Here is a 103,516-nt window from a genome sequence, read left to right on the forward strand (position 1 = left end):
TTAACATTTGACCCCAAAGTCATATTTAGCCTATTAAACACAAGTGAGAGAATTACGCAGGTCTGATGCTGAAAAAGAAAGGAAATGATTGCCTATTTCACCCATATTTTATTTTTGCAAAAAGAGTAGTAGAGTGTACTTCCAGTAGTTATCTACACCACTACATGGCAAAAAAAAGTAATTAACTAGTGAAAACACTACCCAGATTTGAATTTAGTGCCGAGGCCACCAAGCTAATGCAAAATGTAGTTAAATTACAAGTTGAACTACTTGTAGTTCACTACTTCTTTACACTGGTTAGTGAGATACACGACCTGGTCCCAGATCTGCTTGTGCTCTTGTCAACTCCATTGGTAATTGTCAAGCCAAACACGGCATGACACTAATGGGTGACAAGGAGTTAACCTGATAGTACAGACTGGCACTAACATAACACAGGGATGAAGAACAAACAGATACAGGTTGATGAGTCAGTCGTCTGTGATCCAGAAGGTACAGTAGGGAGCAGTCTACGGACTTCTGTTCACGTTTGACTTTTACATTCAAGTCAAAAACATAGCTTTAACAATGACAACATAGAGATTTTGTCTAAACAAACACAGACTTCCAAAGTAAATGAATAGCTCAATAAAAAAATGTTTTTGTCTGTGCCACTTGAAATTACCTGTGCGGCTGTGCCTCGGCAGTAAAGCGAGAAGCGACATTTCTGTAGGGCGTGATTTTACGCGCTTGCCTGATGCTGTTGCGCACAGGAGGTAGTAGGCTGCACGATGCATTTCATATTCGTTGAAGTTGAGAAGGGTTCAGCACTGCGTCGGATCTTGACTTGTCAATATTTGGAGTCAATTTTGTTGCCAGAGAAAAGCTGCAAGCTACAGGTTGGTGACCTAAACAAATAAACTACATTTGACAAAGTTCCCTGACCCGAAAGGAGCTGTAAATTGGTGGTATGATATTTTACAATTATTTGTTTGAGTTTTATAACAAATAATAACAAAATTATGAGAGCCGATAAGATCAATATTTTATTGAAAACGAGATTAAGTGAATAGTCTTGTTTATTCTTACTTTTACTTGTCTACATTTTAGTCAATGAAGCACCTGGATAATACAATTGGTGATGCGAATCGAGTCACCTGGCGAATCGTCCGTTATTAGACCCTTCAGTTCTAGCCTACTGACTATTTTATCTTATAAAATATGTGTTATATGTTAACTATTGTCATAAATTGAGAAAGGTATTTATGCTTATTTTTATCAAGGGAACAGAAATTCGCGTAACGTTTTAGGTCAAGATATCTGGACACTCGACGTCCACAAGACAGATCACAGCTCGAGAGATCTTTCTCACAACTCACCTGTGTCTCAGACAGTACAGTATTCGAGCTGAGAAACTCTGTGATACGTCTATCATACACACACGATTCGACATGAAGCAGATGCACAAACACAATGCTTGTTAGAAGGAACATTCATTGTTGTTTTTTTGTTGTTGACACAAACCACGGGCAGAGAATGGAATTTGTCTTCTCTCTCTCTCATGTTCTCTCATGCTCTCTCTCGGTTATTTATCCTCTTTATCTCTCTTTACACTTTATACATCCTGTTGCTCAGATTCTTAGCATCTGTCCCTTCTCTCCCAATGAACTGGACTGACAGGATATATGGTAGGATGTAGCCTAATTTGACTTTAGAATGAGGAAACTAACTGAGGGATGTTGGGGGTTGGGGTTAGTTGCCTTGGACAGAGGCACACAAGTTTATAATTGATACAGTGCCTTGCGAAAGTATTCGGCCCCCTTGAACTTTGCGACCTTTTGCCACATTTCAGGCTTCAAACATAAAGATATAAAACTGTATTTTTTTGTGAAGAATCAACAACAAGTGGGACACAATCATGAAGTGGAACAACATTTATTGGATATTTCAAACTTTTTTAACAAATCAAAAACAGAAAGATTGGGCGTGCAAAATTATTCATCTCCTTTACTTTCAGTGCAGCAAACTCTCTCCAGAAGTTCAGTGAGGATCTCTGAATGATCCAATGTTGACCTAAATGACTAATGATGATAAATACAATCCACCTGTGTGTAATCAAGTCTCCGTATAAATGCACCTGCACTGTGATAGTCTCAGAGGTCCGTTAAAAGCGCAGAGAGCATCATGAAGAACAGGAACACACCGGGCAGGTCCGAGATACTGTTGTGAAGAAGTTTAAAGCCGGATTTGGATACAAAAAGATTTCACAAGCTTTAAACATCCCAAGAAGCACTGTGCAAGCGATAATATTGAAATGGAAGGAGTATCAGACCACTGCAAATCTACCAAGACCTGGCCGTCCCTCTAAACTTTCAGCTCATACAAGGAGAAGACTGATCAGAGATGCAGCCAAGAGGCCCATGATCACTCTGGATGAACTGCAGAGATCTACAGCTGAGGTGGGAGACTCTGTCCATAGGACAACAATCAGTCGTATATTGCACAAATCTGGCCTTTATGGAAGAGTGGCAAGAATAAAGCCATTTCTTAAAGATATCCATAAAAAGTGTTGTTTAAAGTTTGCCACAAGCCACCTGGGAGACACACCAAACATGTGGAAGAAGGTGCTCTGGTCAGATGAAACCAAAATTGAACTTTTTGGCAACAATGCAAAACGTTATGTTTGGCGTAAAAGCAACACAGCTGAACACACCATCCCCACTGTCAAACATGGTGGTGGCAGCATCATGGTTTGGGCCTGCTTTTCTTCAGCAGGGACAGGGAAGATGGTTAAAATTGATGGGAAGATGGATGGAGCAAAATACAGGACCATTCTGGAAGAAAACCTGATGGTGTCTGCAAAAGACCTGAGACTGGGACGGAGATTTGTCTTCCAACAAGACAATGATCCAAAACATAAAGCAAAATCTACAATGGAATGGTTCAAAAATAAATATATCCAGGTGTTAGAATGGCCAAGTCAAAGTCCAGACCTGAATCCAATCGAGAATCTGTGGAAAGAACTGAAAACTGCTGTTCACAAATGCTCTCCATCCAACCTCACTGAGCTCGAGCTGTTTTGCAAGGAGGAATGGGAAAAATTTCAGTCTCTCGATGTGCAAAACTGATAGAGACATACCCCAAGCGACTTACAGCTGTAATCGCAGCAAAAGGTGGCGCTACAAAGTATTAACTTAAGGGGGCTGAATAATTTTGCACGCCCAATTTTTCAGTTTTTGATTTGTTAAAAAAGTTTGAAATATCCAATAAATGTCGTTCCACTTCATGATTGTGTCCCACTTGTTGTTGATTCTTCACAAAAAAATACAGTTTTATATCTTTATGTTTGAAGCCTGAAATGTGGCAAAAGGTCGCAAAGTTCAAGGGGGCCGAATACTTTCGCAAGGCACTGTACCTAAGACCACACCACAACAAGACCTGCAGACCATTTTGAACAGGTATGATTTAAAGAGAGAACCTGGAGTTTTTTGAAGAGACGGGCCCCTCTGTAACATTTGCCCCCAAGTCAATCTCTGTTTGAATTACATGGATTCTGACACATTAATGTTGAACATTAACACACGTAACACATTATTTGCTCACACATTCAAACTAAGAGCTTGATTAACAGTGTCCTGATATGGTGGGGGGAGACATTGTGTAACAGGAAGAAGACCGTTTAATATACACTGTTGTTTTCAACTGTTTTACTTTTGTGTGATTTCCTGGCGTTATCGGCATCGCAATAAAAACTGTTAGGACAAATTCTGTGTAGGACACCTATGCAGCCATCTCAATTAGCCAACATCCTTAAGAGTAATGTCATGTCTTATACTTAAGATTGCAAGTATTATTTTCCCAGACACTCACCATCATTGGCACCAAATGGAATAGTTTCTGCATGTATTCAGCAAACTCTATATCCATGTCATCATGTGAGTTCGACCCACTTTGGGTGTAATTAACATAGCTCTTTGATTACTTCAACAATTGGCTTTTTATGAGGAGTCTTTCCCTGTGAGTAACCAGCAGAAATGTGGTGGTAACCAGAGAGAACTGCTTCATTATTTTTAGAAAGGGAGGAATTTGCCGTTTTTAGAACAGAGGGAGGATGGAAGAAAAATGCATTTGCTGTTTTTTTCAATCCCAACATTGGACCCACCACATGATTCTGCCACATTCTGACCACAGTCTCATTCCTCTGACATTCTTCTCATTGGGGAAGGTTGGGTCTGTGTACAATCATTGGAGCAGAGCCAAACAGTTTCCAGGACTTCTGGAGATGGACAAGTCTTTCCCAGGCTGGGGATACATTGTCAATAGCAACTTATTCCCCATATAGTGCACTACTTTTGGAATAGTGCCATTTGGGACATAACCTGGTACGGGCTCAGGCCATAATTAGGGACATTGACCCATAGGTTGTAAATGACTCATTATCATTATCACACTGTTGTTTCTGTTTCCATTTCCTCCTTGCTTGGCTGGTTCTAGAGTGTCACTTTTCCCACCATGAACAGCAGCAATGGAAGATTTAAAAGGAGTTGGGATGTGAGCTCAGAGTTATGCCCTCCTGTCTCTTTCCCCCTTCTCTCTCTCTCTCTCTCTCTCTCTCTCTCTCTCTTTCTTTCTCTTTCTCTTTCTAATGAATTTGGTCCCATTCATTCATTGTGTCCAGAAACATGTGCATTCCACTCCATCTCCACTCCACCATTCCTCAAACTCCCTCTCTCCCAACAAAATACTGTTTGGGGTCTAGAACCATTTATCTCAACAGTCCTAAAGTGCTTACACATGTAGATGTTACTCAAAAACAAAGACAAATAAATCTTACAGCATCCATGAAACAAAGGCAACAGGCTGTAGGGTCGCCAGGGGCTCTGGGAAAATAAACACAGTTGATACTATTAACACCCGGGGCCTGGGGTTGGATGGATGCTCGCTCTACTGGCTACCAGCATCTGATGCTGGGAAAATATGTTTACATGCATATTTGTTTTGGATAATGACTGACTGCTGATTGTGCACATCAAGCAAACTTTATTTATTTATTCTTTGGCCGAATTCCCACTGCAAAATAATCCAAATGAAACATAGCCTGTTGCCAAAAGCAACTTTGCTTCAGAAGAGGATGCTAGTGACGTTTCCTGCCTTCTTATCTCCATGACTACCTTTTACTAGATATAGGAGATTATATGTATTCCACCTTTTCAATTGATTTTCATCTGTTTATCGTCTAATTTAAAGCACATATTTGTTGTCATCTTTACTAGACTGACTTCTACACCATGTCATACTCAGGCCTTTCCTTTTCTTTGTTCATGAAGACAGCATAGGTCTACCACACAGAGCGAAGAAGGCCTTGGCACAGTGACGTCTTTTTATTTGCTGTCAGATTTGGCCTTTTGTTTTAGTACACACCAGAGGTGGTGCGGGAGGGACGTAGTTCGAAGAAGGCTTTCAGCTGCATCTTGCGTTGTTCCCTACGGGGTATAAACAGCCAGCTGGGGGCCCAAAGCTAAACACAGCCAAGCACGTACCCTCTCATTCATTTTGCTTTTATTGTTCCTCAAAGGGCAGGCAACTGATTACAGGCTCAGTTTTTCTGTGTTAATGTCAGCAAGGGATTTTCTTATTACTACCCTACGAGCAGGTGGAGTCCGTGTTTGTCATTGAATTCAGATAAGAATGAAGATTATGTCAAGTCTTCAGTTGTCTTGAGTTGATAGTATCATCATCGCCCAGTCTGTGTTTCCCAGTGCAATTGTGTCTCTTTTCAACACATTGATTCAAGTGATCTCCCAAGGACATTGGCAAAGGGATGTTGGACTTGGTCGATGTTCAAGTATCCAAAACGAGATGTTTTGCAACCTGTGTCTCAAAACATTCCGTTTGGAATGCATATCAACTTGATGAGAGCAACCACTGTTCATTTTGGTTTGTGTGTGCGTGTAGGCAGCTAACAGTGCTTTCTGATCTGGCAGGAAGTCAGTCACTTCACATTGGGTCTCTTTGTACTGGGATAAAAGAGAGAGGGAGCAGTCATCTGACCGATGGCTGTAAGGGACAAGCCTTTCCTTTTTTTCTGACAGAATTTATGGCCCCAACCATGAACATTTTACTATAGCTACAGGAGCTTTTAATGTGTTTATAGCAAATTTAATAGCCCATCAATATCATTCTCTGTGAGAGCTGTGTTGTGTGACCCAAAAATCTCTAACAAAATGTGAACTGTTCTGGGCAGGAACATGTTTAAACATAGGCTAATTTATTTATCTGTTATTTTACCAGTTAAGTTGACTGAGAACACATTCTCATTTGCAGCAACAACCTGGGGAATAGTTACAAGGGAGATGAATGAGCCAATAGTAAACTGGGGATTATTAGGTGACCATGATGGTTTTTTGAGGGCCATATTGGGAATTTAGCCAGGACACTGGGGTTAACACCCCTACTCCTACTCCTACAATAAGTGCCATGGGATCTTTAATGACCTCAGAGAGTCAAGTCACCCGTTTAACGTCCCATCCAAAAGACGGCACCCTACCCAGGGAAGCATCCACAATCACTGCCCTGGGGTATTGGGATATTTTGTTAGACCAGAGGAAAGAGTGCCTCCTACTGGCCCTCCAACACCACTTCCAGCAGCATCTGGTCTCCCATCCAGGAACTGACCAGGACCAACCCTGCTTAGCTTCAGAAGCAAGCCAGCAGTGGTATACAGGGTGGTATGCTGCTGGCTAATCTTGGTTCATGATAAATAAATATAAAAGTGAAGTGGGGTAACTATTAAATGACAGCTGACAGTGTGATCACGCTCTCTGTAGCCCATGTGAGTAAGACCTTTAAACAGGTTAACATTCACTTGACCCAGTCATTCACTGACCCAGTCTGTAATACCTACATGTTTCATGAAGAACAACGTAGTCCCTGTGCCCAGGAAAGCCAAGGTAAATTATTATAGCCTCTTAACATTCACTTCTGTAGCCATGAAGTGCTTTGAAAGGATGGTCATGGCTCACATCAACACCATCATCCCAGACACCTTGTATCCACTCCAATTCGCATACCGCCCCAACAGATCCACATATTACGCTCTCTATTGTACTCCACACTGCCCTCTTCCACCTGAACAAGAGGAACACCTGTGTGAGAATGCTGTTCATTGAATACAGCTCAGCGTTCAACACCATAATGCCTTCTAAGCTCATCACTAAGCAAAGGACCCTGAGGTTGAACACCTCCCTCTGCAACTGGATCCTGGACTTCCTGACGGTCCGCCCCAGGTGGTTAGAGTAGGCAACCACTCATCTGCCACGATGACCCTCAACACAGGGGCCCCTCAGGGGTAAGTGCTTAGTCCCCTCCTGTACTTCCTGTTCACCCACGACTGCGTGGCCCCGCACAACTCCAACGCCATCATTAAGTTTGCTGACGGCATGACGGTGGTAGGCCTGATCATCGCCGACAACGATATAGGTAGAGGGTCAGAGACCTGGTAGTGTGGTGCCAGGACAACAACCTCTCCCTCAACATCAGTAAGACAAAGGAGCTCATCATGGATTATGGGAAACGGAGGGCTGAGCACGCCCCCATTCACATTAACAGGGCTGTAGTGGAGCGGGTCGAGAGCTTCAAGTACCTTTGTGTCCACATCACTAAGGATCTATCATGGTCCACACACCAACACAGTCGTAAAGAGGGCACAACAACGCTTCTTCCCTCTCAAAAGGCTGAAAAGATTTGGCATGGGCCCTCAGATCCTCAAAAAGTTCTACAGCTGCACCATTGAGAGCATCTTGATTGGCTGCATCACAGCTTGTTATGGCTACTGCTTGGCATCCGTATGCAAGACGCTACAGAGGGTAATGCGTATGACCCAGTACATCACTAGGTCCGAGCTCCCTGCCATCCATGTGGTGTTAGAGGAAGGCCCTATGAATGGTCAAAGACTCTAGCCACCCAAGTCATAGACTCTTCTCTCTGCTACCACATGGCAAGCAGTAGCAATTCACGAAGTCTGGAACCAACAGGACCCTGAACAGCTTCTAACACCAAGCTATAAGACTTCTAAATAATTAAACAAATAGCTATGCAGACTATCTACATTGACCTGTTTTCCACGAACTTTTTTGGACTCATCACATACAGCACAGTCAAAAGTTTGGATACCTACTCATTCCAGGGTTTTTCTTTATTTTTACTATTGTTCTACACCATCTCAATTGGGTTGAGGTCAGGTGATTGTGGAGGCCAGTTCATCTGATGCAGCACTCCATCACTCTCCTTGGTCAAATATCCCTTACACAGCCTGGAGGTGTGTTTTGGGTCATTGTCCTAATGATAGTCCCACTAAGTGCAAACCAGATGGGATGGCATATTGCTGCAGAATGCTGTGGAAGCCATGTTGGTTAAGTATACATTGAATTATAAATACATCACCAACAGTGTCACCAGCAAAGCACTCCCACTTCCTCCTCCATGCTTCATGGTGGAAAACACACATGCAGAGATCATCCGTTCACCTACTCTGCGTCTCACAAAGACATGGCAGTTGGAACCAAAAATCTTAAATTTGGACTCATCAGACCAAAGGACAGATTTCCACCGGTCTAATTAATGTCCATTGCTCGCAGTGGTGGAAAAAGTACCCAATTGTCATATTTGAGTAAAAGTAAAGTGACTCAAGTAGAAGTGAAAGTCAACCAGTAAAATATTACTTGAGTAAAAGTTGAAAAGTATTTGGTTTTAAATATACATAAGCATCAAAAGTAAATGTAATCGCTAAAATATACTTAGGTATCAAAAGGAAAAGGAAAAGTATAAATCATTTAGAATTCCTTATATTATGCAACCCAGACAGCATGATTTTCTTATTTTTTAAATTTACAGATAGCCAGGGGCACACTTCATCAGTCAGACATAATTTACAAACGAAGCATTTGTATATAGTGAGTCTGCCAGATCAGAGGCAGTGGGGATAACCAGGGATGTTCACTTGATAAGTGCGTGAATTAGCCAATTTTTGTGTCCTGCTAAGCATTCACAATGTAATGAGTACTTTTGGGTGTCAGGGAAAATGTAAGGAGTAAAAAGTACATTATTTTCTTTAGGAATGTAGTGGAGTAAAAGTTGTCAAAAATATAAATAGTAAAGTACAGATACCCACAAGAACAACTTAAGTAGTACTTTAAAGTATTTTTTATTTAAGTACTGTACACCACTGATTACTCGTATTTCTTGGCCCAAGCAAGTCTTCTTCTTATTGGTGTCCTTTAGTAGTGTTTTTGTTGTTGTTGCAGCAATTCGACCATGAAGACCTGATTCACATAGTTCATGTAGAGATGTGTCTGTTTCTTTAACTCTGTGAAGCATTTATTTGGGCTGCAATTTCTGGTAACACTAATGAACTTATCCTCTTCAGCAGAGGTAACTCTGGGTCTTCCTTTCCTGTGGCGGTCCTCATGATAGCGCCTGATGGTTTTTGCGTCTGCACTTGAAGAAACTTTCAAAGTGACATTTTTCGCATTGACTGACCTTCATGTCTTAAAGTCATGATGGACTGTCGTCTTTGCTTATTTGAGCTGTTCTTTACATAATATAGACTTGGTCTTTTACCAAATAGGGCGATCTTCTGTATACCACCTCTACCTTGTCACGATCGGCTCAAGCGCATTAAGAAGGAAAGAAATTCCACAATTTAACTTTTAACAAGGCATACCTGTTAATTTAAATGCATTCCAGGTGACTACCTCATGAAGCTGGTTGAGAGAATGCCAAGATAATAATGAAAACCCATTGAATTAGTAGGTGTGTCCAAGCTTTTGACTGGTACTGTATGAATTTAAGGTTGGATCAGAATCACTGGTATAATCACTGGCCAGAACGGAGAATTAAGTAAAACCACAAGTCCAAGTCCAAATTCTTTCGATGGCTAATTTAGGAAAGTGACGATTCTTGGTAGCTAGCTAGCCACCAGTGGACAACAACACAACAAGATGTAATTTTTTTCCTGTCAAGAATGACATTTGACTTGTGATGTGATTGGTCTGAACTCATTCTGCACATACTGAGACAAAGGGGCACTGTTTTGTTAAAGTGGATCCTTTCTCCGGTGAGGTACATTCAGCCTCTTGTGAATGGCAGGAAATTTATGAAACACAGAAAGATTATTTATCGAAAGAGAAATGTAAAAATATATATTTTTCTTGGTCAATTTTTTGGGGAAGACTGGCCTCCCCTTGGCATCCATGAATGCATGCCACTGGTGTAGAGGGAGAGATCAGAACGCAACTGAGTGAGCGAGACACGGAGGTGAAAGGGAGTTTAATAATAAGTAATGTTTGATGCATGGCTTGGTTTCTTTATTGTTTTACCCCACAAATACACATGTACAAACGGAACACTAAAGTCAAAGTAAATAAATGTTGTCTTCAAGACGAAAGTTTTACTCAATAGTTTTACAGTATTTGAAAAAATATATACAGTGGGGCAAAAAAGTATTTAGTCAGCCACCAATTGTGCAAGTTCTCCCACTTAAAAAGATGAGAGAGGCCTGTAATTTTCATCATAGGTACACAGATGACAGACAAAATGAGAAAAAAAAATCCAGAAAATCACATTGTAGGATTTTTATTTAATTTATTTGCAAATTATGGTGGAAAATAAGTATTTGGCCAATAACAAAAGTGTCTCAATACTTTGTATATACCCTTTGTTGGCAATGACAGAGGTCAAATGTTTTCTGTAAGTCTTCACAAGGTTTTCACACACTGTTGCTGGTATTTTGGCCCATTCCTCCATGCAGATCTCCTCTAGAGCAGTGATGTTTTGGGGCTGTTGCTGGTCAACACAGACTTTCTACTCCCTCCAAAGATTTTCTATGGGGTTGAAATCTGGAGACTGGCTAGGCCACTCCAGGACCTTGAAATGCTTCTTACGAAGCCACTCCTTTGTTGCCCGGGCGGTGTGTTTGGGATCATTGTCATGCTGAAAGACCCAGCCACGTTTCATCTTCAATGCCCTTGCTGATGGAAGGAGGTTTTCACTCAAAATCTCACGATACATGGCCCCATTCATTCTTTCCTTTACAGGGATCAGTCGTCCTGGTCCCTTTCCAGAAAAACATCCCCAAAGCATGATGTTTCCACCCCCATGCTTCACAGTAGGTATGGTGTTCTTTGGATGCAACTCAGCATTCTTTGTCCTCCAAACACGACGAGTTGAGTTTTTACCAAAAAGTTATATTTTGGTTTCATTTGACCATATGAAATTCTCCCAATCTTCTTCTGGATCATCCAAATGCTCTCTAGCAAACTTCAGACGGGCCTGGACATGTACTGGCTTAAGCAGGGGGACACGTCTGGCACTGCAGGATTTGAGTCCTTGGCGGCATAGTGTGTTACTGATGGTAGGCTTTGTTACTTTGGTCCCAGCTCTCTGCAGGTCATTCACTAGGTCCCCCCGTGTGGTTCTGGGATTTTTGCTCACCGTACTTGTGATCATTTTGACCCCACGGGGTGAGATCTTGCGTGGAGCCCCAGATCAAGGGAGATTATCAGTGGTCTTGTATGTCTTCCATTTCCTAATAATTGCTCCCACAGTTGATTTCCTGAAACCAAGCTGCGTACCTATTGCAGATTCAGTCTTCCCAGCCTGGTGCAGGTCTACAATTTTGTTTCTGGTGTCCTTTGACAGCTATTTGGTCTTGGCCATAGTGGAGTTTGGAGTGTGACTGTTTGAGGTTGTGGACAGGTGTCTTTTATACTGATAACAAGTTCAAACAGGTGCCATTAATACAGGTAACGAGTGGAAGACAGAGGAGCCTCTTAAAGAAGAAGTTACAGGTCTGTGAGAGACAGAAATCTTGCTTGTTTGTAGGTGACCAAATACTTATTTTCCACCATAATTTGCAAATAAATTCATAAAAAATCCTACAATGTGATTTTCTGGATTTTTTTTCTAATTTTGCCTGTCATAGTTGAAGTGTACCTATGATGAAAATTACAGGCCTCTCTCATCTTTTTAAGTGGGAGAACTTGCACAATTGGTGGCTGACTAAATACTTTTTTGCCCCACTGTATCTGGTTAAAGATCAAATGTTGACGTCCGTTCGAGTGCTCAAGTACTCGATACTCATGCCCATCCCTATAAAATAATATTGTTCCTTGAGTTTTGTTGAGTTTAGAGAGACGAAAAATATCTAGCTAACAGCTAACTGCTCTCTCAAGTCTCATCATTGAGACCAGCAACAGAACGGATGCAGCGCGAAAAGCGCAGGGAGTGTGGGACAGACAGAGACGAGCAGCTAATGCATACTAACAAAGATTATTTTTTTTTTTTCTTCTTCTTTTTTTTTTCAGGCAGAGCCTTAAATTTGGCCAAAGCATTCTGGCCTGAACGTTGCATGTATGGGTAGGACTCAGGCATTAAATTCATGCTTGTGCAGGGCTCTAATTTGAATGTCAGTGGAAAGCGCAATACATCACCCAGCACATGTCAACAAGCACAACCAGCTGATTAGTCTTTTTTTGAATCCTAGGAAGAAACTGGTAATGTTATCATAGGCTACCTACACACTACTGTAGGATTGTTCCATTTCATACAAAGACTCCTTTCTCTTTTCTCTTGCTCATTGGTGTCATAGGGTTTCATCATGGAACATTCTGGGTTGTAAAGCATAGGGTACACTAGACTCCTCTGCTGGGAAAATAAACACACCGTGTGCATCCCAAATGGAACCCTAATCCCTTTACAGTACACTACTTTTGACCAGAGCCCCATTGGTCCTGCAGTAGAACTCACATGGCTCATGCGGTTACAACTGGCACCGCACTCTGAAAAAATGTCAGGTTAGAAAGAAAACAACTTCAGAGAACCTTGAAGGGACAGAGAGCGGCCTGGTCTGTTGTTGGGCCATGTGGGAGACGAAGAGGGAGAGTATGTTTTGCTGTCTGGCTCACAGTACAAAGCCTTCAGAGTTGATGACTCCGATTAATCTTTCACCAGCGTGGACAATATATCACTGAAGAATATCCACGTGTCTGCTGTGGCTGGAGGTGCGAAATGCAGAGTTATAACAGAAGTGTGCTAGGAGAGAAAAACACGTGTCCCACTGATGGATTTCTGTTTGACTTAACCACTCACTGGGAGCAGGACGCAGAGACACAGATACATTTATATATACTGAACAAAAATATAAACGCAACATGCAACAATTTCCAAGATTTTACTGAGTTACAGTTCATATAAGGAAATCAGCACATTTAAATAAACTCATTAGGTCACAATCTATGCATTTCAACTGACTGTGCAGGGGTGCAGCCATGGATGGGCATGGGAGGGCATAGGCCCACCCACTTGGCAGACAGGCCCACTAACTAACAGGGATGTAAACAAATTTGTGCACAAAATATGAGAGAAATAAGCTTTTTGTGGATACATACAATTTCTGGGATCTTTTATTTCAGCTCATGAAACATGGGACCAACACTTTACATGCTGCGTTTATATTTCTGTTCAGTGAAGGGTAGGTCCAATGCATCTGTGGCTCCGAAAACAATGATGCTAGCCAGCTACTCTGTGTTACGATATGTGTACGTGTGTATGTGTATTTGTATGTGCCCATCCTGCTGCTCCTTGCTCTATTTTTGAGGCATTCCCTCTAAATCGTTTCTATACCCGGGTCACGTTCATGTGTAACACAACCATCAGTCGTAAGGATGAGGAACCACAGAGGGAGTGTATCCATGCCGACGTGGCTCATTCAGGGTCAGTCATCTCCTCTACAGCTGGAAAGGACATGCTGTTTGGGAATAGCTCTTTGTTGTTCAGTAGCTCTTATTATAACAGAACGGTCTGGACATTGCATAAATGAGCTGAAATTGAGTTTAAACAAAGATAGAAATATTGTCCGTGGGTGGGTAGACGCAATAGATACAAATGATCCAACAGAAAGGGAGTGGTTTGTATTTTGATTATGGTCAGACATATACATTTTTATGGTTAACATTTGTATCACTTTCAAAAGATAGAAAGGAATGTCATAATGCTTATACTTGTCGACACAACAGGTGGAGTACAAATACAGATGTCGTGCTGTGTGGGGACTATGCCCGGAAGGAAGGCCATTGTTGTATCAGTGCAGTGGTTTTAGGGATGGATGAACTAGAATAGCTAGAAGCCTAACCTCTTGAGAGACATTAGCAGGGGAAGTCAAGCTGATTTCCACCGCTCTCACAATAAACGGACATGAAACAGATATGGAGTTTGATGGACTTGTCTGTTTTGTGTTCCGTCCAAGTGTCTTTGACCTTGTAAAGCCTCAAACCTCTTTAGGCTGATGCAGCCTAGCTGATGGGGGAGGAGGATATGGCTGAATGTTCCCATTACAAATGCTCTGCTGCTATGACATGTTGTGGAGGTTAGCCAAGTTTTCAGTTGCTTGATTATAAACAAAAGAGACAAATAGGGTGGATAAAACAGAAGTTGTTCTTTTGCCAGGTCTTCTGTCTTGTGTGCTTGCCATCATGTATAAATGGTGGCAATAATGGTAAATAAAGTCTGAGGCTAGCCATTTGAATGGCACGTACACCCCACTGCTGAGCCGACTCCTTAATTGACCAGACGCAAATAACTTGGGTTCTAGTACATTTAACTCAATACCTGTAAAAAAACAACCGCAACTGTGGGATGGAATTCCTTTCATGAGCAATGGTTGATTCCCCCCTGTTTTATATCAAGCCAACCCTGTGTGTGCAAAATGCATTTCCAAGAAATGAGGTCTGCTTCATTAGGAACTCCATGTCCGCGTGCCAAATGGGACCCAATTCTCTATAAAGTGCACTACATTTGGACAGAGCCCTTTGGGTCCTGGTCAAAAGTAGTGCATTATACAGGTATTGGGAATAGGGTGCCATTTGGGATTCAGTCCAGTTCTTGGGTTCAATCACCACTAGGACATGGAGCCTGTGAGGCTGTGACTTCAGCTCTGTCTGCTGAGTGGGAGCTGCTAAACCTTTCACCCCAGAGCTTTCCCTTCCATTCACTCCCCCTTTTAAAACCTACTGCCTGAATCTCCGCTGCACATCATTGAACCCACAATCCTTCTCCGCGCTCATTGCTTTTTGACATTCTGAAAGCATTTCAAGGGTGTTCTTTTCCTTGAAAAGAGGGAAAATATAATAAACAAAATGTCTTCCAAGAGAAACATTTATGTGTCTGCCTTTAGAGTCTCTGTCAATGCCATGTTCCTGACATTGTTTTCTTGAGCCTGTGTTACCTGAACTCTTGAGACTTTTCTCCACTCATGTAATTCCAACCTTTATCCCCACACTTTTGCTACTCTACACTATGTATGCTTCCCAAATGGCACCCTATTCCCTATATAGTGCACTACTTTTGATCAGGGCCCATATGGTTCTGGTCAAAGTAGTGTACTATGTAGGAAATAAGGTGCCATTTGAGACACAGCCCATATGTACCCTTTTGGACCCTATTTGCCCTTCCCGTTCCATAGGAAAGCTACTGGGGTACATGTATCTGACCTCGTGTCACATACTCTTGCAGCTCCCTACAGACTTACAGTAAGAAGCAGCCGGAGGGTGTTATGATTGTCTCAGTATAGTAGAGCTGTCAGGCTTATTTCCATCCCGTCCTCCCTATTCACCACACAAGATGTCAATCACCTGATTAGAACATGTAATCAGGAATGTTTCCCAGGGTGAATCAGGGGCCTTGGCAGCCTGGGTGCCAGATCTGTTTTATGTTCTCTTGCCAACTTCTTATGGAATTGTAATGCGAAACCTTGTTTGGCTTGACAATAAAAATGGAGTGTTCAAAATCACAGATCTGGGACCAGGCTAGGACCTTGGAGGTCCATGGTGTCTAAACAGCAATAAGTTAAGCTGATCTGTTAGTATGCCGCTGACAGAATGTGTAAGGGCAGTGTGTGCAATATGTATTATGTACAGTGCCTTGCGAAAGTATTCGGCCCCTTTGAACTTTGCGACCTTTTGCCATATTTCAGGCTTCAAACATAAAGATATAAAACTGTATTTTTTTGTGAAGAATGAACAACAAGTGGGACACAATCATGAAGTGGAACGACATTTATTGGATATTTCAAACATTTTTAACAAATCAAAAACTGAAAAATTGGGCGTGCAAAATTATTCAGCCCCTTTACTTTCAGTGCAGCAAACTCTCTCCAGAAGTTCAGTGAAGATCTCTGAATGATCCAATGTTGACCTAAATGACTATTGATGATAAATACAATCCACCTGTGTGTAATCAAGTCTCCATATAAATGCACCTGCACTGTGATAGTCTCAGAGGTCCGTTAAAAGCGCAGAGAGCATCATGAAGAACAAGGAACACACCAGGCAGGTCCGAGATACTGTTGTGAAGAAGTTTAAAGCCGGATTTGGATACAAAAAGATTTCCCAAGCTTTAAACCTCCCAAGGAGCACTGTGCAAGCGATAATATTGAAATGGAAGGAGTATCAGACCACTGCAAATCTACCAAGACCTGGCCATCCCTCTAAACTTTCAGCTCATACAAGGAGAAGACTGATCAGAGATGCAGCCAAGAGGCCCATGATCACTCTGGATGAACTGCAGAGATCTACAGCTGAGGTGGGAGACTCTGTCCATAGGACAACAATCAGTCGTATATTGCACAAATCTGGCCTTTATGGAAGAGTGGCAAGAAGAAAGCCATTTCTTAAAGATATCCATAAAAAGTGTTGTTTAAAGTTTGCCACAAGCCACCTGGGAGACACACCAAACATGTGGAAGAAGGTGCTCTGGTCAGATGAAACCAAAATTGAACTTTTTGGCAACAATGCAAAACGTTATGTTTGGCGTAAAAGCAACACAGCTGAACACACCATCCCCACTGTCAAACATGGTGGTGGCAGCATCATGGTTTGGGCCTGCTTTTCTTCAGCAGGGACAGGGAAGATGGTTAAAATTGATGGGAAGATGGATGGAGCCAAATAAAGGACCATTCTGGAAGAAAACCTGATGGTGTCTGCAAAAGACCTGAGACTGGGACGGAGATTTGTCTTCCAACAAGACAATGATCCAAAACATAAAGCAAAATCTACACTGGAATGGTTCAAAAATAAACATATCCAGGTGTTAGAATGGCCAAGTCAAAGTCCAGACCTGAATCCAATCGAGAATCTGTGGAAAGAACTGAAAACTGCTGTTCACAAATGCTCTCCATCCAACCTCACTGAGCTCGAGCTGTTTTGCAAGGAGGAATGGGAAAAAATGTCAGTCTCTCGATGTGCAAAACTGATAGACATACCCCAAGCGACTTACAGCTGTAATCGCAGCAAAAGGTGGCGCTACAAAGTATTAACTTAAGGGGGCTGAATAATTTTGCACGCCCAATTTTTCAGTTTTTGATTTGTTAAAAAAGTTTGAAATATCCAATAAATGTCGTTCCACTTCATGATTGTGTCCCACTTGTTGTTGATTCTTCACAAAAAAATACAGTTTTATATCTTTATGTTTGAAGCCTGAATTGTGGCAAAAGGTCGCAAAGTTCAAGGGGGCCGAATACTTTCGCAAGGCACTGTATTTGGTTGTACGAGACGTGTTCAACATGTATGACGTGCAATGTATGTACTACAGTGCATTCGGAAAGTATTCAGGCCTCTTGACTTTTTCCACATTTTGTTACAGCCTTATTCTAAAATGGATTAAACGTTTTTTTCCCCCCTCATAAATCTACACACAATAAACCATAATGACAAAGCAAAAACAGTATTTTAGAAAACGTTGCACATTTGTAAAAAACAAACAACTGAAAAATTACATAAGTATTCAGACCATTTACTCAGTACTTAGTTGAAGCATCTTTGGCAGTGATTACAGCCTCAAGTCTTCTTGGGTATGACACCACAAGCTTGGTACACCTGAATTTGGGAAGTTTCTCCCATTCTTCTCTGCAGATTCTCTGCAGAAGCTCTGTCAATGTAGATGGGGAGCGTCGCTGCACAGCTATTTTCAGGTCTCTCCAGAGATGTTAGATCGGGTTCAAGTCCGGGCTCTGACTGGGCCACTCAAGGTCATTCCGAGACTTGTCCCGAAGCCACTCCTGCATTATCTTGGCTGTGTGCTTAGGGTCATTGTCCTGTTGGAAGGTGAACCTTCACCCCAGGCTGAGGTCCTGAGCGCTCTGGAGCAGGTTTTCATCAAGGAGCTCTCTGTACTTTGCTCCGTTCATCTTTCCCTCGATCCTGAATAATCTCCTAGTCCCTGCCACTGAAAAACATCCACACACCTTGATGTTGCCAGCCCCATGCTTCACCGTAGGGAATGTGCCAGGTTTCCTCCAGATGTGATGTTTGGCATTCAGGCCAAAGTGTTCAATCTTGTATCATCAGACTAGAGAATCTTGTTTCTCATGGTCTGAGAGTCCTTTAGGTGCCTTTTGGCAAACTCCAAGCGGGTTGTCATGTGCCTATTAGTGAGGAGTGGCTTCTGTCTGGCCACTCTACCATAAAGGCCTGATTTGTGGAGTGCTGCAGAGGTGGTTGTCCTTCTGGAAGGTTCTCCCATCTCCACAGAGGAACACTGGAGCTCTGTCAGAGTGACCATTGGGTTCTTGTTCACCTCCCTGACCAAGGCCCTTCTCCCCCAAATGCTCAGTTTGGCCAGGCGGCCAGCTCTAAGAAGAGTTTTGGTGGTTCCAAACTTCTTCCATTTAAGAATGATGGAGGCCACTATGATCTTGGGACCTTAAATGCTGCAGACAGTTTTTGGTACCCTTCCCCAGATCTGTGCCTCAACATAATCCTGTCTCGGAGCTCTACGGACAATTCCTTCAACCTCATTGCTTGGTTTTTGCTCTGACATGCACTGTCAATTGTTGGACCTTATATAGACAGGTGTGTGCCTTTCCGAATGATGTCCAATCAATTGAATTTACCCAGGTGGATTCAAATGAAGTTGTAGAAAGATCTCAAGGATGATCAATGGAAACAGGATGCACCTGAGCTCAATTTCGAGTCTCATAGCAAAGGGTCTGAATACTTATGCAAATAAGGTATTTCTGTTTTTTATTTTTAATACATTTGCAAACATTTGTAAACAACTGTTTCCATTATGGGCTTGATGAGGAACAATCTGTAATTAATGCATTTTAGAATAAGGCTGTAATGTAACAACATTTGGAAAAAGTCAAGGGGTCTGAATACTTTCCGAATGCCCTGTATGTTGTGTGTGTTTTGTACAGTGTCAATTTTGTATACAGCAGCAGACAATTTCCCCCTCTGGGGCATTAAAGGTCATCCTATCCTACTGTTGACTGCTTGCCTTGGATACTTACTTGTAGGTACATACATTTTTTTTGTTGCATGGGAATCTCTCTCTCGTTCCTCTCTCTCTCTCCTCTCTCTCACTCCTCTCTCGCTCTCTCTCTCTCTCTTTCTCTCGCTCTTTCAATTTCAATTTAAGGGCGTTATTGGCATGGAAAACCTATGTTAACATTGCCAAAGCAAGTGAACTAGATAATAAACAAAAGTGAAATAAACAATAAAAATGAACAGTAAACATTACACTCACAAAAGTTCCAAAAGAAAAAAGAAATTACAAATGTCATATTACGTGCAAATAGTTCAAGTACAAAAGGGAAAATAAATAAACATAAATATGGGTTGTTTTTACAATTGCGTTTGTTCCTCACTGGTTGCCCTTTTCTTCTGGCAACAGGTCACTAATCTTGCTGCTGTGATTGCATACTGTGGTATTTCACCCAAGAGACATGGGCGTTCATGAGAATTGGGTTTGTTTTGAATTCTTTGTGGATTTGTGTAATCTGAGGGAAATGTGTATCTCTAATATGGTCATACATTTGGCAGGATGTTAGGAAGTGCAGCTCAGTTTCCACCTCATTTTGTGGGCAGTGTGCACTGTTTTCTCTGTTTTCTTAAGAGCCAGGTCCCCCTACTGCGGCCTTTCTCAATAGCAAGGCTATGCTCACTGAGTCTGTACATAGTCAAAGCTTTCCTTAAGTTTGGTTCAGTCACAGTGGTCATGTATTCTGCCACGGGGGCTGTTTAGGGCAAAATAGCATTCTAGTTTGCGCTGTTTTTTTGTAAATTCTTTCCAATGTGTCAAGTAATTATCTTTTTGTTTTCTCATGATTTGGTCTAATTGTCCTGGGGCTCTGCGGGGTCTGTTTGTGTTTGTGAACAGAGTCCCAGGACCAGCTTGCTTAGGGGACTCTTCTCCAGGTTCATCTCTCTGTAGGTGATGTCTCCCTGGCTTTGTTATGGAAGGTTTGGGAATCGCTTCCTTTAAGGTGGTTGTAGAATTTACCTGCTCTTTTCTGGATATTGATAGTTAGCGGGTATCGGCCTAATTCTGCTCTGCATGCATTATTTGGTGTTTTACGTTGTACACAGAGGATATTTTTTTCAGAATTCTGCATGCAAAGTCTCAATTTGGTGTTTGTCCCATTTTGTGAATTTTTGGTTGGTGAGCGGACCCCAGACCTCACAACCATAAAAGGCAATGCGTTCTATAACTGATTCAAGTATTTTTAGCCAGATCCTAATTGGTATGTTGAATATTATGTTCCTTTTAAAGGCATAGAAGGCCCTTCTTGCCTTGTCTCTCAGCTCGTTCACAGGTTTGTGGAAGTTACCTGTGGCGCTGATGTTTAGGCCGAGTTATGTACAGTTTTTTGTGTACTGTAGGGCAACGGTGCCCTAGATGGAATTTGTATTGGTGTTCTTGAGAACTGGACCTTTGGAACACCATTATTTTTGTCTTACGGAGATTTACTGTCAGGTCTGACAGAATCTGTGCAGAAGATCTAGGTGCTGCTGTAGGCCCTCCTTGGTTGGGGAAAGAAGCACCAGATTATTAGCAAACATGACGTGGATGCTACACTACAGGACTGTTTTGCTAGCACAGACTGCAATATGTTCTATTATTTATCCAACGGCATTGAGGAATACATCACCTCAGTCATCGGCTTTATCAATAAGTGCATTGATGACGTCACCCCCACGGTGACTGTACGTACATATCCCAACCAGAAGCCATGGATTACAGGCAAAATCCGCATTGAGCTAAAGGCTAGAGCTGCTGCTTTCAAGGAGCGGGAGACTAATCTGGACGCTTATAAGAAATCCCACTGTGCCCTCAGACGAACCATCAAACAAGCAAAGCGTCAATACAGGATTAAGATTGACTCCTACTACACTGACTCTGACACTCACCAGATGTGGCAGGGCTTGAAAACTATTACGGACTACAAAGGGAAACCCAGACGCGAGCTGCCTAGTGACGCAAGCCTACCAGACGAGCTAAATGTCTTTTATGCTCGCTTCGAGGCAAGTAACACTGAAGCATGCACGAGAGCACCAGCTGTTCTGGATGACTGTGTGATAATGCTCTCGGTAGCCGATGTAAACAAAACCTTGAAACAGGTCAACATTCACAAAGCCGCTGGGCCAGACGGATTACCAGAATGTGTACTCAGAGCATGCACGGACCAACTGTCAAGTGTCTTCACTGACATTTTCAACCTCTGCCTGACCGAGTCTGTAATACCTACATGTTTCAAGCTGACCACCATAGTCACTGTGCCCAAGGAAGCCAATGTAACCTGCCTAAATGATTACCGCTCCGTGGCACTCATGACAGTAGCCTGAAGTGCTTTGAAAGGCTGGTTATGGCTCACATCAACAGCATCCTCCTAGAAACCCTAGACCCACTCCAATTCACATATCACCCCAACAGATTCACAGATGACACAATCTCAATCGCACTAAACACTGGCCTTCCTCACCTGGACAAAAGGAACACCTATGTGAGAATACTGTTCATTGACTACAGCTCAGCATTCAACACCATAGTGCCCACGAAGCTCATCACTAAGCTAAGGACTCTGGGACTAAACACCTCCCTCTGCAACTGGATCCTGGACTTCGTGATGTGCCGCCCCCAAGTGGTAAGAGTAGGCAACAACATGTCTGCCACGCTGATCCTTAACTCTGGGGCCCCTCGGGGGTGTGTACTTAGTTCCCTCCTGTATTCCCTGTTCACCCACGACTGCATGGCCAAACATGACTCCAACACCATCGTTAAGTTTGCTGACGACACAACAGTGTGATCACTGACAACGATGACGAGATAGCCTATAGGGAGGAGGTCAGAGAACTGGCAGTGTGGTGGCAGGACAACAACCTCTCCCTGAATGTGAGCAAGACTAAGGAGCTGATCGTAGACTACAGGAAAAGGCGGGCCGAACAGGCCCCCATTAACATCGATGGGGCTGTAGTGGAGTGGGGCGAGAGTTTCAAGTTCCTTGGTGTCCACATCACCAACGAACTATCATGGTCTGAACATAACAAGACAGTCGTGACGAGGGCACGACAAAACCTTTTCCCCCTCAGGAGACTGAAAAGATTTGGCATGGGTCCCCAGATCCTCAAAAAGTTCTACAGCTGCACCATCGAGAGCATCCTGGCCGGTTGCATCACCGCGTGGTCTGGCAACTGCTCGGCATCTGACCGTAAGGCGCTACAGAGGGTAGTGCGAAAGGCCCAGTACATCACTGGGGCCAAGCTTCCTGCCATCCAGGACCTATATAATAGCCCATAAAATTGTCAGAGACTCCAGTCCAGTTAGCTATGCTACTGCATGGCAAGCGGTACCGGAGCGCCAAGTCTAGGATCAAAAGGCTCCTCAACAGCTTCTTCCCCCAAGCCGTAAGACTGCTGGAAAATTCATAAAATTGCCACCGGACAATTTACATTGATCCCCCCCCACCTCCCCTCCCTCCCCTCCCTTCCCTTGTGTACACTGCTGCTACTCGCTGTTTCTTTGTTACCTATGCAAAGTCACTTCGCCCCCACCTACAGGTACAGATTACCTCAACTAGCATGTACCCCCGCACACTGACTCGTTACTGGTTCCTCCTGTATATAGCCTCGTTATTGTTATTGTTATTGTGTTACTTTTTATTTTAGTCTACTTGGTAAATATTTTCTTCTTCTTGAACTGCACTGTTGGTTAAGGGCTTGTAAGTAAGCATAAAGTCTACACTTGTTGTATTCGGAGCATTTTACAAAAAAAGTTTGATTTGATTTAAAACAGTAAACATTTGACTTCAGATTCTAGTAGGGTGAGGCAGGGTGCTGCAGACTGTTCTAGTTCCCTCACCAATTCATTGATGTATATGTTGAAGAGGGTGGGGCTTAAGCTGCATCCCTGTCTCACCCCACGGCCCTGTAGAAAGAAATGTGTGTTTTTTGCCCATTTTAACCGCACACTGGTTGTTTGTTTACATGGATTTTGTAATGTTGTATGTTTTTCCCCCAATACCATTTCCCATCAATTTGTAAAGCAGGCTCTCATGCCAAATTGAGTCAAAAGCTTTTTTGAAATCAACAAAGCATGAGAAGACTTTGCCTTTGTTTTGGTTTGTTTGTTTGTCAATTAGGGTGTGCAGGGTGAATGCGTGGTCTGTCGTATGGTAATTTGGTAAAATGCCAATTTGATATTTGCTCAATACATTGTTTTCACTGAGGAAATGTATGAGTCTGCTATTAATGATAATGCCAAGGATTTTCCCAAGGTTGCTGTGACGCATATCCCATGGTAGTTATTGGGGTCAAATTTGTCTCCAGTTTTTTGGATTGGGGTGATCAGTCCTTGGTTACAAATATCGTAGAAGATGCCAGAGCCGATGATGATGTTAAAGAGTTTAAGTATAGCCAATTAAAATGTGTGGTCTGTATATTTTATTATTTCATTGATGATACCATCAACACCACAGGCCTTTTTGGGTTTGTATTTTGTCCTGTAGTTCATTCAATGTAATTGGAGAATCCAGTGGGTTCTGGTAGTGTTTAATAGTTGATTCTAAGATTTGTATTTGATCATGTATATGTTTTTGCTGTTTGTTCTTTGTTATAGGGCCAAAAAGATTTGAGAAGTGGTTTACCCATACATCTCTGTTTTGGATAGCTAACTCTTCGTGTTGTTCTTTGTTTAGTGTTTTCCAATTTTCCCAGACATGGTTAAAGTACATTGAGCTGATTTCTGACGTGCTGTTCCTTCTTTTTCCGTTGTGTATTTCTGTATTGTTTTAGTGATCCACCATAGTGAAGGCGTAGGCTCAGGTTTTCTGGGTCTCTGTGTTTTTGGTTGGATAGGGTTCTCAATTTCTTTCTTAGGTTTTTGCATTCTTTATCAAACCATTTGTCATTGTTGTTCAGTTTCTTCAGTTTTCTGTTGGAATTTTTTTGATTTGATAGGGAAGCTGAGAGCTGAAATATATTGTTTAGGTTTTTTACTTTCAAGTTTACACCTTCACTATTGCAGTGGAACATTTTGACCAGGAAGTTGTCTAAAAGGGTTACAATTTGTTGTTGCCTAATTGTTTTTTGGTAGGTTTCCACACTACTTTCCTTCCATCTATAGCATTTCTTAATATTATTCAGTTCCTTTGGCTTTGATGCCTCATGATTGAATGTTGCTCTGTTCAAGTAGACTGTGATTTTGTGATTTTGTGACTGTGATTTTGCTGTGATCTGATAGGCGTGTAGGTGGGCTGACTGTGAACGCTCTGAGAGACTCTGGGTTGAGGTCAGTGATAAAGTAGTCTACAGTACTACTGCCAAGAGATGAGCTGTAAGTGTAACTACCATAGGAGTCCCCTCGAAGCCTACCATTGACTATGTACATACCCAGTGTGCGAAAGAGCTGCAGGAGTTGTGACCGGTTTTTGTTGGTTATGTTGTCGTAGTTGTGCCTAGGGGGAATATGTGGGAGGGAAGGCTGTCACCTACAGGTATGTGTTTGTCCCCCTGTGTGCTGAGGATGTCAGGTTCTTGTCCAGTTCTGGAATGTAGGTCGCCACAGACTAGTACATGTCCCTGGGCATGGAAATGATTAATTTCCCCCTACAGAATGGAGAAGCTGTATGGGGATGGGGATTCTAGTGGGGGTAGCACACAGGAGTAAATTTTTCTCCGTTTCTAGCCAAATGTAAAATATTCCTGTTTTGATGAATTTAATAGAGTGAATTCGGCCTGCTCTATACCAAATTAGCATGATTCTTGTAGGATGACAATGTCTGTATTAATGATTTCTCTCCCTCTCCTCACTCTCTCACACCCCTCACTGCCCCTCCCCCTCGTCCCTCACACGTTCACAGTGCTCTCCTCCTTCCCCTCCTCCTTTGCTCAGCAAACGTTCACTCACTGTGGTTGTGATGTTTCCTTTCAGGAGGTGAATCAGGGATAAGACAACATGAGTGACCGTTTTGACTGTGGCGAGTGCAAGGAGTCCCTGTACGGACGCAAATACATCCAAGTGGAGGACGTTCCCCACTGCATCCCTTGCTATGACCGCCTGTATGCCAACACATGTCAGGAGTGCAAGGAGCTCATCGCACACAATGCACGGGTAAGCATAAACTTGATCTGTCTTTGTGTGTGTGGGTGTAAATGTGTTTAGCATATGTTGTGGGTATGAATGTGTTTACATGTGGCAAGTGGATGCTTTCTGTCTACAGTTGTTTGAATGTGTGCTCACTTCTGAGGTTTTACTTCTGTGTACGTACACAAGTGTGTGCGTGTGTGTATGTGCGCATTTGTCCTTGTCCATCTGTTCGATTATAATGGCTTCTAAAGAGCTGGAGTTCTTGGAAAACACAACTTTCCTGCTCTTTTGGCTAATACCAAGACATCTGAAAATCCCCTTTGAGCTGCTCCAGGCCGACATTAAGGCCTTTTGGTTAGAGTCGAATGAAAACACAGGGCTGAAGGGAACACCCTTAGACGCCACAGGGCACGGGTGACCCCTGAGTTATGGACTCTCTCAGAGGGACAGGCAGTAAATAAATCTCCTGTTAGCTTTGGCCCTCCTCCTTCTCCACACAATACTTACAGTACTCCTCCCTCTCTGTCCAATTCCCTTTTACTAACACTGTGAAAACCCACCAACGTGTCAAATAAAATGGATTATTATTGTTTTCACCCCGAACATAAAGCGAGACATTAATCATGCGATGTGTGTTAACAGTGTTTGCTTGCACTACAGTTGATCTGGAATATAAGAGGTGGATTATAAAAAAATCCCTTTGTGGACACTGTTTCAATATTTACTCAAATGGTTTATATTGAAGTTAGAGTTATTCACTAAAACCTCCTTGTTAACAGATCTAATCTAGCTCATTGTCATATAAACATAAATGATGAATGTGAACCAGAGAAGGCTGGTGGATGGAGATATAGAAGGACGGGCTCATCGTAATGGCTGGAATGGAAGGAACGGAAAGGAAAGGTGTCAAACACATCAAACACATGGTTTCCATTTCCACTCCAGCTATTACAATGAGCCCGTCATCCGATATCTCGGCCCACCAGCTACCATTAACATGAATGGTCTTTCAATCCAAATATTTCGGACTCTGACCTGCCTTGCCTGGGTCCATCCCTCTCACTCCTCCTCTCCCTCTCCAGGAGCTGTTCTATGAGGACAGACATTACCATGAACACTGTTTCCGTTGTTTCCGCTGCGATCGCTCCCTGGCAGACGAGCCCTTCACCAGCCAGGAGGAGGCGCTGCTGTGCAACGACTGCTACTGCAATGAGTTCTCCTCCAAGTGTGTGGCCTGCGACAAGACCGTTATGCCAGGTACACAAACCTGATACTGTTTACCATGATTAGTAGGAGGTACTAATCGAAACTCTCAAAAACGTGCAGGGATACATGACAACACCAGTGGAGGCTGCTGAGGGGAGCAAATGGAATGGCATCAAATCATGTGTTTGAAATATTTGACAACATTCCAGTACCATTACCACGAGCCCGTCCTCCTTTGCACAACACCCTTTGACATTATTGAGCTGAGTCGAGCTGAGCTGTGCCGCGCTAGGCTGGTTACACATCCATCATAGTTGCTGTGGCATAAAAGTGCATTAAAAAGGCCTAACTGGTGATGCTTTGGCCTGTGGTTACTCAACTCCTGTTCTCACACCTACAGACGTAGGATCATAATTTGATCACACTGTTGCAAGAGAACTTTTCCGCAATGCAGGATATTAAAACTTGTAGTGTATTTGAGGTTTAAAAAGGCTTCTAAAGTTTGTCATTTAGTTTCCTGCTGTAGCAAACTGGCTCAAATGAAGATCCTATATCTGTATCAATGCCAGGTGTGTAATACCTGGGAAACCTCTCTCATGGTTATTACAGAGTAAGCAGCACTGCTTCAGTCAGTGTCACTAAAGGGTAGACGTAAGGGTTCTCACATCAAGTCGTGGACGGCATAGGCTGTGTCCCAAATGGCACCCTATTCCCTATGTAGTGCACTACCTTCAGGGCCCTGGTCAAAAGTAGTGCACTACGTAGGGAATAGTTTGCCATTTGGGACATTCCCATAGAAAGGCGAATGCATTTTTGTTGTTGAGCAGCTAGGGTGTGACACAGCTTAGATGTGACATTGCAATTGTCTGCTCGCTCGACTGAAAGTGCCTCACTGTTGAATTCTGTCCCGAGGGTCTTTGTGACTGCATGGCAGCATTACTCTATCAGCGGGGGTGGGCGTCAAGATGACTGCAAATTACATAGGGTTTAATCTGGACAGGGTGGGGTGTGGTGTTATTTCTCCACAGTTTCTGCAGAACTGAGCAGTCGTTTTGTTAGGTTTCTGTAGTGGAACGCAGTGAAACACTACACTGTGCCCTCGCCCTTTTAAAAAATTCAGGCGGTTACACGTTCCACTGGTCGACCTCCCCACGTGCGCATTTCAGGTCCCAAAGCTCGTAAAACAAGAGCAATGATTAAGAGGTCTGATGTTCATTTTCATAGGCATGGCTCGCTGTTTTATTTTGGCTACTTTTATTACATACATGGAGGAAGTGTGTATTTGTGGAAGACCAAACTGCACATGCTTAAAGTCAGAGGTTCCAATAACAGTCACCCATAAACCATAATTCTGAAATACCTCCTTTCATAAAGCCATTCGGCCCTGACTTGATGTAACACCACACAAGCGTTCTTGATGGTAAAATACTGTAATATTATTTATACTTTATGAGATGACTGGGAGGTATATTGAGTCTGTGTACAAACCGGTTCAGTTATTACTGAATCATCCTGTTTTGGCAATGGCAGTAGTGTGAGTACTTGGAGATTATGCAATGCTGAGGTTGGACAATCTAACCCCGAACTAAAGTGGCTGACATGGCACACAAACTTGGGATGACTACTCAGATGATGACTCTTGCAGACAGACTGAATTATACAAAACCTGTCTGTGTCTCTTTCTCTTTGTCTCTATTGCTCTCTCTGTCTCTCTTCTTTCTCTCTCTCCTCCCTATCTATCCCCCCTCTCCCTCCTCCCTCTGTCAGGCTCAAAGAAGTTGGAGTATGAGGGCTCTGCATGGCACGAGAACTGCTTTGTGTGCCATGGCTGTGAGAAGCCCATCGGTGCCCAGTCCTTCATCCCAGACAAAGACCACTACTACTGTGTACCGTGCTACGAGGGCAGGTTCGCCCCGCGATGCAGCCACTGCAAAAAGGTGAACCAGGGTCTTCTCAAATCAACTGCTAACCTTCATTATCCTCTCCCTGTCACTGTTAGTGACATGCTCACAGTAGTAGATAGGTTCATTGTGAAAAAGACTTGCTAGATCAAGTGGGTGAGGTTGATGGGTATGTATCCTCCGTAGGCACTGGCAACAGGGGGTGTGAGCTACAAGGATGAGACGTGGCACAAAGAGTGTTTCGTGTGCACAGGATGTAAGATCCCACTGGCCGGCCAGCCCTTCACCTCCCAGGGAGACACACCCTACTGTGTCAAGTGCTTCAGCAGCATCTACGCACAGAAGTGTGCCTCCTGTAACTCGCCCATTACAGGTTAGTACATTCTCCATTCGACTAGATAATATGGATTGATTTGAGACACTGTTTTGTCCTTTAATGGAACCTTATATAGCCCATGGAGCTCTGTTCAAAAGGAGTGCACTATAAAGGTAATAGAATGCCATTTGGGATGCACTCAATGTCTTCCCCATTATGTCACTTTGTACCAACCCATGCAAATGCCAGAGCACAGACGTACTGTAAATATACTAGTAAGACTTGCGGCTATGTTTAGAATGCCAATGTTTCAATTAAACACAGGGACCTCTGAGACCTGGCAGATCCTCAGCAGGGCTATTATTGTAGCCAACCATAGAATAACCCACAGAACTTAATGTTCAGAATGTAATTTCTTTGTGTTATGTAATGTCTCTCTTACTGCCCAGCTGTCAATCCAGGTGAGCGTCAAAGGTCTCTTTGTAGATGTAGACTATGTCCCAAATGGCACCCTATTCACTTTATAGTGAACTACTTTTGACAAGGGCCCATAGGGCTATATAGGAAATAAGATGCCATTTGAAATGCAACCGTATTCTATTATAGATGCTAACGAGTGTGTTTTATTTCCCTCCAGGGTTTGGCGAGGGGAAGTATATTTCTTTCCAGGATCGTCAATGGCACCAGCCCTGCTTCAAGTGCTCCCGCTGCTCCGTCTCTCTGGTTGGGGCTGGCTTCTTCCCCGACCGTGACCAGATCCTGTGTGGAGACTGCAATAACGACCAAGAAGACCAATGAGAATCACTGTCTTCGTCCTTCAACTGCACCTGACCAATCACAAATGTACAGTAATAGCTAACAAGTTTGTAACACAGTGGTGTCCACTTCCAGGTTTGTTAACATCTACAGTACAGTACAGAGAGCATCTAAACCTCAACATATTAAAGCAAACACTACATTTTATACTACATCACCTTAAATATATTTATATTTTTAAAATTAAATCAGCATTGCATGTATTCTGTTGTTAAACTGCCTTTACAACATAAATCACATTGAAATGTATGTTGAAATGTATGTTTTAAGTCAGCAAACAAGTATGACGTAACTAAAGCTTTTCCTCTTGTAATTTGTAATATATTTTTGCACACAAATACATTAAAACATTTTTTTTTCTAAGGTATCGTACATATTAATGCACCTGACCTGGGCTCTGCTGAAATATGGTGTTAGTGATGCACATGTAGTATAAACTAAGTGCCTTAACAGCTGTATTTTATTGCAGCAATATAAAAAATGATCCAAATGTTGTCAGAGCTCAGCTTGTCAATAATATTTAACATTTTTGTATTCTTTTATATAAACCAAGAGTGCCTTTCTTGCCTTGTTTTTTTTATGCTGTATTGTAACTATTGTGTAGTGTTACTAATCTAAAGAAATAAAGCGTAATTTATTTACTGTAATAATAACGCACTGGATCAGAATACTGTATTTGTAAAGATGAATATATTTTATTTCTCAAAATGGGCCAAAAGAAACCCTTCATAAGGCTTCTTTGCTGTGTGTACTATCTTCTGATGAGAACAGCCTTCAGACTTCTGCGTACATTACACTTGACTTTCCTTACTCAACCCCGGGTGTGAACAGATTTGATCATTTTTACATTGATTGTGCCAGGGTGTTGGTGCCTAGTGGCCACTCCCTGGAATCCAGTGAGGGTTCAGGCAGACCAACACAAAACACATTGTAGCAGAGGTACAAACTGTCCCCAAAAGGCTGATTAAATCTTTATTCAATGTGGAATGTAGTTTTCTTCAAAATACCCAATGACTTGCTAAAGCCACTTTTTGATAATGGGCTGTTAAAAGCTTTACACGGTCTACGCAATGGATCCAACAGTTCTATGTAGTGTTGTGCTCCGTAGCTCAGTTTGTATAGACTTGGAATTCACTAAGCATGGCACTATGGCAACTTCATAGCTCTATGAAAAAAAGCACATGCCCTCCATATGTACCTCACAAGACTACACAGAGAACAAAAAGTAGCTGGCATTTTAAACCAAGTTGTTTCTACAGTTAAAAACAGATATGTTGGGTCAAGTGGGTCGAAAGCGAGACACAAGACTGTTCACACATTCTTACAGGATTGACAACAACACGTGTGTTGTAAATTCAACTGAAGATGACAGGAAGTGAGGGGCCTAGCCTCTGAAGTCGCAAGTGCATGTGCTTGAGGAGCCACCCCTCGGGGACCAGTGTCAACACCCAGGTCAATGCAGTGTGTATGCATCAGTCAAGAATGGGGCTGATAAACACTTTCATATGCATGATTCCTATATGCATGATTCCTATATGCATGATTCATATATGCATGATTTCCAGGAACTGGAAATTACAAATAATAGTAATAGATTAAAATGTATCTCTTGTTCAAAACAGTACATGTGTGTTTTGTGATCAAGCTTATGTCGAAGCCATGTCGAAGAGCCCACATTTTAAATACTAACTGCGTAACAAGCTTGATTCTCATCGCAACAAAAGCCTATCAGATGAGATCAACAATCTAGAAAAAAAATCAAGGGCAATGTTGTTGTGCGTTTTTAAATATTTTTTTCCCATGACTTCTCCTGGAATATGGCTGACCCTGTTTGCGGAGACGTTAGAAAGTGGCCTTGTTTGGTCCCACGAGGACTATCAGCCAGGGTTGTGGCCACAACACCCAAAGAGATCTGAGCATCATAGACTAGTTAATCTGGGGCTTTGTCCCTATAGGGCTCTGGTCAAAAGGAGTGCACTATATAGGGAATAGGATGCCAATTGGGACACAGGCTGGGGCTGGGGATGCAGTCAACAGGCCCCACCGAAACCTATTCAACAGTTCTGCCGGTGGCAGCTGCAAAATAAATCAGGCTCACATAATGTGACCCCCTACAGGCCATCACTGAGATATAGGCCTCACATGATGCACTAGGGTCTGTAACAGGATACATTCACAACACACTATACTGTACTAGAAGTACTCTTGTCCCCAGCCGGCACTCTCTACAATTGAGCCTGGGGACAGTTATACTACAAGTAATCTCAGAACACAAAACCAAATCTCATGAGAATGCTGGCCAACTACTTGATTTGGTTAACATTTATGTTAAAAGTCTGACACAAGAGAGTACATACTGGAACCAGTTATACAACTAGTGCCATTTCGAGGAATCCAGTTGTTCCGGAACATTAGTCTTTAGTTTATGAATTTCCTGTACTGGCTGGAATCAAAATAGAAATGGCCCGACCCTGTAGTAATTGTATTTTTCAAGCTGCTTTGCACAGTCTATTGTTCCGACCAGAATGTTTTGGATGGAGCATAAAACAACAACTGACAGATCATATTGCTACATTAGAACACAGAGTAACATTTTTATCTATGACACATGACTGAGTCATGGACAGAAATGTGACCTGCTCGAACCACAAACTCATCATGTCAGACTCCATGGCTGAAGACATGGGAAGTGACAGGGAGGGGAGGACATGTATTTGGACTAGACACTGTGGTTTGGATAGAGAAGGGAAAGAAGTATATAATTTGAAATACACCATCATTCTTCATGAGGGATTATGAGTGAGGTAAAAGCTAGAGAATAAAATGAAACCCATTTGTTAGAGAAAAACCCAAATCTTTCTCCCCCAAGTCCCTACACCAACAATAATACCCAAAGCAAGAGGAGCGGTAGGCCTAACCTTGGAAAGAAGCAGCAGCTAAAAATATAGTAATTCTATAGTACATTCCAAATTAAACTTGACTAACATGGTGTGGAGGGAGAATAGCATAAAACCGAAGAATGCATTCTAGGGATTGATTTATTCCAGACAGCCTCTCCATCATTAATGTCAGCAGTTTAGCTTTGCCTGGGTGTCTCCAGAGAGATGATGCTTGAAACCATGCCCCAAATGGCACACTATTCCCTATATAGGGCAACTACTTTTGACCAGGGCTCATAAGGCTTTGGTCAAAAGTAGTGCACTATGTAGGGAATAGAGTGCCATTGGGGACTCAGCCTGTGACTAACGTGGAAGTCACTACATCATAATGGGTCAGTGTTCTGACTAACCTCACTGATGCACTGCACATGACAGAACTGAGGGATACTGTATATGACTTGAACACTGTTCTGAGTCAAGACTTGAGGTGGTACAGGCTGTCCCAAATGGCACCCTATTCCTTATGTGGTGCACTACTTTTGACCAGATCCATATGGGTTCTGATCAAAAGTAGTGCAGTAAATAGGGTGTAATTTGGGATACATAGAGACCCGTGAGCTAAGCCCAGAAGCTGTGGTAACAAAGGACTTTGAAGTGCAGGGTGTGCCATGATGGCATAATACAGTTGACATGGCATAATATTGGTGAGAGGACACCCTAATCAATAAGATCTTAGGCAATACAGAGAATTTAAGAACAGCATGAACCATACATTTGATAGGTTGATGGCAGATTTAAACACTTATGACTCATAGTAGCCAAATGTGGAACAGGGAAAACACTTTTTGGTTATGATATGGAAATCCTGTGGTTGAAAGGCAGTTAAGGCAATTCTTTGAGGTCTTTTGAACATGCATTATGAAGTAGCGCTACCTAGTGAACGAATGTGGTGTTGCACAATGGCAGTACAAGAACATTCACTTATGAACCTGCATATCTACTTTAAAAAGGTTACTACTACTACTACTATCTATTCATCCTGCATTTCAAAACAGGAGTCTGTATTCACCAACCTGTTTCATTAATATGCAGTACGCATCATGTTTGATCTTTATAAACAAGGGAACATTCTAGAAATAGCATGGGATAGGCTGTCATTGTGTTGTCACCTGGTTCACTCAAACTGTCACTATTTTCATAAAACAAACTCAGTCGATGAGAACTGCCCCACAGGAATGCCTGTTTGAATGTGAACATTGTTTTGATACCATTTCCAGAATCTCACCGACTGCACATCTTCTCTGGGATGAGAGAATTACTGACAAATGTGAATGGTTACGTCCAAAATGGGACCCTAATCCCTATATAGAGCACTACTTTTGACCAGAGCCCTATTGGCCCTGGTCAAAAGTAGTGCACTATAAAAGGTAATGGTGATGCTATTTAGGACTGATCCAATAAGAGGGGGGACTTGGGAGACATCCTAGGATCCCGAGGCTCGTCTGAGCTCATTGGCCTGTAATTGGTACGTAAATGAGCCATGAAGACACCACAAAGAAACCAGGCAGTAATTGCTGTCAGACAAGGGGAAATCTGATGATAATAAACTAGCTTCTGTGTTGATTTTCCTGCTGTATTATTACTGAAGAATACAGGGTAAAGACAGATGGTGACTAATGATTTACTGAAGCGTAGATTTTTAGCAATAAACAAATGTATTGTAATTGTAATTTTATTACAATCTTATGCAAAACAAATCTCAAAGTAAAAAAAAATATTAAAAAGAAGCTGGGATATTCTAGAGCTACAAAACTACACAATGACTAATACGAAGTAAAACAACTTTTTGTTACAAAGAGAGAAAAATGGTGGGAGTTACATAATAAATAGTGCATTTTCAACCCTATACAATAAGGTGTTATCCAACCCCCACCTGCGTCTTGAGTAACATGCAATAACACACCTTGTCTGCAGGAAAATCGTGAAACAGAAATATTTCTGATAGCAAGTGAGAGGCAATGTTTCATGCAATGTACACAATAAAGACAGTTAAAGTTCAGAGGGGCTCTCTGCTTCACCGTAGACCTTTGTCTGGCCACTTGATCAAGTCGAATAATCCTGTGGAACAAGGACAATATAGACAACAGAATTAAAAGCAGAACCTAAATCTTTCTAATAACAAATGTCTTTATTAATAGCTCAATGCAAGCAATGAGCAGACATTTAAATGTTATGTTGTCCTACAAAATGAATAGCTTACCACTCTGGGTTTTTTGTTCACTTTCATGTCAAATCTAAAAACAAAACAATGCAAGAGTTGTGTTAGGTAGGCCAATTTCAGGTTTGACTAAATACAACGGTAACTAGGGGGGACAACAAGCACCACTACAGTTACTCAAGCTAAGAGACCAAACCACAACAAGACCACCAGAGCACCATATGAACACCTGGGGTGCAGCGAAATATGTTTGTTTGTACTCAACCTTTGACCTCCCCATCTCATTTTGGCAGGAAGAGCAGCTTTTTTCACAACTGGATTAGGGGAACTTGACCTTTTGGAATGAAACCATGAAGGGTCAAGAAATACACTAAACTTCTAAAGAAGAAGTGTTTAAGCCCCTATGATTCATAAACACTTAATAATCTAGTGTTGAGTCTACAGAAGCTAGGTGTTAATACCTTATTATAAACAACACATGATTTGAGAAATTAAGGGTGCATCCCCAAATGGCACCCTATTCCTTGTATGGGGCCTGGTCAAAAGTGGTGCACTAAATAGGGAATTGGGTATCATTTGGGACATTGTTGAAGATTTGGACATGCAATAACGATAGTGAATCAATGAGGACGCATGAACCGAAAGAGCTAGAGCGACAGAAGCAAAACAGAGAGCTGAGGGATGGAGAGAGTGGGAAAGTCAGGACGGGGTCAAAGAAGGCGGGGGTTGTATCCCAAATGGAACCATATTCCCTACATAGTGCACTACCTTTGACCAGAGCCCAAGAGCAGTGCGCTATGTAGGGAATAGTGGTACGTAGCCAGGATGTATCACCACAGGAAGCAGGAAGTAAAATTGGAGACTTACTCAAAGTCATAATCAAACATGGCAGAAGGGCTGGGGCAGCGTTAGGGGAGGAAAGAGCAGCAGTAGTTAGTACACCGGCCGGACTCACTCTAAAGGGATGCCTACATATCTGTAAAATGAACCTACAACAATATTTTGTCTTTTCACAAAATGAAGCGTATCTTATTGAGCAGATCTGGCGCTAAATATATTAAGCTACATACAACATATAACACAGTGGACAGAAACAGGTGTGATAAGCTTACTATTCCTCACATTCCAGCTCCAACATAAACAAAGACTATCCACTTGCTATAAACCAGATGTTTATACACTACTACACCCAATCAAACTGACCCTGACAACTTTAAAAATGGTGTGTTGCTGACCCAAGAAAAACAAAAGCAGTACAAGCTTAGCAGCTTGGCCAAAGAAACTTCAGAGTCAGAGACAACGTGCATTATCCATAGCAATCAAAAAGAGTGAGAGAGCACAGCACAGATTTCAGACTCGACAGTAGGGCCATGTTCCGTTAATCTTACATTTCACTCATTTAGCAGACGCTCTTATCCAGAGCGACTTACAAGAGCAACACTCTTAACCGCTAGGCTACCTGCCACCTGAACATTCCACAGCAATGTGTCCTACTGAAAGCCCCCTAGGATAGCCTAGACCAGGGGAGGTATTTAGGAGTTAGCCTAGAACAGGGGGGATGTATTTAGGAGTTAGCCTAGACCAGGGGGGATGTATTTAGGAGTTAGCCTAGACCAGGGGGGATGTATTTAGGAGTTAGCCTAGACCAGAGGGGCTGTGTTTAGGGTCAAGTACCTGTGTCTGTTTTTGTTCTTCCTCTTCTTGTGGCTTCCGTGGTGACTGCCTGAGGAAGAGGATGCAGCCTTCTGAGGTTTGAGGTCCTGCAGGGCCCCGTCTGCATCCTCTGTGTCCTCCTGACTGGGCTCATTCTCTTGGTTCTGGAGGTCTGGGGACGTGTCGCTCTCTGTCCCACACAATGGAGCAGCATGTCACACTCACATCTATCAGTATCTCACACAGATATATGCACTGTGGTAAAAAAAATATATAATAATAAAAAAAGTTGCATGCAGTTGTTCTGAACCAAATACCTACGCTTTTCATTCATGTGATCTGGTATCCCACCGAGTGCACAGACAGCCTGTTCAACAAAGGTGAAAAGTTGGTCAGACTCAGCATTTACACATTCTTGCAATCATACACGATCTAGCATGAACATATTGAGAGGACAGGCAAAGGATAGAGTGAGGTGAAGCACTCACTGCTACAGAAGTGACGGAGGACTTGCTGAACAGACGCTCTGCCTCCTTGAACTTTCGGTTTCTTCTGTCCGTCTTGCTGTTGGAATTTCTATAACGGAACAATACAGAACAGGGTAAATACAGTTTAAGTCGAAGGTTTACATACACCTTAGCCAAGTACATTTAAACTCAGTTTTCACAATTCCTGACATTTAATCCAAGTAAACATTCCCTGTTTTAGGTCAGTTAGGACCAACACTTTATTTTAAGAACGTGAAATGTCAGAATAATAGTAGAAAATGATTTATTTCAGCTTTTATTTCTTTCATCGCATTCCCAGTGGGTCAGAAGTTTACATACACTCAATTAGTATTTGGTAGCGTTGCCTTTAAATTGTTTAACTTAGGTCAAACGTTTTCAGGTACCCTTCCACAAGCTTCCCACAATAAGGTGGGTGAATTTTGGCACATTCCTCCTGACAGAGCTGGTGTAACAGTCAGGTTTGTAGGCCTCCTTGCTCACATACGCTTTTCAGTTCTGCCCACAAATTTTCTATAGGATTGAGGCCAGGGCTTTGTGATGGCCAATCCAATAACTAGACTTTGTTGTCCTTAAGCCATTTTGCCACAACTTTGTTAGTATGCTTGGGGTCATTGTCCATTTGGAAGACCCATTTGCGACCAAGCTTCAACTTCCTGACAGATGTCTTGAGATGTTGCTTCAATATAGCCACATAATTTCCTACCTCATGACGCCATCTATTTTGTGAAGTGCACCAGTCTCTCCAGAAGAAAAGCACCCCCACAACATGATGCTGCCATCCCCGTGCTTCACGGTTGGGATGTTGTTCTTCTGCTTGCAAGCCTCCCCCTTTTCCTCCAAACATAACGATGGTCATTATGGCCAAACAGTTCTATTTTTGTTTCATCAGACCAGAGGACATTTCTCCAAAAAGTACGATCTTTGTCCACATGTGCAGTTGCAAACCATAGTCTGGCTTTTTTAAGGCGGTTTTGGAGCAGTGGCTTCTTCCTTGCTGAGAGGCCTTTCAGGTTATGTCGATATAGGACTTGTTTTACTGTGGATATAGATACTTTTGTACCAGTTTCCTCCAGCATCTTCACAAGGTCCTTTGCTGTTGTTCTGGGTTTGATTTGCACTTTTTGCACCAAAGTACGTTCATCTCTAGGAGACAGAACGTGTCTCCTTCCTGAGCGGTATGACGGCTGCATGGTCCAATGGTGTTTATACTTGTTCATCTGTACAAACAATAATACACGTGGTACCTTCAGGCATTTGGAAATTGCTCCCAAGGATGAACCAGACTTGTGGAATTATAGAAATTTTGTCAGATTTCTTTTGATTTTCCCATGATGTCAAGCAAAGAGGCACGGAGTTTGGAGATAGGCCTTGAAATACATCCACAGGTACACCTCCAATTGACTCAAATGATGTCAATTAGCCTATGACATAATTTTCTAGAATTTTCTAAGCTGTTTAAAGGCACAGTCAACTTAGTGTATGTAAACTTCTGACCCACTGGAACTGTGATACAGTGAATTATAAGTGAAGTAATCTGTAAACAATTGTTGGAAAAATTACTTGTGTCATGCACAAAGTAGATGTCCTAACCGACATGCCAAAACTATAGTTTGTTAACAAGAAATTTGTAGAGTGACTCCAACCTAAGTGTATGTAAACGTCCAACTTCAACTGTAGACTGCAAACACAGGCTTGATGATTCAATATCAACTATTCACTTTTCATGTCTAAGTATGCTGTACCATGTCATGCTTACTTTTGGTTGGTGAGATATCTGTCCCATCCTCTGATGATGTTCCCATACATCTGGGTATCTTCCAAGTAGCTGCCCTCAAATGCATAGATCTGTCTCTCCAAGTTCACCAACGTCTCCTGTGGAAAGTATGCAAAAGGCATTAGACTTTGCATTTGTGTTTTATGAAACGGACAGAATGTGTTATTACAATATAGCCAGAGACTGTACCAGCACAGATAAAAGGAGAAACTTTTGGAACCAGAGCCATGATGTACAGTATGAGGGTATGCGCATAGTAGGTTTTGGCTGCTCCTTGTGGGCAAAATAAGTTACTACATAGTAACTAGCCCCAGCGACACATTGTACATAAACATTGAGTCCGGAGTAAAATCATCTATACCCACCATGCTCAATAAAGGCATGTTACATTTTATCTAATGTTCGATAACTCAATTAGTATGGCAGCTAGCTAACGAGTTAGCCACAAATATGTTGGTAGAACGCCGAGGCCTCGTCGTAGTAACTAGCGTGGCCTAACGATAGTTAGCTAGCTAGCAAGCTAACTTACAAATAAAGCATAAGATGCAGCAATATACGCATATAGCAAAATATTTAGCGAAATGGAAACGTAGCTAACTAATTCACTTACCGCAAGTTCTTGTTTCCTCTTGACCAGCTCCGAGAGTTCCCGACGTGTGTCGGGAATCTGTGGTGGTGTCGCTTTTGCATGCATTGCCATGATGAATCTTCGAAAAACAAACAGCCGCGCGTCTTCAATGATGAAGGCAAATAAGCAGTAAAAACATTCGCCACGTGTGGGCGCTAGATGACAGGTTGCGTGCAAAGAGCCAAATGCGTTTAATTCTCTGGCCTCACCCTCTTTGCTTTCCGCCAAGAACGTTTACTCGCTGTCATGGCAACATATCATATGCGGAAACACTGTATCCTCACTCAGAAATGTGTTTCTGGCTACTGTGACAGCAGTTTGGTAAGATATAAATTATTGCATCCTATGATCACTTTGCGTGTTTAGCAAATGTAGGTCGATGATCATAACAAAAGTCTAAATCCTTCTGAAATTATTTCAATTTATTTTTTACTTTTGTTTTATCATGATCATCAAGCTACATTTACCATGCAAATCGCTAGCTTGTGGCTACTAGTCGTCAGCTAAATGTTAGCATGCTAACGTTAGATGTTGCAGTGTCGTTGCCATTACAAACTCTCTTCCCTTCTAAACAGATTGTCAGGCGGTGCAAATGCATCGGGCACCTGTACCTCCAGTTGTGTTGAATGTCTCTTAGCTAATGATGGGCAAAATACACAAAGGATTGAATGACAGTAAGTGTCATTTTTTGCCTTTCATCCTTTGTAGACCTAAGTAACGATCTGCTCAGACTTCAGATATCTCTTTTTATATTAATCTAGGCTGCAAACTTCCAGGATACATATCATCAATACCCACCAAATACCAAATAGTGGTGATAAGCAATGAGGATAAGAAAGGGTTCTTGTCACAAGCTAAGAGGTTCCTTTCAGAAGACAGTCAGGTAGATATGTCAACCAGTTAATCAATCAGTCCTCCTGCTAATCAATAAATCAACCAACATAATAATTGTCCTATTTGATATGATTTTCAAATGTGGTTTCAGAATGAAAACCCAGGGCCAGGCACATATATGTCTCACAGGCCTGCTGAAATCAGCAGCCCCTCCTTCTCAAAGAAAGGTACAGGAGGCTTTGCATCCCAGGTCAGACATGTTAATGGTACCCTACTCACAACCTCAATCTCTTTGTTCTCATCAGTAGAATCCTCATGAGATTTTAATGAAATGTATTCTCAAACTTTACCGATAATAGGGATCAAATAAAGTGTCCTTAGGATCTCAGAAACCCGATGAAGCTTATGTTATAGATTATTAGGTAGGTCTATACTCTCTTAAAACCCGGTCCTCTGCCATACTTACAACGCTTACCTAGGGCATCTTCTCTTCTCCACTAGGCTGTCAGAGTTCCCCGTAACCCTCAGAGAGGTATCCCAGGACCAAATGTCTATAACCTGCAGTCCTCTCTGATCCACAAACACAGCTTTGGCAGGGGAGGCTCCAGAACTTTCCGACTACCAGTGGCTGTACAACATGATGGCCCTAAGAACAAGACACCAGCCCCTAATCAATATCATGTAAGTGCAGTATTCAAGGTTATTCACAATCTAGGTTATATGAGAATACCTTTAAACAGGTCAACATTCACAAAGCCGTTGGGCCTGACGTATTACCAGGACGTGTACTCAGAGCATGTGCGGACCAACTGGCAAGTGAAAATAAGTGAAAATAAATGACTACCGCCCTGTAAAACTCACATCGGTAGCCATGAAGTCCTTTGAAAGGCTGGTCATGGCTCACATCAACACCATCATCCCGGAGACCCTAGACAACAACCTCTCCCTCAACGTGAGCAAGACAAAGGAGCTGATCGTGGACTACAGGAAAAGGACGGACGAACACGCTCCCATTCACATCGACGGGGCTGTAGTAGAGCGGGTCGAGAATTTCCAGTTCCTTGGTGTCCACATCACCAACAAACTATCATGGTCCAAACTATCACACCAAGACAGTCATGAAGAGGGCACGACAAAACCTTTTCACCCTCAGGAGACTGAAAAGATTTGGTATAGGTCCCCAGATCCTCAACAAGTTCTACAGCTGCACCATTGAGAGCATCCTGATTGGTTGCATCACCGCCTGGTATTGGCAACTGCTCGGCATCCAACCGTAAGGCGCTACAGAGGGTAGTGCGTACAGCCCAGTACATCACTGGGGCCAAGCTTCCTGCTATCCAGGACCTATATACTAGGCAGTGTCAGAGGAAGGCCCAAAAAATTGTCAAAGACTCCTGTCACCCAAGTCATAGACTGTTCACTCTGCTACCACACGGCAAGCGGTACCGGAGCACCAAGTCTAGGTCCAAAGGCTCCTTAACAGCTTCTACCCCAAAGCCATAAGACTGCCGAACAATTAATCAAATGGCCACCTAGACTATTTACATTGACTCCCCCCCCCCCCCCCCTTTGTTTTTACACTGCTGCTACTTGCTGTTTATTATCTACACATAGTCACTTTACCCCTAACCTGTACCGCTGCACATTGACTCTGTACCAGTACCCCCTGTATATAGCCTCGTTATTGTTATTTTATTGTGTACTTTTATTTTATTTTTTATTTTAGTTAATTTAGTAAATATTTTCTTAACTATATTTCTTGAACTGCATTGTTGGTTAAGGGCTAGTAAGTAAGTATTTCATGGTAAGGTCTACCTGTTGTATTCGGCACATGTGACAAATAACATTTAATTTGATTTGATGAGAAGAGAGAAGCCATGTTTTAGATCCATATTGGAATGTAAAATATGAAATACTGTACATTTATTTCCTGTATACAATAGGCTTACATGTTTGTGTACTGAACATTTTACTCAAAAATGTTGCTATGAAAGTACAGTCGTGGCCAAAAGTTTTGAGAATGACACAAATATTAATTTTCACAAAGTTTGCTACTTCAGTGTCTTTAGATATTTTTGTCAGATGTTACTATGGAATATTGAAGTATAATTACAAGCATTTCATAAGTGTCAAAGGCTTTTATTGACAATTACATGAAGTTAATGCAAAGAGTCAATATTTTCAGTGTTGACCTTTCTTTTTCAAGACCTCTGCAATCCGCCCTTGCATGCTGTCAATTAACTTCTAGGCCACATCCTGACTGATGGCAGCCCATTCTTGCATAATCAATGCTTGGAGTTTGTCAGAATTTGTGGGTTTTTGTTTGTCCTCTCGCCTCTTGAGGATTGACCACAAGTTCTCAATGGGATTAAGGTCTGGGGAGTTTCCTGGCCATGGACCCAAAATATCCATGTTTTGTTCCCCGAGCCACTTAGTTATCCTTTTTGCCTTATGGCAAGGTGCTTCATTGTGCTGGAAAAGGCATTGTTCATCACCAAACTGTTCCTGGATGGTTGGGAGAAGTTGCTCTCGGAGGATGTGTTGGTACCATTCTTTATTCATGGCTGTGTTCTTAGGCAAAATTGTGAGTGAGCCCACTTCCTTGGCTGAGAAGCAACCCCACACATGAATGGTCTCAGGATGCTTTACTGTTGGCATGACACAGGACTGATGGTAGCGATCCTCTTGTCTTCTCCGGACAAGCTTTTTTCCGGATGCCCCAAACAATCGGAAAGGGGATTCATCAGAGAAAATGACTTTACCCCAGTCCTCGGCATTCCAATCCCTGTACCTTTTGCAGAATATCAGTCTGTTCCTGATGTTTTTCCTGGAGAGAAGTGGCTTCTTTGCTGCCCTTCTTGACACCAGACCATCTTCCAAAAGTCTTCGCCTCACTGTGCGTGCAGATGCACTCACACCTGCCTACTGCAATTCCCGAGCAAGCTCTGTACTGGTGGTGCCCCAATCCCACAGCTGAATCAACTTTAGGAGACGGTCCTGGCGCTTGCTGGACTTTCTTGAGCGCCCTGAAGCCTTCTTCACAACTATTGAACCACTCTCCTTGAAGTTCTTGATGATCCGATAAATGATTGATTTAGGTGCAATCTTACTGGCAGCAATATCCTTGCCTGTGAAGCCCTTTTTGTGCAAAGCAATGATGACGGCATGTGTTTCCATGCAGGTAATCATGGTTGACAGAGGAATAACAATGATTCCAAGTCCACCCTCCTTTTGAAGCTTCCAGTCTGTTATTCAAACTCAATCAACATGACAGAGTGATCTCCAGCCTTGTCCTCGTCAACACTCACACCTGTGTTATTAACGAGAGAATCACTGACATGATGTCAGCTGGTCCTTTTGTGGCAGGGCTGAATTGCAGTGGAAATGTTTTTTTGGGGATTCAGTTCATTTGCATGGCAAAGAGGGACTTTGTAATTAATTGCAATTCATCTGATCACTCTTCATAACATTCTAGAGTATATGCAAATTGCCATCATACAAACTGAGGCAGCAGACTTTGTGAAAATTTATATTTGTGTCATTCTCAAAACTTTTGGCCATGACTGTAGTGTTTTTGTTTAAAGACTTGCCTTTATTCTTGATGCTTTAGGTGTCTTTCAATGGGGTAAAGCCAAACACGTTAGTGTCCGCTCAATCAGTATTTCTGTCAACAACTGGACGGAGTTCTATGTGCTCAAACACTCTAAAAGGACCATCGCCATGTAAGTATTACACTTTTTATTAAAGCATTATATTTTTGCTAATTGGGAATATCATTTTTAATCTAAACTGCATTACATCGACTCCTCTACAGGATTTTATACTGTATATGATACTGTTTGTCTTTGCTTGTTCAAGGTCACTACAAAGTCAATGATGCCATAACTCAGAAATGCCCCAAGGTTCCCCTCTCCTGCTTTAAGTCCAACTCTGTGAGGATCCAGTCCCCTGTGAATAACCATGTCCCAGGCCCAGGCACCTATAGTCCCTACCAGGCCCCAGAGCCAGTCAGGAGAACCATCCTACCGTGAGTAAAAGCACAGGGTCCATATACATGAACCATCTTAGAGTAGGAGTGCTGATTTAGATGACGTTTTGCCTTTTTGATCAGAATGTTTAAGATTGCATGGACGGACGGACGGACGGACGGACGGACGGGGGTCCTGATTCTAGATCAGCACTCCTACTGGGAGACGCTTTATGAGTACGGATCCAGGACTAGCAGGGTAATCGTTTCTCTGATAACATCTCTCTGGTCTTAAACTGCTCTCCCATGCCCTTTAACCCTTGTCCAAGGAGGAGACATTACCTGGGAATATCAGCTCCCCCTCTGATTCTTCTGAAGAACCCTCCCCTGCCTGGCCCTGGGCAGTATGATGTAGTGAACTATGGAGACCCGACCAAGCACTTCATGTCCAGTGCCGTGTTTGTTTCTGGGACAAGCCGTTGGACCCAGGATGTGCGCGGCCAAGGAGTTCCAGGGCCAGGTGCTGTATTAATGACCCTTCTTATCACACTAACGGTTATAGTGGCCATTTTTCGTTTTCTGTTATACTATATTATTTTTTACTATTGTTATTGGTATTCTTAAAAAAATACATTCATGTTTAACCTTTCATTCACTGGAGAGGATATTGATTGAACTTAATGTCACTTTTTTGTTTATAGGTTACTATGAACCAGACACATCATCAAAGCGGTCTTTCTTATACAATTACTCCAACAACTGGATTCCAGCATGAAGCACTTGAGGCAACTCACATTGCTTTTGTGTGGCTGTTTTTGCATGTGTTCACACCACACTGGGCATATATTTACTAGTGTACTTTATGTGGAATTGTATTGTGGTTGAGTGGCTTGGTGTGGGAGTTTGTTTCTGCATGTAAGGAAGGTTTTGTACAATGTTTTCATGTGCATTCCATGTACTGTACGCATGTGTTTCACTGTGACTAAAGAGAAAGATACAAATCACTTCATATTTCCATCTATTCAGTAATTGTATTTCCAATACAGTGTCTTCAGAAAGCATTCATACCCCTTGACTTATTCCACATTTTGTTGTGTTACAGCCTCAATTCAAAATGGATTAGATTCCATTTGTTCCACTTCCAACTACACACAATACCCCATAATGACAAATTAAATCCATGTTTTTAGAAATTTTACCTAATGTATTGAAAATAAAACAGAAATATCTTAATATTCACACCCCTGAGTCAATACATTGTAGAAGGACCTTTGGCAACAATTACAGCTGTTAGTCTTTCTGGGTAAGTCTCTAAGAGCTTTCCACACCTGGATTGTGCAGCATTTTCAAACTTTTGCAAGCTCTGTCAAATTGGTTGTTGAACATAGCTAAACAACCATTTTCAGGTCTTGCCATATATTTTAAAGTACATTTAAATCAAAACTTTAACTCGGCCACTAAGGAACATTCACTGTCTTCTTAGTAAGGAACTCATGTGTAGTTTATTGTCCTGCTGAAAGGTGAATTAATCTCCCAGTGTTTTACATTTTAGTCATTTAACGGACTCTCTTATCCAGAGAAATTAGGGTTAAGTGCCTTGTCCAAAGGCACATCGACAGATTTTTCACAAAGTTGGCTCAGGGTTTCAAACCAGCAATCTTTCAGTTATTGACCCAACGCTCTTTACTGCTGGACTACCTGCTGCAAGACTGAACCAACCGACTGAACCAGATTTCTCTCTACGATTTTGTCTGTGCTTCTCCATTCCATTTCTCTTCCCGCCTGAAAAACTCCCCAGTCCTTAACGATTACAAGCATACCCATACATGATGCAGCCACCACTATGCTTGACAATATGGAAAGTGGTACTAAGTAATGTGTTGTATTGGATTTGCCCCAAACATAACACTTTGTATTCATGTTTTGCAGTATGACATTAGGGCCTTGTTGCAAACAGGATGCATATTTTGGAATATTTGTATTCTTTTTTTTTCACTTTGTAAATTCGGTTAGTATTGTTGAGTAACTACAATGTTGTTGATCCATCGTCAGTTTTCTCCTATCACAGCCGTTAATCTCTGTAACTGTTTTAAAGTCACCATTGGTGAAATCCCTGAGTGGTTTCCTTCCTCTCTGGCAACTAAGTTAGGAAGGATGCCTGTATCTTTGTAGGGAATGGGTGTATTGATACACCACCCAACGTGTAATTAATAACTTCACCATGCTCAAAGGGATATTCAATATCTGCTTTTTTAAACCCATCTACCAATAGGTGCCCTTTTTGTGAGGCGTTGGAAAATCTCCCTGGTCTTTGTGGTTGAATCTGTGTTTGAAATTCACTGCTTGACTGCGGGACCTTGCAGATAATTGTATGTGTGGAGAACAGAAATGAGGTAGTCATTCAAAAATCATGTTAAACACTATTATTGCACAGAGTGAGTCCATGTAACTTATGTGACTTATTAAGTACATTTTTACTCTGGGACATATTTAGGCTTGCCATAACAAAACGGTTGAATACTTATTGACTCAAGGCATTTCAGCTTTTCATTTTCGTAATAACATAATTCCACTTTGGCATTATGGTGTATTGTGTGTAGGCCAGTGACGAAACATCTCAATTTAATTCCTTTTACATTTTTTTAATTTTAATTAATTGATTTTGAATTCAGGCTGTAACAGAACAACATTTTGAAAAAATCAAGCGGCATCAATACTTTCTGAAGGCATTGTGTCGTTTAGAAGAAACATGTATAAGCATGTTTTGTGCCCAGTAATGTAGAGATGATGGACAGTAATGGTAGTCCCTGACAACTGCTAGTGCTATCATTGTCAGCTGTACACCCCAATAACAGCTGAGCACATGAGACAACGTAGTCAAAGCAACTGTTGGGGACGTGCTGTGGGGTGGGACACTTGGGAGTGGGTCTGTATGAGGGATGGGACACTGAGGAGGGGTTCTGTATGTGAACAATGTGCCTGAGCATGAGACAGGGATAACTTTTAAACCAAAAGACAAATGGCTGTGTCAGTCAGTCACTCCCTTATCCCCTCTCTCACTTCATTGAAATGTTAGTACACAGTGGCACGACAACCCATACCCATCTTATCCCTTGTCTCCTGTATATCAGTTAGTAGTCCCCATTAGTGGTTGGTTTACATGAGAAATTAGCATGTGCCAGTCCCTTTGACAAGTAGGCTCATGTTCTCAGTATTATGTCTGGAACCTCTGTGTGGTTATGCCTATGGTGCATATTTCAGGGCATTTACATCATCAGTGGCCCAGATCAGGTTCTGCCTGCCAAAGCAGTTTCGACCATCATAATGAGTTACATCTCAGCCTGTTTTGTCTGCCAGATTGAGTTACACTTAGGACACTTGACCACTGAATAAATATGTGAATAATCTCAAATATAAAACATATTTTGATTTGTTTAACACTTTTTTTGTTACTACATGATTCCATATGTGTTATTTCATAGTTTTGAAGTCTTCACTATTATTCTATAAACCCTTGAATAAGTGGGTGTATCCAAACTTTTGACTGGAGCTGTATATACATATTGATGAAAGCAAACACTTTAATATGGCTTCCAGCGGACCATCTGCTAGTGAGTTATCAGTTGACGATTTTTCCTGGCCACTCTGCATTCTCCTCTACTGATACCACGGCAACTGCAGACTTGGTTGACTCCCACGCTTTAACAGCTGCATATATATTCAGACACTGACTTCAATATTCTGTCTGCAGAAGCACTCCTTGTAAAACCAAACAACAATTTATAAGGCTTTCACTCCCAAACAAAGCTTCTGTCTGAGCTCCCTTTAGTTTTGAGAAATGAATGTGTTTTTTTTACTCCTCTGGTCTTCCACTGGTCTGGGAAACTGCTAGGAAGACTGTTTCATCCTGTAAAATAAAAATATTTCAGAGGAGGCTTTAGACCAGGGGTGTCAAACATGCTGCCTGCAGGCCAGATCCGGCTCGCGAGGGGGTCCAATTTTGCCCGATTTGAATTAAAATCATTGTATTTAAAAAATATTAAAATAATATAATTAGTTGGGGGGGGGGGGGGGAACATGCTCTATAGTTTTAAATGACTAAAACCAAATCGAAACTGTGTAGAAATCATAATGGACCTACATTCATACAGCAACTACTTTACTTTGACGGCGAGGAAATATTGCCAGACCTCATTGAAGGCCGAATGTGGCCCGGGGGGCTAAATTAGTTTGACACCTCTGCTTTAAGCCTTTAGGAAGCTTTGTGTTATGGAGCTAGCTCCCTGTGACAGAATTTCCTGACATTTAAACTATTGGCTCAACTAACGGCTCTTGTCTGAGGCCACGGGTGTTGAAATTGTAGTTCCACAGGGGGCAGAGACACTGAAACACATACCTCTGTGGTTTTATGGGAGCTGTCTGGGGTTTATTACAGTTTGTACTCACATTTGAGCAAGTTTAAGCGTGTTCGTTCAAAAGAGCCCGCCCTTGATTCAGCCTTTTGTTGTGAGAGAAGGTATGTTTGTGCAACGTTTTGCATTTGTGTGTATTGTGAGATCAAAATGTTTATTTTCCCCTTTCCCCAGGTACTGTATAGTGATTAGCTGTGTAGTGAGAAACCTGCCTGACCCTTAAAATATTTATGATTTAACACTGATATCTGTAATCTCTTTATTGTCACACTTCTTAGCATAAGCATAAGCCAGCATAAGCCATATCACTCTTTCTTGTATAAAACATTTTATTTATCAAATAAAAGAGCAATACCTCCATTAATTACTGATAATCATCTGGAAAATAAAGGAATAAAGGAATCCAGTTGAATTTTGGGATTCATAATTCGGAGTATCCACAGAACGCTGCTAAAGTGTTTTAATTATTTTTTTTACCCCTTTTTCTCCCCAATTTCATGGTATCCAATAGCTTGTCTCATCGCTACAACTCCCATACGGGCTCGGGAGAGACGATACACAACCGCACTGCTTCTTAACACAGCGCGCATCCAACCCGGAAGCCAGCCGCACCAATGTGTCGGAGGCTACACCGTGCACCTGGCAACCTTGGTTAGCGCGCACTGCGCCCGGCCAGCCACAGGAGTCGCTGGTGCGCGATGAGACAAGGACATCCCTACCGACCAAGCCCTCCCTAACCCGGACGACGCTAGGCCAATTGTGCGTCGCCCCACGGACCTCCCGTTCACGTCCGGTTACGACAGAGCCTGGGCGCGAACCCAGGGACTCTGATGGCACAGCTGGCGCTGCAGTACAGCGCCCTTAACCACTGCACCACCCGGGAGGCCCGGCTGAGGGTATCTAAGCTTATTTCCCTGATTTGCCAGTACATTAGGGGCAGAATATGGGCAGAATATGGTGCTATTATTTCATAAAGATTGCATAAGACGTTTAAAAACTGCCAGAGATATTTACAGGAGTGTGGAGACAATCTCAGATTGCGTCAAGGGACCATGTGACAAAAGATAGTTAAGAAATCGAAAAATATTAGAACCTCTATTTTGTTGCCTCTTTGATTCGTTGAATTAGGAAGCTGTGCTTTTAATTATGAATATGTAATAGCCTACAGACAATACGACAGAAATTAAAATGCTCAATGAAAAATAACCTCAAGCAATAACTGTGGATGTATGGATTGATGGATGAGATGAATGATGGATAGGTAGATGATTGGAGGGATAGAAGAGTGGATGGATAGAATAGATGGCAGACAGACTGACTGTAACCTAAAATCGTCATCAGCTCAACAAAACCTCTTTACTGATCCTGCTTCCTTCTGTATAGCTGTAAAACATAACTTGAATGATTTGTGGAAGAATAGGCTTAGTAATGGCTGTTTGTATCAGCAGGGGACACAAGTCCCCGGGAATCATGACTTATCCATTCTATTTTCATACTGAAAACAGCACAAACATGAGTTGGAGCCTGGTTGATTGCACTGCATTGTTGAATATTCAGTATTCTCAAACCAGGAACTTTCAGGGAGCAAGAAATACGAGTAGAGTGAAGGATATTAAACAACTTTTTGATTAACCTGAATAACTGTTGCATAATGTTTGGGTTTAACTGGCTATACATACAGTATGTATGAGTGCCTTTTAGTGTATGGGAAAGTTTTTATGAGCTTTGCAGATAACATTTCATTGTGTGTGCATCATAGAGAGAGACCATTTTCCAATCGAGCCCTATTTCATCTTGGATGGGTGTGGGTGATTGAATGTCCTCTACCATTCCCCCACCCCCTACTTCCTGTCCTTGCTTCTCAAAATCTCATTACTTAACAGGAGATCCTCCAGACTCCACAGCACTGTAGATTACTACTACCCAGAGTCATTTCTCCTTCACAGGCACTGTAGTGCAATTCAAACTAATAAAAAATAAATCCATTAGGGATGCTGTTGCTGCTAGTCTTGGGTTTAAGAGAGGCTGTTGATGTGTTCGAGAGGCAGTACAGTGCACTATAGTACACCGACAAGCAACAGTCCCCTCACTGACATCATAACTCATCTTGTTGGTGTTTTTTGATCCATGTCATAGGCTCCCATGCCCGCCAGTGCTGACACAAGGAGAGAGGACACACAGTGTTCTCAATCCTGTTGAATAATATTTATATTTATATCTCCCGCAGGATTTGTCAGTATTCTCTGGTCTTGTCATTCTGCGGTCTTGGAAGAGTATGATTTTGAACTGTCTTGATTCAACAGAGTGCAGTGGTTTAAAAGAGAGGAGTGTCAGAAGAACTTGAAAAAAAGAGAGATTCTAGCGTTCAAACTGGAGATGAGCCTTCAGATGCGATTCTCAAGCTTGTAAAAACTTTCTGGAATATTTGAATGGCTGTTTCTACTGTCCTGAGTGGCTCATACATTTTTTTATTTGTCTCAACACCTAGAAATGCGTTTTGCCTTTCGTTTTCAAAGCATCCTGACATCATGTTACATGAATGTCCTGATTCTCTGATCTCCAATAGACCCAGTATACCAGGCTCCCGAGTGGTGCCTGCATCTCAGTGCAAGAGGTGTCACTACAGTTCCTGGTTCAAATCCAGGCTGTATCACATCTGGCCATGATTGAGAGTCCCATAGGGCGGCGCACAATTGGCCCAGCGTCGTCGGGGTTTGGCTGGGGTAGGACGTCATAGTAAATAAGAATTTGTTCATAACTCACTTGCCTAGTTAAAAAAAATACCAGGCAGAATGTACTGCATAGAGGTGAGAATCAGGTTAAATCCATTTTTTAAACGGCTCTTAATTTTTTTTAATGAATTATCCACACACAGACTGACTCAACCACATGGGGACATTGTTTTTTAAAACAATATCTTAAAAATATAATTTCACTAAATTGTAGGTATAAAACTATTCACAAACGTTAGTGAACCTAATAGAATATACACTCGCATTGGCTTTGTGTAACAGGCCCGGTCCAGCAGGCGTAATGCTCGCCCTGCCTCATCGAATTGGAATAGGCACCAGACTCCATCCTCTGCAAGAGAAATGTGTCCCCTACAGTGAAAGGAAGGTCGTATTAATTATTAATTACCTAATCAACACCACTATTCTCTCACTGTGTCACACTACAGACTGATTTAATTAAAACATTAATTCCCCTGTACCCTATGTTGCAAGCTGTTTCCATTCACTGTTTGCCTCTTAGTTAGGGAATAAAGAGCAATACAAAAAAGACAGACAAAAAGCAATGACACATTTTATATGAGTTCAAGTGACCGTGTTACCCCCTTTGATGAATTACCTGTTTATAAAGTTGTAATAGCCTAAGTGCTATTATGGTCACAGCACAGATTTCTGTGGGCTCCTTGGATAGATAGTCTACCTTGCTTGGAGTGTCCAGGGTAGATTATTGATGGATATAACCATTTCTAACATGGGGTCAACCTTTTGCAAAACTCGATATATTCTCCTATTTTCCCCGTAAAAAAAACACATTATAGTACACAAATGCAAATGTTGAACAAGTGATCTAGACGTGTTTAACATTTCTAGATGTGATAGCATGTTATCCATAAAACATTTTATTTGAGTAGGCGCACCGCGTTTTGGTTACCCCCGGTAGCCCAGATGGTAGAGTCTATCAGAGAGGCAGGCAGCGGCTGTAGCTCATAAATATTCGTCAAGCAGTTCTATTGCTACGGGCAAGTCCCTGTGCCCAGCCCGGACTTCTCGATTTCGTAGTTGATCTATTAGAATTTGCAATAGAATAGCATCTGACAGGTTCTCTACCTCAAGAGGAAATAACAGAGACTTTTATCGACTACTTGTCATTGTAATTTTTCACACCCGTTTTTCACTGGATTTCTGTCCAGTTATTATATTATCTTTTTCTCCCTACCGTTCCATTTTGGATTTACGAAGGGCGTATTGGTGGTCAGACTGTACCGGGAGTTTGTTATCCTGTCCTTCGATATATTTGAGGAATGACTGCAACTGGAAAAGGACTGCGAATTGCTTAAATGGAAAAAATGGAATACAACGATCTTGAGAACGATTTTGATGAGAAACTGACATTAACAGAGAAATGTAAGTTATTTTATTATAGCCTACATAAGACAAGAAATAAGCAACAGTTAGAGGATTAATCTGGTTCTTGTTGCTAAATTATCAACTGCACATTCAACATTTTAACAGTGGGGGATCGAAGGCTTGGAGTGAATGTGTCGGTATTCATCGACGTGTTAATGAAATAAGGGTGGCTGTGCAGTGTGCGCTTGAAAATGCGTTCTGTTTTATGTTCTATTTGAAAATCCATTCACAAAAACATGACTGCAAAAAACGTCATTGATAGCCTACTGTTCCTAACGGAATCACCAGACTGGCGCATCACATTCTTTACCCCAAAGAGCATATGAGGGTTTTTGCTGCCTTTTGGCAAACTGCTATTCCAATTAAATGACCAGAAAGATGCATGTTCATCATATTTGAAAAGGCTCTGACAGTTTTCCTTGACCAGAGAGCTGGAAAATACTGCAGCCTGTCCTATTTTCTCCATTACCAACCAATCCTGCACAGGAAGGGTTAAATGGCCCACAGCACCAGGCACAACTAACATGGCAGTAATCAAATTTATCCTGACATTGGAAATCTGCTGGCGTTCACTCTACAGTGTCCAGCTGCTGTCAGTGTCAAACCCTATACCTTAAAATAGATGACCATTGCATTGCGAACCAGCATGGTAACAACCACAATAATATTCCATCAGCAAACCTGGCACATGCTGTGGTCTAGTCTGGTCTGACTACAACATCTAGTTATAAACCAGCTTATAGCAGTGACTGCTGTTATCTGGGTCATCATACTGCTTTGTAATAATAACACTTGTGTATGAATCTGATTTGATGGTGTAAACAATAGGCTATCATATTGGGATGTACAGTAATCCACTGCGGTATTCCTCTAGTCTACCCCTCCTCCAGCCATGTTGACATGGTTTGGTCACTGGAGGCTGAGGCTGGTAACCCTCCCCCTCCTTTTGGTGAACAAGGCACTTGATGGAGGGAGAAGAGAACCACTGCAGCTCTTTATCATTCCAGAAGCACACAATCTGGCTGTCATAGCCCTCGCCTTGTGTGCATGTGTGATGTGTGTCTAAGTGTCCATGTTTTTCTCTCTATCTAATGCAGAGTAGAGGGGTGTATTCATGGATGCCAACCGAAGCCACACTTCCCCAAAAATTGACCAAGAAAAAAAGAAACAAAACAATGTATCTTTCAACTCTGTGTTTCATAAATGTCCCTTCAATTCGCAAGAGGCTAAACGTAACTCACCAGAGAAAGCCAGGCGAACGAAACAGCGCCCCTCTGTCTTAATATGTGTAGGATATCTATCTGATGCTTTCTGGTCAGTGGTACAAAATAGTATGACATTGTTGCCGCCCGTAGCATTGAAAGCAAGGGAAGCCAGTGAGCATTTGGCCTCCCTTGATTAAAAATAAATAATAATAGCCAATCAGCGTTGAGCTAAACTGACTGAGCTCAACTGTGAATGGTCCTTGCACACCAAAAAAAAGTGTAAAGGGAAGCCAGTTGGATTTGGCGTCACACCTACTGTATCACATCACATCGGAAGACAAATTATTTGACAGAAAAAAACTTGCATTGTTGCATCACGTTGTGTTGTCGCTGTCATCCAGTGGCTAGCTAGCTTGTTAAAATCGTCCCTTTCCTAAATTAGCCATGGATAGAGATAAGGATTTGGACTTGTGGTTTTACTTCATTCTCTGTACTGGCCAATGATTATAATGGCGATTCTGATCCAACCATAAATTCATACATTGTGCCTCTGGCCTAAAAGGATGGAGGTTCAACATGTGTAGGAGGCTAACATTAACTAGCTGGCGCATCATTGCCCATGAGAGGAAGTTAGGCTAGTGAGCAAACATTTTAGCCAGGTAGCCTAGGACATCAAAAACTAAAAGTATGTAGCTACTACAGTACATGTATGACAGAGTCATAGACTGTTTGAGCAACATGAAAGAGAGGAGGAGGGAATTGGCATTTCTCTTCAAGTAGGGTGAGACAACATGCTTTTTTCTACTTACACACACACACATAAATCAGTACTATGGACAGCCACATCATATTTAGCTTACTTTGATTGGACTAAATAGTTTTTGCTACCTTTTAGTTGTCACTGTATTAGACTAAGCATAGGTGATTTGATGATGTTGAAATGTTAAAGTTGAAATTGTGCTGGAATAGTGGAGGCAATTCTTGACTTGCGGTAACTCTGTGGTTCTAAATCAGTAGTTGTTTAGTGGTTCGAAAATGTCTGAAATATTAACTTGACTGACCATGCTGTAGGTCATGTTACATGCAATATGCTTTGTGGACTCCACCGGACAGATGTTGCTCTCCGGTTTGGTTGAAGGTGAGGTTGAATTTTTTCAGCCACTGTGTCTTGTTATTGTCTTGACCTTAGGCCTATACATTACAGTGGCAAGAGCCACTATATCATAGGGTTAAGAGCCTTGCTCAAAGATTTTACAATGTTACAGTTGGAAATGGAAATTGAAAAAATTTCCTTAGGCCCAAATCTATGGATTTCACATGACTGGGAATGCAAATATGTATACTTTGGTTACAGATACCTTAAAAAAAAGGTAGTAGCGTGAATCAGAAAACCAGTCAGTATCTGGTGTGACCACCATTTTCCTCAACCAGCGCATTACTGCGAGGTGGTTCTGGAGTTTTTTTCAACGATACTGAAGTGGGCTCGGGACCATCAGCTAATACACAGTGTTGATTGGTCGGTATGACGTTATCAGGAATGTCCATGTCGGACAAGCAGAGATGTTAAATAAACAGACACATTCCTTCTCTCTGACTCTTCTGAAGACAGACTCTGCCTTGTAAAGGTTTGTTTTGCTCCGACAGACTCACATGCCTGGCCTGGTCTGACATGGTTCTATGAGAAGAGATTTTAATCCCAGATCTTTGTGTTGTAATGTGATGCATTCAGACAGAGGTGAGGCTAGCAGAGCGCTGGCTGAGGCCTAATGCAGTTAGACTACCCCATTGACCCTCTGTCACCTCTCATGCCCCTTGAAACCAGTGACATGGTATGCATCCCACATTGTACCCTATGCACTACTTTTTGACCTGGGAGCATAGGGCACTGGTTAAAAGCAGTGCACTATTTGGGGAATAGGTTGGCATTTGGGATGTAACCATGATACCGTGTAGACTGGACACTTCAGGGATAGTGCTCCTCTGGCTTGAAGTGTGAAGCAGCTGGGGCTAGCGGGCCACCATGGTACAAAGACAGAGACAGAGATACAAGCCCCAGAGTCCTGTTGTAGAGCAACATTAGTGGCTTTGTAGTTGACGAGGCAGCCAAGCCCCTCTCCAAGATGTAACATGTTCAAAGGAGCTCTGTTTGCAGCTTACAAAAGGAAGTGAGGCACCCATTTATTTGTGTTTAATGCAGACAGAAAGGGTTTGAACTTGTATGATTCTTTATATTATCTTTGACATCCTGAGGGCTGGTAGTACACTGCAAATGTTTGTAAGTGTTTTTCTTGCCATATAGGGACCTACTCAAATGTAAAAACAAAGAACCTTGAAGTTTAACTTCAGAAGAACTAGAGTCTGGATTCAATCCGTAGTGCTGAAGATCAGCGTTGTAGCATGATTGAAATTTAAATGCAACGTTTCCGCGTTCGTGGAGACTGTATTCACAGTAAACGCTGCATACGTTGGCTCAATCGGAAAGCACCTTTAAATTCCCCCCGCGCTACAACGCTGATCTTCGGTAATACGGATTGAATCCAGCCCTAGGTTTAACTTCTTGGTTGCAAATCAGCTTTGAACTGCAGATTTTGCTAAAAGTCTTCTTCTTCTGTGGAAGTAATCATTGAACGTGGACTGACGTGGACTCTCTTCCACTCCCCCAAAGTTTTCCTAATGTAATGTTCCTGGCCCACATTCAAGATTACAGTAGGCTTTGAAGTGTAGTCTGCACCCCAAATGGCACCCTATCCCCTATATTGTGCACTACTTTTTATCAGAGCCCTATGTGCCCCGGTCAAAAGTAGTGCACTATAGGGAATAGAGTGCCATTTGGTACGCAGATGTAGATTTTGGCCCCAGCACGATCCCTTTCCACAGAAGTTTCCCCATTCTCTCTCATGAAAACAGTTGAAAAACAGGTTACTTCTTCGTCATCATGTGTGGTTAATTAAAATGCACTACTAATCCACACATAATGAGGTTCACATCCTGGATAACCTGCTGTGATTACTCTGTACTTATTCCTTGGACTTCATAAGATTTACTGCTAAAAAGAGGGTCAGAAGTATAAGGGGGGGACTGAGTGAGAATAGAAAAGAGGAAAGCACCGTCTCCCATTTCTCCTTAGTCAGACATGTTGAAGTTCTGACAGCTTTTCCTAATGTCTCTCCCCTATTGCCAGCTGGACTGTGTGTTCAGTTTGTACATGCGGGTGGAGAGAGGAGAGTAGGGGTTGGGATGGGTGTGGAAGGCCCTGGTTAGAATGTGAGGCATTCTTTTCCAGAGGCCCGTATCTGCAGCGTGCGAGCAGGGGGGGTGAGGGGTTAGGAGGGTATCGAGGGGTGTTATTGGGGTTTGAGCTGGGCCATGGGCGTCGGAGGGAGGGAGTGAGAGATGGAGGGAGGAAGGGAGGGAGAGATGGAGGGAGGAAGGGAGTGAGAGATGGAGGGAGGAAGGGAGAGAGGGAGGTGTCTGCAGTGATTCTTAGGCAGACCAACCAGAGCGAGCGCTCCACGTCAGCGAGCAGGAGCAGCCTCACTCATTCACTCACGCACACACGCACGCACGCACGCACGCACGCACACACACACACACACACACACACACACACACACACACACACACACACACACACACACACACACACACAGCCTTACCTCGCTGCGTGCAGATCCAGCTGGTATAAATTAGGGCCACTGACCACTCACACCGGAACTAGAGGAAGTGCTCCATCCTGTAGCGTATAGAGACGGTCGAGGTCATTGCCTTAGGATACGTCCCAAATGGCCTATGTGCCCTGGTATAGACCCAAAGTAGTGCACTATGTAGGGAATATGGTAACTTTTGTGATGCATCTTAGTATAGTAGATTCTAGATCCAGAGACGGGCTCAGTTTCTATTCCCATTTCACTTCGTTGCGATAGTAAAACACTGAAGTCATTGATGACTAATCAAAGACATTTTTCAATTATAATTGCCTTATTGACGAATGTGTGACTGAAAATCTAACTCATGTCTGTAGTCCTCTCACATTTTCTAATCAGATTCATTTTACTGTGGAAAGAAATTCAAAAATGTCTCACTTGTTTCCACTGTCTACAGGAAGGGAGAAACAATATAAACTCAGCAAGAAAAGAAACGTCCTCTCACTGTCAACTGCGTTTATTTTCAGCAAACTTAACATGTGTAAATATTTGTATGAACATAAGATTCAACAACTGAGACATAAAGTGAACAAGTTCCACAGACATGTGACAAACAGAAATGGAATAATGTGTCCCTGAACAAAGGGTGGGGGGGGTCAAAATCAAAAGTAACAGTCAGTATCCAGTGTGGCCACAAGCTGTATTAAGTACTGCAGTGCATCTCCTCCTCATGGACTACACCAGATTTGCCAGTTCTTGCTGTGAGGTGTTACCCCATTCTTCCACAAAGGCACCTGAAAGTTCCCAGACATTTCTGAGGGGAATGGCCCTAGCCCTCACACTCCGATCCAACAGGTCCCAGACGTGCTCAATGGGATTGAGATCCGGGCTCTTCGCTGGCCATGGCAGAACACTGACATTCCTGTCTTGCAGGAAATCACACACAGAACGAGCAGTATGGCTGGTGGCATTGTCATGCTGGAGAGTCATGTCAGGATGAGCCTGCAGGAAGGGTACCACCTGAGGGAGAAGGATGTCTTCCCTGTAACGCACAGCGTTGAGATTGCCTGCAAATGCGACCATCACCCCTGGTGAGACAAAACCGCGATCTGTCAGTGAAGAGCACTTTTAGCCAGTCCTGTCTGGTCCAGCGACGGTGGGTTTGTGCCCATAGGCGACGTTGTTGCCGGTGATGTCTGGTGAGGACCTGCCTTACAACAGGCCTACAAGCCCTCAGTCCAGCCTCTCTCAGCCTATTGCTGACAGTCTGAGCACTGATGGAGGGATTGTGTGTTCCTGGTGTAACTCGGGCAGTTGTTGTTGCCATCCTGTACCTGTCCCGCAGGTGTGATGTTCGGATGTACCGATCCTGTGCAGGTGTTGTTACACGTGGTCTGTCACTACGAGGATGATCAGCTGTCCGTCCTGTCTTCCTGTAGTGCTGTCTTAGGCGTCTCACAGTATGGACAATACAATTTATTGCCCTGGCCACATCTGCAGTTCTCATGCCTCCTGCAGCATGCCTAAGGCACGTTCACACAGATGAGTTGGGACCCTGGGCATCTTTCTTTTGGTGTTTTTCAGAGTCAGTTGAAAGGCCTCTTTAGTGTCGTACGTTTTCATAACTGTGACCTTAATTGCTTACCGTCTGTAAGCTGTTAGTGTCTTAATGACCGTTCCATGTTCATTAATTGTTTATGGTTCATTGAACAAGCATGGGAAACAGTGTTTAAACCCTTTACAATGAAGATCTGTGAAGATATTTGGATTTTTACAAATTATCTTTGAAAGACAGGGTCCTGAAAAAGGAATGTTCTTTTTTTGTTGAGTTTAAATGTCATTACCCTGATCACACTTTTTTTGATTGGATATGTATCTAAGTTACAAAAGGCATACATTTGGTTGATTTTAACAGATACACACACACAGACGGGTGTGTGTGTTCAATTCAAATTTTAAGCAGAAAACTGTAATAGATTTTGATTTAAAGTTAATTTATTTAGAGTTAATAACAGGGTGTGTGTAATCTGAGGTAGCAGGAGAAAGGGGGTCACAATTTGGATAATTATGATGGCAAGACAATGCTTAACAAGAAATGCATTTGATCTACTCCATGCTTATCATGTTCATTTTCCTTTAAACTATGGTTCCTTGCTTATCTATGCAGATTACTCACTAATTAGTGCTGTTAAATACACAGTACAGCGTTTCATTTGCCGGATTCAACTTTAGCTACTGTACAAGCATACTGCAGGCCTAGTTATTTAATATTTCAGTTAGTTTCATAATTCCCAATTTTGTCCTTGTGTTTCTGGCCGTCTGTTTTACTTTTGATACAACAGTTTTCTTTTTTTTTTTTTTAACTCTGTTTATTAAGTTTTGAACATACACACATACAGACAAGACAAAGCAATATAAATAATATACTCAACTAGAAAAAAAAAGAATAAATACAAATAAAAATACAAATAAAAAAATAGCTTTAAAGATACCATACTTTAGACAAGTTAAACACACCGGGCAGAAGGCTACAGAGGTTAAAGGGCAATCTATAGTACAGGGACAGGGCTGATACAACAGTTTTCAATCAGACCTAGTGTTATTTAATCTTATCAGTATCTAGAAAATATATATTTTATGAAGTTGAACATGTGCTCTTTATTACAGAATGTAAAACTTTAGTGAAATGATTGAGTTTTTTTTGTTTAACCAAATTACACTACCCAAAAGGCACTCTATTGGTGGAATAACCAATCCTCTTCTACCTGGATTCTGTATTTTAGATGTAGATCCAGGAAGTAAGGCGATATAGAATCCAGGAAATAAGGCGATATAGAACCTGTTGACACTATTAGTTACTGAAGTCCCTCATGTCTAACTTTTATACATCAACCAGAGGACTTTCTATCCTTCTGCTGCTTTTCTGTAGCACACACAGTTTTACAGTACAGTTTAATTAGGTCATTTTAATGCAATTTATTCCATCTCATGTGTTAAGTACTTCATTTCTTGCTGTGCACACTGGTAGGATGGTGTCTATTGACCTCGCATTAAACGTGAATAGCCTTTGTTACAACAAGCAGTCCGTTTTCTATCTTGTTTAACACAGCTACTGATACATGCATAAATAAGAGTGAAATACAGAAATATGACACATATTTTTTCTGTTCTACGCAAGTCAATAGTCTTTATTACCCCATTCCATATATGGTCGACACTGTCTTATTAGAGCTTTGTAGTGTTGCTCTGTGTAAGTGCTATCCAGCTGTGAAGCAGAGCACTTCTTCCTGTTGTCCCGCTCCTCTGTAGCCATGTTGCATTTCTCTGTGGTGGTTATTGTTGAAGTATTGTTGCCTCAGCCCCAGTGGAGTCACCAGTAGCTGCAGCCTCTATTATCTTTGAAGTAAGGCATGTGTGTGTTTTGGGAGTGTGCACATGAACTCCAGATTTAGGCTATCCACCCGCAGACCATTATCTGTGTCTGAATTTAAGCACACACACACACACACACACACACACACACACACACACACACACACACACACACACACACACACACACACACACACACACACACACACACACACACACACACACACACACACACACACACACACACACACACACACCGCTCTTGGTCACAGGACTCAGGGCACTAATATTAGCGCACAGCTGAAGGGTTAGACTTGGGCCTAACAGACTGTGTCTACAGCTCTAGACAGCACAGGGAGAGGATCGTTTGTCTTGATAGTTATCTTGACCTGTGACTGTGTAGTGTCAGGATCTTTCACAGTCCGTTAATACGTTAGTCACACGTGATATCTCAGACAGTACTGTCCCGATTGTTACGAAACTTAGTTGAATGATGCGTCTTGCCATAGATATACGGCATTCACACAATTACACTGATTGGCTCAAGGTGGGAGCTATAGTAATGAACTGAAATGTGTTTGTCACATGCGATATCTCAATTGGCCCAAGGGGGGGCTCTGCATCATTCGTGGGGGACGACATCTTTACTATTGTCTTGTTTATAATTCATGTCACTGACGCTTGAATTGACTTTTCTTCCCCCACATTTATTTAGATCCTTCCTAATATTGAAAGAAATCCCACTTACTATAGATAAAATGTTCTTCTCTCCTCAATCACAACAGAATAGCAGGCAGGCTTCACCACTGATACAGAGAGCTACTGAAACATCCTTCCGATCCGTTCCATAAGTTCGATCGATTCCCTCCTCAGTCTCTTAATGATGCCACGATGCTTCCCCCATTACAATGATTTAACTGTGACTGCTAGGTTAGAATCCTGTGTCTTTGTGGTTTTAATGCGTCCCAAATGGCACTCTATTCCATTCCTTATATAGTGCACTACTTTTGACCAGAGCCCAATGGGCCCTGGTCAAAGTAGTGCACTACATAGGGAATAGCGTGCCATTTGGGATGCACATCCTTTGTCTCTTTCCTTCCTGGTACTTATTTTCCCTGGCAGCCTCAGGAACAAGGTTACATCCTGTCTGTGTTCCAGGAAAACAGTAAAACACTCGCCGGACTCCTTATGTGGCCTCCTTTGAAGAGATACAGTATCTGTTAGATCTGATCATCTCTGCAGTGAATCATATGGGCTCTGCTGTGTTGTGTTGACTCCTGTCTCACCTTCCCCTCAGGTGTGTGCTGATCTTCATGTGCCTAACAGTCTTGTCAATGTTATCATTTTAAACACACTTGCACGTTCGCAAGCACACACATACACACACTCACATACAGTGGTGGAAAAAGTACTAAATTATCATACTTGAGTAAAAATATATATACCTTAATAGAAAATGACTCAAGTTAAAGTGAAAGTCACCCGGTAATATACTACTGAGTAAAAGTCTTAAAGTATTTGTTTTTAAATATACTTAAGTATCAAAAGTAAATATATTTGCTAAACTATACTTAAGTATCAAAAATAAAAGTAAAAGTACAAATAATTAAAAATTCCTTACATTAAGCAAACCAGACCGATAGCCAGGGTCATTCTCTCCAACACTCTGACATCATTTACAAACAAAGCATTTGTGTTTAGTGAGTCCGCCAGATCAGAGGCCGTGGGGATGACCAGGGATGTTCTCTTGAGAAGTGTGTGAATTGGACCATTTCTGTTCTGCTAAGCGTTCAACATGTAATGAGTACTTTTGTGTGTACATAAAAGTAAAAATTAAAAAAATATATATAAATAGTAAAGTAGTGTACAGATACCCCAAAAAACGACTTAAGTAATACTTTAAAGCACACCACTGGTCACACACACACACACACACACACACACACACACACACACACACACACACACACACACACACACACACACACACACACACACACACACACACACACACACACACACACACACACACACACACACACACACAGGTAAATGGAGGTTGAGTTGAATTTCCCATTTGAATTGATTGAATGTCAATTCTCAACTAGTGGCCTCTCATCTTATTTAAATAATTAGTATTGAGTATCTGTCTGGTGTTTAATATTACATCTCAGTGGTCTGTTTTAATATTAAAAGGCTTACCTTGGCCGTTTTTATTATATTGAATATCACCTCTTTTTGGCATGAAAAATGGAACACTTTGATATTAGTCAAGACTGTGAAGTGGGCTGTGATAGGCAATGTGAAGTGGGCTGTGATAAGCTATGTCATATGTGCTTGCATAGCATATTTACAGTATACACATGTATCACAGCTTTTTACACCTGCGGTGAGTGAGTGCTCCCAGGCGGAGCTAGGAAGTGGTGGTATGAGAATGTGTGGGGACTTTACTGTATGTATGTTGCTGATTCTGCAGGACTGAACCCCACCACTCCAGATGTTCCCTCCTTAAACTGTCTATGGCCCCCTCCCCTCTCCTGCTGCAATTTGGTCTTTGTGTTGTGTGTGTGTGTGTATATGTGTTTGAATGTGTGGGTTTGTGTCAGTAGGGAGAAGCCATGCTGAGGCAATTTTTATTTGTAATAAGGCTAATGTTGTTCATATGAAAACAAATAGGAGCTAGCTGGAGCAATTGCTCTGGAATGCGTCCCATAACCTGATAGCATGTCAGCAGGAACTGACTCAAGTCTTCCTCTGTTAATAGTGCTTTCATTTTGATTAAAATATACACTTCAGTATCTCTCTCTCTCTTTATCTTTCTCTGTCTCTCTCTGTCTTTCTGTCTCTCTCTTTCTGTCTCTCTAACACCAAACACACTTGAAGTCCCATATTTCTCTATTTAAATCACATCTCTCTCCAATATTATGTTCATGCAGCAACCCTTGTTTTCATTCCCATCATGCACTGCACTAATGACATCCCGTCTATAGAGGATGTGTGACATAATGATGAGGTCATGGTCTGTCAGAGTCCATGGCTCCTCTACAGTCACCACACCCAGTCTATTTTCTCCCTGTCTGCCTCCCAAACGCCCCCCTATTCCCTACATATTGCACTACTTTTGACCGGCCCTGGTCAAAAGTAGTGCACTATAAAGGGAATAGGGTGCAATTTGTGATGCACACTCCTGTAAAAGCTCCGTCCATCTTAACGCCTCACCTCTTTTCTCTATCTCTTTCTATTAATGTATGCCAACACTTCCATAACTTCTATTCTAACCATACTTCATCTGGTGAATGCAGAGCAGGAACATGTTGAATCATTGATGATTCCATTTATGATTCATGCTTTTCTCTATATTGTCTATCTGTGTGAGTGTGTAACCCAGTTCATGCTGACTGAAAGCCTCAGCAGAGTTGGAGTCAAATTGCCCTTGTTCATTCCACAGGAGGACTGGCGAGTCACGTTCCTCAGCCAGCTGTCATCTACAGTTTCCTCTCATAGTTGCCTTCGGATCCATTCCCTCTAGATAGAGATCAATGGCAGGCAGTCTATTCTAACCTTAGCACTCACATGAATCTCTGTAACCTCTCTGGCTCTTAATGGCAGGGGATAGGGATGAGGAGTTTCCTACCATCAGTAGAGATCCTTGGCAGGCAGTCTAACCTTAGCATTCAGCTGATTCCCTCACATGAGTCCCTATAACTGCTCTGGCTCTCTAACTCTTTTAATGGCAAGGGATGGATGGGACGGATGGGGATATTCCATATTGGGCTTCCATATGGAATATTGATGTAAAGAGTTGGTCCCACAGCAGCATCTCCAGCGCTGATATAGGTAATGTGATGATACCAAAACGAAGCTCGCTGGAGGAGCCATTAGCCATGATTGTCAGTAAAGGCACCTGGATTGCTGCACTCTAGCAGTAGTCTAGGCCATGAAACAGAATGAGCAGGCTAGACTTGCATACACAGCCTCTAGACTGTCCCATAGACAGTCAAATCAAATCAAATGCTTTGAGTACGCGTCCTGGTAATCCGTCTGGAGCAGTGGCTTTGTGAATGTTAACCTGTTTAAAGGTTTTATTCACATCGGCTACTGAGAGCGTTATCACACAGTCATCTAGAACAGCTGGTCTTGTGCATGCTTCAGTGTTGCTTGCCTCGAAGCGAGCATAAAAGGCATTTCGCTCATCTGGTAGGCTCGCGTCACTGGGCAGCTCGCGTCTGGTTTTCCCTTTGTAGTCCGTAATAGTTTTCAAGCCCTGCCACATCCGATGAGCGTCAGAGCCAGTGTAGTAGGATTCAAACTTAATCCTGTATTGACGCTTTGCTTGAGGGATTTATTTTGCATAGCGGGATTTATTATAAGTGTCCGGATTGTTCTCTTGCTCCTTGAAAGCGGCAGCTCTAGCCTTTAGCTCAATGCGGATGTTGCCTGTAATCCATGGATTCTGGTTGGAATATGTATGGACAGTCACTGTGGGGACGACGTTGTCGATGCATTTTTTGATGAAGCCGTTGACTGAGGTGGTGTACTCCTCAATGCCATTGGATGAATCCTGGAACATATTCCAGTCCGTGCTAGCAAAACAGTCCTGTAGTGTAGCATCCACGTCATCTGACCACTTCCGCATTGAGCGAGTCACTGGTACTCCCTGCTTTAGTTTTTGCTTCTAAGCAGGAATGAGGAGAATAGAATTATGGTCAGATTTGCCAAATGGGGGGCGGGGGAGAGCTTTGTATGCATCTCTGTGTGTGGAGTAAAGGTGGTCTAGGATTTTTTTTCTCCCTCTAGTTGCACGTGACATGCTGGTAAAAATGTGATAAAACTGATTTAAGTTTGCCTGTATTAAAGTCCCCGGCCACTAGGAGCGCCGCTTCTGGGTGAGCATTTTCTTCTTTGATTATGGCCTTATAGTGTTGGCTGAGAGTGGTCTTAGTGCCAGCTTCATTCTGTGGTGGTAAATACATGGCTACAAATAATACAGATGAGAACTCTCTTGGTAGATAGTGTGGTCTACTGCTTATCATAAGGTACTCTACCTCAGGCGAGCAATACCTCGAGACTTCTTTAATATTAGACATCGCGCACCAGCTGTTATTGACAAAAAGACACACACCCCCACCCCTCGTCTTACCAGAGGTAGCGTCTCTGTTCTGCCGGTGCATGGAAAATCCCGCTTGCTCTATATTGTCCGTATTGTCGTTCAGCGACGTCTCAGTGAAACATAAGATGTTACAGTTTTTAATGTCCCGTTGGTAGGATAATCTTAATAGTAGGTCATGAATTTTATTTTCTAACGATTGCACATTAGCAAAAGAACGGACGGCAGTGGGAGTTTACTCGATCTCCTCCGGCTTCTCAGAAGGCTGCCCGATTTGCGGCCCCTTTTCCTGCATCTTACACAAAACCCCCAAAATCTTACAAAATAGCACAATTGGTTGGGAGAATGCAAACGCCAGCCATGTTCTTCAGTGCCAATACAACAACATATGGCTGTTGAAAGAAACTATACAGCAGAATTAACTCTGTGAAAAACATCATTTTAATTTCTTCTCGTTACTGTTTGAACATAATCCAAATGTCTGAGTTAGCCTAAATGCTGCACCAGCAACATGGAAGTTAGTTGAAACTTAATGAAGACAGAAATATGCTGCACATAGTGAGCATATCTTTGAGCGCAAGCGCCCTGTAATTGAAAGGCTGCTTTAGAATATCAAATATTTTCTGAAAGCGCCCTTTCATTGAACTAATCTAAAAGTAGTGTTTTTCCAAGAGAGACAGTGATTCGTTACAGTTGTTGGTCTTTCTGGTCTCTCTAGGACTGCTATGGCTGTGTTCATCTGGTGACCTCTCTACAGGGGCAGTCTGCAGTTCAAACAACAACCCAGTGGATACCCCTCCACTGTTTTTGGTAAACAGCTGAGGGATAGGGTTGGAGAAATGTAACCTCTCTCAAATTCATAGACAGAGCAATGGATGCAAGGACTGACCATCTGGAGGCATCTTTAAATAGCTACTGAGGTGGCTGGGTGATAATTATAAAAGTTCAAAGGTTCAGCCAATGTTTGTTTTATTGCTCCGTTCCCATTGTAGATGCTTGTGAGGGAGTTCTAAGATGCTTCAGGTGTTATTGATGTCTGAGAGTCATGGATGGGCCCAGAGGGGATGGTTATGGCGCAGGTTGCTGCGTGAATGACTGGACTCCCTGACCTTCTGGTTTACTTGGTTTTATAGTGGTCAGAGACTGTGTTGTCTGCCACTGATGGAGCTGGGAAAGTGATTGTAGAAGAAAGACTGTTGAATGTAGGCCTCATTGGAGCCATGTTGTCTCTTGTCCCGGTTGAGTTGTTGTTGATATATTGTTTATTATGACTGTCTATCTTTGTCTCTCTCTCTCCTCACTGGGGGTCACTGTCACTTACCATGTTGCCATCCAGCCACAAACACTGTACACACACACTGTGACACACACACTGAGACACACACACTGTGACACACACACTGAGACACACACACTGTGACACACACACTGAGACACAATCACTGAGACACAAACACTGAGACTCGGGGGAAGTGCACATACCAGGGATTCCTGAGGTCAGCCTGACCCAGATCCAGTATGCTGGTGCTCCTCCCTCCCTCCCTCCCTCCCTCCCTCCCTCCCTCGGCAGACAGACCCTAAACTGCACACACACTGCCTCCGTCAAACGCAGCCCCCATTGCAGGCTCTACTTACAGTTCTTAGGCTAATGCAGTGTGTAATATACCCAGAATGGACTTCTCTTGACTTGATCACAATTCTTATGTAACAACAATGATCTTGTCCTGGCCTGTGTAAAGCAGTTCTCACATAGATTTGTTAATACTCTAATTTGCTTATAATTTCCACCTACTTACTTATTACTTTATTTTTCTTTGGGATTCTTACTGTCTTATACCCACCGTCGGAGCATGCTTCCAGCCTCTGTGATTTTCCAAAGGTGCCACAGCAGAAACCCAGTCCCATGTATGGTTGACATTCTCCGTAGGGTGCACTGTGCTCCGAGCTGCTTGTCACTATTTTTAACTCCCGTGTCTGTCAGAGTGGCACAGAAACCTGAGATGGCCGGCTGCGGTAGAGGGGAGCAGAGCGGAAGAAGGGAGGAGGGTGGAGGAGGGTGAATCTGCTGGATCTGTGTTTGTGTGTTCATTGGGGGCCTGTCACATGAATAGGCCTAGTTGATGAGACCTACACATGTTGAGTGGACTAGGAACATATCTGAAGGGCTTTAAGACATGGAGCCGGAGCTCCTTATAGTTACTAAGATGAATTGTGTTTGACTACGTCCCTATGAAATTATAATGTACAGTATTTTGCTACAAAATGATCAGTGATCAAATATGAACGGAAACTATTTTGGACTTGCTTGTACTCTTCCTATAAACAACCCGACCGTACCAGACTCACAGATTGACTCACTAATGAAAACAGCTTTAGTGTTTTTCTAACAGAACGTTCCACAATGTTCCTTCCACGCAGTCTGTTCCTTTTGGAGTTTGCTTCTGTTCTCTCCTTCCCTCTTGTCCTGCTCCTCCTTCCACTTTTGGTTCCTTCCCTCAACATCATTAAAGCCCAGAGATGAAAACACAGGGCCACACCCACACAAACATACTTATTACTGTAATAACCCCATAGCACAGTTTCAAAACCACCCCCACATTTGACTTGGGATGAAGTCAGACTCTGTCGTCCTCTCTCCCTCTGTTGTGGTTTTAGCTAAGTTCCTGTTTCTATGCAGAGAGTTCACAATAGCTTCAATTTTAGCTTTTGGAAAGTTGGACATTTGACCTTTTCATGTCTTTCCCAGTCGCGTGAGGGTTTATAGTTCAGTGACAGAGGTGGGCTCTCTCACCTTTCTCTCATGACACTATAATAGCTGAAGGGTGTCTTCAACCTTTTCCTCCCAGTTATCCAACAGACCTGGATATGCTTCGTGAACTCATGATAGTCCTTCACACTGTCAATGTAGCACTGTGGGGTGTTTCTTCACCTTTTCCCTCTCAATGTATGGCACTCTTATTTAGGTCATATTTTGCGGTTCTTGTGATGTAATGTTCAAATATTCCAAGTTTACTCTCTGGGAAGGTTTATCGTACTATTCTTGCCAAATCACATTGTATTTTCTGGCAGTTACAAGTGGAGTGATTGTCTTTGCAGAAACCTGCAGTTGTTCTGTCATCTTGACAGATGATTCAATGCACATTATAAACTGGGTGGTTCGAGCCATGAATGCTGATAATCTGAAAGCCATATACCACGGGTATGACAAAACATTTATTTTTACTCTTCTAATTACGTTGGTAACCAGTTTATAATAGCACTAAGGCACCTCGGGGGTTTGTGTTATATGCCCAATATACCACGGCTAAGGGCTGTATCCAGGCACTCCGCGTTGCGTCGTGGTAAGAACAGCCCTTAGCCGTGGTATATTGGCCATATACCACACCCCCTCAATTCTTATTTCTTAATTATCCTCCCATTAACCTGCTATGATTTCGCCTCTGTGTTGCCATCCCTGGCTAGATGTGTGTACTGTAAATAGAGGCAGCTGGAGAGAGGCCCAGTGTTAATATGTGATTTATGGGGTTCGGTTAGCGTTTGTTCTCTGTCCCAAATGGCACCCTATTCCCTATATAGTGCACTACTTTTGACCAGATTCCTATGAGCAGGCCCATCCTCAGACCCTTTGATGGGTCTGAGGAGAGGGATACGCTCCATCTGCCCACTGTGAGCTTAATGTGAGTCAGAGAGCAGGCTGGATGCCTTCACACCTATATTACACAACATTATCCTTATCTTTCTTTGTCTCACTCTTTCTTTTCCTCTCTCTCTCTCTCTCTCTCTCTCTCTCTCTCTCTCTCCCCCCTCTGTTCCTTTTTTTGTCTCTCTTTCTTTTGTTGCCCTTTGAATCATTGTAGAGATGCACAATTTATCTTCTCCCTTGTTCTACTGAACCTCCCCCTCTCTCTATCAATCTCTGTCTCTCTCTCTCTTCTCCTCTCTCGCTGTTCTCCATAGGTCTTTGTAGAGGTGTGCAATTTTTCTTCGCCCTCCCCCCAACGCTCTCTCCCTCTTTCTCTCCTTTTCTCTCTCCCCCACCATGCGCCATTATGTCGTAGTGCAGTTTGTCACTGTGAGCACCAGTGTTGCTGTTACAGCTAGGCCCAGATAGCAGCTGAATAGCACCGTCTACAGAGAGACACAGAGCCCTCGGTCCTGGTCAAAAGTAGTGCATTATATAGGGAATAGGGTTCCATCTGGGACGCAGACACTGTCAGCAGGGGAGCCAAGTGTAAAAACAACGTCTGATGAGGTATTAATACAGGATATGTTTTGGGTTCCTGTGACCTCTCTGTCACCTGTCCAAAGGTCAGATGTTAAGAAGCTTGGTCCAAGGACTGAAGATCAGACCAAAGACTGATTATGCTTCATCATGCTTTTGTTAGTGAATCCTATAGAGAATATGATATGTCCTGGAACTTGACTTTGAATGCTACTGGTTATGTGTTACTGCAAAGTATCTGCCTGATGGTATGGTATTTCATTCCAATGGTCGATGTGCACACGTCACATTCTGTCGACTCATGCATCCCAGTGTTTACCCTATATTAATTTAGCAGCAGCAGGCCATGCCCACTACCATGCCCCCGCCACACCCACAAAAGCCCCCTTTTGTTCCAGAAAAAAACCCTGGAATGACAAGTTGAAATGTATATTTGTAGCATTTGATGCATTGAGTCTTTTGGTGGTTTTAAATGAGGTACAGTGCCTTCAGAAAGTATTCATACCCCTTGATTTATTACACATTTTGTTGTGTTACAGCCTCAATTCAAAATGGATTAAATATTTTATTTTATTTTATCACCCATGTACAAACAATAACCCATTATGACTAAGTAAAAACATGTTTTTAGAAATTTTGGAAATGTTCAAATGGGGGTGCATGACCCCGAACCCCCCCAGCAAAAGGAAATCCCCCCCTCCCACTCAAACTTTTGCTACCACTGCTGAAAAAAATCATAGGGGAAACACTGCATCCCCCACTCAGAGGGATAATGTTCCAGTTCCAGAACAGAGCTTGAGTAACCAGCAGCATATTTAGCATTTTAAGAGCTTTTGCAGAGGTTGGCACATCATTAATTAGCCATTCTAAATGTTACGTCAGCACTTTCCTTTTAAGAGAAGGCCTGTATTGAAATTGGCCTGTTTGCCCCTCAAAATGGCGCTCTATGGCTGATCCTTTTCTCTGCATTTGTTGATAGTGCTTGATGGAAATATAGCCTATATCTTTAGTCTCCCTCTCAATCGACTCTCTCCCTTTCATTTTCTAATTCTACTCTCTCTTTCTTTTTCTCAGTCTACTCTCTCCCATTATTTTTCTTAGTCTACTCCCTCCCCCTTTTCTCTCTCACGCTCTTATTTTCTGATACCATCTCTCTATTTCTTTTTCTCTGTACTCTCTCTCTCCCAATTCAATTAAACTCAAGGTGCTTTATTGGCATGTTAACATTGCCAAAGCAAGTGAAGTAGATAATATACAAAAGTGAAATAAACAATCAAAATTAACAGTAAACATTACACTCACAGAAGTTCCAAAAGAATAAAGACATTACAAATGTCATATTATGTGTTGTAATGATGTACAAATGGTTAAAGTACAAAAGGTAAAATAAATAAGCATAAAAATGGGTTGTATTTACAATGGTGATTGTTCTTCACTGGTTGACCTTTTCTTGTGGCAACAGGTCACAAATCTTGCTGCTGTGATGGCACACTGTGGTATTTCACCCAGTAGATATTGGAGTTTATCAAAATTGGGTTTGTTTTCGAATTCTTTGTGGCTCTGTGTAATCTGAGGGAAATATGTGTCTCTATGTGTCTCTAACATGGTCATACATTGGGCAGGAGGTTAGGAAGTGCAGCTCAGTTTCCACCTCATTTTGTGGGCGGCCTTTCTCAATAGCAAGGCTATGCTCATTGAGTCTGTACATGGTCAAAGCTTTCCTTAAATTTGGGTCAGTCACAGTGGTCAGGTATTCTGCCACTATGTACTCTCTGTTTAGGGCCAAATAGCATTCTAGTTTGCTCTGTTTATTTGTTTTGTGTCAAGTAATTATCTTTTAGTTTTTTCATGATTTGGTTGGGTATAATTGTGTTGCTGTCCTGGGGGGTGTGTTTGTGTTTGTGAACAGAGCCCCAGGACCAGTTTGCTTAGGGGACTCTAATCCAGGTTCATCTCTCTGTAGGTGATGGCTTTGTTATGGAAGGTTTGGGAATCGCTTCCCTTTAGGTGGTTGTAGAATTGAACGTCTCTTCTCTGGTTTTTGATAATTAGCGGGTATCGGCCTAATTCTGCTCTGCATGCATTATTAGGTGTTCTACGCTGTACACGGAGGATATTTTTGCAGAATTCTGCATGCAGTCTCTCAATTTGGTGTTTGTCCCATTTTGTGAATTATTGGTTGGTGAGCAGACCCCAGACCTCACAACCATAAAGGGCAATGGGTTCTATAACGGATTCAAGTATTTTTTTAGCCAGATCCTAATTGGTATGTCAAATTTTATGTTCCTTTTGATGGCAAAGAATGCCCTTCTTGTCTTGTCTCTCAGATCGTTCACAGCTACCTGAAGTTACCTGTGGCGCTGATGTTTAGGCCAAGTTATGTATAGTTTTTTAAGTGCTCTAGGACAACTGTGTCTAGATGGAATTTGTACAGTCGTGGCCAAAAGTTTTGAGAATGACAAATATTAATTTTCACAAAGTATGCTGCCTCAGTTTGTATGAAGGCAATTTTAATATACTCTAGAATGTTATGAAGGAGAATTGCAATCAATTGCAAAGTCCCTCTTTGCCATGCAAATGAACTGAATCCCCCCCAAAAAACATTTCCACTGCATTTCATCCCTGCCACAAAAAGACCAGCTGACATCATGTCAGTGATTCTCTCGTTAATAACAGAGTGTTGACGAGGACAAGGCTGCAGATCACTCTGTCATGCTGATTGAGTTTGAATAACAGACTGGAAGCTTCAGAAGGAGGGTGGTGCTTGGAATCATTGTTCTTCCTCTGTCAACCATGGTTACCTGCAAGGAAACACGTGCCGTCATCATTCCTTTGCACAAAAAGGGCTTCACAGGCAAGGATATTGCTGCCAGTAAGATTTCACCTAAATCAACCATTTATCGGATCATCAAAAACTTCAAGGACAGTGGTTCAATAGTTGTGAAGAAGGCTTCAGGGCGCCCAAGAAAGTCCAGAAAATGCCAGGACCATCTCCTAAAGTTGATTCAGTTGCGGGATCGGGGCACCACCAGTACAGAGCTTGCTCAGGAATGGCAGCAGGCAGGTGTGAGTGCATCTGCACGCACAGTGAGGCAAAGACTTTTGGAGGATGGCCTGGTGTCAAGAAGAGCAGCAAAGAAGCCACTTCTCTCCAGGAAAAACATCAGGAACAGACTGATATTCTGCAAAAGGTACAGGGATTGGACTGCTGAGGACTGCGGTAAAGTAATTTTCTCTGATCAATCCCCTTTCTGATTGTTTGGGGCATCCGGAAAAAAGCTTGTCCGGAGAAGACAAGGGGAGCGCTACCATCAGTCCTGTGGCATGCCAACAGTAAAGCATCCTGAGACCATTCATGTGTGGGGTTGCTTCTCAGTCAAGGGAGTGGGCTCACTCACAATTTTGCCTAAGAACACAGCCATGAATAAAGAATGGTACCAACACATCCTCCGTGAGCAACTTCTCCCAACCATCCAGGAACAGTTTGGTGACGAACAATTCCTTTTCCAGCATGATGGAGCACCTTGCCATAAGGAAAAAATGATAACTAAGTGGCTCGGGGAACAAAACATCAATATTTTGGGTCAATGGCCAGGAAACTCCCCAAACCTTAATTCAATTGAGATCTTGTGGTCAATCCTCAAGAGGCGGGTGGACAAACAAAAACCCACAAATTCTGACAAACCCAAAGCATTGATTATGCAAGAATGGGCTGCGATCAGTCAGGATGTGGCCCAGAAGTTAATTGACAGCATGCCAGGGCGGATTGACACATATTGACTCTTTGCATCAACTTCATGTAATTGTCAATAAAAGCCTTTGACACCTATAAAATGCTTGTAATTATACTTCAGTATTCCATAGTAACATCTGACAAAAATATATAAAGACACTGAAGCAGCAAACTTTGTGAATATTAATATTTGCGTCATTCTCAAAACTTATGGCCATGACTGTATTTGTGGTCCTGGCGACTGGACATTTTTTGGAACACCATTATTTTGGTCTTACTGAGATTTACTGTCAGGGCCCAGGTCTGGCAGAATCTGTGCAGAAGATCTAGGTGCTGCTCCAGGCCCTCCTTGGTTGGTGACAGAAGCACCAGATCATCAGCAAATAGTAGACATTTCACTTCAGATTCTAGTAGGATGAGGCCGGGTGCTGCAGACTTTTCTAGTGCCGTCGCCAATTTGTTGATATATATGTCGAAGAGGGTGGGGCTTAAGCTGCATCCCTGTCTCACCCTTAGGCCATGTGGGAAGAAATGCGTGTTTTTTGCCAATTTTATCTGCAAACTTATTGTTTGTGTACATGGATTTTATAATGTTGTACGTTTTTCCCCCAACACCACTTTCCATCAATTTGTATAGCAGACCCTCATGCCAAATTGAGTCGAAGGCTTTTTTGAAATCAACAAAGCATGAGAAGACTTTGCCTTTGTTTTGGTTTGTTTGTTTGTTTGTCAATTAGGGTGTGCAGAGTGAATACGTGGTCTGTCGTATGATAATTTGGTAAAAAGCCAATTTGACAACTCTGTCTCTTTCTCTTTATCAGTCTACTCCCTCTCTCCCCCCTCTCTCTCTCAATCTATTGTAAAAATCTACGTATTCCCTAACTGCCCATGCCTTTGACTGTCTTGCTTAGTATTTTTGCTAAAGCTAGGCTGAGCCTTGTCTTCTTCTCACTGTGGACCAAAACGTTTGAGAAACAGATGCCTCACAAGTTCTCAACCGGCAGCTTCATTGAATAGTACCCGCAAAACACCAGTACTCCGGGAAGCTGGCCATCCAGGCAGAGTTCCTCTGTCCAGTGTCTGTTCTTTTGCCTATCTTAATCTTTTATTTTTATTGGTGAACTGTCTGAGATATGGCTTTTTCCTTGCTACTCTGCCTTGAAGGCCAGCATCCCGGGGTCGCCTCTTCACTGTTGACGTTGAGACTAGAGGTCGACCGATTATGATTTTTCAACGCCGATACTCATTATTGGAGGACCACAAAAGCCGATACCGATTAATTACAACAATACTGAATTAACACTTATTTTAACGTAATATAAAACATCAATAAAATCAATTTATTCTCAAATAAATAATGAATAAATAAATAATGTTCAATTTGATTTAAATAATGCAAAAACAAAGTGTTGGAGAAGAAAGTAATATGTGCCATGTAAAAATGTGTGCCATGTAAAATATGTGCCATGTAAAAAAGCTAACGTTTAAGTTCCATGCTCAGAACATGAGAACATATGAAAGTTGGTGGTTCCTTTTAACATGAGACTTCAATATTCCAAGGTAAGAGGTTTTAGGTTGTAGTTAATATAGTATTTATAGGACTATTTCTCTCTATACCGTTTGTATTTCATATACCTTTGACTATTGGATGTTCTTATAGGCACTATAGTATTGCCAGTGTAACAGTATAGCTTCCATCCCCCTCCTTGGCCCTACCTGGGCTCGAACCAGGAACACATAGACAACTGTCAGGTGCGTGAATGAGGACCCAAAAGCGAATTAACAAACAGAGTTTCTTTAATGATGAACACACGTGGGCTCAGATGGACAGGTAGATTCCGACAGGACAGGACAAGGTTGCAGCAAACACGATGATAGTCTGGTTCAGGCATGAGACACACAAACAAGAATCCGACAAAGACAGGAGCAGAAACAGAGAGAGATATAGGGACCTAATCAGAGGGAAAAAGGGAACAGGTGGGAAAAGGGGTGAATGAGGTAGTCAGAGAAGACAAGGAACAGCTGGGGGAAAGAGGGACAGAAACGGTAACCTAGTACGACCAGCAGAGGGAGACAGGGTGAAAGGAAAGGACAGAAACAAGACACAACATGACAATACATGACAGACAACAGCCACACTCAAAGCATCGTTTCACATCGCTCCACAAAAGCTGCGGCCCTTGCAGCACAAGGGGAATAACTACTCCAAATCTAAAAGCGAGTGACGTTTGAAACAGTATTAGCGCACACCCAGCTAACTAACTAGCCATTTCACATTGGTTCCACCAGCCATTAGGCTGATAGGCTTGAGGTCATAAACAGCGCTGTGCTTGTGAAGAACTGCTGGCAAAACGCACGAAAGTGCTGTTTGAATGAATGATTACGGGCCTGCTGCTGCTCAGTCAGACTGCTCTATCAAATCAGGCTTAATTATAACATAATAACACACAGAAATACGAGCCTTTGGTCATTAATATGATCAAATCCGGAATCTATCATTTCGAAAACAAAACGTTTATAATTTCAGTGAAATACGGAACCGTTCGGTATTTTATCTAACGGGTGGCATCCCTAAGTCTAAATATTCTTGTTACATTGCACAACCTTCAATGTATGTCATAATTACGTAAAATTCTGGCAAATTAGTTCGCAATGAGCCAGGCAGCCCAAACTGTTGCATATACCCTGACTCTGCGTGCAATGAACGCAAGAGAAATGACACAATTTCACCTGGTTAATGTTGCCTGCTAAACTGGATTAGTAGTTATAACTAGTGATTATGATTGATTGTTTTTTATAAGATAAGTTTAATGCTAGCTAGCAATTTACCTTGGCTTCTACTTCATTCGCGTAACAGGCAGGCTACTCGTGGAGTGCAATGGTTAGAGCGTTGGTCTAGTTAACTGTGCGGTTGCAAGATTGGAACCCCTGAGCTGACAAGGTGAAAATCTGTCGTTCTGCCCCTGAACAAGGCAGTTAATCCACAGTTCCTAGGCAGTCATTGAAAATAAGAATGTGTTCTTCTTAACTGACTTGCCTAGTTAAATTAAAGGTATAAAATATATATATATATATATATATATATATATATTTTTAAATAATCGGAAATCGGCGCCTGTGAGGCGTCTGTTTCTCAAACTTGACACTCTAATGTACTTGTCCTCATGCTCAGTTGTGCACCGGGGCCTCCCACTCCTCTTTCTATTCTGGTTAGAGCCAGTGTTCGCTGTTCTGTGAAGGGAGTACACAGTGTTTTACGAGATCTTCAGTTCCTTGGCAATTTCTCGAATGGAATAGCCTTCATTTCTCAGAAAAGGAATAGACTGACAAGTTTCTGAAGAAAGTTCTTTGTTTCTGGCCATTTTGAGCCTGTAATTGAACCCACAAATGCTGATGCTCCAGATACTCAACTAGTCTAAAGAAGGCCAGTTTTATTGCTTCTTTAATAAGGACTACAGTTTTCAGCTGTGCTAACATAATTGCAAAAGGGTTTTCTAATGATCAATTAGCCTTTTAAAATTGTAAACTTGGATTAACTCACACAACGTGCCATTGGAACACAGGAGTGATGGTTGCTGATAATGGGCCTCTATATATCCATAAAAAATCTGCCGTTTCCAGCTACAATAGTAATTTACAACATTAACAATGTCTACACTGTATTTCTGATCAATTTGATGTTATTTTAATGGACAAAAAAATGTGCTTTTCTTTCAAAAACAAGGACATTTTTAAGTGACCCGACATTTTTGAACCGTGTTTTATATATATATATATATATCATCTCGTCTTCAAACCTATCCTTTATGTATAGTGTTTTATTTCCGTTCATTGAGGAGTGTTATCCCTGTGTTCCAGGTCTCCCCTCCACACCAGAGCCTCGGCCCATCCAGAATGAAGAGAAGGAGATAATCAAGGACCTACTGACACCAGATGACTCAGACATTTCAGACCTCTCCCCAAACACAGAGTCCTGTCCCAAAACAGACCTCTCCCCAAACACAGAGATCTGTCCCAAAACAGAGCACACCTCAAAGACAGAGTCCTCCACCAAGACAGATGCCAGACCTGGCACCCCTGGGTCTAGTACCAGCCCCCAGCCTAAAAAAGGAGGTACGGTATACAACGTGTCACCTCTGAGCACCAGAGAGAGAGAGAACCAGGAGGATAAGGAAATAGCCTGGGGTTAGATATACAGTGTAATGTGTAGAGTAAGGGAGCTATTGAAGCTGGTCTACCTGTCCACAGAGGGGAGAACCATCCGATGCTTCTGATGATCGAATTGATCTTTAGTCATTACACACCCAATCAGACAGATGGCAATGGCTGAACCCCAAATCATTTGTTGTGGATGGTACGGTATGCAGGAATAAGGAGGTGGGGTTTGAGGAGGAGGGGGGAGTACTGATACCCTGTGTTGGGACAGGAGGACCTCAGGCTCAGGGAGTTTTCCTGAACACTCTCCAGCCTGTCTCTTCAGACTCCAGCCTTATAAGACTCCAGTACAGAAATTCACCCTTTGATGGTGGTGGGAGGAAAGAGCGGTTGCTATAGTTACGGCCGGGGCATACATATTACATAGCATGAAGTTTGAGCTCCTCAGAAAGAGATTGGCATTACCCTAAGGCCCCGTTTCCAATACATACAGCTTATCAAAACAGAGTCCGGTCCACAGCCACGGCCACCAAAATACAGTACATCTGTGCCTAGGCTGAAACTGGATTTAAAATGCATACAAAAATCCTTCCTCTGATGCTGTTTGCGTTTATCAAAGTGGGTCAGAGTTAACATTGATGATTGCTGCAGACAGGAAAAGGTGCAAAATATATGATCACATGAGTTCCATTCGGGTTCACACAAACTGTTAAGCTGTAGAGTGAATAACATTATACCATCGCAGCGGGAGATGTAGGCTGCGTCCCAAATTACACCCTATTCCCTATGTAGTGCACTGCTTTCCACCACGGTCAATAGGGCTCTGGTCAAAAGTAATGCACTATATAGGCAATAGGGTGCCATTTGGAACGCACACATAGACCTTTATCTTGAATATATGAATACACACTGTAGTTTAGAATTGATACAATAATTGTTTCAAGTACATGACCTCTGCTATGCTATTGTACTCTACATTACAGGTTCGATCAGCTGTTCTGTGCACTGGGACTCTGTAGTGCGTTGATATTTTAGGTCAAAATAAATGTACAATGTGTATACAAATCATTAGGAACACCTGCTCTTTCCTTGAAATAGACTGACCAGGTGACTCCAGGTGAAAGCTATGATCCCTTATTGATGTCACTTGTTAAATCCACTTCGATCGGTGTAGATAAAGGGGAGGAGACAGGTTAAAGAAGAATTTTTAAACATTGAGACAATTGAGACATGAATTGTGTGTGTACCATTCAGAGGGTGAATGAGCAAGACAAAACATGTACATGGGGGGGTGCAACTCAATATTAGGAAGGTGTTCTTAATATTTGGTATGCTTAGTGTATCTTTCTCTGCCTAGATGGGTTGAGCACAGAGCAACGACAGAAGCAGGCCAAGGAGCGGAGGGAGGAGAGGGCCAAATACATTGGTAAGCCCTAAAGGAAAATATGCTATAGAGAAATGATATCATTGTATCCTATGTGACATATTGGGTTTGCCTATTGTGGAGGGCAAAGAGACGTATCTAGTCTTGTCTAGGGATGCGTCCCAAATGGCACCCTATTCCCTACATAGTCTTATGGGCCCTGATTAAAGGTAGTGCACTATAAAGGGAATAGTGTATCATTTGGGATGCAGCCTACATTTCTGACTCTAGACAGTGATACAGAATGTAGGGATTATTAACCCATTAGACACTGTAGCCTTCAATATGTTGAATTACGCAACCCTTAACTGGCCTCATGTCTTACATTTGAAATACTCTGCCATGGGTTCTGCTTTTGCATGATTGATGCTTGTTGACACTTGCTGTTGTCTTCCCTCTCGTATTGCTGCTTCAGAACAGCAAACTCAGCTGCAAGGTAAGGCAATAAGATCAGCACTGGTAACATCACTTGTTAGCAGCAACAGTCATGCTATTATTCTCCACATCTCCACCTTGTGATGGTGATGCAATGTTTTTTTATTTCCCTCTGTATGCTTCTCAACAGTTCTTTCCTTTTTCTACCTCCTCCATGAATCAGTTGTTTTGTCTTCTGTTTGTTGTCCTCGTTTTTCACTGGGAACCTTAGAATGTCTTGTTTTTCTCTGAAGGTCAAAACGATGAGATAGTTCAGTTATATGACCCCATCATGATGTTTTTTCTTTCAAGTTCTCATTTTGCAGATATTTTTCTTTCACCATATTTGTTCAAATCCCCCATCAATTTTTGCATGTATACTTTGCATTAGTAATGTCGTTCCAATATAGATTTTTCTCTACAGATGTTTTCAGGGTCTATTTTTCATGATATTGTATTCTGATCACATGCAGTAGGCTAGTATTTTCCCCAACCCTATTCTCCCACAACATTGGCCTAAGCCCCTCTTTCTCTGCACTGAGGCCAAATCCTGAGCAACCAATCAGAGGAGGACTTGGTGGGCGTATCCCACTGAGCCGTCCCATAATCCCCCTGGGGAGCGGCGTGAAAAATGTGTAGTCATTACCGTGAATCGACCGTGACGTGCCTCTCAGACAGATTAGATGTAATTACTTATTTCATTAGTCTCATTATAATCGCCATGCCAAGGAATCGTTTCAGCAGCCAGCCAGCCAGCCAGCGGACAGAGCCTATTATTTGACTGATAATGGCAAACCTTTGGCTGACCTCTGTTGGTCCAGATGTAAGATATGAATCTCCTATGGACCAGATATTGTAATGTTTAGATCAGATTTTTCTATATTTTTTAATGAATATTACTAACAACAACAGATACATTTTGGCCAAGGGATTGGTGGAATACGTTTAGAGGGTGTAATACAAAATACAATGTCATATTATTAATCTACAGTTTATGTTCTCAACCCTGAACAACATGGGCCTGGGAGGCTCACAGGAATATTGGTATCCACAGTACTCCAGCAATTAGACATTTTTCCACTCAATACTTCTTGTATTCCCCAAAAACGATAGATATTTTTAAAACATAAATGCACTGTAATTTAACCTTTAAAACTGCAAAGTTATCTCTCTTCCCCTTGATAAAATGGGTAGAATTGCAGGAAATTAGCTTGAGGACTGGAAGATTTTCTCTCCGATGCCAAGAGGTGGGACTTGAAAATGTTCCTTCCCAGGGCCGGAGATTTGGTTCGTCCGGGCATGCACTGCAGAAGTCATAGTAAATCTCCTTATATGCAAGTTGTGTTCTGATTATGAGGAGGTCCATGATTATTTTGCTATCACAAAAGGGGTCCCCGGACCGAAAATGTTTGAGAACCCCTGGACTCGAGTATTCTAGCCTTTTACCTATTTATAGAGAAGGGCTAGGGAATGTTAACAGAATACAAATCAGGCCCTTAACTTAGAACATCAAACACTCATGCATTTCAGATTTTGATCAAATCGTTTTAATGTTTTAAATATTTCAGAGTGAGGATTGCATTCATTATCAAACACATGCGTTATCAAAGACATCTCACAATCAGCACTGAGACATTATCTTGAAAAAAATGTACTCTTCAAGAGTATCCAGACCCCACCATTTTAGTGCTAAACAAAACGTGTGCAGTGGAAGTGGGCCCCAAAAAACTATGAGCCCCCCAAAAACTCTTCAAAAGTAGCTTGCCCCCACCATGCTAAACAACATGTGTGTGGAAGTGGGCCCATGTGCAAGGGACTGCAGAACAGGAAATGCCACTCTGAGACACAGTACACATGTGGCATCTACCTCAAAGAAGGCTTAATGAGCTGAGAGGACACAGCTGGTGCACAGCATGCTTGGATTTTAAACAAAGCCCGAATGATTGCATTTTAATCGTGTCTGTCAGGAATGAGCCACAGAATCTGTGGCGTGAAACTCAGTATCTGCTAGAAAGCACTAGTAAAACACAGTAGGATGCTACTACCACAACGACTTGTTTACTGTTATTATAATTATTCTAATAAGATTACAACTCTAGCAGGATGTAAACAACAATATGTCTTCATCTTCCCGTTCTATTTGTCTTCCTTTTCCAATCTGGTTCCAGGAAGCCATGAGACTTTTGTGCCTCTAAAAGTCTTTAACAGATCACCAGGCCAGAATTCCTCTCAGTGAACAAACAGCAAATGATGTACTGCTCAGTCATTCAGAGTTTTTTATGACCAGGTAGGGCAGAAAGAAATATAAAGAGATGGGGAGATTATATCCCAGTTAGGTAATAGGCTGGTAACAGAGAACAGGTCTAAGGTATTAGTTATGTAACCCTGATATTTCCTCTGCTCACTATCCCCAAGTGCTTCAACAACGCTGAATGGTACATGATCCCATCCATGACTTCTGAACTTTCTTCATTAGCTAACTGTACCGCATGTATTTATTTCTGTTTTTTTTTTGCATAGCTGCCATGTACAGTACCAGTCAAAGGTTTGGACACACCTACACATTTTTCTTTATTTTGACTATTTTCTACATTGTAGAATAATAGTGAAGACATCAAAACTATGATATAACACATGTGGAATCATGTAGTAACCAAACAAGTTTTAAATTCTTCAAAGTAGCCACCCTTTGCCTTGATAACAGCTTTGCACACTCTTGGCATTTTCTCAACCAGCTTCACCTGGAACGCTTTTCCAACAGTCTTGAAGGAGTTCCCACATATGCTGAGCACTTGTTGGCTGCTTTTTCTTCACTCCGCGGTCCAACTCATCCCAAACCACCTCAATTGGATTGAGGTCGTGTGATTGTGGAGGCCAGGTCATCTGATGCAGCACTCCATCACTCTCCTTCTTGGTGAAATAGCCCTTACACAGCCTGGAGGTGTCTTATGTCATTGTCCTGTTGAAAAACAAATGATAGTCCCACTAAGCGCAAACCAGATGGGATGGCATATCGCTGCAGAATGCTGTGGTAGCCATGCTGGATAAGAGTGCATTGAATTCTAAATAAATCACTGAAAGTGTCACCAGCAAAGTACCCCCACACCATAACACCTCCTCCTCCATGCTTCACGGTGGGAACCACAAACCACAAATGCGGAGATCATCCGTTCACCTACTCTGCGTCTCACAAATACACGGTGGTTGAACCAAAAATCTCAAATTTGGACTCCCAAACGACAGATTTCCACCTGTCTAATGTACATTGCTTGTGTTTCTTGACCCAAACAAGCCTCTTATTCTTATTGGTGTCCTTTAGTAGTGAAGGCCTGATTCACACAGTCTCTTCTGAACAGTTGATAGTGAGATGTGTCTGTTGAACTCTGTGAAGCATTTATTTGGGCTGCAATTGTTGAAGCTGTTAACTCTAATTAACTTATCCTCTGCAGCAGAGGCAACTCTGGGTCTTCCTTTCCTGTGATGGTCCATCATAGCGCTTGATGGTTTTTACGACTGCACTTGAAACTTGAATCTTCTGCATTAACTGACCTTCATGTCTTAAAGTAATGATGGTCTGTTGTTTCTCTTTGCTTATTTGAGCTGTTCTTGCCATAATATGAACTTGGTCTTTTACCAAATAGGGTTATCTTCTGTATACCACACATACATTGTCACAACACAACTGATTGTCTGAAATGCATTAAGAAGGAAAGAAATTCCACAAATTAACTTTTAACAAGGCACACCTGTTAATTGAAATGCATTCCAGGGGACTCCCTCATGAAGCTGGTTGAGAGAATGCCAAGAGTGTGCAAAGCTGTCATCAAGGCAAAGGGTGGCTACTTTGAAGAATCTCAAATATAAAATATACTTTGATTTGTTTAACACTTTCTTGGTTACTACATGATTCCATATGTGTTATTTCATAGTTTTGATATATTTTATATTTTTATATAATGTAGAAAATAGTAAAAATAAAGAAAAACCCTTGAATGAGTAGGTGTCCAAACTTTTGACTGGTACTGTATATTGAAATGAAACAATTAAACCATGAGTATATAAAACTAAACTAAACCATGTATATTCAAATAAAACTAAACCTGTACCCGTTGTCTCCCGTTGCATAGCGGCTAAGAAGGCCCAGTGGCTGGAGAAGGAGGAGAAGGCGAGGCGTCTGAGGGAGAGCCAGCTCGAGGAGCGCAGGAAGAGGCTGGAGGACCAGAGACTGAAGCTTGAGAAACGAAGAGCCCTCCTAGAGGAGAAACAGAGGCAGAAACTTGAAAAGAACAAGGTGGGGAGTAGAGGCCTGGAGGAGGGTCACGTTCAATTTCTCTCTCTTGCTCAATTGTTGTGTGCAGTTTTGTTATCAGCTTGGTTAGTCTAGGGTACACATACAGCCAATGATCTAAGCTTTAATTAATTCTCATTTTAGGAATAATATTCAATTCTAAGCGGTTGCTTTGGGTGGAGAGGGCACATACATGGTGGTTTGGTATTTTGTAAATATTACATATCACTGTTCTCAGCTAAGTGTAGCTTCTTGAGAGAGTCACAGTTTTTGTCTCCCAATGTCCCCACCACAGGAGCGCTACGAGGCGGCCATCAAGAAGTCAACCAAAAAGACCTGGGCTGAAATCCGTCAGCAGAGATGGTCCTGGGCTGGAGGCCTCAACCAGACCTCCCGCAGACAAAGTGAGTCGCACTGGAACCACGTAGAACCTCATAGAACCGTATAGACATGAACCACCCAGAACTTCAATGAATTGCTTGTACAGAGTACCTTCATAGTACAGGACAGAAACGTAACTTTCTAGTCTAACTGATGTTAATTATTTACAGTGTCCTAAGGTTTTGGTGTTAGGCCATTGTTAGGCACTGTAATTTGGTTGGGGTGGTAATGTTCTGAGGACCATTAGAATAGCGAGATTAGTCATTCTACAGTATAATTCATGTTTACTAACATTATTTTGCCTAACAGTGGCTCACTATTTCTACTTGACTTCATTTATCACTGAATCACTGAGTACCATTATGATTTAGACTGGATTTGTATTCTTAACGTACCGTTTCTCTCACTCCAGATTCTCACTGTTCAGTAGAGTCCAGAAATAGGAGATAGAAGGGAAAAGGTGTCATGTATACGTTTCATTCGACTTTCTGCGTGAGCTGCAAGGTGTTGAGTTGATCAGAGCTGTAAGGAATCGACTCAGGGTTCAGTGTGCCAACTCTCTCCTATGCTGCTCAGTCCAACAATGACGCAAGCTTGTGAAAGGCTATCTCTTTGATTGTGACCTTGAGGTCAAGAACCTTCTCTCCTCTCTGAAGTGTAAATGAAAATGAGTGTGTGTGGATGTGTTTGGTTTGAGCAACAAAGACAATCTATTTTTCCACTTTTCCGGTTGTTGCTTTTATATACAAAGATTTGTTTCTGGGTTTTAGATGCCATTCATAAACCCAGTCATTTAACTTTCCCAATTTTACCCCAACCTTTTTCCAGTACCCTAACCCCTTCCCCAGATTAAAAGCACTCTGAATCTGTCCTGTCCGAGTGGACTGCTTAGTAATGAATGAGCTGAATCAAAGAGTTAGCCCTGTGTAAATAGAGTGAATCAGGTCTGTCTGAGCCAACAGCCTAAAATGAAACAGTGAATGGTGAAGTGGTCCTCCTGTAAGTCTAGCTCTATCAGCTGCATGGTCCAGGGAGACAGACAGAGGGGTCATGTATTGGGGAGTGGGTAGCAGGTGCGCTATCTCGTTTAATAGCTGGGTGATCTGCCATATATGACAATGACTTCAAATGAAATCCCAAGTTCAAGAACATTGAGAATTGGTGGCACTCCAATTATTATTATTTTTAAGGGACAAAAAAAGACGTCACCTTATTTCACCTTTTTATTTTCGGACGGACAGGCTAACGTGTTTCGGCAGTTTTGCCTTCATCAGATCAACAAGAGATGTGCCAAAGCCATCGTTTTTTTTTTATATGCAGGTGCCTAGCAGATAATTACAATTGCCCACACCTGTGTGAGGATGGTAATAAAAACATTAGTGGACCAACAATTGTTACTATATACACATACAAATAAACAGATCAGCAGAATAAACTTGATAAATAGCATTTAGGTATCACAATGACATGAACTTGGGATTTCATTTGAAGAGAGGTCTTATATATCTGAGCTCAGCGATCTCGGACCCTCCTCTCCCCTACGACTCCAGCACAGCCTCGTCGGGTCCCCACCCCGCCAACTTTGTGAACAGTTGTTGTCTGTTGCGTTCTCTCCGGTGCAGGCAGATGCTCGGCCTCCACCGTCAACTTGCCAAGACAGGTGGACCCTGTCATTAACAACAGGCTGTCCAAGTCCTCTGCCACCCTCTGGAACTCCCCCAACAGAAGTAAGGACGACCGACCTGCGTCAATGTCCACCAGGCCTCTATATAAACCCCCCTCCTCCCCTCTGCCCACCCCCTCCCTCTCAGATCTCCTTACCTTACCCCGATCTAGTGTTTGGTTTTTCTTTTAACTGTTGTTGCTGGTGGCCTGCCTGCCTGCCTGTTGCTTGGTGACTGGTCATTTCCTATCCCTAAAACACTACATCACCTCCCTCACACCCCCAGTCTCGTGTGCATCGTGGTTTTGTTGATGTTGTTGTTGATTGATTTACCTTCTCTTTGCATTTTTGATCAGCCCTGACATTCATATTTTGTGATAATCTTTTATAATGGTGTATATATGTTTCTGTCACTTCGGTTCCAACACCCTCCTCTTCCACACTCTTTGGTTGTCCTCCACTCTGCTGTGGTGATATGCTGTGTTGGTGGTGGTGCGGTGTCAGGGGTGGTGGTGTGGTGTCGTTGGTGGTGTGGTGTCAATGGTATGGTGTTGTGGTGTCAGTAGTGGTGGTGTGGTGTCAGTAGTGGTGGTGTTGTGGTATTATGGTGTCAATAGTGGTGGTGTGGTGTCAGTAGTGGTGTCAGCAGTGGTGGTGTTGTGGTGGTGGTGTGATGTCAGTGATAGTGGTGTGGTATTGTGGTGTCAGTAGTGGCAGTGTCGTCAGTAGTGGTGGTGTGATGTCAGTAGTGGTTGTGTGGTGTCAGTAATGGTGTTGTCAGTAGTGGTTGTGTAATGTCAGTAGTGTTGGTGTGATGTCAGTAGTGTTGGTGTGATGTCAGTAGTGGTGGTGGTGTGTCAGTGGTGGTGGTGTGTCAGTAGCGGTGTGGTGTCAGTGATGGTGGTGTCAGTTATGGTGTGGTGTCAGTAGTGGTGGTGTCAGTAGTGGTGGTGGTGTGGTGTCAGATATGGTGGTGTCAGTTATGGTGTGGTGTCAGTAGTGGTGGTGGTGTGTCAGTGATGGTGCTGTGGTGTCAGTAGTGGTGGCACAAATGTACAAGTACATGGTCAGATAGTCATGGCTGAACTCTTTATTGAGTTATTACATTATGTAGATAGGAGATCTCAGATAGAGATGTTTAAAAGTTGCTACAATATTAATATTCAGCTTTATTGTCATCCACTCTTTTAGATGTTGTCATGTCTCTCATGACCGACTTTTATTGATCTCCAATACCACATCACTGTAATGGTTGTTCAAATGCAATATTCAGTCGTCATAAGTCAATTCTTACATGAGGAACACAGAATGTCCTCCCTCAGCAGACGTATATTTTCCAGAAGCTTCCATATAAAATCCAGTCGATTTAGCAGTTACAAATGTTCTGGCTTCAGGATATACAGTAAGTTTGCCAATAACAGCCAGATGTGTTTATGGACCCAGGATCCCAACTACCAGGTGTACATTTTATCAAACAGCAGCCAAGCAAATGTCTTGCCGCATTGAAGGAGAAAAAAAATCCTCCTGACTGTTGCTTAGCAACAAGGCCAGGGCCTAGTTGGGTTATCAACCATAAAATACTTTGTGAAAATGATCTGTCCAAAAATATAGCCAAGGTAACCCCAGGTCCATTAGATAATATGAACTAATCAATTATATTAGCAACTTAGTATATTTGTCTATGCTTTTCAGGATTTTCCATTCACTGACAGGTGACATCCTAAATGTGCTTTACATGCATCTACAGAAATTACACATCACGCTTATCATCAGCTTCTATGTGTCGCTGTTGTGAGCTTACCTTACATGGGTGAATGTGTGTGTGACTGTATGTATGTACGTACGTATGTGATTAGTTAACGCATGCAGAGAGAGCTGAGTGATCTACACAAGCATAGCTGACTTGACCTAAGTAGCCGTATCAAGGTCGCATCCCAAATGGCACCATATGGGCCCTGGTCAAAAGTAGTGCACCGGCCGTGATTGGGAATCCCATAGGGTGGCGCTCAATTGGCCAAGCGTTGTGTAGGCAGTCATTGTAAATAAGAATTTGTTCTTAACTGACTTACCTAGTTAAATAAAAAAATACAAATAGGGGATAGGGTGCCATTTGGGATGCTCATTAGCATAGCCGACTTGATCTAAAGACTCGGGGCCACACAATAAACCAGTAGGCGGCAGGTAACGTAGCGGTTAGGAGTGTTGGGACAGTATCTGAAAGGTTGCTGGTTCAAATCCCTGAGCCGACTAGGGGAAAAATCTGTCGATGTGCCCTTTAGCAAGTCACTTAAACCTAATTGCTCCTGTAAGTCGTTTTGGATAATATTGTCTGCTAAAATGTACAGCAGCGAAGCAATGTACAGGAAGTCTCTTAACAGAATGGTATTTAGGCCTTTACCGTTTTGGTCATCTCATTGTGGACATTTTGAGACATTCCACTGTCAAATTGTCCTTGTGATGGAGTTGAACTTGAGAAGCCCATGTAAATATTATATTGTGAGATACTATGAATGGCCCATTGAAGATGCTGAAACTCTGTAGTCAGATAATTGCCAATTACTTAGAAAGAAGTTTACGAGACACCAGCAGACTCGGGGAGAGGGTCAGACTCGTTACCCCAGTTTGAGAGGAACGGGAGGTACTGTATTATGTATGTTACAGTATTACGCAACGCTGCATTGCACAGTGTCCCTATTTCAACTCATCTTCAAAAGGTTTTTGTAATTTCTCCTCCGAATCCTCCTCTACACAGAACTCTCATAGAGGCCTCTAACAAATCCACCAGTCTGGTTCTTTCACTACAACGCCAGTTCTGTGTTTTTTTGCCTTATATGCTGTGTTTGAAATGTTCTTCATTTCTGATATTGGTGTAGTTTTAGGGACAAATGATTTCAGGCTCTCGCAATGTTCAAAACACATTTGCTCTGACATTACATTTGTTCCAGTTATGATTGTTCTTGAGTGTTTGTCAGAATTCTGCATCCCATATGCCACCCTATTCCCCATGTAGTGCACAAATTTTGTCCAGAGTCCTATGGGCCCTGGTCAAAACGAATGCACTATATAGGGAATGAGGTGCCAACCAATGTCTGTGTAGCAGCCCATCACAATGCATCAAGCACATCCTCCTGTTGTTGAACTTCATATGGATCAGTCTTCATCTTATGACACTAATGTAACACTTAACATCATATGACAGACAAACATATGATACTGACCTAATGGCATTATAAGAGTGAGCGTGTAGAGAGTGTAGCATCCGGGTAGTGTAGGCTATAATTAAGCAATAAGGCCCAGGGGGGTGTGGTATATACCACGGCTAAGGGCTGTTCTTAGACACGACGCAAAGCCGTGGTATATTGGCCATATATCACAAACCCCCGGGGTGCCTTATTGCTATTATAAACTGGTTACCAACGTTATTAGAGCAGTACAAATAAATGTTTTGCCATACCTGTGGTATGTGGTCTGATATACCATGGCTGTCAGCCAATCAGCATTCAGGTCTCGAACCACCCAGTTTATAATGCTGAATTGATCAGAAACTTTAACCTGCCTTTGCAAGGCCTACTAGATAGCCATGGCTTTTGGTGTGTTTTGTAATGGTAAGTCATCTAGAAAGAAGTAACATTTTCAAAATGAAGCGGTTGAGTCGGTTTGTTAATATGTGTGATTGGTAAAGTTGTATTAATGACATGTAACTAGGTGAAACACCTCCAAATTTCTCCACATCATAATGTACAACTGGAGAGACGTCTGTGACTGTCTCTGTGTGGTCAGAGTGAGGTTGGTACAGTTAGAGAGAGTGTGGTCAGACAGAGGCCTGTTTGTGTTGGGGGATGAAAAGCTGTGCTGCAGTGTCGTCAGTGAGTGTCTGGGGAACGGTGGCTGAACCTGGTGGTGGTGCAGTGTCTGGTTTAGGGGAGTCTGCAGTGTGTGTGTGTGTGTGGGGGGGGGGTACCCAGGTACTAACAGCACCCTCTTGTGTCTCCCAGCTCGCAGTCTGCGTCTGAGCCCGTGGGAGAGCCGCATCGTGGAGAGGCTCATGACTCCCACCCTGTCCTTTTTGGCCCGCAGCCGCAGCGCTGTGACCCTGCTCAACCCCAGCGACTCCCGGGACCTCCGTGAGTCACCCCTCTCTAGGACCCTTTACTCTACTTTTATTATAGAACTTAACATGACAAGAAAAGTACCTTCTCTCCTTTTGTTTGTTGCTAACTTACAATTACAGGGTTGAAGCTTGGGTATTCTAGTGTTTTCCTTCTCTTTCAGAGAAAAACATACAGCATGTATGATATGCACCATACTCCCACTAGTTACAGTATCATGATTTCATGCCTTATTTCAGCCATAGGAAGTAAACTCACCTCAGCCACAAACATGAGTGGTTAAATCCTGCAGAACCTAATATTGCCAGACACAACCATTCAGGGTGGCTATCTGCCACCATTACGTTCTCAGTAGCTGGCCTAAGTGGCCTATCATTATCATAACTGTAAGAGGAGTCTTGACCTGACCTAGTCCATCCAGCCTGTTTCTCTTCATCTCTGTGTTGTACTCAGACTCTCACCACTGCTCCCGTTCAGCCTCCGCCAGCCCCCTGGACGCCTGCTCCCACCACCACCCTCACCGGAACACCTCCGAGCGCTGGAGGGGAGGAGTGTCCGCCAGCACGCCTGACATCACACAGCGCCAACGCCGACGGAGCTCAACGCCGGTTAGCTTACATCCTCACACACACACTGATGTGTAGTTACATGTATTCTACCCTCCTCTGGTCTCCCAACCATCATGTCATTAGCACTAACTGGTCACCCCTTTCTCTCTGTTTCTCAAAGTTGGATAAGAAAAAGAAAGAGAAGAAAGACAAGGAGAGGGAGAACGAAAAAGAGAAGAATGCTCTTTCCAAAGAGATCGTGCTGAAGAAGAAGAAGACCGCAACAACGACCCAGACCACCACCAGATCCAGGCCGGCGTCAAGGTGTTGTTACAGATCAGAGCCCAGAATCTGGTCTTAGACTTAACTGCACAACTACTCTAAACTGTCCTATACCACATGTCCCTATAGTAGAATACTCTGTCTTCCTTATACTGTCAGCCTTTCAAGTTAGAAATCCTATTTGTTTGTTAAAAAAAGCTATTGATCTACAGTTTATATATACTGTCAAACTGTTTTATTTTCCTCTCTGCTACATTATCTCTCTCTATAATCATTGACCAAGACAAGACAGCCATCTTGTATTTGACCTTTATGTATTAGATGCTAATAGAGTGTTTGTGAAAAGAGATCCGCATCGGGTTAGCTTAGTGCTTAGCAGGGGGATCGAGGTTCAGCCCCGGGCCAGGTTAAATGGTCTGTCTCACTGACAGATGGTCCCGACTGTTTTAACTGGGCCCAAAGAGCCGCTGGATACCATTCAGCTGAGGGCCCTGTCTGCCAAGACCAGGAGCAGGAGGGAGGCAGCAGCACTCGGACAGAATGGGGTTTCCCTGAGTGATGCTGGTGCTGCTCAGCGCTGGGAAACCGAGAAGAACCATGGGTTGCGTCCCACGTGGCACCCTATTCTCTATATAGTGCACTACTTTTGTCCAAAGCCTGTGTTGTGCCCTACATAGGGAAGAGGGTGCTATTTGGGAATCAGCCATGGTCTCATCTCACATCTGACTACAACAGGGCCATGGGACCATGGCAGCGTTATTGAGTCAGTCATTCTCAATAATACTTTTTCTGACCTAGTTCAACACCACAGAGTTGATGTTGAAATATTAAATGAAATAACCTGCAACCTGTCTGAAAGGAAAACTACAGATATGATACTGCTGTTTTTATTTACACTCTCTCTTTTCCATTCCTTTTCCATCTTTTCCTCTCCTTTCTCCCTTCCTGCAGCAGTACCCCCAAACCGAAAAACAGACCTCCGTCGCCTGCGGCGCCCAAAAGCAGACCGTTGTCCCCCTGCCCTCCAATGGCCCCCAAGAACCCCTCCACAGACAAGAAGACCCCCTCGGGCACCAAAACCCGCCCCAAACGAGCCCAGACACCTGCCAGGGTACAGCCCCAGCCGGTCGCCGCTGTCGTCGTGGAAACAAACAGCGAGCCTCATCAGCCCGACACTCCTGAGACAAAGAGTAAGTGTGTTCACCATGGTTACTGTATCCAAGCGCCAGGGTGTCTTTTAAATGTTTTGGCCTACAGCCACACCAGTAGTGTTACTGGAGCACACGTTGAGTGCAGTGGAGGCTGCTGAGGGAAGGACGGCTCATAATAATGACTGGAACGGCGTAAATGGAATGGCATCAAACACCTGGAAACCATGTTTGATGTATTTGATACCATTCCACTTATTCTGTTCGTCATTACCACGAGCCCGTTCTCCACAATTAAGGTGCCACCAAACTCCTGTGGTTGAGTGTGGCCTTCAGCACAAGCACATACTGTATATTCTGACATTCCATGATCTATTTGTTTCTCTGGAGTTCATGTATCTTTTATTATCCAGAGTTACTCTACTGTAAAGGCCATACATTATTACTACGGTCCCACTGATCAGGTGGGTCTCATGTTTCTCTTCAACTGCTACTTAGTCTTTCTTCTCTGCCTGGAGAAAACACGCAGATTGTTTAGACTTTGATGTTTGCTTCAGATGAGCCCTGAAGCATTATCCAGGGTCATGGTCTATCATGTGGCTTCTCATCTGAAACAGAGGCCTCTCCTGTCCCTCTTGCTCTTACAGGCGCCAGTAACGTTCCTGCCATTATGGTGTCTTCGGCGCCGGTGACACCCCCATCGCTGAGTGCACCAGTCACAGTGGTCACCTCCACTCCTGCCTCAAACCTTGAGCTGGCTACCCCAACTGCCCCGGCTGCCTCAGCTTCCCCGGCTACCTCATCTACTCCAGCTTCCAGACCCTCAGCCGGCACCAACAACCCAGAGGAAGCAGCACGAGTGCTGGCTGAGAAACGCAGACAGGCCAGAGAGCAACGGGAGAGAGAAGAGCAGGAGCGCCTTGAGCAGGAGCAGAGGTTAAGGTCAGTCTAAAACTGTCTGGAGTTGATTAAAAATGTCATTGTGTTAATATTATAGCACTGTTTAATAATTAAGTATTATAGACTGGAGTGTATTTATATGTCTGTCTATAGACGTGAAGGGTTTACTGAATGTACAAGACAAGTTTTTTACATTTTATTTCACCTTTATTTAACCAGGTAAGCTAGTTGAGAACAAGTTCTGTGACCTGGCCAAGATAAAGCAAAGCAGTGCGACACAAACAACAACACAGAGTTACACATAGAATAAACAAGTGTACAGTCAATAACACAATAGAAAAAAGTCTATAAACAGTGTGTGCAAATGGCGTGAGGTGGTAAGGCAATAAACAGGCCATAGTAGCGAAGTAATTACAGTTTAGCAAATTAACACTGGAGTGATTGATGAGCAGATGATGATGTGCAAGTAGAAATACTGGTGTGCAAAAGAGCAGAAAAGTTCATAAAAACAATATGGGGATGAGGTAGGTATATTGGGTGGGCTAGGTACAGCTGCAGCGATCAGTTAGCTGATGTTTAAAGTTAGTGAGGGAAATAGAAGTGTCCAGCGATTTTTGCAATTCGTTCCAGTCATTGGCAGCAGAGAACTGGAAGGAAAGGCGGCCAAATGAGGTGTTGGCTTTGGGGATGACCAGTGAGATATACCTGCTGGAGCGCGTGCTACGGGTGGGTGTTGTTATCGTGACCAGTGAGCTGAGATTAGGCGGAACTTTACCTAGCATAGACTTATAGATGACCTGGAGCCAGTGGGTCTGGCGACGAATATAAGAGTGTAGCATTGGCATGAACCATTGTGTGTGTGTTGATATGAGAATATTGTCCAGTATGAGCGTATCTTAGCATGTGCAGACTTAACGGTGCGTGCTCCCCATGCAGGATTGCTCGTGAGGAGGGCATGGCTCGGGAGGCGGAGGAGAGGAGGCGCAGGGAGGAGGAGGCGCACCTCATGGCAGAGGACCAGCGTCTGAGAGACGAGGCGCAGCGTCTGGAGGAGGAGGTGGTGGTGCGGGAGAGAGCCAGGGCTGAACAGGAGCAGAATGAACGCCTGCAGAAACAGGTGAGAGCAGCATTATGGGTAACAGAGTCTTGACATAGAAGATATGATAGGCAGCCTTCAAAGTTGCTTTCTGCATAGTCCATCAGGCCAGCCACCTGATAACCACAAATGAAAGGATTCTCAACATATTAAATACATAAACTGAATAGTCCAATTTCCAACTCTGAAACCTATCCTCTGAAGCTCTATCATCTAAGTACGTCTAGGTATGGGAGGGAATGTGTGTTACTGTGAGGTGTACCATCAGCATGTACCAGCCTCCATGCCCAGTCTAGGCAGATGCCAGCTGTTGACCTTCATAATAGTGTTGGCCCAGCATTTAGTGGAGCTGAGAGGGCCGTTGTGACTCTGAGATGGTGACAGTTCTGGCCTCCCTCTGTCTGCGCATTGCAGTGAGCTGACAGGGGCTAGGGAGCGACAGTGTACCCACTACCCATGCCTGTAGCATTCACACGCACTTGAGTCCCTTCTCCACCTAGGGAAGCACAGTTCAATTTGCCATTTGTCTAACACTGCCAGCCATCTTCCATGCAGTGTGTCAAGATAGTCAGGCATCAGACAGTAGTTTAAGCTCTCTCATGAACCATGACTAAGCAAGTTTTATATTCCAGGCAACTTTGAACATTGAAATGCCATAGCAAACATACAGTTGAAGTTGGAGGTTTACATACACCTTAGCCAAACACATTTAAACTCAGTTTTTCACAGTTCCTGACATGTAATCCGAGTAAAAATTCCCTGTCTTAGATCAGTTAAGATCACCACTTTATTTTAAGAATGCGAAATGTCAGAATAATAGTAGAGAAAATTATTTATTTACGTTTTTCTTTCTTTCACCACATTCCCAGTGGGTCAGAAGTTTACATACACTCAATTAGTATTTGGTAGCATTGCCTTAATTCTTTAACATGGGTCAAATGTTTCGGGTAGCCTTCCACAAGCTTCCCATAATAAGGTGGGTGCATTTTGGCCCATTTCTCCTGACAGCTGGCGTAACTGAGTCAGGATATTAGGCCTCCTAGCTCACACACGCTTTTTCAGTTCTGCCCACAAATTTTCTATAGGATTGAGGTCAGGGCTTTGTGATGGTCACTCCAATACCTTGATTTTGTTGTCCTTAAGCCATTTTGCCACAACTTTGGAAGTATGCTTGGGTTCATTGTCCATTTGGAAGACCCATTTGCGACCAAGCTTTAACTTTCTGACTGATGTCTTGAGATGTTGCTTCAATATATACACATCATTTCCATCCTCATGATGCCATCTAGTTTGTGAAGTGCACCAGTCCCTCCTGCAGAAAATCACCCCCACAACATGATGCTGCCACCCCCATGCTTCACGGTCAGGATGGTGTTCTTTGGTTTGCAAGCCTCCTTCTTTTACCTCCAAACATAACAATGATGGTCATTATGGCCAAACAGTTCTATTTGTGTTTCATCAGACCAGAGGATATTTCTCCAAAAAGTACAATCTTTGTCCCCATGTGCAGTTGCAAACCGTAGTCTGGATTTTTTTATGGCGGTTTTGGAGCAGTGGCTTCTTCCTTGCTGAGCGGCCTTTCGGGTTGTCGATATAGGACTCGTTTTACTGTGGATATAGAGACTTTTGTACCTGTTTCCTCCAGCATCTTCACAAGGTCCTTTGCTGTTGTTCTGGGATTGATTTGCACTTTTCGTACCAAAGTACGTTCATTTCTATGAGACAGAACGCGTCTCCTTCCTGAGCGGTATGATGGCTGCATGGTCCCATGGTGTTTATACTTGCATACTATTGTTTGTACAGATGAACGTGGTACCTTCAGGCGTTTGGAAATTGCTCCCAAGGATGAACCAGACTTGTGAAGGTCTACAATTTTTTTCTGAGGTCTTGGTTGATTTGTTTTGATTTTCCCATGATGTCAAGCAAAGAAGCACTGAGTTTGAAGGTAGGCCTTGAAATATATCCACAGGTAAACCTCCGATTGACTCAAAATATGTAAATTAGCATCCCAGAGGTTTCTAAAGCCATGACATAATTTTCTTGAATTTTCTAAGCTGTTTAAAAAGGCACAGTCAACTTAGTGTATGTGAACTTCTGACCCACTGGAATTGTGATACAGTGAATTAATTAGAAGTGAAATAATCTGTCTGCAAACAATTGTTGGAAAAATTACATGTCATGCACAAAGTAGATGTCCTAACCGACTTGCCAAAACTATAGTTTGTTAACAATACATTTGTGGAGTGGTTGAAAAACAAGTTAATGACTCCAACCTAAGTGCATGTAAACTTCCGACTTTAACTGTAGGTAGTTTCGTTTTTTTTGCACTATTTGTGAAACATAACATATTATTGATGTTGTCATTTACTTCCTTGCTGCCTGCGGTATTTCCGACCAAGCTTTAACTTGGGGCGGCAGGTAGCCTATTGGTTAGAGCGTCGGACTTGTGACCGAAAGGTTGCAAGATCTTATCCCCAGGTTGACAAAGTAAAAATATGTCGTTCTGCCCCTGAACAAGGCAGTTAACCCACTGTTTCTAGGCCATCATTGAAAATAAGAATTTGTTCTTAACTGACTTGCCTTGTTAAATAAATGTTAAAAAAAATCTAACTACCCTGTGAGCCATGTAAGGGAATTATTATTTGAGACATCAAGCCCTGCCCTACAGTGCCTGCTGCAGTGTAGACTTTTACTGCCACCTAGTGGTTAGGGAATTGATTTATTAACCAATTCCCTAGATGTTCAAATTGGCAAAATTATACATTTTACAAATTACCTTGAAAGAATGTATCCTAATTCTATTTTTCGTTAATCAAGATTGACATGGTTCCATTTCATTGTCAAGTAATTTCCTTGTTATCATAATAACAGCACATTTAGTAGGCTTATTCAATCATACTATTGATAATATATTGATCATGTTGCTTTCCCCTGTCTGTCTGTGTCAGAGGGAAGAGGCTGATGTCAGAGCTCGTGAGGAGGCGGAGCGTCAGCGCTTGGAGAGAGAGAAGCACTTCCAGAAGGAGGAACAGGCACGCCTGGAGAGAAAGAAGGTAGAGAAGGATGGAGGGATCAGAGACAGAGGGATGGAGGGGGAAGCAAAGTGGAGAAGTCAAGCATGTCTGTAATTTTTACAGTGTGTATCAAAATACCTATCATGTATCCTTACAAGCAAAATATCTAAGTCTATATAAAAATCTGTTGAAATACAATACATTAGTTGTAAAAAATGAAATGATGATGACTTAATCTGCCTCTGCGGTTGAATTTCACAGCGCCTTGAGGAGATCATGAAGAGGACACGTAAGAGTAGTGATGCTGGAGAAAAGGTGAGTCGTGATGCTGGAGGAAAAAGGTGAGTCGTGATGCTGGAGGAAAAAGGTGAGTCGTGATGCTGGAGAAAAAGGTGAGTCGTGATGCTGGAGAAAAAGGTGAGTCGTGATGCTGGAGAAAAAGGTGAGTCGTGATGCTGGAGAAAAAGGTGAGTTGTGATGCTGGAGAAAAAGGTGAGTCGTGATGCTGGAGAAAGGGTGAGTTGTGATTCTGGAGAAAAGGCGAGTAGTGTAAGGCCTATGCTTCATATTAAAACCCTTATAATAATAATACTACATTATATTTATATAGTGTTTTATAGACCTTAATACATTTACATTTGAGTCATTTAGCAGACGCTCTTAACCAGAGTGACTTACAGTAGTGAGTGTATACATTTTCTTATTTTCGTATAGACCTACCCCCCCCTCTTTGTTTGACTGCATTTATATAGTGCTCTTCCAGATCGTCAAAGCACCACCAATGTGTAGCACCCTTGGTTGATGCATGGCAACCATGTGCCATTTTATGTTCTTCTAGCCTACACTGCCGAAGGATTCCACTTCCCCAGCACAGGCCAATGGCAAGGACACTACGGACAGAAGTAAATGTAAGTTCACTGCGATGTAACTTGCAATGTCACTTTGTTCTCCCTCCATCCTTGAAAACCCAGCCTGTTAAGGGCTATGTACAGTATTTGTTTAAGAGTAAACTATATCAATTACATTTGTAGAGTGTCACTCTGCTGACTCTCCAACATGTGAAAAAAAAGAAGCCAGTCAACAATGGAAAATGGTCCTTGACTAACTTTTTTTTCTGCAGCTCCTGAGAGCAAGCAGAGTGCAGCAGAGTCTGCCCCTGTGCTGAACGGTGTCCAGCCAGCCAAACACCAGAACGGTCTCTCAGCCAATGGTGAGGCTGCTGACTTTGAGCAGATCATTCAGATGCCCAATCACAGCGGGAGCAGCAACGGTGGGCCAGGGCAACTGGGGAGTGACATAGTCAGTGACCCAATCCTGGAGCCCTTCCTCATGAAAACATGTCCAATGAAGCCTCAGCATGCTGCAGGTAGCTATGCAGGTCAGGATTAATTCCTACATACATGCCTTATGATCAAAATGCTTATTTCAACATTACAAATAAAGTGTTTTATCACTGTAAGCAATCCATTGCTCTATAACCAAAATACCAGCATGTGTATAGCTCAGCACAGTTCTAGCTGTAATTAGCTAGAACATAAAGGCAACCTTAAAAGCAGCCACCCCCCCCCCCCCCCCCCCCCCCCCCCCCCCTTCTAGCACTGACTACTACATTGAGGGAAAATGTACTTTATATGCCTGTGATATGTGGTTGTCCCACCTAGCTATCTTAAGATGAATGCACTAACTAAGTCGCTCTGGATAAGAGTGTCTGCTAAATGACTACAATGCAGGTCTAATTATCCTGTAATTAGTTAGAACTTAAAGGCAGCCTGAAAGGCAGGTCTAATTATGCTGTAATTAACTAGAACTTAAAGGCAGCCTGAAAGGCAGGCTAATTATAGCATAATTAGACTAGAGCTATTACTACAGTATGCAGAGAGGGGGCTCCAAACCTCTACCACTATCCCCAAGCCTGGGTCTCAGCCTCAGGGAGCTTAGGCAACATGCCCTATGTGGGACAGGGTCCCAGTCCTGTTTGGGCAGGCCCCTTAGGTTGGGAAGCGAGTCCCCATTCATCATGCCAAGAACCCACAGCCGGTCTGGAAGACAGCCTAAACCAAGCAAAGCAAACAAAGAAAGCAATAGGACCAATGACATCTTATATTATGTCCTCATACACAGTAGGCCATTATGTACTGTAGAATATAGCTCATATTCCCAATTGAAGCACAAATGAATGATTTGCTCTCTCTCTCGCTCTCTCTCTCTCCCCCCTCCTCTCTCCCTCCAGAAGTCCTCTGAGACACCAGGCCACCGGTCGATCCAATCAGTTTGTGCCACACGACACAGCAGTTTAGAAATAAAAAAGTGTGCCAAACAAAAAAAACAACTATGGACTGCTTTTAAATGACTAAAAACATATATCTAATGCCGCAGAGGTCGAGAAGGAGGAAGAAAACTCTGCGGAGAAATACTTGTTGAAAAATGAACAAAAAAAGCAAAAAATGATGTCTATCTTCTTCACGGTGTGTTATAGTGCAACATGTGTTAAGTTTTATTGAAAATGTCACATGCAGAGGTTATGGTGCACCTTAAAACGACTGACAGTGTAATATTAGGAATTTTTGAGAATTATAAGACCTGGAAATATACAATATTTGACTATGGTTGTAATTATTATTATTATTATTATTATTATTATTATTATTATTATTGTCATCATCATCATCGTTGTTATTCTATTGCTATTGTTATCTTAAGTTGAACAAAGTGTGTGTTGGTTCTTTTTTGTCTTGTATAATTGAGTTATTGAACTAGGAGAGGGAGCAGAGCAGTGTGTACATGTATATGAGCCTGGCTGCCTAGGCCTCCTGCCATGGGGGAGCTGCGGGATAAAGCTTCATGAAATGGAGAGTGCCTGTCTTTCTTTCTCTTTCTGTCCGTCTGTGCGTCTGTTTGTGTCACTCTCGTCTATTGTTTAAGATGGTATGATACAGACTAAGTAGTACATTTCTGTTGGCTCAATGTCTGATAAGTGAAACATGAATGTATGGGACGTGAGTCTAACATTGTCACAGAGTCTTACATTTGCCAGGAGTTTGATCAGCGGTTGTTAAACATAATCTGTTACGGTTGGTTTCTTCAGTGTTTTTCCATGTCGCATTTGAATCACATGAATACAGAGAGGAGAATCAGGACACAGTACAGTATCTGTCTGCTATTCCATGTCGCTGCTGGTTCCATCAGGACACAGTACAGTATCTGTCCGCTGTTCCATGTCGCTGCTGGTTCTATCAGGACACAGTACAGTATCTGTCTGCTGTTCCATGTCGCTGCTGGTTCTATCAGGACACAGTACAGTATCTGTCTGCTGTTCCATGTCGGTCCTGGTTCTATCAGGACACAGTACAGCATCTGTCTGCTATTCCATGTCGCTGCTGGTTCTATCAGGACACAGTACAGTATCTGTCTGCTGTTCCATGTCGCTGCTGGTACTATCAGGACACAGTACAGTATCTGTCTGCTATTCCATGTCGCTGCTGGTACTATCAGGACACAGTACAGTATCTGTCTGCTGTTCCATGTCGCTGCTGGTTCCATCAGGACACAGTACAGTATCTGTCTGCTGTTCCATGTAGCTGCTGGTTCCATCAGGACACAGTACAGTATCTGTCTGCTGTTCCATGTCGCTGCTGGTTCCATCAGGACACAGTACAGTATCTGTCCGCTGTTCAATTTCACTGCTGGTTCTATAAAGGCTCTATCTGCAAAAAGATGACTCCTGAGATAATTTTCTTTCAAATTCTGAACCATTGTTGGTTTGAATGGTGTCCGCAATTTTTATCTAGTATTCTTTTGAACATAACAACATGCATTTTGGTATTTAGAGTACTATACAGGTAGAGAACATTGAACAGAACATGGCTACATCAATAGCAACATTTTGACAAAAATGCAGATAGAACCTCAGTCCCAAACTCTCCAAATGTTGAAGTGGTGAATGAGAGGAGGGAGATGGAGGGAGGTTAAGAGACTCTGTCCCTTGATCTGACAGAGAGAGAGATTGATTTTGTCAGATCAAGGGACCAAGAGTGAAAAATGGAGGGATGGAAGGAGAGAGAGATGGATAGATCTGTTAAGTGCAGCATTACAGCTGCTCTCTCTGATCACAACACACTTCACTAGAAATCACTGGGGTAGGATTGCCAGCCTGTTTACCCAGAGTAGCAGCTGGTGATGCAAATCATTGAGTCAGGTTCAAACCTCCATTACAGACAAAAATGACTTATTATTTTCTCAAGAGAGAAAAACACCACTGCTTCAGTGGACAATGGTAATTGTGAGTAGGTTTGTTGGTTATTAGTTTGATCAGATAAGTCATTATCTTCATCCCATATGGCACCCTATTCCCTTTATAGTGCACTACTTTTGAAGGAGTGCACTATATAGGGAATGGGCTGCCATTTCAGGCAGAGGCATAAGCTCGTTGTGCCAGAAGGTGGCAGCACTTGTTTACAAACATGATGCAGATCCAAGAGGATCGTTCAACAACTGTTCAGATTTCTCCAGCTGGTCTTTTATAATGGCATCCGTATTTATCTTTATCACAGATACTCCAGTGAGTAGAGGAAATATCATTAGGATCGGATTAAATCATCAAAAAGGTCAGAAGGATAGTGAAAATGTCACTTGTTTCCCAAATGCCTTGTGCACAATACAGTGATTTTACAGCATCCAAAAACAAAACGCAACTAAGATTTTTGCTGTTATTATTCCCTCAAAAATAGCAAAACATGACTCATCTCTCATCATCATTCAGGCACCACCAGCGTTTCCAGACCAGGTCTGATCCACGTGATGGATCATCTGCAGCTGATGAAATCACTGAAGAAAGGAGCTTCGCTCTTATCTATCCGTCTATTTATAGGAGAGTGTTGACAGTCCAATGACATATGGGCTTCAGTCATGGTCTATGCCAAGAGGGTATGTGTCTTTTGACCACAGCTCATAGGGCTCTGGTCAAAAGTAGTGCACTATGTAGGGAATAGGGTGCTATTTGGGACACAGACAAGGCCTTGATTCATTGGGAATGTGGGACAGGATCCATTATGATGGATTGAGCCGCCTCTGCCTCCATTTGAAACGCTGAAGGTTCCCAAAGTGTCAACTGAAGAGAATTGATTTGATTCATGACATTACAGATAGTTTATTGTGGTGTTGATTGGTTGCCAGGGTTGGAGAGTAACTGAATACATGTATTAAAAAAACACTTGATTATTACTTCTTGGATCACTTAAATTCAGAAAAGGACGTTTGCGAAAAAATACATTGACACCTTTCTTTTTTCACAATTACATTCAATTCAACATTGAAAAGCGCAATTTCAAATTTGTTCACCAGAGCGACTCTACCCACAAGTCAGAGACCACTGTGACACCAACTGCGTAAGATGGATCCGTTTTATCTTCCTCGAATGACTCTAAAAGGGGAAGTGATCCAAAAGTAACTGAAAGTAATCAGATTACGTTAATGAGTTAAGGTAATCCAAAAGTTACACTACCGATTACAATTTGACAGGTAGTAACTAACAGATTACATTTAGAAAGTCACCTACCCAACAACCCTGTTGGTTGCTGTTATAGATGTCTAATCCTCATTCTAACATATTATACAGTGAATCTTTCAGGGTTTTGGTTGCTATGGCTAAAACTATTGATCTTTGGTGGGCATTCGTTGTGTTCAAGTTGTGTTATACATCTCAGGTTTTTACTGTGGGTAAAATTTTAACTTAAAAAAAGGTCAATGAACTGTGATAGCAAATTTGACTTGATTCATTGGACATTAGACGGTCGATATAAAGGACAAAAAGATTGCTTCACTAAGAGTCAGACACCTGCTATCTGTGCAGGGCAGGCTGTATTTGTTTAGCTGTTGCTCTGGGTTGCAACCCCATGATGATTGACCCTTGTAATGAAAGCAGACACTACAACAGGTGTGTGTTCACTATCCCTTTGCAATCAAACATAATATGCCTTGTGGTCACTCTCTTTTCAGCATCCCTGGGCAGCCCACTAACTTTTAATAGAACCCTTTATTACAACAAATTCCCCTAGGCTATGGTCATGGTGCTTATTTCATGCCCTGGCTAACATATTGAATATCCAGCTAAATAAACTGGGCCTACTGAAACAGCAGCCGTAACGGCTTTCTGGCACTGAAAGTATGCCC

General features: G+C 42.5%; 4 protein-coding genes across 20 annotated transcripts; 3 read left to right on the top strand and 1 right to left on the bottom strand.

Moving 5' to 3' along the window:
* Positions 1-468: 468 nt before the first annotated feature.
* Positions 469-30,287, top strand: LOC110488077 (four and a half LIM domains protein 3). Its single transcript, XM_021560064.2, has 6 exons — positions 469-878; positions 25,240-25,419; positions 26,478-26,652; positions 28,369-28,538; positions 28,689-28,875; positions 29,456-30,287. The coding sequence occupies exons 2-6, from the start codon at positions 25,264-25,266 to the stop codon at positions 29,614-29,616; spliced, it is 849 nt and encodes a 282-aa protein (XP_021415739.1). The 5' UTR covers positions 469-878; positions 25,240-25,263; the 3' UTR covers positions 29,617-30,287.
* Positions 30,288-34,211: 3,924 nt separating this feature from the next.
* On the bottom strand, positions 34,212-39,528 carry LOC110488079 (chromatin modification-related protein MEAF6). Of its 4 annotated transcripts, XM_021560065.2 has the most exons (9): positions 39,278-39,528; positions 38,650-38,765; positions 36,873-36,960; positions 36,706-36,751; positions 36,406-36,574; positions 35,599-35,628; positions 34,997-35,065; positions 34,774-34,807; positions 34,212-34,631 (listed from the first exon to the last, which is right to left on the bottom strand). In XM_021560065.2, exons 1-9 carry the CDS (start codon positions 39,365-39,367, stop codon positions 34,617-34,619), a joined length of 657 nt encoding a protein of 218 aa, XP_021415740.1. In that variant the 5' UTR covers positions 39,368-39,528; the 3' UTR covers positions 34,212-34,616. The 4 variants fall into 4 exon arrangements, with proteins under 4 accessions (XP_021415740.1, XP_021415741.1, XP_021415742.1 ...); XM_021560066.2 differs by lacking the exon at positions 35,599-35,628; XM_021560067.2 differs by lacking the exon at positions 34,997-35,065 and having other exon boundaries at positions 39,278-39,527.
* Positions 39,528-45,329, top strand: stpg1 (sperm-tail PG-rich repeat containing 1). 4 transcript variants are annotated; one of them, XM_021560061.2, is made up of 9 exons: positions 39,528-39,616; positions 39,871-39,969; positions 40,057-40,178; positions 40,281-40,379; positions 40,631-40,810; positions 43,740-43,851; positions 43,988-44,156; positions 44,426-44,616; positions 44,798-45,329. In XM_021560061.2, exons 2-9 carry the CDS (start codon positions 39,936-39,938, stop codon positions 44,869-44,871), a joined length of 981 nt encoding a protein of 326 aa, XP_021415736.2. In that variant the 5' UTR covers positions 39,528-39,616; positions 39,871-39,935; the 3' UTR covers positions 44,872-45,329. The 4 variants fall into 4 exon arrangements, with proteins under 4 accessions (XP_021415736.2, XP_021415737.2, XP_021415738.2 ...); XM_021560062.2 differs by having other exon boundaries at positions 39,555-39,616; positions 40,281-40,356; XM_021560063.2 differs by lacking the exon at positions 40,057-40,178 and having other exon boundaries at positions 39,557-39,616.
* Positions 45,330-52,220: 6,891 nt separating this feature from the next.
* On the top strand, positions 52,221-101,061 carry map7d1b (MAP7 domain containing 1b). Of its 11 annotated transcripts, none has more exons than XM_021560070.2 (18): positions 52,221-52,641; positions 77,786-78,040; positions 79,440-79,508; positions 79,921-79,941; positions 84,047-84,210; positions 84,503-84,611; positions 86,211-86,315; positions 90,247-90,375; positions 90,814-90,968; positions 91,090-91,232; positions 92,142-92,380; positions 92,986-93,280; positions 94,175-94,355; positions 97,283-97,387; positions 97,610-97,663; positions 98,187-98,256; positions 98,469-98,726; positions 99,579-101,061. In XM_021560070.2, exons 1-18 carry the CDS (start codon positions 52,575-52,577, stop codon positions 99,587-99,589), a joined length of 2,430 nt encoding a protein of 809 aa, XP_021415745.1. In that variant the 5' UTR covers positions 52,221-52,574; the 3' UTR covers positions 99,590-101,061. The 11 variants fall into 11 exon arrangements, with proteins under 11 accessions (XP_021415745.1, XP_021415746.1, XP_021415750.1 ...); XM_021560071.2 differs by having other exon boundaries at positions 99,582-101,061; XM_021560075.2 differs by having other exon boundaries at positions 98,469-98,714; positions 99,582-101,061.
* The last annotated feature ends 2,455 nt before the right edge of the window (positions 101,062-103,516 follow it).

Source organism: Oncorhynchus mykiss, chromosome 32, assembly GCF_013265735.2.
Source record: "Oncorhynchus mykiss isolate Arlee chromosome 32, USDA_OmykA_1.1, whole genome shotgun sequence".
In the NCBI taxonomy this organism is placed as follows: domain Eukaryota; kingdom Metazoa; phylum Chordata; class Actinopteri; order Salmoniformes; family Salmonidae; genus Oncorhynchus; species Oncorhynchus mykiss.

Excerpts from the sequence above, each read along its gene's own strand:
- LOC110488079 (XM_021560065.2), bottom strand. The coding sequence starts at position 39,367 with ATGGCAATGCATGCAAAAGCGACACCACCACAGATTCCCGACACACGT. Across the intron at positions 35,629-36,405 it reads AAGAACAAAAACAGACACAG|CCCTTCTGCCATGTTTGATT; the intron begins GTACTTGACCCT and ends ACGCTGCCCCAG. Across the intron at positions 34,808-34,996 it reads ATGAGATGGGGAGGTCAAAG|ATTTGACATGAAAGTGAACA; the intron begins GTTGAGTACAAA and ends TTTTGTTTTTAG.
- LOC110488077 (XM_021560064.2), top strand. The coding sequence starts at position 25,264 with ATGAGTGACCGTTTTGACTGTGGCGAGTGCAAGGAGTCCCTGTACGGA. Across the intron at positions 26,653-28,368 it reads CGACAAGACCGTTATGCCAG|GCTCAAAGAAGTTGGAGTAT; the intron begins GTACACAAACCT and ends TCCCTCTGTCAG. Across the intron at positions 28,876-29,455 it reads CTGTAACTCGCCCATTACAG|GGTTTGGCGAGGGGAAGTAT; the intron begins GTTAGTACATTC and ends ATTTCCCTCCAG.
- stpg1 (XM_021560061.2), top strand. The coding sequence starts at position 39,936 with ATGATGGGCAAAATACACAAAGGATTGAATGACA. Across the intron at positions 40,380-40,630 it reads CAGGAGGCTTTGCATCCCAG|GCTGTCAGAGTTCCCCGTAA; the intron begins GTCAGACATGTT and ends CTTCTCCACTAG. Across the intron at positions 40,811-43,739 it reads CAGCCCCTAATCAATATCAT|GTGTCTTTCAATGGGGTAAA; the intron begins GTAAGTGCAGTA and ends TTGATGCTTTAG.
- map7d1b (XM_021560070.2), top strand. The coding sequence starts at position 52,575 with ATGGAAAAAATGGAATACAACGATCTTGAGAACGATTTTGATGAGAAA. Across the intron at positions 91,233-92,141 it reads AGATCCAGGCCGGCGTCAAG|CAGTACCCCCAAACCGAAAA; the intron begins GTGTTGTTACAG and ends CCCTTCCTGCAG. Across the intron at positions 94,356-97,282 it reads ATGAACGCCTGCAGAAACAG|AGGGAAGAGGCTGATGTCAG; the intron begins GTGAGAGCAGCA and ends TGTCTGTGTCAG.